At 40.8% G+C, this 144179-nt stretch overlaps 2 protein-coding genes and 1 pseudogene across 5 annotated transcripts in view; 1 reads left to right on the top strand and 2 right to left on the bottom strand.

Moving 5' to 3' along the window:
• USP14 (ubiquitin specific peptidase 14) overlaps positions 1 to 17698 on the bottom strand; it is a 21910-nt gene extending 4212 nt beyond the window's left edge. The window contains exons 1-11 of one of the 2 annotated variants that reach the window (XM_056854096.1): positions 17551 to 17635; positions 14801 to 14946; positions 13267 to 13299; positions 12635 to 12739; positions 11128 to 11231; positions 9442 to 9500; positions 3199 to 3329; positions 2762 to 2842; positions 1882 to 1970; positions 1174 to 1288; positions 490 to 555 (exon numbers count right to left, since the gene is read on the bottom strand). In XM_056854096.1, the coding sequence (XP_056710074.1) occupies positions 490 to 555; positions 1174 to 1288; positions 1882 to 1970; positions 2762 to 2842; positions 3199 to 3329; positions 9442 to 9500; positions 11128 to 11231; positions 12635 to 12739; positions 13267 to 13299; positions 14801 to 14946; positions 17551 to 17566 (945 nt within the window). In that variant the 5' untranslated portion in view covers positions 17567 to 17635. Of the gene's footprint in view, positions 1 to 489; positions 556 to 1173; positions 1289 to 1881; positions 1971 to 2761; positions 2843 to 3198; positions 3330 to 9441; positions 9501 to 11127; positions 11232 to 12634; positions 12740 to 13266; positions 13300 to 14800; positions 14947 to 17550 lie in introns of both variants that reach the window. The other variant, XM_056854098.1, reaches the window with a different exon arrangement.
• A 6320-nt stretch (positions 17699 to 24018) lies between these two features.
• ROCK1 (Rho associated coiled-coil containing protein kinase 1) lies at positions 24019 to 110188 on the bottom strand. 3 transcript variants are annotated; one of them, XM_056854878.1, is made up of 34 exons: positions 110062 to 110188; positions 89994 to 90075; positions 84514 to 84614; positions 82320 to 82457; positions 81110 to 81285; positions 80507 to 80591; positions 79492 to 79636; positions 77966 to 78104; positions 75802 to 75893; positions 72661 to 72820; positions 71293 to 71359; positions 70264 to 70352; positions 69132 to 69180; positions 68191 to 68326; positions 67525 to 67616; positions 67074 to 67320; positions 65356 to 65462; positions 62725 to 62875; positions 61187 to 61347; positions 60302 to 60486; positions 59066 to 59135; positions 56181 to 56275; positions 54893 to 55058; positions 52196 to 52289; positions 49708 to 49796; positions 48013 to 48201; positions 46506 to 46671; positions 43915 to 43985; positions 42566 to 42654; positions 35850 to 35928; positions 35472 to 35733; positions 34638 to 34842; positions 27881 to 27937; positions 24019 to 24411 (listed from the first exon to the last, which is right to left on the bottom strand). In XM_056854878.1, exons 1-34 carry the CDS (start codon positions 110152 to 110154, stop codon positions 24408 to 24410), a joined length of 4131 nt encoding a protein of 1376 aa, XP_056710856.1. In that variant the 5' UTR covers positions 110155 to 110188; the 3' UTR covers positions 24019 to 24407. The 3 variants fall into 3 exon arrangements, 2 of the variants coding, with proteins under 2 accessions (XP_056710856.1, XP_056710857.1); XM_056854879.1 differs by lacking the exon at positions 27881 to 27937; XR_008933493.1 differs by lacking the exons at positions 24019 to 24411; positions 27881 to 27937; positions 34638 to 34842; positions 35472 to 35733 and adding an exon at positions 44442 to 44490 and having other exon boundaries at positions 35849 to 35928.
• On the top strand, positions 97837 to 98108 carry LOC130482064 (U6 snRNA-associated Sm-like protein LSm3; annotated as a pseudogene).
• Positions 110189 to 144179: the final 33991 nt, after the last annotated feature.

Here is a 144179-nt window from a genome sequence, read left to right as displayed (position 1 = left end):
TGAGTAACGCTTAATGCTACACAATGAGATTATGTACAACTCCACATGCGACACAAGGCTGCATGCATGTAATGAACTGTTTTAAGCATTTCTACCCTATCCCTAACCAAGTAGGTTCTTAAGGTGGCTACGTGCACAGGATTCCCCAGAACGGTGCAACAAGTTTCTGAACCTGGCTCATTCTATCTACCCTGCCTTCCCGATGTATGAGGTACAATTTAGTCACACATAGCAGCCAGTTTTTATGCACAGATACGATGCACTAGCCCACTGAGAACATGTTTAGATTGTAAACTTCTTCAAAATGATACTCTTTCTACACATATGTGTACGATAAATGGTTTGGTTAAAAAAATCCAACCTATTGCCATTTTTAGAAGTTTAACCTTCAACTGTATCACTCTACACTCTGATTTTCAGCATATGCAGAATGCTTTACTAATACGAAAAGAGGTCTAACTGATTGTTTGGCATCCAAATACTACTCACAGATTTTATGTAAAGGGCATTCCTTTGCAATGTAGGAGAGAGTTTGGTAATTTCTTCTTGAAGACGCTGGGAAAAAAACACAATATTGTACTAAACCATAAAAGACAAAAGCTCAGGTCACTGCTTTAGTTTGTTGCTTTAGACCTCACCCAGCTTAGGTATCAGGTTAAATTTTAACTGAAATGCAAAAAGCACTCTTTAGCAGGATGAGAAACTTCACTGGAATATCAAACACTTCTCCTCTCTGGTGCAGTTCTCTTTTGTGCTATCTAGGTCATGGTAAACACAAATGGAGATCTTTGGCACATACTCCCATACGGTGGCTGTACCAAAAGAAAATGCAACAGTTCACAAGAACCTGTTTTTCAGAAGGCAGGAATGAGTGGACAACTAACAATCTATGCTTTATTAACACACAAAGAAAAAATACAATACTAAAGATTTGGTTTTATACAATGCATGGGGTTGGGGGGGGAGAGAAAAGGACAAGGGAAAATGCAAAATACACTTTATAATACACTTTGTATGCCTCAAAACGGAGATCAGAACGAAAGCTGACATGCACATACAAGACAACTCTACAGTTAAACCAACCTGCACATCTGTTTAAGAGCACCAGGGCTAAGTAATGTGACAGAAAAAAGTGTGATAAAAAGGTAAAGTATAGGCACTACAATTGCTCACCAGCTTAAGACCCGTGAAAAGATATTTAACTTCTTGATTGATAAAGCAACTAAGCTGGAGTTGGTTCTCTTTTCCTTTTGTTACATCTTCCTCTTCTGTTTCTGTGCATTTCATGCTTTACATAACATTAAGGAAAGCTAAAAAGCAGCAGGAGTGCTCCACTTAAAAACTGTTGCACTTCATAAAATGAATGCCAGTCAGAGACAAGGTTTACTTTTTTAGCGGATTTAAATTCCTGTTAAACAACTGTGTTCATATTAAGACGGTTGTTCGGATGGCAAATGGCCAGCTCTTTCACAAAGTTATTGTCACAGGTCACTTTTGTACACTGTGATCTTTTGCTCCCTGGCCTCTCCTGATTCAACAGCAGCTGTTACAATTCTTATGGCTCCCACTTGAGGCAGTTTTAAAAATTTATGCTTTCCTCTCCAGCTCTGGCTGAATTGTTATTCTAATCTGCACAGCCAATCAGATTTCCAAATGCCAACCAGAAGTCCTTCAGGGCAAGAGCATCTCCCAGCCCCACCCACTTCCTAGCACACTTGGAGGGTACCAAGAGCTATGCTGCCCATGGGCATCATATTGGCGACCCCTAATGTAAACCATCTTCAATGATACTTGAATAAATTTACCAAGCATTCCTTCTTTTGCAAGAAGAATTTTTATCTACTGCACCACATATATCTTGTCAGAAAGTGTTTAGGATACACAGTTTCAAATTCAATGCTGAAAAACTGATCAATGAAGCTCTTCTTTTTCGGTGGTGATGCTGCCGCTCCTGAAGCTCCAGAATCAGTCTGTGGGGGGAAAAAACCTTTTAACTATGAACCTTTGGAAGTCACAGTATCTGGCCAACTCCTTTATTTCATAAATACTTTCACTGTTTTATGCTTGACCTTAAGGATCTTTCCAGTTATTAGGAGTGGACTCAAATGCCCAGGTGGCAAAAAGTGGCAAAAAGTTCTACCATTGGGCTGCACTGAATAAGGAGTTATACAAGCCAACCCCCTCCTGTATGAAAAAGATGGTGGGAGTGAAGAGAGAAAACGGAACACTCTAGAAACAGGGGGGGGGGGCAGAATGTAGAGGCACATTGATGTATTCAAGATTAAAACAAACTGATGGCCAAAAGCCCTTCCAGCAAGCCCAGAATCCTGCCGATAACATGAAGAAGAGTTGGTTTTTATATGCCGACTTTCTCTACCACTTAATGGAGACTCAAACCGGCTTACAATCACCTTCCCTTCCCCTCCCCACAACAGACACTCTGTGAGGTAGGTGAGACTAAGAGAGAGTGTGATTAGCCCAGCTGGCTTCGTGTGCAGGAGTGGGGAATCAATCCCGGTTCACCAGATTAGCCTCCGCCGCTCATGTGGAGCAGTGGGGAATCAAACCCGGTTCACCATATCAGACTCCGCCACGCCAAACCACTGCTCTTAACTACTACACCACACTGGCACATGGGTGTTTTTTTTCTTTAACCAATAATTGCTACCTTTGGGGAGATAGGAGTAAACAGAAAATTAACTGGCCGAGACCGCGGGGTTAGTTTCAGCATTGTTTGGATTGTACAGCTAAGAGGACGTACTTCCATAACCGTGTCGCTTTCTATCCCTTCTAGCTTCTGCTGCAGCACTCGCATCATCTGTACCCAGCATTCATTGGCATCCTGTGAAGGAAGCAGAACAAAAAAACCCCTAATATCTGAGGCACTGAGAGCTGCCTGTTAACGAATATATCTTAAACACCTGCACTATCTTAAACACCTGCATTACAAACACTATGAAGCCAAACAGTTACTTGCAGGTGTTTTTCATTCATTTGGCAGCCCCTAAAATGAAGGTAAATCTCTAAAGGAATGACACAAAAGCAGGTACACGCTAATGCTGCATTCGCACAAACAAGTTGAATGTAGGTTGCTATTAAATTATTGCCTCATAACTGCAATGAGCTGGAACTAGTTGAATAACAGATGCATTTTTACTAGAAATTTTCTTCCCGATAAAAAGTTTAAAAATAAATTACCTGTTGGAGATACTGGCCTTGATCCCCTTTCTCCGCAAACTGGGGAAAGGCCATATGTAAGAACTGGAGGAGAATGATGGGAGGGATACTAGAGGAGGTTTTGTCCATGGAATCAAATAAATCTCTAAGAGCTTAAAAATAAGAGAAAAGTGTTTTTCTTTAAAAAGGGGGGGAAATCACTGCTAATTCATATGATAAATACACCCCTACATTCCTAAAATCCACCCCTAGTCAACCTAGATCATAGGAGAGTTGTTCAGTAAAGTATCATTTGTACAACCAATCATCCCCCCCTCCCCCAGAAAACAGGCTTAGTGGATCAGTCAGCTGCTAATAGACTAAAGACTATACAGGAAAGGTCAGTATGCAATAACATTGTAAGGGTCAGATACCAATTGTTACTAAGAACTTGAAAAATAGCTCCATCAAAAACTACTTTAGAGCACCCTAGCTGCATGGCATTACGGTTTCTTTTTAATACAATTCTAACTTCCCACTTTGAAAACAAAGTATATGGCAGTGATGGCGAACCTTTTAGAGACTGAGTGTCCAAACTGCAACCCAAAACCCACTTATTTATCACAAAGTGCCAACACGGCAATTTAATCTGAATACTGAGGATTTAGTTTAGAAAAAAACAATACATTAATTAATTAATTACATTAATTTGTCCAATCCCCTCTTAAAGGCATCTAGGCTAGATGGCATCACAACATCCTGTGGCAAGGAGTTCCACAGGTTAATTACGTGCTGGGTAAGTGGGTGTTCTTTTAGTAGGGGATTTCACTGAAAAGTGGGAGCCTCCGCAAAGCCCACGCTGTAGCCCAAGCGCTCTGCTCCCCTCCAGCTTTGCCTCGCTGTGAGCTATGCTCCCCTCCAACCTAGCTCCTCTCCAACCCCACCACGGGAATCACCTTCGCCACAGACTCCACAGGCTGCCGTCCGAGCCGCACCCTCACGCCGCATGTGAGCCGCCCTGCCGCACGTGACAGGGAAGGGAGGAAGCGCTCCCATTGGGCTGCTGGGCAGAGGGGCGGGTGATGTGAGAAATGCCCTCAGGCGCGCATGGAGAGTGGGAGGGGAGCAGCCTGGCCCCGCATCCCTCTGGCTTTCTAGTAAAGAACTCAGGCAAACCCTGTGCTGGGGCGATGGCGTACGTGCCCACAGAGAGGGCTCTGAGTGCCCCCTCTGGCACGTGTGCCATAGGTTCACCACCACTGGTATATGGTACTCATTTAAGCACAAAAAAGTTAACTGATTATTAACACCACAAACAGTAGTCTCCAATCAAGCTGGCAATCAACCCCCCACCCTTAACTTTTTATGCAAGTGATTATTCTTGACAGCTCTCTTAGTTTGGATATGTAGGCTGGGAAATCGGCTCAGCATCAGGGTTCAAGGCTTCATTGTGTGTAAAAAGAACTATGCCAGAGATGTTGGTTAGGAGGGGGCACATGATGAAATTACTGCTCAAGGTGCCTTCTAGGTCCAAAGATAAGTACTTTCCTGATTTATATTTTGCAACATGACACAACAGATGCAGGAATGTACAAAGGAAATGTACGCATACTTTGTAATCTAATGGCACCTTAAGTATACTGATCTAATGGGCAGGCTTCTATGGAGGCAGCCGACTGTCCATTTAAGTCAGATAAGGGTGTACCTGCCCCTCCAACATGAATGAGAAAGCTTCTGAGCATGGGAAAGTCTTATCCACATTGGGCTTGATCTGAACTCTCAAATGAAGATGCAAACTTGTGATACAGTGGTTGATACTGTTGAGCAACATATGTCACCCAGCATGTTTTTGCTAACTTTACATTTAAGTACTGAACATATGTCTAGAAAGACAGTGCTTTCACACAGAGAGGTGTAGCTCTCATGGCTACAGGAACATCCATACAGCAGTTTACCCCACACTTTCCTTGCTGTAGCCCACTGAAGCCACTATTTCCCTCACACATATTGGAGGACTTTTTTTAAAAAAGGAAATACTATTGCAACAATATGATAGTTTCTAGCTTTCATTTCCAAAATAAGTCACTAACCCCCTTCCTTGCAAAATTATAAGAGGGAAATGTTCAGCCTGCATTTTTCCCCTTATAACTTCACAATGAAAAAGGTAGACTTTTTTAAAAATGAAAGCTAGCACATTGTTGCAAGGTATTGCTAAAGTGGTCTAGCAATTCCCACTTTTTAAAAAAGCCCTCCAGTGTGGGATATAGAATAGCAGTGGCAGGGGCAGAACAAAGGAAAATGGCACCAATGTGGACAGGACCTGGAAAAACACACACATTCCTGTCCACATAATGTTCAATGTTATTTTGACTGCAGTCTTTAAAAAAAAAAATCCCAAACAAGGTTGAGGAAAGTTCATGCTAAAGCAGAGGAGAGCACAGAAAGAAGACAAATAGAGGATAATGTCATATAGATGATCCCAGAAATGGTGCCGATGCTATAAGAAAACCAGGCAAAACATCCATGTGGAAATAGCCATACACATTATAAACCAAAAGTCTCTTTAAAAGAAAAGTTGGATATTATTACCATTTCTACTTTTAATAATTGTGCCAGCAATTTCAAAAGGAATGATAACAAGAGAGTTGAATTAAACATGCTACATCATTTCAGGACATCTTAATTAGACTGGTACAAAAAAAAAAACAAGTGGAAAATATACTTAAGTTTTTATAGAAAGAGCAGAATAAAGTAGTAACTATCACAAATGTGCCCTGGGTCAGTGTACTCTTACATGCAAGCTGAGTGTTTGCATGCATGTAAAAGTGTGCCCCCTCTTCTTGTGCCACCACCCCAAGTTACAAACACCCAGCCTGTTCCATAACCAGTGCCTTGGGGCAGCGGTTCCCAATGTTTTTGGTATGGTAACCCACAAGTCCAAATTTACTTTGTACAATGACCCATTCAGGGTTTTTTGGTGCCCTGGACAAACTATGACCTTGTCCCCCATCTATTCCAGCATCCCATTTGCTATAGTGCCCAACCAGATGTTTTTGAGAAACCCACAAACATCACACAAAGGGTGCAGCTGCCCCCAGCATGAACCCCAAGCAAGTGGGAGTCCATCTCCTCCTCTGCCAACTGGGCCAGAGCCGGAGTTTGTGCTTGGGAGGCGCTGGGCTGGGAGAGACACGAAGATGGCAGATAGCGATGAAGAGGTTGGTGGCAAGGGGCTCAGTGCAGTAAGTCTCCCACAGCAGGTAGAGAGCAGTGAGGCACATCAGGGGGCTGGGCAAGAGATCGGGCTGCTGAAGGAGCAGCACCAAGACAGAGCCCATGCACCCACCCGCCTTGTTCCGTCTTCCTCTCGTTTCTCCATGGCATAATACACAGATCCCACCTACCCTCTACCTCCCCTTCTTTCAGCCACTACCATGATGTGACTAGTTGCCAGGCAGCATTTTCCCCCCTCACTAATGTCACAAAGGAGGGGAAGATGAGAATGTGAGAAGCTGGCACAAGAGGAAAGAAAGAGGAGGGTGCAAAAGGCAAGAGCCGCCATTAAGGAGGGCTGGCCTGCGACCCACTTTTGGGTTCCAACCCATAGGCTGGGAAACACTGACTTGGGACACCCTGGTAAGGCTGCCTCTGGGCAAGTACAAAGGGCAGAACTTTCCAATTACTTCGCCCCTCTCAGTGCATGTATGTTCTTAGCGTGTGCGCAAGTGATCTAGGCATACGGCTAGCATCGGAATCCCAGTCTGCTTTCTTAAACAGGAAAGAAACCTTATTACTAAAGATTAAGCTACAGCACATACATAGAAAATAGCTGTTAGGTCTAATGGTTACAGTTCTAATGAAAAGAATTTTTAAAAAAACCTATAAGTCTATCTAAGTTACAGTACAAGTCAATCACCTCTGACGAACCGCCTGGTTGTCATGGAGCAAATAAAACTCCAGCCCCTCTCCTGTTCCCTTTGCAGAGGAGACCCAAGCGTGTCATCACAGCATTTGGGCAAAACATTTGAACAAAGAAATGAAGATTCCACCTGCCTATTTTGGTGGGTGCCTTCCCCAATCCAGATGCAGGGCTCCTGCCCTCATGGGAGATGCCCCAAAACTCACGCTCCATACCACAAATCATGTTTTACAACAGTCAACTTTCTATCTCACCCCACCCCCACCCGTCAGGTAAGCCAAATGGCTGCCTCCAAGCTGAAATGCATGTCCTGCCTTCTCTGACATTCTGGCACATTTTATTGCCCTTCTCTTGTGGAAATAAACAGTTGTCATAGTTTCTGGGAATCTCCGATGCACTTCACTGTATCTTAATATCTCTGACTTCACAAACAGTAACTTCAAAAATTACTTAGAGAAGACAAAATCAGTATTTTAGAAATGGGAAAGGCAGGCAGATCTACAAGCAGACAATGAACTTACCACCCCAAAGTTTGATAACAGAATGTATATCCAAAACTGAATCTTTCCTTATTTTGCTATTTCTTAAGCAGAGTGGTAGAAATCGCAGTATCCTCGCCCAGCATCTTAGTAGGGCAATACAATGGAGTAAAAAAGAAAATACAGTGGGCAAGTAGCACTCCTGTTCTATTGTGCACAAAAGTAAGAATGCTGATCTCCTTTTTCAAGTGGTTCCACATTTGACAGTATTGCACTATGGCTTGTGGTAGCCACACCTCCGCATCTGTTTAGAGAGCCAGTTGTACACAGGAACATTTCTAAACTGATGCTGCAGCCTCTCCTACCTGCAATTGCTCACTCACAAGATAACGAATATCACAGTCTCTTGGTCAGAACAAAACTTCACCCTCTTGGCCCTGGAGTCCTGCAAATCTCAGATGCCATATAATGAAAGCAAGGGATCTGAAAACTACAGCCATGGGTACAATATGTGGGCTTGAGAGTAGAACTGCAAAGGAGGTAGAGCAGGGGTCCCCAACCTTTCTGAACCTACCCGCATCGTTGGAATTGTGACACAAGGTGGTAGGCACAACCAAAAATGACGGTTGGAGGAGGCGGAGCCAACAACACAATGTTGGGGAGTGAGGGTATGCCTAATAGTAAATTTTCACATTTCAGCCAGAATCTGTGTTTAAAATTATGCCTTTAAAAAAAATAAAATGTTTAAAATCATGCCTTTTAAAATGAATATATTGTTTAAAATATTTTTTGCATACTGACAGCTTCTCTTCTATCACTGAATAAAGACCCTTGTGCTGTGGTGGGCGGCTACTGCCAACGCAACATTTTAAAATATTTGCAAAGCCCATCAGATCTTCAATAGCCAGTCAGAGGCCCTCCTGGCAAAAGCTTTATCTGGCCCTGCACACTTCCTAAAGACACTTTGCGGGTCCCAGTAAAGGGCTGGCTGGTGCATGGTGCCCATAGGCACTACACGTTGGTGACCCCTGAGATAGAGGGTCAAAAAAAGACAATAATGGAAGTAGAAGCAGCACTTCAAACACTAAGAGGGGCATTTGGGAACTGAACACTCACCCAGAGTAAAGCAAACACATGGAAAGTTACAGAAACGGTGTATGCAGTTTGCATACTTCATACCAAGAATGGTTTTGGTGGGGCAGCTGCAGCATATGCCCATTCATGCATCATGGCCAACTGGTGACCTCTTTACACCTCATACACCAAGAAGAGTACAGAGTGACTTGAGAGCAGGAGCCATTTTAGAAACATTTCTTAGAACAAGAATTAACATTTTACATTGTGGTTGAGGGCACTCGATGAATTATAACACCAAGTGCTGTCTTCGGAGTAACCGTGAATGTTCTAGCTTACTCTATACAGATTAGGATATGAACCATGCTTGAAATAAAAAGAATGTGAATGAACTTCCAGCCCCACCAGGAAAGAATTCAATAACTGATGGCTCTGAGTCTATCACACCATTACTGGGAGGTCTACAGAAAGAAGAAGTAAAGGAAGAAAGACAAAGAGAAAGGGAGAAAACAAATTACCAGCAAAGACCAAAAACTTTGGGTGGGTTTTTTTGGCTAAGCGGCCAAATGCTGGTTAAGAGGCCAGCAATAAACCCATGTTTAAAACAGTGTTTTGGCATCAACCCACAAACCCTTGTGGTTCGGATGTCATGGAAACCTGTTTATTGTGATGTCCAAATGCAACTTCTTGGCACACCATGCAGCATTAAAGGCAAGCTACAAACAGTGCCTTGTAAACAGAACAATAAAGGCTTTACCATCCAGTTTTTTAAAAAGAGCAGAAAACTCAGCACTGCTGTGAAAAAACACAAACCTGCAGTAATGTACTGAGCAGAGGCCATTTCCCCCGAGGCTCTTAAGGCACCAGCATACCTAAACAAATGTTTAAAACGTGATACTTAGTTTGGCCTTGCAATCAGAGCAACACACACGCAAATAATGTTAACATGGGCTTTAACTAGACTGCATATTATCTATGCACTTGGATCACAAGTATGGTGGGCTGGAGCATACAGGACAACAACAGAAGCACCCCCTAAAGAAGGTGCCGTTCTTCCTCATTTCGCCCTCCTCAATGCAGCTGCCTGTATTGCATGGATTTTCATCCACCTGGGTCCCAAAACTGAGGCTCACAGGTAGTTGCTGGGGAAGTGGGAGGTGGGATAAAACCGCTTCCACAAGTACTTTGTGATGGCAGTGCTTTCCATTACCATGAGGAGGTTATCATCATTATTTTTAAACAGAAGTCAACTTGGCGAGACAGTGAACTGTCATGTACGGTCTGTCAAAGCGTGTACGTGGGGAGGGAGGGGCCCATAACCAGTCGCAGAACCACTCTTCAGACCTGATTCACATATCATCATACCACCTCCAAAAGGTATCCGGTGAGACCAAGTGGGTTTGGAGCATATGCATGCATTCTCTTGGCTTTGCCTTCACTGTATATAGGGGTGAACAACTGAACTAAGGAGCCAGCATATTTATTTGAGTCTCCGTTCTTTAGGGCTAAGGAGATTCCAGATTTCAGTAATTCCAGGATTTGCCCAGTTCTATCGTTGCTTTCTTTATGCAGTGAAGAGAATGAGGCCCACCATGCCTGACCTCACCAAGTAACATCTGCATGCCATTTATGCCTCTAACGACACCACTATCTCCCATGGTGCCATCTCTGCTACCACCTCTGTCACTCAAAAGTTCACTAAAATTCCAAAATTATACTGAACTCCAAATCCTGCTGGCAGCTGTGCAAAATTCAGCTTCTCTGACTGTACTTTATATCATGGACAACTTTGAATACTGGGTGCAGAGTACACAAAGAGTCATGGCACAATCATGACTTATCTTTATCATTAATTTCTCAAGAGAACTTTTAAAGTATTCAAAAAAATAAGGCAATATTTAAAGCCAAAGCCTCCAAAAACAGTGAGATCATAAAAGATAGCTCAGCTAAACACTTCACCATTCCGGAATGGTTAAAAACATTAGGAATTCAGTAAAATTCATTTTTATATAGGATTGATTCCTACATCTGAAAGCTGCTGGCAAGACTAACCTTTGCCTATTCTGCTTCTTGATGAATTCACAAAGCGCAGGAGCAAAGTTGCAGTAAAGAACACACAGAAGTAACATTAAGTATGAACATGCTACCACACTGACAATTAGTTAAGAGCAAACAAAACACTGAAACGTTTCTGGAAAGAAATTCATAGAAATCTGCTTCCCAAATGATTACGTATTGCAGTATGCAAGTCTCGATACAAATCCATTTGCAGAAAGGCAGGTCATATTTTGCTCCTGAGCTGTCAAAATTTTATTACTAAATTTAATCTGATCTGTTTTAGCGCCAACAAAATCAGAAAATGTAATATTTATATACTCCCTCCCATCCACCAAACATGAGTCATAATCCCTACTATTTCATTATAATTTTGAGTGGTAATATTGAAAAAGCATTTAATGACACCACCACATGTTATTTTATTATAGTAATGAATCCTACCTCTTTAGGGACTCTTTCAGTTCTGGCACAGAGCGAATACACTGAACTGTTGCATTCATGTAGCAAGTATTCCCAAGGTTTGTTAAACCACATGGCAATTCCATCTGTCACAAAAAAAAAAAAAAGACCACTTAAAGATTGGTGTTATAGGCTAGCGTTTAGAAATGAACCAATTTTCTTTAACATAGCTCTACCATTCAACATAAACATGATGTTCCAAACCTCAGAATTTTTTCTTAACAGAATACCAGCAGTTAACAACTGTCTCTTTTTTTCCCAGCCATTATTTTATTAAGGTATCATTAAAGAGCAGCTCATTGAGTATGTTTTAGAAGATCCCATTACCTCATTACTAATAGTAAATTGAGTGGCTCATTGTAATCACACAGCAGCACAATTAGGCCACAAACAGATAAGGTCATGGATTTTACATACTCAGAGGAGTGCCCAGTTATGCAAAAAAGCTCTTTGTAAATAAACCAAGGGGGGGGGGGGAGAGCGAGAGAATGTGTGTATATAGATAAGAATAGGTACAAATTTCAAAACTGTTTATCCCTTTCACTCATTCCTTGTGGCCCCCAGCTTGTTCTCTCTAACAGCTAATTTCACAGTCATGTACCTGGGTTATGTCTAGGGACAAGGAAACTGAAAATAGTAAAACACAAATTTCCACAGCTTTCATGGTGTTTATTTCTTGAGAGTGCCTTTTAACAGGCAAAGTGTGCAATCCTGAAGAGGGTGGCCCGTAGCCCCACAGGAACGGCATGACCCCTACACCGTCGTCTATGCCACTTGCGCCATGCAAACTGGCATGGATGCCGGTGTAGGTCAACTTACGCTGGCCCCGGGGGAATGGCACAGCAGTGGGTGGCTCAGGCACCGTCACAGCCTTCAGGCAGAGTTCCAACAGCACAACTTCCTGTGCTGGTGCCTAGGGGGTGTTCCCAGGGCGAAGCAACCTCTACGCTGCTTCCTAAGCCCTTTGAGTTTTGCCACTGAAAATGGTAGTGTAGCCCCACTGAACGCTATGGAGCAGTTCTATGGGGCTTGCAGATAAGGGCTGGATTTTTCCTTCAGCAGGGGGCTGGAATCCACTCTGGAGGAGGCACAGCTGCCTAACCACCTAACTACCTCCCCCCTCAGGAATGGGCTGTAAATCTATTATTCTGTTTAAAGGAGAAACTGTGAGGGAAAGACAAGGGTGGTTTTGCACAGTTTAAGGTACTGTCCAGGAAAGAGTTACTATAGGCTCATGCTAGGCTCAGCATATATTGAAAGTCATATTACAAAATTATTTTGAAACTTCTTTCAGCTTCAATCAGCATTTGTTCTAAGGAGCTATTTGACAAAACTATCTAAAACCCACTCAGGTTCACAGGGGTTTCACAGTTCTTTGGATCTTGGAAACATCAGTTAGATAATGCACAACATGTGATTTTTAAATTAAGCATACAACTATGCCAGACAGTACATTCCAATTTTTAACAAAAAAAAAAAAAGGGCTTACTGCTGAGGCTAACTGTTCTTCTGTCATATCTTCCACAAAAACAGGCCGGGCTACCGGTTCTTCAGGTAGAGCTTCAGCAGAACCCATCATTAATAAGGTCATCCCCTGTTTAAAAAACATTATTTAAGGTAACAAAGGCTTAAAAATCTACTTACCATCAAGGAAAGATGCAGTTACTAAATTGTATCACACAATTTGAAAGTTTTTAATTTCGTAAATGAATGCTAATTTCAAAAACTAGACTCTCTATGCCACTGTAACATGCCATTTAATGCCTTAAAATTTTACATCTGCCAAAAGCTGTATTCAGACATCACAAGAGGCTGACACTAAGCAGAGGTTTCACCATGATATACAAAATTAGGATTAAACAGAGGTTTGATTACAGCTTTCTCATTGTTTAAATCTCAGCTGGTTGAGAGATTAACACAGCCGTAGCCTAAGACAACTGAATGCTCGAATCGCCTCTTTTTTCAGAAAAGTTTCAGCAAAATAATCACAGGGGTGTAATCAACAATGAATTAAGGCCTTTATGATTTGTAATACTTCTAAAAGATAGGCAGCAGCTCCATTCATAGCCCAACAGTTAAAAAAAAAGACAGCATACTTTAGAACTGGCCTTTAATACTTACAGGTTTTATTTTAAGATTGCCCCAGTCATCATCCTGTTTGTGGGGGGAAAAACATATACATGTTTTACAATGCACCCATACAATGCATAAGGCACAACCCATAGAAAAACATGTTTAAACCCAATTAATTCCAAGAGAATTCAAGCAAGCATGAACACTTTTGGGATCGCTCTAAATAGGCTGCTGTTCAACAGTATCAACAGCTTAGAGAGAAGCCTGCCTGCACAATTTTTACACTGCCTTCTATTAGAGATAAGCACTCAGCACACAAAACGGGCATTAGGTGCATATAGAGCCTACCTATCTCACCTCAAAAGAATAAAAACAATCTTGCAAATATGCAAGAAGTGGATGATTAACACATTTGCAGTGGTTCTGTCTTAAAAACCTAAGGTTGGATCCTATGGTTCCCTTCTGTTGGTGGAAGGTCTCTTTCACTAGAGGATGAGGGGGGTGGGGTAAGGAGTTGTAGAGAAGCACTGCAGTAACAACAATTCTAAGTGTTCAAACTGGTACATCAGCTAATACAAGCCATTTCCTCAGCAGCAGCTCCCAGCACCACCTGCCAAAACATACTATAAAGCAATGATACTCAGTTGCTCTGTAACCACCTGTGGCTCTCCTGAGCACTGTTTCCAAACGTGCCACCTGCTCTACATTCCAGAAATGTGGCCTAGGCTATTGCTCAATGGGACTTGTGGCTGGTAGGTGGCTCCCACTTTGAAACAAACACCATTAGAGGGACTGGAGGAAGGGTTAGCTAGCTGTGAGCCTCTGAGGTGCAGGCCTCAAATCAGGGGCATAAATAAAGGACCTCTCCCTCTCCAACAATTCCTACTCTTCTTTGCAGTCTTTGTGCCCTCAATCCAGCTGCCAGGAGGAAAGCAAGCAGGCTGCAGAGAAGACAGAGTAATACCACAGCCAGGGCAACCACTCAGGAAAAGAACAAGCTGACCACAGTGCATATATGCACGTGTGTGGGGGGGGGGGTTGACTTTCTACATGGCCAGCTTGCACTCCTCCTCTTGGCAATCTCATTCTCGTCTGAGCCTCATGCTGGAGAGAAAGAAGGCAGAGAGGGAAATAAAGGGCATACAGGCTTTCTATTGCAGGCACCTGCTCAGAACCAACCAGCTTGAAGCCTCCCTTCAGAACATTCATGGATCAACCCAAACTGACTCTTGCAATGGGATGCCTGAAAACCCTTTACTTCCCTGTCGTCTTGATGTCTCTCTCTCCCCAGGCACACAGCAGACCAGGCTTCTGCAGCCATTGGCCAGGTCTTAAGAAACATCATCAAGTGCTATGGCACTCATGGGTGTTACACTGGGGATCACTGGTTTACTGTCAACATGATTCAAGTTTCCCTTTTATACACAAGTATAAAAGGGCATTTTTTTAAAATCACCTACTTTGTTATTTTTAATTTTTGGTGACACAAACAGATATCAGCATGTCTTAAACGTTCAGACCTGCACTAGTATATTACAAAACTGTATAGCAAAACCACAAGCAAATTATTGCCATACTCTACCTTTAAAGTGCCACCTTTCACCATCACTTTCTGTCTGTCCGGCTGAACTCCAGTCAAAGCAAAAAGTTGAGCTTTGAATACCATGGGGGGTTCATCTGTATTCAGCTCCACACCATCAAATTTCTCCTTGCCCCATTTTACATTAACTGCAACAAAGCATCACAGAAAGATACACAGCTTCATGTTACTAACGTTAATGCAAACTTAATATATGCAAAGTATTAAAGTTTAGTGAATGTTCACAAATAACTATTCCATGATTAGCATTATGAGTCAGGTGTTTGTTTTTTGCCATCAAGTCACATCTGAGAGCCAGCATAGTGCGGTGGTTTGGAGCGGCGGACTCTGATCTGGAGAGCAGAGTTTGATTCCCCAGTCCTCCACGAGCACTGTTTCCTCACTCCTACACATGAAGCCAGCTGGGTGACCTTGGGTTAGTCACACTCTCTAAGCCCCACCTATCTCACACGGTGTCTGTTGTGGGGAGGGGAAGGTGATTGTAAGCTGGTTTGATTCTTCCTTAAGTGGTAGAGAAATTCGGCATAGAAAAACCACCTCTTCTTCTGGTGACCCCAGGTGGGGTTTTCAAGGCAAGAAATGTTCAGAAGTGGTTGGACATTGCCTGCCTCCGCATCACAACCCTGGTATTTCTTGAAGGTCTCCCATCCAAATACTTGCCAAGGTCAACCCTGCTTAGCTTCTGAGATTTGACAAGCTCAGGATAGCTTGGGCTATGCAGGCAGAGCATGAGTCAGTAAAACAAAATAATTTTACAACGCAGCAGTACAATCCTGGCCTCCAGTCTAAATCCACTGAAATTAGACCCATAACAAAAGCTTGCCCATTCTTTTCAGAAGACTGCTTCCCAAGTCCACACATTTTAGTTTCAAAGAACCCTGCAGAAATTGCAATAAAGCCTGATAGCAAATGCTTTTGACAAAGAACAACTCAGTGTGATGCAGCTGCGAGAGCAGGGAAAATCAAGTTTAATTTCATACACTGTCATGAAGCTTACGGAGCCTGGGCATTACCACCCAGCAAATACTTTTTTGCTGGGATGTTCTGAGTATAAAATGGGGTGGAATGACACCCTAAGCTTTGTGAAGGAACAATGGGGTAAAAATGTGGATACTATTAATAGTTGCAACCGAGGTCAACAAATTCACCATCACAGAAAAGAAAAAGGGTTGAATTCTGCTGTTTTCAGGCTCAGACCCTCAATAATAATTAAATCTGCCTTTTTCTAAATATTTCCAAATTGTTAATGCTGGTGATAATACAAGGATTATTCAACAACTATTCAAACAAGGATAAAAAGTTTACCTGAAAGAATCAAAGCAAGCAACAAACTGAAAGACCGTGCTACCCTTATGAATAGTAGGGCATATGCCAGCAGTGTAAGACTAAGATGTTTTGATATATGCTGCACAGATATAACTGCTTGGTGACTAGATGCATAAATTCTCACAGTTGGGAGTTAGGTTGAAGAGAATCAAGAAGCCTAACGTGACCTTCAAGAATGCATTCTTCTTATCGGCATCCCAGAATTTTTAAACTGTGAGGGGGAAGGCTCCTTAACAGCTTCCAGGGCAATGGGGTCTGGGAGAAAAACCCAGACTACTGTCTTTCAGCTCCAGCTTATCACTGTCTCCCCTGCATAGAAGAAAACAACACAGTCATCTTTCAAGTTAGGCTTTTCTCAACTGCAGTGGTAACAACTGTCTGTGGAGCTAAAACAGGAGGGAAAAGTTGATGAGACGAAAAGAAGGAAAGGTGTCTCTCTCTGCCTTGTCTTCTTTTCCTCCCTCTGCATAATTTCTCACAGGTCTCCACGAACACATGAAGCTGCCTCATACTGAATCCGACCCTTGGTCCATCAAAGTCAGTATTGTCTACTCAGAGTGGCAGTGGCTCTCTAGGGTCTCAGGTAGAGGTCTTTCACATCACCTGCTTGCCTAGTCCCTTTAACTGGGCATTCCGGGGATTGAGCGTGGGACCTTCTGCATGCCAAGCAGATGCTCTACCACTGAGCCACAGCCCCTCCAGTTTTAATAGTGTCAGCCACATGGAAGTTCAATAGAAGAAATGGCATATAGGATATTCTCCCCACCGAACTTAGTCCTCCACACTACATGCTTACATTACAAACATAACAATACTTTCCCCTAGACCTAACCATGGTTCCTGCTATCCCAGTTATTCATTGTCAGGCTTGGAAAACTTCGCCCAAAGCTGCCTTGTTCCTCTCGTGGGCCCTCAGAGTACAGAAAATTTCATTTTCTGTTTCAACACCCTACTGGCGCTAAAAACGTAGATCGGTACCTATTCTCAACAAGTAAGATTCCTATCGTATATCCACGCCGAGCCAGTCATCCCAACGGGCTCCCTTAAAGTATTCACGAACGGTAGGCTTTCGCCGGTCGCGGGAAGCAACTGGACGGTGATATCTTTTGGAATGGACTTAAGACCCCCCGGAACGGGGTGGGGAAGTTGGTCAGCAGCCCACAACATGCCAACTCCCTGCATTATTGCGAGGCAACTGGAGAAGCGCGACCCCCACCCCCACCCCCATTGAGCACCAAGTCAGCCTCACGAGCTTCTCATTATTTAAATCATGTCCGCTTTTAGAGGGCCGGCGACAGCGAAGGCTTCGAGTCCTCCCCTCAGGAGGCCTAAAAGACGCGAGGCGAACGAGAAGCCGGAGTGAGGCCCTACGCGGTGGCCAAACCTCAAGGCGGACGGAGCCTCACCTGAGTAAAGCGGCATGGCGGCCGAGCAGCGAGAGCGACGGGCCGGGAAAGGGGACGGCAGCGACGGCGCCTCAAGACACGAGAAACAAGAGGCGGCTCGAGCGACGCTTCCCTCCCTCGGGGTCTCATTCAAACCGGCCCCTCAGGATGACGCTGCAAGCGGAAAGGAGTGCGCGCGCAACTCCGGAAAAGGCGCCTCCCTGCGAGATCCTCCGTTCGCTGCGGTCGCGCTAGAGCGTCGTCACAGGAAGTGGAAGGGAGCTTGTTTCCGTTAGCGCCTTCTGCCCTTTGCGGGCTGGGTTTCCTTTGGGTGAGCTCAGGAGTGCAGCGGCAACCTGGAACTAAGTGCCGGAGCCTTTGGCCATTGTTTATTTTTTTGTTCCAGCACACGCCCCGCTTAGAGATGACCCGTGGGGGGGGGGAGGCGATTTTGCAGTTGCTACAGTCTTAATATTTTCTTCTGAAATGGGCTGATATTACAAAAGGGGCGTTAAAAGAGCAACCAAAGAGAAATCCCTCTTTTAAAAGAGAAGCACAGGGTAAAATGATACAAGATGCTCTTTGTTAATCTTCTAGAAATGATTGCTTATTTAGAAAGACATGCCTTTAACAAAAAAATATCTTGAGATTGTTTGAACCTTTCCTCTTATTTCAAGCTCATCTGACCAAAGATCTTGAGCGCTCTGAAATGGGCTGAAGTTACATTCACAGTGTGCATATCAGTATCAAACGGACAGTGTACCTATTATATCTCATTCTTAAATTGGATATTTCACCCAACCTTTTGGGTACCCAACTTTGTTTCGAACCTGGGTCATTTATCCCCCTGTTCTGTCCAGTGTGTTATCTTTCCACCCAACTCAAGGTAGCAAAGATTAATGTTTAAAATGCAAATATATATGTATATATATTTAAAATAATTAAATACAAACACAAAGACACAAACAGGAGGGTGAATAAGAATGAGGGAATGCCAAACAAAACAAAAGACGTTTTCACTAGCTAATAGAAGACAATGATACAGGAAGACAAATGAATCTCTCTGGGGAAGGAGTTCCATAGTTTCAGTGCTATTACTGAGAAGTCCCTTTCTCAGGTTGTCACCCATCTAGTTTCAAATGGCGGTGGCATTCAAAATGGCCTATGAAGATCACTGGAGTAGATGGGTAGGTTCACATGGAGAAGGCAGCCCTTAAAATGTAGCCATCCCTGCCAAGGCCATTGGGTTGAATGAGTAGTTTCATTTTAGTAAATATGCTGACCCTAAGCAGTATAGGGTGTTAAAGGGCAATACCAGCACCTTCAATTGGGCCGAAAAGCAATTTTTAGATGGAACAAGACTATAAAGATATGGTCCCTACAACCCATTCAACATTATGGTGATCAGTTGTAGAACTGAGTGAAGTGCTCCCACATGCCACTAACTCTGAAAGTGAGATTTTTTTGGTCTAAGGTTGGAGAGGGGGGCTTTCTGCTAGCCCTGTGATGCTCAAGAGCTCATGCCCAAATACATGTCTTTTATCTCTACTTCCTCTAATATCTAATGGGCAATAGTAGTGTATCAGCTAACTGCCATTATTTGTGAGGAAGAATTTGGATATATGCTAAATCTTACCCACCCTGATTCCACAGGCCTGAGGGGGAAAACTAAATTTGTCATATGAAAAGGAGCAGTTGGTAGTGGGTATACACAGTTGAGCTTCCACCATTAACAGAATTGTGTTGCTTGCAGGCAAAAAAAATATTCCTGGTATATTATTATTAAATTGATTCAGTAACATTACAGATTTGAGGGAAAGGGGGGAAATAAACAAATCAGAGAAAACAAAAAGGGAAACTTCATTAAGACAGTGGGATAAAGATGTACTATCTCTATGATACTCAGTGGTTTGACAGCCACATGTGGCTCTTTGACATGCTAACCTAAGGCTCTTCTGAGCACTGTTCCTCTATGTGGTACCTATAACCATGTTCCAGGAAGGTGGGCAAGGCTGATGTGGCTTGTGGCAGGTAGGTGGTGCCCACCATCAAATATTGAACAACAGAGAAGTTGCAAGCATCCCTGAACTGTGGACCTCATGCTAGGATGAAAGGGCCTGTCCTCTTCAACAACCCCCTAACCCTTCTCTGCAGCTTCCACGTGCTCAGCAGATCCTAGCACCTAAGCAGCTGTCAGGAGGAGAGCAAGCTGGCCGCAGAGAAGATAGTTAAACCATCACTGCGGTGGCCACCGAGGAAAAGAGCAAGCTAGTCACATTGGGGTGATGGTGGTTTTACTCCTCTCTCTCCTCAGCCAATTGCTGTCCTCCAGGTACCTTGGCAACCTCACCTGAGCTAATGTGGCTCATGGTGAGGAGTGACAAGGCAGAGATGAAAGACAACCCTACATGTTCAGAGGTACTCTTGTTAATTTGAAAGGTTATAGTTTTATATTGAATATTAATTGCTATGTTTTTATTACTGTATGGCTTGTACATCACCCCAAAGCCACTCAGTTACCTGACTCTTTTGGTTGATAGTAACTATGAATGTGGCTCTCCGCAAGCCACAGAGTATCACTGTACTAGACAGATCAAGCACTTGAGCGTAGGAGTGGTTGAGAAGGGATGAGAAGAAAGGATAAGCCATTAGAAGGTCACATTCCTAAGTAAATTCCTGGCAAAGATTGCAGTGTCATAAAAGAAAGCAATTTAATTGTTTACATTGAAGCTATCATATCTACAAACAACAAGAAAAGAAAACGAAGGCCAGAAAAGGAAAAATAGGAGTTAAATCTGTTGTGATGCTGTCTAGTGTACTCACAGGTTGTCCAAGCCAAGAGCAAGCAAACATAGTCTAAGCCACTGGGTCCACCCTGCACTGCCTGGCTAGCAACATGAGGCCGCTGCCCCCTTCAGAAAATTTCAGCAGAAGCTTGAGCCCTGCTGACTTGCCCCCATACACCTAACGGAGCCACAAGTTGAGAGGTGGGAATAAGGGATGAATAGTCTGGCCAGCTCCTGGAATTATGGGGGTTCTAGGTTGGTGCTGCTTGGCCCTTTAAATGGAAGCAGTCATTGAAATTTCAGCAGAATGTGCATCCAACTTGGTGAACACAAGCATCATGTTTCAGTTTCAGTCCCAAGCATACCAACAGAAGACAAGTGCCTCCATAGCTCTTAAGGGAAAACAGATTATCAACAGACATAAACAAGAGTAGGCTAGAGACCCCACCTCCATTTTCATACGTTGCAAACAGATCACTTGAGAGAAGTGTTGCAAATTATGGAAATGAAATCCAATATACATAGACCCAAACCTTTCCCCCCCACATTCAAGCCTGTTTCCAGTCTCACCCCACATGCATAACCCACAAACTTACTTGCTTCCTACTATCACCAAAGGTTTGGGTCAAGTCATCACATACTGACTCGGCACCTGCTGAATAGTAATTCAGGTCCACTGAATTTTACCAACTATAGCTTTACCAACTATAACCTTAGCCAGTTGTTGTATGACTGGAGTTAGGAGGGCTTTCATCTCTGCGTTTTCACTCCTCACCATGAGCTAAGACATAAGACCTTAAATATGTTTCAACCTGGTAAATGTTGCAGATCTTTATTGTAACTGCTGAAAGCACACTTCAGATACGCAGCAATGGTACACTGAAGCAGCAAGAAAAACTGCTGTGGCACTTTAGAGACTCATTGGTTTATTGCAGCATAAGGTTTTACAGGCAACAGCTACTCCAAATGATGCAGGTAATGGAATGATAAAGTGGTAGGTATATATACACATGAATTGAGAAACACCACAGAACAAACCAACAAGGTGAAAACAGTACTGGAAATACAAAACACATCCTGATACAATGCATAACTTAAATCGCAGTATTAAACAATAATATACTGACATTGCATGGAGAAGAGGCCTGACACACAATACAGAATTAGTAGGAATTGGATATCTAGAGGTAAACACCCATCACAGGCATGTACTCCTGAATATCACAGAATGGGCTCTGGAGATTAAACGAAGTGGGCTTCCTAAATTTAGGGCTTAGGCATAATTCTCCAGAATGTAGCTGGTAAAACTCGTGTTAAGCCATATGTCTTTCAGTAAGGATCAATATTGCTCCACATCAATACCTCTCCCCACCAAATCCCATACCCATATAAAGTTATAAATTGACTTCTATCATTTTTAGGGCTTCCTCATTCTTTTTTACCAAAATGTTAGATCTCTGGCAGAAGGTTGCAAATTGCACATTTACAGGTTATGTTTACACCCATTTGTAAACAAATATTTATTTTTTAATTACCTGCATAAGGATCATGTACAACTCTAATCAAGAAAAAAATATTTTAAAAGTCATTGTTTGAATTGGGAAGTGAACACCAAAATCATTGTCACCTGCTTGCTGGCCTTCACTGTTAATTGCATCTCCACGCCACATTTAGAGTTCCTTTCCTAAAACCACTGAAGGTATCCATCTCATTGGTTCTTGTAGGTTATCCGGGCTGTGTAACCGTGGTCTTGGAATTTTCTTTCCTGACGTTTCGCCAGCAACTGTGGCAGGCATCTTCAGAGTAGTAACACTGAAGGACAGTGTCTCAGAGACACTGTCCTTCAGTGTTACTACTCTGAAGATGCCTGCCACAGTTGCTGGCGAAACGTCAGGAAAGAAAATTCCAAGACCACGGTTACACAGCCCGGATAACCTACAAGAACCAATGAACTCTGACCGTGAAAGCCTTCGACAGTATCCATCTCACTTCCCCGTCTCTCCTCACTTGTTTCCCCTTATACCTCACTATCTGGTGGTCACAAGCTCATCTACCTTCTCCCTTTGTTTCCTCCCATCTGTGCTTGCTCCCATTCTACTCCCTTGAATCGTTTCTTTCCTCCCTCTTTCTACAAGTCACACCGCTTCTCCCTTCTCCAAGACCTACTTTTAACACAACTCTCACAAACAAGCCTGGCCTTTTTTTGGGCTCCTGTGCTTCCAATCTAACTTTCCTGAACATTTCTCAGTCATCATCATCAGTCCTCCCACTGTCTAGTCTTCTGGCGAAAGGCCACCCTCTCTATCATTGACTTCCATAACAGTGCAGAATAAGCTTAACAAATCATTACTATTGATCATGCTTTAATTATAAATTAAATACATGTAACGATTCTCTTTTAAGAGCTGTGTACCTGGTATAATTTCCTTTGATGAAAATCATTATAGTAAATAGGACCAAACAAGTCACATACCAAAATAAATTCTTCAAAATCCTATGAGAATTTTAATACACTTCATCCTGTACTAAAATGTATGACATTATAAAATTGTAATTTTCTTTAAAAATATCAAGTTTGTATCAGATTTGTATTTTTGACAGTTGAATGTTTTAAAGCATTGTAATTTTCAAAACTTCCTAGGAAGTGTATTTTATTCTGGAGAAAAATACCACAGTCATTTTCAAAATAGTTCATCCATAAATTATTTTTATTTTGTATTAAATGAGCACGAGTCATTACTGTATTAACAGATATGTTCGTTACATATCCATTAGTGTGGCTTTCAACACCACTTGAAACGTGTAAATCGTCCTGATGACGAATCAGTTTTCCAGTGCTTCATGTTTAATACATCACTGCAAAGCCATTATAAATTACTGAAGAGGTATTTGGTTAAAAAATAAAATAAACCATACTGTTCATACCACAACAATATTCTTGCTACAAAGCAAGAGCTTCAATTCCTGTAATATCTAGAATTTTAAAGTGTCATAGGTGTTCTGTTTGTTTTCATGGTAGAAGCATTTACTACCTTTCATATTAGGATTAAAAATCTCTGGGTAACAGGCATTTTGATTCAAAATTGTACTCTCTTGAAAACATGGAACTATATTCTACAATATTTTAATCAATAAAACCACTGACACACATAATAGGTGTTTGAGATCTCTACACTTACTGACATGGCAGTAAAAATTCTCAGATTAAGGCACTAAAAGAGCAACATCCATTAAAAGTCTAACAATAATTTACATTTCAAACAGTGCATATAGTGTGCGTGTGACTCTAAGTTGCACTTCAAATGGTTAATGCAATATGTTATACAAATTATAGAAACGTCATGTACCAAAATATGCTTCAAAACATGGTTGTTTTAACGGTTAGTTTCTAATGCTTATAGAAGTAAAATTCTGTATGGCTTGGCAAAAATGCATAGATATGTAATTACTCATTTTCTCCCCCTTTACAAATATGCAGAATCAGTAATCTGAAAAGCAAAATGCAAAATATTTAACGCTTTGAGCTGTTTCATAATCAAGGATTAGCATTAATAATGATGCAGAAAAGGCACTGAAGTTCAAGTGATTATATAGGGCTTCATTTTCAAGCAAATGTCATTTTCTTCAGCACAACTTTAAGTCTTCTACGAAATATTCAGTCTGAGAAATTTTCTCCATCTACTCAATTCTGTGTACTCATCTTGATAAAAAATACCCCTCCCACAGGGTAAACAAGTCTTCATTCTCATCAACATGAGAAAAGCTCACTGTGTTCCATCATGATTGACAGGCATTTTTTTTAGAATCCAAAAAGGCAGCACTTTAACCTTATACCTAGCTAAGCTTTATTTGCTTTTACTTGCATTACATAGTAATAATTAATCTAATCTACCTTAAGGCAAACCCGCAATAAGACACCCTCAGCATGCTTTTTGTGCCAAAGCAAGGAGGAGAGAGAGTAATAGCAGTCTTAGCCCTGAAGCCTGTGATTTGTTGGAAGGAACAACCAGTCTGCATTGCTCTGAATGATGAACAAAGTCCAGCTTTCTCAGACTGCATCCTGCCAGATTCCACGAAGCACTGCACACACTGTTAACTGGAATGAAAGAGAGAAACGCTTAGAATTGCTGTGTAATTTAACATAAATTATATCACTTAATAGGCCAACAATATTTTAGAATGTCTTGTGATTATGTTCCAATCAGACATTTAAAGATATAGAGGCTATTGGAGCTGTTTTACATATGTGAGTGGAAATGGTCTTATGTAAAAATAGCACATGTATTTTATTGTGCGTATTAATGTTGGGAAACAGCATCTGGTAGCAGTTCATATATTATCTGATATTTTAACAAATTGTTACATTATTATGGATTTGAGAGTATAATAGATCTGGTTACTTAAGATATGCTGTGTTTTTAGTTATTGGATTTCTGACAAATATAACATTTATCAGCCAGATAAGATAAAACCTGACAAACCTCATGATTTCTTTAGCTAAGCAAACAAATAGTACATATGACTTCCTAATCGTCTATGCATAATCTAAACACCAAAGCTTCAAAGAATGTTTATAAATAACTATTCATAAAATTTAGTATATTTTACAATAATCAAACAGTTTTGCACATTATGGGTGTTTTTAGCTTGAAGGTATGTCAGACTTATCAACTGAATAAGATCATATATATGACAATAATTCATTTTAGGAGTCCTTGTCAGCAAAAATAATTTCTTTTTATTTCTGAAATTTCATAACTACTGTCTTACCAAGTTTTTCAGGGAACCAAGAAAACTCGTGCTGTATATGAAACAATCTAACATTAAACACATGACTGTCGGTTTAACAGAAAGAACTGGTTTTTAGTTTGCATTATTGTTTAGTTATTTAGTAGATGAAACCTAGTTCACTACTAGCCAATATTTCAAAGTATTGTCAGAAAGCTCAAGTTAGTGGGTCAATCTGGTATTTGGCAACTTATCCATAGCATTATTTTTAACTCCATCCTGATTTTGATCTTAGTTCATTTCCACTGGCCATTTCAGCCAAAGGATAGAGCATACATGAAAAGGATCAGACTCAAAGGTACTTCTTGGGATTGAAGGTAACAGAACACTGACTGGAGAAGTCAAAATAATTACGTTCTAAAGCAATTATTACTAAGTACCAGGTTTCCCAAAACCTGTTTCAAAGAATAAAGTATGGCATTAGTAGGAGTTGATATTTTCAATTAACTAATGTACCACCTGTGGATACTTAAATCTGGAGTCTGGAGAAAAGCCCCAGGTTTGCAGAAAAACCTGGAATTTAAAAAAAGAAAACACATGGTTTTTTTTTAAACCTGGAATAACAGAAACAGTGCCTCTACCTTTAAGAAACAAATACTGTCAATGACTATTGTTAGGCTTCAAGCCTCGGTTTCTGTCAGTCAAAGGCCAGGGAGGTGGACAGGCCCTTTCCAGGGCTGTTCTGGCCTTTAAGAATTCATCAGGACCAGAATCAGCAGCAACCACTGGGCAACTTGCATGATTCACCCAGGCCCAGTTGCTCGCTACTGTTCAACAGCAGCTACCCCATTAAAGTCAGTGTGGTGTGGTGTTTAGAGTTTCAGACTAGGATCTGAGTGACCCAGGTTCAAATGACCACTGCCATGGAAGCTCACTGGGTGAATGTGGGCCAGTTGCACATCCTCAGCATAAACTACTTCACAGGATTGCTGTGAGGATAAAATAGAGGAGAGGAGAAGTTGTAAGCTGCTATGGTTCCCCATTGGGGAGAAAGGCAGGGTATTAATTAAATAATAAATGTAACTGAATGTGGGGGGCAGATGAAAGGTATGTTAGTTTGTGAGTAGGAAGAAGAGGCAGAGAAAGGTAAGTTTATGGCGGTTGCCAGGAGGATGGAAAGAGGAATAGTGTGGGGAAGGAAGGAAATAAAGAGGAAAATGAGGTGCCTCCTGCAGGTTCCCACTGTGCAGCTGGCACCACACAGTTGAGTTGTAGTATTCCCAGGTAGTGGATGCTGGGGAAGGATAAGAAGGAAACCTGAAAATGGGGGGAAATGAAGGTAAGCTGTCTGATGGATGAGCAGGAGAGAAAGGAGGAGGAAAATGGGAGAGGCTATGCAGGCTTTCAGGGAAGAGAAAAAGGGAATAGTGGGGGAGAGGGAAATGCGATGCTTCCCCAAGTCCTGGCAAGTCGCCTCCTTATCCCTTCTAATTCCCATACTAGTTCCAGGACACCCGGACCACAGTGATATAAGTTCATTATCATCTATTCTGTTCCATCATTGTGCTAATATCCTGAGTGACCATACAATTGCAGTGTAGTTCCTCTTGGGAGTGTATTTTTAGGTATTACCACAGCAGAAGCCTGTTCTCAGCACCTCAATGTACGTATGGGAGGAAATGTAGTGTCTACTCAGTATTTTCAGCAGAAGCCTCTTCCATAAAGCTCCCAGCCAAACAAAGAAGAGGGAAAGATGGATAAGAGGAATACCAAATTAAGGTCAGTCTTCTGATGGTATGCAAATAGGATTGCTTGCAAAAAAAAAAAATTTTAAGCTCACTGGTCAGCTCTAAAAATAAGGACTTTATAAGCACGGTTTGCATTTTCTTACAATAATATTACACAAGACTTACAGTGTCATGGAATGGGTACTTCTAAGAGATAACCTCATTAACCATCATAATGTTTAACATTTACAGAATGCTTTAGAATGTTCAAAGCTTTTCAGAACAGCCTGCCTAAGCCATGTAGTATGTTCATGAAAGAAGTAAAATTTAAACTTTGGATGTCCTGATGTGTACCTTAGTCTCAGTTACCATGCTGCCAACTTCTTTAGTTTCAAAGAAAGAAGTATGGCAGGGTGGTATGCAAAAGATATAATGTGGTGGGCACAGAAAATTATCTAAGGACACACGTCTTGTGCCTTGATAGAAGTACGCCTATAAGTCCCAAGGAAGCTTCTCTGACCATCCCACAGGAAAAGGAGAGTTTTTTAAAAAAATGCAAAGATATTGCCAAAGATGACTAGCACATGAATCAACTTTATCTGTGCTTTCTCCAGGGAACAGTGTAGCAACACAATTAAAACCAATAAAATACTGTGGAACTGCCATTAAGTGAGAACATCCACCACTCCCCTCTGTAAGCCTGACTTCCCCCCACAAATGTGCTCAATATTTAGCAATGTCCTCAGTATCTAGTGTTACTGAATGTCATGAATAATGAGCATACCTTCACCATATGAGAAGAAAAGAGCTAGAAAGAATGGACATCACCATGGGTTATTCTACACAGATTAAGACTTGCAAGGATATGAATACTGTTCTGTTAAAACAAACAGTATCAAGAGGTGAAAGTGCAAGGCTAAGAAAGATTCTGAGCAAGTGATCCACTCTGGATCAAAGAAAGAGAAAGAAACAGTTCTTCAAATGATGAGAAATAATAGTGGGTTTCTCATTCTAAGCAGCTGCTGCTGATTTGTTACTAGAAGCATCTCTGCTTTTTACTAGTGTCACATGACACAAGTGCCAGTGGGTTTAAAAGCAAAAGCTACTCACCAATAACTGGAGTTTTCTGAATGGGAAATGTCCCCCATAGATCCATACTCCTTTGACCTATTGGAATTTACAAATTAGCATTTCACTACAATTTGAGTGTATGTTGAGTGTCGACTGTACACTCTGTATGATAAAAGAGTGGTCTAAGAGGAGTGATCTGAACAATAGTTTGTTTTTTAGAGCAAGACCTAGTTTAAAAGTTAAAGGACAGTAGGGAAAAGAACCAATGATCTGTTTTGATAAGAGAAAGAAAATAGACTTTTTCCTTAAATGGAAATTATAGGGCTATTGTAATTATACAATCCTAACGCCACAAGTAATGATACTTACAGTGTAATCCTCACACACACATCCCGAAAGCAATCAGGGAGCCAACTGATATTTACAATGGCGTGTCTCTAAGATACATCAGTGTAAGGGCCAGTTATACTGGCGCAGGCCCCAAGCACGCTCCACTGTTCTCAGGCACTGGTGCAGCCCTGCAGCAGCTGCCCGTCAGCACAACCCAGGCATAGGCCCCTGTACAGGCATGGCTGTGGGCTGCTCTGGGGGCAGGGCCATAGTTAGCTCCCTGAGCCCTATCAGCCTGGGAATGCTCCATCAGAGGCGGAAAGTTACGGCACAAAAAACACAGCATAGACATAGGTGCCAACAGGACTGAAAAATCAAGTGCTCTCCCCCCTCCCACTGCTGCAGCCATGCCCATTAGGCATAGAGGAGCTCAGGAAGCTGAATATTGGCGCAACCTGCCTCCATAGGGGTGGCTAAGCCCCCCCCCCACCTACAAATACCTTGGTCAGGATGCCTTACAACTCAAAAGATAGGGTGCACGGCATGCGTGTCTCAGAACTCCCTGCTGTGCAGACTTAGAGTGAGAAGTGAGGCACTTTTGGTGGTGGTGGGGGGAAGCACAGAGAGGGCACTTAGCACTACGGGATGAGCACCACAGGATGAGCACTTAGCACTAACATCCAAAGGGGAGAGCAAAGTCCGTACTCTGTGGCTGACCTCTCCCATTTCAGAATTCTAACAAGTACCCCACCTTTGAAGGCTCGACCGAAAGGGATGACCGCACACTGACAGGTAAGCAAGGGCAAGGAGCCCAAACCTGCTCCCTTGTTTCCTCGCTTGAGGCCGGGTGTTGCACTATCAATGGAGCCTCCCGCACTCAAGCCCAGCATTGCGTTCATGTGAGGGTGGCACAAGCCACAACCTCTCAGCACCATGGCTCCTGTCATGCAATGGGAAAAGATCCCAGGAAAGTTTCCCAGGAGAACTGCTGGGAGAGGGACATTTTCAACCCTGCACTGGGATGTAAGCTCAGTCCACTGTTTCTCCCTCTCAGCAGGACAGGACTCATTGGTGATTTGGGGGAGGGGGTTCTGGCAGCTGCCACATTCTACATGGTGGACCAGCTTGCCAGTCAATCCTTTTGACTCATTCCCTTGCAGGATCAGAGCGTTGAGCACTAGCTGCAGGTGCTGCAGTTGATGGATCACAAGCAGTCACTGAATGTTTCAACACAGGACAGGTGAGTGTAATTCAGATGGCACCATCATCTGCCTCAGTTCATAGCGAAGGCCCCCCATGGGGCTGCATTTGTAGACTCTGCCAAAGCCACACATCCTTGGCGGAGCCCAGCATGGCACTCATGCCCAGTTGACATGGCTGCACGTGTCTCTCTTTTGCTTTCCTGCATTCAACAGGAAGACCATTGGGAGTGGATAGTCCCTGCCCCACTCTTAGTCTGCTGCCCAGCCTGCCTCCTGGAGTAGAACATTGCACCCAGCCAGCCCTTCCAAGTTCAACCTGTGCCTCCATCCCACTTAGACACAAGCTGAACCAAGGAAGCCTCAGCCCCTCTCCCCTTGGCCCCAGGGAGGAGGCAACTGGAGTCTTCAGACCTCACCATGATTTGCAGTTCAATAAAGTCTGTCGCAATGGTGTCTCTTTGGTTCTGACTGCATGTCAGGAGTTCCACAGCTCTCCCTGCCCCACTCCTTTCCACCCCTTCTGTGACTCCCTGAGGGCTGCTTGATGACATGTCCAAGAGGGAGGGCTATTGGGTGCTGTGGATGGTTGTGCAGGTGCCACTGGTCCCGTCATGGTCATCTGCCAAACCTAGCAGGGACCCAGCAGCACCTTCAAGGCCGACCTAACACTAGGTCCCCCACCCACCTTGCAGGCCACCGTGTGAAGGGGGGAATGGGCCATGGGGTGGTCTGGGTGAATAAGCCAGCTTGGTGTGGTGCTTAGAGTGTGAGACTGGGATCTGGGAGACTCAGATTCAAATCCTCACTCATGCCATGGAAGCTAGATGGGTGGCCTTGGGCCATTTGCACACTCTCAGCCTAACCTACCTCACAGGGTTGTTGCAAGCATAAAACAGAGGAGACAATGATGCAAGCCACTCTGAGTCCCCATGGGGAAGAAAGGTGGGCAATGAATAGAAGAAATGAATGAAGCAGCATGGGAGGCACACCTACTAGTGAGAGGAGTACACATGTCACTGGACAGACTCTCCTTGTCGTCCCATGCCCCTTTCAAGATGATATCAGCCTTTGCATAGCTTTGACCGAGGGCCTGCTTGGGGTCTTCAAAGGAGGGGGATTGCTGGAGCCCTTGCCAACTCTGACAGCTGCCCAGGGACTGATGGCAGAGTCCAGTCCCTTTAAAGGGGGGTTATGTTGCAGACATGAAACCCAATCCCTGGTCCCGCCCTTCCCACCCCTCGGCTGTGACATGCGGAGGGCTAGGCATCCTGCTCCTGCCAGCCTGACTGATTCTGCCTCCCCTGTCTGTCACAGCCCAGCTGTTGCAACACAACACCCGGAGGGGACACTATGGCACATTTACTGGGGATAATGACACGGTTGCACCCCCAAAAACATCAGCAACATGCTCTTTTTCCTGCTGACCGCTCACTAATGGAGCAGACTAGCGCCCCCATAGTTACACTGGCTGCAGAGCAGCTGGCAGCCCTCAAGATTGTGCTGACTGAGATGGAAGACTGAATAGCTTCCCTCCCAAAAGCAAAGTCTAAAAGGAAATGCTAATTCTAATACTGTAGATAATCAGGGCAATAAATTCTATTTTTTGCAGAATCTTTTATCATTTTCTTTAACCCAAGCTGTGTACTGCACAGAGTATATTAGTATATGTGCATTTATGAAAAATAAAGTTTATAGATACTTTGTGTGTGTGAAGTGCCATCAAGTCACAGTCGACTTATGGTGACCCCTTTTTGGGGTTTTCATGGCAAGAGACTAACAGAGGTAGTTTGCCAGTGCCTTCCTCTGCATAGCAACCCTGGTATTCCTTGGCGGTCTCCCATCCAAATACTAACCAGGGCTGACCCTGCTTAGCTTCTGAGATCTGACGATCAGGCTAGCCTGGTGTTAGGAAGTAATCAAAAATATTTGGAATAAGGGAAAGAGTGAAAGATTAACAGCCCCAGGAAGAATGAAATTAAATATTATTCAAAACTCAAATTTATTAACTGGTTAGAATAAATATATATTATTTCTACTTCATCTGACCCACGCTCATCTACAACTTCAGCAAACCATAACAAAATAGAAAAACAAATCAACTACACCCATAACTACATCATTCTGAGAAGTTCAACAGCCATTATAACAAGTATGGCCATTGCCCTGAAGAATACAGTTTGTGAGTTTCCCATACCAACATATTTAAGTATCAATCCATCTAATCGGGTTTTAAGATATTTAAATGCTAGAAGCTTAAGATCAAAGCATCGTAACTTAGCTTATTAGTTATTTTGCATGTTTCAAAGTTGAGAAACCATACAAGAAATTCCATCATACTTTTATCCCTTTACAAGAACTTTCCCTATACAGCTGAATTCTGAGAAAACAAGATCAGCATACTATTATGTTGCAGTCATGATTGACAACTCTCATTGTAGTTAGCAAACAGGGCAATACCAACGAGTGATTGCCTTATAGTCACAAGGCAGATAAATATTAATGTTGATTAATATTGCAAAATTCCCTACATAAATGCATTTACAGATATGCTTCCCAAGACAATAATGCCAAACCAACCAAGAGAAACACACATTGAGAATGTGAAGCTATGTGGCTTGTGAGCTGGTCAGAAAATACATATGCATATATACACACAAATGCATACAGAAACTTTAAGATTCAGGAAGCATAAACTGAAATGAAGAAATGGAACACTAGAATAAAATGTGCAATAACTACAAGAAATTACAGCACGAGGAACAACTTTTGATGTTTATGTTATTTGCTTCAGTAGTTTACAGAGCTGTACCTTTACTAATTTAACTTTTGGATTACATTTGGTCTTGCCTTTTTATTGGCTAAACTTTCTTGGCAATCAAAACATGGTTTCTATCTTTTATATTTAAGAAAGAAAAGTCTTCGTTCAGCATCTAGAGTAACCAATGTCTAAATCATCGCTGCATCCAGAGCACAGCAGCAAGAAGATTAAGTTTAGCTGAAAAATGCAAAACCTCAAATACTATGCCAGAAAATTCTGGTAAAGAAGATTTAAATATAAGTATATGGAAAATGGTTCTGAAACGAGGAATAAGACTAAATGAAGCAAATGACTTCCTTCCCAGCAAAATGGTGATTTTAAGCTTAAAGGAACTCTTTAAAATGAAATTCATGATTATGCATGCTAATATTAATGGCTTCTGAGAGATTAAAATGGTAGAATGAGTAAGGAGGAGATATGCAAAAAGATTTAATAACCTGCATGGCTAGGGAAACAAAATGACCAACAAGATGGAAAGAAAAACTAAAAAAGAATAACATTCTGAATTAGACAATAATAGAACAAGGTATGATGTCCAGCTTCTGCAATTTCTTTACTATTGAATTAACAAACTGAGCGTATACTTAGGAAAACTAAAATTACTATTGGAGCAATCCATATTAATTTATCTTAGACAATTTACATAGTCTATGGGAAAGCAGCTTAGGAAGGTATTTATGTCTTTTTATATATGTCCCTTACACAGCCTAATCGGCTTTTACATCGTTATTTTTTCTGGAAAAGCATGTTATGTGAGTATGCCACAAAAAGTTGAAGTTAAACACCAGTTACAGCAGAGAGGCTTAGATTAATTTCTTTGAAGGTAAGGCTAATATTTCTGTTTCTGTATTCTTGGCTTTTTGATCAGTATGTATCCTTCACACAGTTTTTATGTATACATCTACCATTTTTTAAGACAAAGTTTTTCAATACTGGAAAACACGTTGCACACTAACTGGTTAATATTTTTATTTACTTATAAATATATTAAATCATTTACAACGAACAAAAAGCAGAAGAAAAAACCAATACAAGCTTAATTAACCAAAGTACCTAGATTTATATAATGGAAGGGAACCCAGTTACCCTCAAGTGTAAAGGAACCTGGCCATTTGGTTCCCCTCCCCTTGCTACTACAGCCCAATGGTCCCCGCAGGTCCTGTAACCTGGAAATCTACTTTCCGGGATGTGGAAGGGACTGCCAGGGGAAACGAACAAGGTAAACAACTGTGCTTTCTGATGATTGTATTTAGGATCGAACCCATTGTTTATAGAGTATCTGTCTGTAAAAATGGTACAGTCTTAATCAGAATACCTTGCTGAAAGTTCGGCCAAATTCAAAGGAGTTGGGAGAAGAAGAGACAAAAGCAATCAAATAATTGAGCAGATTACACTTCATCTGGTAATAATTAGGCTAGGGTCAGCAATGAGAGCAATGGTAATTGTAACACATTCCTATGGTTATACTGATTACTGGTACAAGTCTATTTCCCTGTATGTTTTGACCACATTCCTATTACTTTGAAAAACAGATACATAATAAACTTATTAGGACATATGATAAAAACTATAATTGATCTTATTGAAAAGCTGGGACTATTTGGTCTGTTAAATTCTTAGAATGTTAGAATGGGCAGTGGAACAGTAGATTTAAGTGTTTTGGTATTTACTTGAGGGTTTAAAATTGCATGGACAGTTTGAAAATCAACAGAATTTACAAATAGAAAACAAGAATTATAGAAGCATATATTTTTGCACTTGTCAATATACAACTGAAGAATTTATTTAAAACACTTCAGTTGAAGGACAATTTACTCAATGTGTATTAGGAATTTAAATTGTTTCAATAGCAGCTACAGGAGTTAGTTGCTACTACTTAGTAGTAAATAAAAGGTTTGCTGTATTCCAAAAAGAACAGAACCTTTATAAAATGCCCTCAACTTGGAAATACATACAGGCCATATTCAGATGTCATGACAAATTAACTGTGGTTTCTTCTTGTACTGAAGTACTTTCTTGCCTTCTTCCATCTGGACAAAGAGCAACTGAAGGCTTCCTGGTTTGTTAATCCCGGAATCAAGTATTCAGTTTTCTGTGATGTTTGAATGCAGATGCCTGAGCAAATTAACACTTGTTCCTTCCCCACAAACTGGGATGTAAACCTCAATTTTAATGCCAATTTAAAATCCCAGTTCACAGGGAGGAAAAAAAAATTCAGTTTGCCCAGGTGCTTGCATTCAGATGTCATAATGAACTGGAGCTTGAATCGAGGCTTCAAAACCAAGGAAATTTTCTATGGTCAATGAGTGGGGGAGCAAGCACTACAACCACCTGTGTTCGTGCCACCTTGGTTAAATAGAGGTTTGTCATGATATTTGAATAATCACGTAACTTTGGCATACTTTTGCCTATTAAAAAGGATTACAGTAATCCATTCAAATCTCACCTAGCTTTTCCAGAAGCGTTCTTAATTTTTCTGAATGACTGATTGGCTGCGGACCTTGTAGAAAGAGTTCTTGGGGAAGCACGAATAAAACTGGATGGTGGTGTCTTGGGGATCTTCTTTACTAAATGAGAAACCCATTTCTTTTGTTCTTCTTGACAGGGTGCCAACAATAACATATCTCTTGCTGAAGTTATATCATAACTCACTATTAATGAGAGGAAAGTATATTACAATTAAATGAAGACATAATAAAACACCATCACCATCAATTGGATGCTGGAATTTTTAAAAACAGGCACCATATATTCTATGGACAGGCATCACATAAGCTTTCTAAATATTTATCTAAATGATGTGTTACAATCAGTAGTATTGGTTTAGTATTTCTGTTATTACCTTGGGTAGTTAAACTGGTGGAAAGGAGTTTGGGTATGTTAAAAACAAAGGCATAACTCAACTGAACATCACAGGTACACTGAGTTATTTTCCGCATGGGATTCCTGTGTGTGAAGAGGGGAAAGGAGGTACACGCATGAGCCCACCAATAAGCCATTTTGTGTACCAAGTTTAAGTTTGCCACCTGATGCAGCCAAACAAGTTCATAAAAATGGGATTTTAATAACACTTTCCACCAGAAAGTCATACTACAATTGTCTGTCTGTCTAATTTTTACCCCACCCTCCCCAACCCGAAGGTCGGACTCAGAGCGGCTTACATGATCCAAATTATAATAAAACAAATCTGAATAGCTATTATTGTTTGCATCAAGGACTTCAAAAAGCACCACTAGAAACACATTAGACAAAGTACAGATGTAATCAAATTGCACCTTACCTTTACATGGTGCAATTAATTCTTCCTTTTTATCCAAGTGGTCTTTATGGCACTTAACATGGCATCGTCGACATTCCACTGCAGGGGGTGGCTTAAATACATGCCAGAGGGGTTTGGCACAAGCCTCACAGTTGGCTGGGAAGTGGTACAGTGTAGGGATAAATTCATGACCTTTATGATTAAGAAAATTTGTCTTCTCTGCTGGCTGCACTGGTTCTACTTCTAGTTCTTTTCTGCACTCTCCCTCATTGGCATACAGAATCTGAGAAAAACAAAAAAGAATATAGCAGGATTTTATTTTTTTAAAAACAAAGTGGATACATTATTTAACAAAAGACCATTTTAAAGTCGATATATGAACGTTAGTGATGATGTTACCTGGAATATTTTGGGAATTTCCTCAGTTTCTGCTCTGTATACATCTCCTTGTGTGACTGGTCGAACATGAAATAATTTACTGAAATAAAATAAACATTGCATTATTTTAGCAACCACTACTAAAACTGAGCAGATGTGATATAGCTGTAAATTAATTTTCACATTAATTTATTTACATTAATATCCCTTGATTGTTAGCAGAAGATAATTACAGCAGAGGCATATTGTACAAAGCATTTTTGTTTGACTTGAATATACTGGAGTTATACTAGCAATTTCTGTAGTAAACAAAGTGTGGATGATGAATGCACATTCTTAAACATTGGTGTACATACATCATACGTCAGAAAGACTAAGCTGAATCAGAGCTACAAGACACGTGTATACTTGTGTTTAATTATATGCATCTTTCCTGCAGGAAAAACTAGTGTAACAACACAAGTATAGGAATGCTGTTTGAAGTATGGAGACACTGTGCTGATTAAAGGGATTTACCATGCTTAAGAGAAATTCTGGTGAAAACAACTGAGCCCATCTATCCAGATTAAAAAAAAATTATATACAAAGGCCACCACATAATGTTACTTCCTGGAAGAGATTTCTTAATGGAGACCGTCTTTGGAACTCACTTTTCTGCAAAACAGCAGTATGGTATTAATGTTTAAAATTATTTTATTAATATTAATTAGATGGCATGAACTGAAATGCATACTATATTGATGCAATCATCTCTTGATGAAAGAACACCCTTCAGAAAACTATTTATTCCCCTCTAATCTACATGTTGATGCCTGTGAACCCTGACATATCCTTCCCCATCACCTAGAAGTAGCTCCCTTTGACTGGTGAAAATATGATAATGGGGACTGGCCAAGACTTGTCAGCAACAAGTAGCTGCAGTGAAAGAGGAGTGGACGCAACCACCCCTCTTTGTCTCTGTCCCCCACCAGGCACTGGTAAAAGAAAATAGTTCACTGCAATTTTATTCAAGGCCTGTGTACCGTTTTCTGCATAAGGTTTGCCAAAGCAACAGCTTTTGGGAGGTCAATCTGGACCACTGGGAGAGAGACAAGGAGGAAAAGATCCACACTTTGGTTAATATGATCCAACTAAATGTAATTATGTCTGAATAAAATGAACATATTAAAATCATGGAGTACGGCAGGCTGGGAAAGTAAAATGAGGCTTTGGGAAGTTAGAGACTATCTGGCAAAGCAGGATATAATTTTATTACAAGAAACATGGGCTCCTAATATGGAATTTCTTTCTGGGTTTTCTACATATTCTTTAGAGGCCTTTAAGAAGGCCAAGACAAGAAATCTTTCTATGAGTACTACTTGCTTAGTGTCCACGAGCTGGGCAATTAAGATCACAGAGCTTCCTAGTACATTGGTGATGGCTCTCTAGTTAGAATTACGTAAATTATCTTTGATTATAATTAATGCCTGCATTTCCCCAATAGTGTACAGATCAGACCTGGTAAAATATTGGGGTAAATTGGATAAGTTTACCCAGAAGATTACCTACTTCTACCCTCCAGCAGCTCTTATACTGGCAGGAGATCTACTGGCAGAACTATTGAGGATTTACACTTTAAAAGTTATCAAATAATTCCATAGGATGTTTCTTTGAGTCGTATAAATTTAAGGATAGTAAAATAAATAACACTGGGGAAAAGGTTTGCATCTCTTGTTATTTACAATGGTGTGATTGTAGTAAATGTCTGCCTTCGGTTTGACAGAGAAAGGGACTACACATGTATCAATAACTGTGGTGCCAGTGTAATGGATTATTTTATTGTGTTACTGATTGTAATGCAGTGACCATTTACCCTTACAACTTGTGTTAAACTTGCAAGGAAATAAATTTTCCTGAAAAATGAAATGCAGATATTGAGAAAAACGTGGCGTGGTTAATGGCAGGCTATGAGGCCAGATGACTTAAAATATCAACCTTATTCGACCCCTGAGAATAATCTTTTGACTTTGGGTAGGCTATTGAGGCTGTTTCAACCACTGTATACATCCCATTTGCAGACCAGAGTTACTTACGGCTGGATGAAGCGAGAGGAATAGTTTTGTCAATTATTGCAAATTATGTAGCCACTACAGGGTATTTTGTTGCTTGAATATCGTATAGATTTAATGTTCAGATGTGATATAATGTATTATTACATTGTACATGTTCCAACACTTATTCATTATATGGGTTAATGTGTTTCTTATTTTGGATTTCCATAATACAACTATCTTTTACATTTGAGACCTCTAGTCCTCTTGTTGGTTTGCAGGGGCATCTCATTTCCCCTCCCCCACAATTTTATCTTTTCCTTTCCAGAAAACTCTCACAGCCTCTCCTTTTCCCCTCCCACACAATTTTATCTTTTCCTTTCCAGAAAACTCTCACAGCCTCTCCTTTTCCTGCCACTTTTTCTCCTTCCCACCCACTAGCCAACCTACCTTTATCAACCCCCTCCCAATATTCAGAGCTTCCTCCTTCTCTATCCTGGAAACCTCTCCCTGGGAAGTCTGGCTGAGTTGTGTAGCGGTGCCAACTGCCAAGCCAGGCCCAGTTAAGCAGAAGGTAACCCGCAAGGACTTGTTTTTCCCTCCCCCATTATTTCCTCTTTCCCTCCCCTCCTGGCAACCCCCATATACTCACATTTTCCTACTTCCTTATCTCCTTCTCACACACACACCTTTTATTTTCCCTCCCATCTTCAGTTCTATTTATCATTCATTTACATCACTGATACCCCACCTTTCTCCACAATGGGGACCCAAAGCAGCTTACATCATTCTTCTCTCCTTCATTTTATCCTCAAACAACCTGAGAGGTAGGTTAGGCTGAGAATGTGGACTGCACAATAGTCACCCCAGGTGCCATTCCATGGCAGAATGGGGATTCAAACCTGGGCCTCCCAGATCTTAGTCCAAAACTCTTAACCAATACATCACACTGGCTTTTGTGGAGTAGCTTCTGTTGAACAGTAGCAAGAGGCTGCGCCTGGGTGAGACAAGCAATTCTCATGGTAGCAAATTGTCCTGTGGTGGCTGCCAGGCCTAGTCCCAATGAATCCTCCTCAACGGCCATAATAGCTCTGGAAAGGCCCCTCCCCCTGCCTTTTACAGACAGAAACCAAGGCTTTAACAGGCAATACTGTTATGGTTGCCCAACAATGGCCATAGAGGGCATTTGTTTGTTAAAGCGACAGGTGGTGCTTCTGTTTTTCAGAGGTTAACCCCCAGTGGGGTTTTGTTTTGAAGATTTCAGGTATTTCTACAAACCTGGGATTTTTCTTAGATTTTCAGAAAAATCAGTTTTTTCTGTTCATGGCTCCAATCTCCAAAATTAAGTAGCCACAGATTAGGCAAAGTTGGTAAAGGTACTATGGGGTGACATCACATCACAACGTTTACTAGATTGATGAGGTGGTTTGCCATTGCCTTCCCCAGTCATCTGCACTTTACCCCCAGCAAGCTGGGTACTAATTTTACCGACCTCGGAAGGATGGAAAGCTGAGTCAATATTTTGATACTGATAATTGTCCTAAATGGTAAAGAATTCTCACGAAGTGTAGTAAAATTTACTACCCACTGATTCACTAGAAACAACCACCACCATGGCACACAGTAGGATAGGGATAATAATGCCTCCTATGTGGCACATATAAGCAAAAAACATATGCATTCAACACTCTTACTTCTATCATTGTTCTGCCCTACATAGATTTTAAAATGAAACTTCCATTTGTGACAGCAGGGGCAGCACCTTGACGCACATGTACTTCTACTACCCACCATTCCTGAAACTGCTGCCCTACTCCTAAAGGACCAGATGCCAGAGACATACTTTTTATATAGGAGAGAGATATTTGAATTCACCTACGAAAACAAGGTTGGCCCTGTGAGGAAACAAACATCTTACCAAAAGTATCAGGCACAGTTAGACATTTCCCTACCAAGGTGGCTGTTACATGCCCTTAATCCAGGGTTCCCCAACACAGTGTACCATGGGCAGCCATAGACACTTCCCCAGGTGCCTGCCATGTGCTTCAGGAAAGTAGGCAAAGGCATTGGGGAGACAGAACCAGTGAGTGGCTGTCTTCATATAAATAAAGGGGCTTTTCACTTCGATCCTGCCCACCACTGAGAGGAAGGATACTAGGGCTGTTGATTCGGTTCGGCCCGAACTGAAAATCAGCCGAATTTCCCCTGATTCGGTGGTTTTTAGTTCGGGAGGAACCGAACTCAAAACTGGCAGGCAACCGGGGGGGGGGGCGAATTCAGCGAGTTCGGGAGTTCGCGAATAAATCTGGCAAATTCGGGGCCGTCAGTAAGTAGCATAACCGTCAGTAAGCAGCATTCTCCTCCCCCGGCCAATCGGTGGCCAAGCTGGGTCTTCTTCTGGCCAATCAGTCAGGATTGAGTACTGGAGGAATCAGCTGATGTGCGGCCCGGCCAGGGAGAGAGAGAGAGAGAGCGAAATCCTCGTGTGTGTGTGGGGAGGTGCTTGTGCACATTTGCTCCTTTCTGTGGCTGCAGGGGGCGTATTTTTTGGGGTACAGACACAAAACTTTCAGTGGAGCTTCAGATGAAGCTTCTTAAGATACCCCCCACGTTTTGTAAACATTGGGTCAGGGGGTCCCGAGATATGGGCTCCCCTTTTCTTTCCATGGCTGCAGGGGGCGCATTTTTGGGGGTACAGACCCCAAACTTTCAGTGGAGCTTCAGATGAAGCTTCTTAAGATACCCCCCAAGTTTTGTAAACATTGGGTAAGGGGTCTCGAGATATGGGCTCTCCCCCTTTTCCCTCCCCCCTTTTTCCATTTATGTGGCTGCAGGGGGCGCTTTTTTGGGGATATAGCCCCCAAACTTTCAGCATAGCTTCAGACAATTATTCTTAAGATACCACCCAAGTTTTGTAAAGATGGGTTCAGTGGGGGCAGAAATATCGCCTCCCCCCCTTTTCTCTTTCCGTGGCTGCAGGGGGCGCATTTTTGGGGGTGCAGATCCCAAACTTTGAGCGGAGTTTCAGACCAGTGTTCTTAAGAGACCACCCAAGTTTTGTGAACATTGGGTCAGGGGGTCCCGAGATATGGGCTTTCCCCTTTCCCCTATTGGGATGAATGGATCAGCCGATCCTGTGTGCATCTTCTCCAGAGCAAAACGTCCCGTGCCTAATTGGAATCATCTTGGATTACAAGTCCTCCCCAGCCCCTCCTGATGGAACAGAAGACAGCCACAGTAAGACCCCTTTGGGGGCTTTAATCTATAATTTTTCTCCTGTGTGTGTGTGGGGGGGGGGGAAGCAGAGTCTGTGTGTGTGTGGGGAGGGAGCAGTTTCAGTGGGTGGGGGGGAAGCCAAAGGGGGCTTTCGTCGGTTCTGCCTGGGGTGTATGTTCCCCCTCGAGTCTCTCGCTCCCTGGTTTGAGGGGGGAGGTTTCAGTTGTGTGTCTTCTGGTTTTCCCTGTTGCAAAGGTGTTGTTTTACAAGGTTGTGTTGCTTTGCAAACTGTTGTCAGGGCTGGGAGCTTTGTGCGTGGGCGGCAAGCTCTGCTGAGAGATGCACATTAAGGATGGGGGGACCCCTTTCAGGGCCCATATCTCAGCCCCCCCTGACCCAATCTTTACAAAACTTGGGCAGTCTTTCAATAAACGTCCTTTGAAGCTCAGCTGAAAGTTTGGGACCTCTAACCCCAAAAATGCCCCCCCAGAGCCGCGGAAAGGTGCGATTGTGTTTTTAATGGCTTTATTCGGCCGAATTTTTTCCCCGAACTTTGAATTCCCGCCGAATTGAACGGATCCAAAGTGGGGGAGTTCGGACTTCGGCATATCCCGAATCTAAACAGGCTGAATTCGGCCGAATCCGAACTATACCGAATTTTTTTTAATTCAACAGCCCTAGAGGGTACAGGGTCCTGCAACCCATGGATCAGATGTGACAGCTGGGGCGCACCAGAGTAGTGGAGGACCCCTTTCCTCCCATGATAATCTTCTCTGTGTTTTATCCTCCTTTTCCCCCGTTGGTTGTCTTCTTCTATGCGCATGTGTTTATATTCCCCATGCCTCTTCCTCTTCTGTATGTGTGTTTGGCTAGGCCTCCTGTGGCAGCCATTTTGTAGTGGAGCCTGCCACCCTGCTTCAAAATTGCAAAAGTACCTGTAGGCTCAAAAAGGTTGAGGACCCCTCCTTAATCCATCTTTTGATGCAACTTTCCACCAATTAAACAATAATTTTAAGTCTTCAGATTGAACCACAGATCTTAGTTACATGGCCCAGGATTCAGATTTTGACTATGCGAAAACATTTTGTATTTGAAACAAAGTAGGATGGCCAACTGAGCCATAAAGTTTTGGATTCATTTCCAACTATGAGAGAGAAGAGAATGTTCTCTCTGACTCTCTTTTTATTGGATCATGGGTCATGCTTTGGTGACGAAGCTGAATTTTTGTTCCAGTGTGTCAAAAGTAATTGCCATCATTATGTATTTTGTTAAATTCTGGCCCAATGGTAACTGCTATTTTAAAATTTAACTGCAAAAGTCTACAGACAAAATGCTTCAGTGAGTCAGAAATAGATTTAACTGTTCATTCTGAAACGTAGCAGAAAATTCAATCTTTCATGGCTTGATTCATATTTTCAAATCCATTCTTTTCATACTTTTTAAAACTAACATACTGCTGATTAATCTCAAACCAAAATTAGAAGAACGTACTCTATATCTAATACCATGGATGGATTAGATTGTTCTTTGTCCTGTTCATCATTATAGAACAAAATCTTTCGGCTGCTTACCACAACATACTGAAAAAAAGAAAGGAAAAACTGTTAAGACATGTATTCTTAAAGTATGCATTCTTAAGACATACATTCTTAAGTCATTTCTACCAAACTCCCATTCCTTTGTTCACAGAGAAACCTTGTAAGTTAATTAAGGCAAAACCAATTAAACAAATGTTCTCCAATCAGTTAAACTTTCCAATTATCACTGGCAATACAGTCCATTAGTGAAATCTATAAATCTTGAGGGGCAATGTGGGGACAAATTAGGAACATTCAGCAATGACTTCTGACTGGTAGTGGAGGAGAGATGTTTTTTAGTGCCCACACCACTCTGAAAATAAAATCCCAGATCTAGTTTTATCCCTCTGGCCCTTAAACCGTGGCACAAAGCAAGTGGGGATCAGACCTAAGGAGTTGGCAAACAGCCATCAGGCACAAGCGGTTTCATTGAATGTATATCTGAGATCTGTATATTATATGTTTGTATAATAAATATACTATATATTCTAATAGTGAAGTGTGGTTCTATCTGCAGCTACTTAAGTCTACCATTTGGGGCACATTTTCAGCAAACCTGGGGGAATCCCCAGGTTTGCAGAACAATCTGAAAACTTTTTAAAAAATGGAGGAGGGATTTAAATCCCCCAAAAGACATGAGCAGTGTCTTGGAGGGAGCAGCAGCAGTGAAGCTGGGATCACGCAGGCTGTGGAGAGCCACCACTATCGTTGCCATCATTGAGGAGGCGAAGCTGGAGTTGGGGAGCTGGGGGGGGGGGAAATCCTTTCCACGATTCTTGTGGGTCTCTTATGCTATATACAGTTGCCTTGCCAGATGTGCTGTTTAAGCCACAGGTAAAAAAATAATAATAATTAGGATTTACGTCTACTGATGACAATATTGCCTACTTGGTACCAGCAGTGGGTTAAATCACTGTAGTAGATTCAGTGACAATAACATTTTGCACCTACATTTGACAGCAATGTGGAAATATTTTGAAAGCTGTCGTAAATAGCTAAATTTGTTAAGTTTTGCATTAGTCACAAATCTGTAGACAGAAACACTGGTTGAACCACAACTATCCTTTGCCCACAGAAAACGTCTTCTGCTCAGATAAAGGCTGTTACACATGTCATGCTAGAGAACTGCACCAGAAAAGTAAAACTGAAAGCATCAATGTGTTCAGCCTGTTTGATGTCTTGTGCAAGAAGAAATATGCAAATTGATATAAAACTCATCAGAGTACTGGCTCGTCCTTAAAAGGAAACAGAATTATCAAATACCTGTTTCTTCCATCCATGACGTTTTATATTGCCTTTGTTTGGTATGGAAAGCCAACCCTCCATTCTTGATTCTGTTTTTAAAAAATGAAGTACAATTTTAATCACAGAAAAGTATTTTAGAAAAATAAAATATGTTCATGCAGCCATTAGCAGTTACCAGACTGGTAAAGCAGGAATACAAGGCACAGCTAAACAAAAACAAGATGGAAGCATTTATTCATGCTTGATCAAAAATTCACTTACTATAGCAATGCAACTATTGCAGGATGGGTATCAATGCATTTTTTTTTACTGCTAATCTTCAGTAGTTTCAAGAGAAACATTTTGAAACACACAGACGTTACTTGGGTCTAAACACTATGTTTCAAGATATACGGTACTACTAAATATATTATAAATATATTTTGATACTGGGGTAGGAAGCCAATAAAATAGACAGCATGAAGGCAGCAACTGAAAGTCACAGTTTACATGAAAGGAAGAAAGCAGGACAGCAGACAAAAGTACCCACATATCCCATTACTCACAGAAGATAAGAATAGAAGATAAATAAATAAGGAATGCAGGAAGAATCAGCTAGATATAAAAAGTAAGAGAGAAGCAGTTTATTCAGTTTTCAAATGTCAATTTTAAAAAAAATTGTGATAAGATTCCTACATAATTACTAAAAAGGCAGAAGTTATTTGAACACTGATGAAAAGAAATAATGCTTATGGCAGCAAATTTTATTACACTTAAAGCAAATTTTATTACACTTAAAGCCAATTGATCAGACTGCTGAATCTGAACTAATTAAAAAAAAACTTGCCCCCTACATCCAAAGTACATACTCTGATCTCAAAACTAATCATGAGTTTATAAAACTACAATTTGTATGCATCTCAGACATATTCTGGTTTCTGTATTATGGCCTCTTTAAGTAATATGAAGAAGCAGGCAGGTTTAAGAGCTGCTGTGTTAAATCTGCAATGCAGCATAAAGCCAACTGTGAAGATAAACAACCTGTGGTAGGGAAGGAAAAGACAGAGCTTATACACACATACCCTATGTTTTACCAGTCAGTCAAACCCTTAAAGCTGTTAACATATATTTTCTCCTGTAGACTAGAATTTACATGGCTGTTGATTACAGTGGGTTCTGTAACAAGGTCATCTCCGGCAATTTAAACCGTAGGATCCTAGACACTGTAAACACTGTAGTCTTCCAGTATTCTGTCTCTGAAGTTAGACAGCACAAAGAAACTACAGGGACCCCTTGCCAGAGGGGAGGGATGATGGGTAAAAAATGTGTTGTTGTTTTTTAAAATTGGACTACATTTTTCGATCACATTACATCTTTCATTATGAAGTTATAATCGACATATTGGGTTGGATGCCACTGATCATTTCTGCTGATGGAAGGCAGTGGGAGAGGATTTTTGCTTTTTCCCCTCCCCTGAGGCAGACCTCCAACACCTGGAGAGCTACAACATGAGGGGGAGAAGTCATGGTCCGCCAGTGAGAATTCTTTTGTCAGTGAAGAGCTTTGGTGTGATCCAAGCCATTGTTTTTCCTCACTCTCTATGTTCCAAATTTAAGTAAAAGCTTTAACCTTCCCTAAGTAGTACGTTTTAACTAAGGCTGTCAACCAGCTAAGAGATTAATTATTAGATGATTCATTCTTTTGTCATCTCTTCACTGTTGAACATAAGGAGTACAATGATGTGCATATTATCAGACCATCAATAATAATGCTTTTTGAAATAAACAAAGGATTACCTGCAGATAATTTAGAACTGAATAAACAAAAGATACCATATTATTAGAAGGCAATGCCATTTGTAACACATTCTTTTTCACCCCCAACTACAGTCAATAGTCAACATTACAACTAGTGTAGCCTCAAAAATAAAATGTTGTTATTTAAAATCAAACAAACACATTTAAATGTAATAAATTGATCAATTAAAAGGCAGGGAATTGCCAGTCCAAGGTTAAAAGTGTCCAGCAATATAAAGAACATGATCCCAGATGTGCAGTATTATGTATGTTACTAATAGTGCATTCCTAAGGAGAGTTACTCCAGTCTAAGCCCATTCAAATGAAGCCCATTCAAATGAATGGGCTTAGACTGGAGTAACTCTCCTTAGGAACGCACTGTAAGAATGCAAGGGTGATTCAGCTTGAATTTTCAGTTCTTTTAAGGTAACCTGTAAACAGACAACTAAGAAAAAGATTTTAGCCTTGTCAGAGGCCTTATACAGCAAAGGCTAAAGATCACACATTCATGTTATTACACAGTCATATGGTTTTTCTATGTACTGTATATAAGGGGAACGCAAGCTTTATATTAGAAGAATGATCTAAGTGGGAGTTCAAACTTTGAACTTTTCTCTGTAAAAAGAGCCACTATGGTATTACACATCCTGCCTTAGGGATGAAAATCTTACACTGCATTATCCTCTAACCCTAGTCACCATAAAAGAAATAAAATATAATGAAAGTCAAATATAATAATTCTTTTAAATAATTTGTGATTTTTAAAAGGGCACCACCTTTTAGGACTATAAAGTAAAGCATATAAAGGGAAGGATAAAAATCAATGCTGCTTACCTAGAACATTACCATCAGTGTCATCTGGTTGCAGGCTAGCCACACTAGTAGAGTCCATGCCTTGTTGTAGGTCGGAAATTTTGCTACGCAGTTGTTCTATGTCACTCTCCTTACTATCTAACTGCATCTGAAGTTCATTCCTATATGTTGACTCTTCTACAAGTTGCTGTATTCAATAGAAAATATGAGAATACAGTAATAGCAACAACAGTCTCTTACATTAAGTAATTTGGCAATAATAATGTGACTTTAAAATAAAATTGTGAAACAAAACACTAATTATTTGCAGACTAATTATTAGGAATTTAAAGAAATTTAAAAACATCATCAATAATAACAGTTTAAGTATAATTCTTTTTGATCACACAAAGCTTGGAAGACTCTATAATATTTGGTGAACTCTTCTATCGGCAGAGTGACATGGCATATAGCCTAACGGAAGATAAAAAAACAAGGGGAAATAGTATCACAGAACTGCAGGACAAAGAGTTTCAAGGCCGAAATATCTTGAACTTGCCCTCTGACCATGCCCACAAATTCTCTTGGCTTCAAGATTTTAGGTAACCTAAGGGTTGAGCTGGAAACTAGAAATTCTTATAAAGTAATATATTTTTAGGTGCACACAATAAAATGGATTAATACACTAAGCCTGGAATACAGGCTACATATAGAACCACCAGGAGCACTTCAAGATTCTAACCAGCTATAGTCTGGATACCAAGAGGCCATCGAACTGCATTCCATGCCATGGCCAGAGAAAACAAAATGGCTGTTGGAAGGAAAAATGTGGAAAGCTTTCCATGCTCTTTCTTACTATTCTCCCGGATAGCCCTATATAAGAGAAGGAGCAATCCTAGAAGAAAAGGTTACCATAGTGCTGAGGAGTACAGGGGCTCGCTACTCAACATTCTTCTCCCAGAGTGGAGGACAAAAGTGTCCCTAGAGTGGTCTACAGATGTGGCTGTCTCTCAGTAGAACCCTTCCAAACTGTTATAACATTATGACAACTGTTTTAATAAACATTTCACTTTAGGTGAACATATGCATATTTAAACCACTTTCCCCATACCTCAGGCTGCATCTCAAGTGGAGGATCTACACCACACCAAACAGTTCCCTGACCCTCCCTTAGATAAAAACCAACGAAGTAAGAATAGCTATGACTTAAAAACTAAAAACAATAAAGGATGAGGTTGGTAACTGGGTACTGGAGAAAATGCTGCTTTGTAGGCAGGGACAGACTGGGAGCAAGAGGCTCTCGCCTTCAGTAAGGTTGTCTAACTTCCTGCCCGCAGTGCTTAACATCAGAAATATCCCTCTCTCAGTATTTATTTGCAAAGGTAGAGATACCTAAAAGAAAAATGTATTCAATGATTTTTAAAAATAAAAATCACCACAGTTGGTTTCTAAGAACCATGTAATTTGGGCCACTATATTCTAGCCATTATTATAACAGGCCTACAAATATGATTTTAAAATGCAACGTAATTTTATCACGAAGTCTTACCGCTTGCATTTCATTAAGCTCCTTCTGGTATTTTATCACCATTTGATTAAATTTCTCCTTTTCTTGGTTAAGTTCCAACTGTAACTTTCGATTTTCTTTCTCTTTTTTCTTGAAATCCTGCATGTTCACTTTCTTTCTATCCAGTTTAAAATCTTTCCGATTCATTATCTCAGCTAGTTTGTTGACAGCCTGTTATATTATCAAAGAAAGATAAGCAAATTCATACAGTTGTTAAAATACAAATAAATTTATATAGTAGAGAATCATTTTTCACAATTCAGATAAGCAGATAATCTATTACCTTAGTGAATATTGCCTTTTTGTTCTATTGGTAGCAAAGTAGAAAATGAGTACCGGTATTTTAGTTTTTTCTGTGTTTTACACAGTACCTTAATTGAAAATTACTTTAACTGTTAAAAATATTTTGGACTAATTTTTTTTAATTCTGTCCTCCTTCCATGCAATGCATGAGTCCTTCCTCCCTTCCCCCAATTTTACCCTATGAGGAAAGCTCAGCTGAGAAACAGTAACTGGTCCAGGGTCACCCAAATAACTTCTTGGCCAAGTGCATATTTGAACTCAGATCCTACCAGACCTAGCCCAACACAGTAACTACCATAGTACATAGCCAGCCAAAATTCCATAAAATAGGAGCATTTAAAGAATTACACAGACCACAACAGCAGCTGTTGCTACTGAAATAGTCCTAGTAAGAATAGGATTCTAAACAGAACATGATAAGAACATAAAAAGAGCCCTGCAGGATCAAACCAGTGCTCCATCTAATCCAGCATCCTGTCTCACACACCAGCCAACCAGTTCCTCTGGATGCCCAACAACAGGGGGCACAGAGGCTGAGACCTTTCCCTGATGTTGCCCCCTGGTACTGGTGTTCAGAGATTGACTATCTCTGAACGTGGAGGTTCCCTTTAGTCATCGTGACTAGTAACCACTGATAGATTCATGGAGGAAAGGTCTGTCTATCTAATCTCCCTTTTAAAGCTGACTATGCCTGTAACCATCACAGCATCCTCTGAAAGCAAATTCCACATTTTAAATACTTCCTGTGTAAAGAATATTTCCTTTTGTCCATCCTGAATCTACTGTTCATCAGCTTTGAGTTTTGGTATTTTGGGAGAGTGAGGAAAAGTTCTCTTTGTCAACTCTCTCCACCCCCTGCATAATTTTATATACCTCTATCATGTCCCCCCTTAGTCGTCTCTTTTCTAAACTGAAAAGTCCCACACTCTTCTGCCTTTTCTCATAGGGAAGGTGCTCAACCCCCGAATCATCTGTATTGCCCTTTTCTGTACTTTTTCCAGCTCTGTAATGTCCTTTTTGAGATATGGTGACCAGAACTGCACACAGTAGTCTAAATGAGGCTGCACCATAGATCTACACAGGCATTATAATATCAGCCATTTTATTTTTTATTCCTTTCCTAATAATCCCTAACATAGAGTTTGCCTTTTTCACCGCAGCAGCACACTGGGTTGACACCTTCATTATCTACTACAACTCAAAGATCTTTTCCCTTCTCAGTCTCAGCAAGTTCAGACCCCATTAGCCTATACCTAAAGATGGGATTTTTTGTTCCAATGTGCATCACCTTAAACTTATTAACATTGCTACAAACAAAGAAGCAATGGTGCATAATTGTGAACATCAGTGTAGTATGAAAATGAAAAGAAATACCTGTGTTTTAAGGGTCCTTTCAGTGTTCAGGTTCTTTTCATACTGCATTTTAATGCTGTTGACTTCCTCCTCTTTCTTTAGTTTATAGTCTGTTAAAATATTAGGCATTTTATGACATCAGATCAATTGCACCTTGTGTAATTTCTCCTTTCCTCTCCTCTCAAATATTTCACTGTAACATGTGAACAGGACTAAACTAATGTACTGATTATACTATTACACTAGGGATGCCAGCCTCCAAGTGGGACCTGGGGATCGGCTCTAAACCGGTGTTAGGACAAACCATGGGCTGGTATGACTTATGAACCGAACAACAAAATACGATTATTCTTTCTAGGCGTTTGAATAATTTTTCACAGGTGTTGATTAAAAAAAATTTCTATGTCCCCTTTCCACCCAATTCAGGGTCCCCAAGGCAGTTAACATTAAACTATTTCAAACATTTAAAAGCATTTAAAATACATTTTAAAGTATTTAAAAGCATTTAAAATATAAAATATTTAAAACAATTAAACATATAAATGCATACAAACAAACAAATAAGCAGAAGGATTAATAGGAGTTAGTGAGGGAGCACCAAAGAAAATGACAGAGGGAGTCAGAGGAATTTCACGGGGGAGAGAGTTCCAAAGTTTCCAGAATGCCTTTTGTCAGGTTACCACCCACCTAGCCTCAAGAGGCCCAAAGCAGGGCCTTCTAGAGATATCCAGTCAGGTAGGTTCATATGGGAGTAAGGGGTCCTTGAGGTATGCTGGCCCCAAGCTGTACAGGGCTTTAAAAATCAGCACCTTAAATTGGGACAGGAAGCAAACTTGGAGGCCAGTGTCGATGGAACAAGACTGTCCCTATGACCCACTCCAGTCGGCATTCTACCAGATGTAGCTTCTGGACAGTCTGCAAGGGCAGCCTCACAGACAGAGCTCTGCAGTAATCTAATCTAGATGTTAGCATTGTATGCAACACAGTGGCAAGCTCTTTCCTGCCCAGTAAGGCTCACCCTAGAAGCTGACCCTAGAAGCTAAAATGACTAAACTGAGGCTGTCGTATTTTGGTCACGTCATGAGACGACAAGAGTCACTGGAAAAGACCGTCATGATAGGAAAAGTTGAGGGCAGCAGGAAAAGAGGAAGACCCAACAAGAGATGGATTGACTCAATAAAGGAAGCCACAGCCTTCAATTTGCAAGATCTGAGCAAGGCTGTCAAAGATAGGACATTTTGGAGGACTTTCATTCACAGGGTCGCCATGAGTCGGAAGCGACTTGACGGCACTTAACACACACACACAAGGCTCACCAGCTGAAGTTGGTTAAAGATGCCGCTAGGCACCACTGCTACCTGTTTATCCAACAAGAGGCCCACATCCAGCAGCACCCCCAAGCTACAAACCTGCTTCATTAGGGAAAGTGCACACCTATCCAGAACAGAAGACATCCCAGTTCCTGATTTATACCTTCCTCCCACCAGCAGCACCTCCATTTCATCAGGATTAAGTTTCAGCTTGTTAGCCCTCATCCATCTTATTTTTCGGTTTTATTGTGGAAACTCAGAAACCCCATTTTACTGTGAAAACTCAGAAATCCCGTAATGCAACATGTTTTTAAAATGAAAAAACATTAAAGGGATATTGTTTAACTATTTCTCTTATTCAACAAAAAGAATGGGCACAATCAGATGTCATGAAAACCTTTAATTAAACTTGACATTTGCTGCTGCAACTATTACAAATGCACTTTGTTGTGGTTGCAAAAGCTACCTATCACTTCCTCTCACCTTTCACAAACAAAGTGCAATCAAGGTTCCCAAGTTCAATAAATATTGGGGGGGGGGAGAGGAATTCTAATTCCTCATGACGTCTGAATGCAGACACCTGGTGAATTGAAGCTTTTTTAGCCCACCCCCCACCCCTGCGACTTTAAACTTGCAGTTAATTCCAGTTCAGAATTCTGGAGCGTGGAAGGCAAGCAAAGTCCAATTCACACAGAATTCAGACATTATGGAGAACTGGAGTTTTTTTCAAGGCTTCTCATACCTAGGAGCCTGAATCATGCTCTGTGCACAAGGGGTAGGTGGAAGAGCAAGGTGAATGAACAACCAACCATGTTCATGTCCACCAGTTTGTTGTAATAGTGGCATTCAGTTGGCCCAACACACTGCATCTATGACTCAAACTCTAATTACTTTGTCTGCCTGCTTTTCACTCACAATGGTTCTAATAGAACCATCGAAACATTTAAAATGTGTCAATAATTTTTTCAGCCTTGGAACATCAAGCACTGTTAACAAAGCAGCTCCTAAAAATATTATGTGTATCTGGAATAGGATTGCTGCTTTGGGAGTCCTATCTAGGTGGAAAGGCAGCATAGAAATGTTTTAAATAAATAAATAAATCCACTGAAGAATGTGTAAAGGTAAACTATTTTAAAGGCTTCATTATATTTGCTGAACTCATATTTAATAAATCCATCAAAACTAAAAACATGGCATACCTTCTTCCACTTTCTTTATTTTTTCTTTGAGTTCAGCATTTTCTTTGGTTAGAAATGCAACATCTTTAGTTAGTGTATTGTTTGTTTCTTCAAGCTAAGCAAAGAAAGGACAAAGTATTTGTGTTAGATATTGAAATATGAATCTGAAACTTGAGTGCAAGATTTGCACAATGTTTCCTTTGAAGTACAGAACAAGGGAAAAAATGGTGTTTACCTGTAACTGTTGTTCTTCAAGTAGTCATCTGTGCATTCACGTTGATGGGCACAGCTATAATTTGCACACTTTCCCCAAAAGAGGACTACTCTACCTTCACGGAACTACATGCAGGTTGGACCATAAAGCACAAAGTCTACTAGCCCTCCTTACTGAAGAGATAGAAGCCAAAAATGCCACTTAAAGGTAAGGAAAAACAAGTCACAGGTGGTTAGTGACTTAAAAGGCTTGTTAATGAGTTGAATGATGACCCAAGAACATGCGTTATAACAGTACGGTTCTCAAAAGCAATCTAATATCATCCACTGGGAGAGAGGCTAGAGGTCATAAACTAAATTGATGGTGGCAAGTCTGAAGCATTTTCAGGGTCATCAGAATCAGAGGAAGAAGAGTTCTTCCCTGCTGCTTCGAAGGGATAGAGGCCAGGGGATCCTGACCAGAACATGAAGAAGCATGTTGAATGGCAGACAGCATTGGTGGCAGACCAATTCACTAGGTAGGCATTGGAAGGAGTAGGAAGCAATGGAAAATGGGCAGGGGACTGCGTTAATGGGGAATGGAGGCGGGAGTTCCACAACCAGACTCTAAACTATCAGAAGTGGCAATGAAAGTGACAAGGTTTCCAAAGGAAGTGAGCTTGTCTGAAGAGGATTTGGTACCGTTGCTGAAGACTGCAGCACTAGAACACGGGTACCTGAATATGGATGGGGTATCAAAAATCCACAAAAGGAGACACAGTGGCTCAAATAATATGGTGGGTTCTAACCATATGAACTGTAGCATGGCCAATCAGTTCCCAGTAATAATTCTGGTGAAACCCAAAATCTGGCCAAGACATATTGCAACTCCTGTGGGTGTGCAGCTAGACCCAGACCAACAACCCCAGCATATGGAATGGTATCTTGAGAGATGACTTGCATAGGAGTCCCTGACCAGGGATTTGCATCACCAAGACTAGGACCAAAAGTCAGGAGGAGAGGATCTGAATTACTTCTTACTCATGGCAAGATGAAGGCGACAACCAATACCAGAGAGAGTAAGCCACTGGAACCAAAGTGTGAGATGGCCTCAATAGGTCCATCTAACACTATGGCGATGGGTATTGGTGAGGATTGGTGCACTGGTGAAAAACCTGGAAAAATTCTTGCAGACAGAGCCTCTACGTCTGGGTTGGAGATTGGTGGAGTAGTAGAAGCAGTGGAGTGGTGGAAAGTACTGGAATCAAGGCTCTTGGCACAGAAGGAGGAGATGACAACTGGGCTGTCCACCTATGATGTTTTAACTTCCTCACCTTGGTTGGTCATTGGGATTGATCCTTTCTGAGGCACCTTACGAGGTACAATCTGGCCCACATCAAGGAAGGCATTGAGACAGAGTCTCTATCACAAGACTGTCAAGAGTCAAATGAAATGGGTACAGTCTTCAACATAGCAGCTATATTTCCCATTTCTTCAGAAGCCATGAGGGCAATTTCCCACACGGTAGCCTACAAATGAGAGGCAATGCTCCTGTGTGACTATTTAACAAATTTCTGGCAATGGGTACAGGAGTTCTCACTTTATGTTGTTCCCCAAGACAGAGGAGACAATGACCGTGGCTGTCCAACAAAGGCAGCTTTTCCCTCCACACCACTGGCAGCATTATGAAGAAGTCTTCTGTACCATAGATGCCTAATTGCCATGGCTGAGGACAAGCTATAAAAATGTGAAAACAAATGACCTACAACTACAGAAGTGAACTACAGCTAGGTACATGGAGAATATTCTCAGAGAGAAGGTTTAAACTGATGCCACCACATCATCATGGTGCAATTTCTCCTCCACAGGCATGCACAGTCCAAAGTGAGTCTCTGAGGGGATGAGGTTCTCTGTGCCTAAAAGCTAGTTCTAGAAGTTTCCAAGCTGTAGCTCAGTGCAGGCATAAAGCCCATTAGTATGATGCACAGAGACCAAAAAGCAGTAAATGGAAGTATGTGGCCAATACCTCTTCACTTGTCCCACACTTTTTATCTTTTAACTTTCGACTAGATGCTCCAGATGTTCCTGTATTAGGCATACTCTGGGCTGACTATGTGAAGAATGCAAATTATAGGGGAAAGCCCTCCACACACAACCTAATGCTTTGTTCAATCAGCAAGCGATGTTTAAAAAGAATGACACCAATCCAGCATTCTGTCCTAGAAAAAAGAGTTTTGACATATGTATGGTACTCCTCTAACTGGAATTATTTCTCCTATCATTTCATCGAATGGGGCAATTTTTATGTGCATTTCTATGTGAGCACAGAACAAGTCCTTCAACTAAAATAATTACGGATTCTTACGCTTAAAAGGAATCTATACAGACAATCAGAGCAACACATTAATATATGGAATAATATTATGAAATACTACTAAATTGTGTAAAATACAAGGTCGGCAAGTCTCATACTCACATCAGGATAAACATATTTAGAAGACACTTCATTATCACGGGGTAACTTACCCGGCTTACAATATTGTCTCTATCACTAATTTCTTGTCTATTTCGTGATGCTGCTTTCTTGCTCTCCTGAGTAAGTTCAAAATATTGTTCTTCGAGGAGGGCTCGGGCCAACTGCTCAGACTCAGCTTTTGTTTCAGCCAGATCCAGCTGGGCAGCAAGTGTTTCTCTACAACAAACAGCCAATACTTTTTCTCATACAACATGACTTTGTCTTTTAAAAATTAAATAGAATTCTATTGTGTCGTTTTAATTAATCAGTTTTACAAAGAAAAACTTCCCTGATCCAGAAACATACTATTAAATTTTAAAGAGCCTGAACTTACAAATGCGAATGAGAAAGTTGATTCTGAAGTTGTGACATCTTTTCCAATGTAAATTTTTAAATCTTTATATACTTATACCAATGATTTACTTTCAGAATGTAAACATGTACCCATATAAGGAAAATATGGTAGAATATGTTGCTCTGTTCTACTTGAGACGAATTATCACATCATTGAATAAATCTTGTTGCAGTATGGGAATCATTTGCAACTGGACTGCCTGCTCCACCCACCCACCCACACACACACACACACACACACACACACAAATAAATCCAGTTGCAAATGATTGGCATAGTGTTAACAACAGCACACATATACTCAGTGATGTGTGGATGCAGCTTTGGAATGCAGGAATAAAGAATTTGTTTTCAAAGAATCAGAACCAGGACAACTATCTACCACATATGACATTTTACTATTCTCTCTCTCCCTCTTTCCCTCCCTCTCTCCCCCCCTCCCCCTCCCCCTCCCTCTCTCGCCTATCTTTTTCAGCTTTGTGGAATAGAAGCTATTCCTGTTGGGAATACTGTTGGGTCCATTTTCTTTACTGCCTATCTCGGTCGTCTATATATTGAGCATCTCATTAAAAACTTGATTTCTCATGTCTGATATTGTTCTGTCTTACAGACTCATTTTAGACTATCAGTCTGATTTTTCAGGATAGGAATTCATGATATTACAAAGTATTACACAATGTCTTGTTCTTGCTGACTGTTTGAGAATTCCCCATCTCTAATGGGAGGTGAAACTTTTTTTTTTTTTTGTAATTTAAGGACCTTAAGTTGTTATTCTTCTAAAAATATAAGATAGAAACTCAATATTATACAATTTAAGGCCCACTACTTTCAAAGAGAGAGACAGAGAAAGAATGAGACCAAACCAAGTGCCCAACCTCCAGTTTAATCAACCAGGCCTTAACATTTCTTAACTTTGGCAGGATCATGCTCATAAAATTGTCTTACTTTTCATTTTGTAATTCATGTGTTTTTTTCTGTGTTTCTTTATTCCTTTCCTCAATTTCTTCTTTAAGTTCTTTAACCTGAGTTTTGTAAAGTGTCTGCAAATGAAATGGAGGGGAAAAGTTATCATACCAAGCTTAAATGTAGGTTTTGTTGGATCCATCCAGATGTTAGTCCCCTTTAACTATCAAAAAGGCTATGCTAGGGGTTGTGGGATTTGCACTGTATTTTTTAAACCAAAAGACTACTCTTTGCCTTACTTGTGCATGGTGCAGGGGAGAAGAAAAAGATAAGTAGTTATAATAGCAATTACATGGATAAACATACCATTCAATTTCCCACTGGATATGGCCAGTATGCAGCATTGTCCATCTGGCTGTCCAGGTACCGTATTTTTCGCTCCATAAGACGCACTTTTTTCCTCCTCAAAAATGAGGGGAAATGTGGGTGCGTCTTATAGAGTGAATGTGCGTTTTATGGACCCTAGCCCAGTCCATAAGATGCACATTCTAGCTTGGAAGGAAGGTGGGCGGGGCGCACAGAGCCGGCTGGGCGCACCAGAACAACGCGAGCTGGCGTTCCCCGCCCCGACAGCCAGCTGGGAGGCGGGGGGGGCGCACAGAGCGGGCCCGCCCGCCTCCCAGCTGGCCTTCGGGGCAGAGAACACCGGCTTGTGTCGTTCTGGTGCGCCCAGCTCTGTGCGCCCCGCCCGCCAGAACGACGCAAGCCGGTGTTCCCCGCCCCGATGGCCAGCTGGGAGGCGGGGGGCGCACAGAGCAGCTGGGCGCGCCAGAACGACGCGAGCCGACGTTCCCCGCCCCGAAGGCCAGCTGGGAGGCGGTGGGGCGCACAGAGCGGCTGGGCGCGCCAGAACGACGCGAGCCGGCATTCCCCGCCCCGAAGGCCAGCTGGGAGGCGGTGGGGCGCACAGAGCGGCTGGGCGCGCCAGAACAACGCGAGCCAGCGTTCCCCGCCCCGATGGCCAGCTGGGGGAGGCCTCTTATGGTCCGGTGCGTCTAATGGAGCGAAAAATACGGTAATAACTGGCAGCAGAGGGTGGGGGAGAATTCAGACTGGAATGAAAACTGTGTTTACGTAGACCATTGCCCGAGGATAAAAAGGCCCTTATCCAGGATAAAACTAACTTAATATTTGCCTTCACCTGGCTCAGATCCCCAAAGATTATGGCAGAGGGAATAACAACAGCAGCAACAGCAACCAAGCAGAAAGAGAAGGCAAGGAGGCCATCTGCAACAATGACATTGAGGTAAGCGAGTAGCCTCTGTCTCCTAAAATAGCCAATATAACGCAGAGTTATTACCCATGACACCATACCAAAAGAAATAGGAGTCTTTTAGATACAGCTGAACTCTTTCAACTGCACCTGGACACCTTTGTGAAGAGGCACACACTGCCATACACAATAAAACAAAACATCAAGTGCATTTCGGCAGAAAGCCTTCATCAGTGGCTTATGACCATAATTACCATTATCATATCTAACTCACACTGTAAAAGACATGACAAATCACAAGAACCAGCAAGATAACCAACTTCATTTCTTGGAGTGAATTCAATACTCCTTATATAAAACCAGTCTCCAAATATTTCCACATCTGGGTTTCTCTGGAGCAAATAACAACATCAATATACATATGTGAGTGTCTCACTGTGCTAATACCAAATTTGCAGATGTGGAAATATTTGAACATTTTATTGTATTTGGCAATGTGTGTTGTTTTAATTTACATGCACAATTGTTTCCTGTTTTGGATTTTTCTTATATTAAATTACTGCAGTTATGCTTAATGCACATAATTGAATTTGTTCATTTATTCATTTTTGCTGTTTTTTGTGTTCTCAACCTTTTTTGGTTTACCATATCTTTTTTGGTTGGGCATTTTTCCTTTTTTTGTGGTGGCATGACCAAGCAAGCCAGGCAAACTGCTACAATCTACACCTAAGAGAGTCAGACAGCATAGCCCCTCCCACTCTGGGAGTTCCAAACAATGAGTGGGAGCAGCAAAACAGAAAGACAGAAATGCTCAAGAAAAGAAACCAGACCATGTAAGAAAAATGATGACTCAGCCAGTATATAAACAGCATGTCCCAGAAATCCAATTCAACCGTTCTTTCTTGTCTTAATGATTCTTCCATTTCTTACTTTTTCTCCCGTCCATGGACTCCCCCTTTTCATCCTCCCCAGGGGCCTGCCACCAGATACCTCAATACTGCACAGAAGGTTTCTTCTGGCAGGCTCTCTTTTATGACAAGTAGTTTCATCTACAAGCTATTGATAACCACCAGGCATGGCCGCGATCAGGATCTCACATTCCCAACAATGAAGAGTTACAAGGAGCAAGAAGGCAGACTTGGGAAGCATTATTATCCCTTTTGTCCAGCTTTGATGGGATAGGTTTAACAAGACAGGCTTCCAATGGAAACCAACGTTTGTTTGCTTGTGTGTGAGAGTGTGTATAAAGTGCCATCAAGTCACAGATGGTTTATGGCAACCCAGTAGAGTGTTCAAAGCAAGAAACTAACAGAAGTGGTTTGCCATGTCCTTCCTCTGCATAGGAACCCTGGTTTTCCTTGGTGGTCTTGCAACCAAATGCTAGCCAGGACCAACCATTCTTAGCTTCTGAGATCTAATGAGATCAGGCTAGCCATTCAGGTCAGGGCAGAAACCAACATAGAGATGCAAAAACTTATTTGAGAGGATAATGGTGTACTGAGTGCTGTCCTGTCATGACGGTTATCAGGGACATTATCTTTCTGGAATGAACATGCATTCATTTGGCTTTGAAGCCTGTTAGGTTTATCCATTATTTGCATGCTAGCACCATAATTTTAAAAATGGCTTGTGTCATATACAAGAAGCAGCTTACAGAAAAATACTGCTCAGCTTCTAGTTGATCTTGTAGTTCACGCATCTGACCTTCATTGCCTCTATACTGCCTTTGAGAGAGAGAGAAAATAAAACAAGTGAATTTATTTGAAACTAAACGTTATTCCATCACACAGATCCTCCTCTTCACAGTAAACCTCTGAATAGCAAAGATAGGAGGCTACAACAGGGAATGGCCTTGGCCTCAGTGCCCTGTTGGCCTTCTAGTGCAACTGGTTGGCCAGTATAGGAAACAGTAGATGGAGCCCTGAGCTGAACCAGCATGGAACTCTTATGGTCTTATGTTTGCCCCATTTCTCTCTTTCCACTTTTCTGTCCCTACACTCTTCCCCCTATCTCTGACCGCCATTTCAGACACAGTCTTCAAATCCCCTAAAATCAGTTTAAATAAGTTTTTAATAGAGTGAGTTGACACATTTAACTGTGAATCTTCATATGTCAGGCAATAAAGTTGAACAGGGATGTGAGTGCAAGGTGTAAAAAACTACACATACATGTACTTTGTTGACTGCGGTCTATTTAAAAAAAACCTCCTGGCAACAATAACCACAGGGGTTATTATTTAAAGGGCAGGTAACTGCAGGGGGAGAAATAGCTATTAAATAGCTATTATAGTTAAATAGCTGTTTAACTGCTTCTACTTATACCTTTTGTTTTGTTTTTTGTAAAACCACCACCTTCAAAGGGCTTTCACCCCATGCCAGGACAAATTTGGGTACTCAAATGTTCCTCAGGAGTTAAAAACAGCCTAGGGGTGCTGATTTTTGGCAAGCAAAGGGCACAAGAGAATGAATCAGATAGCTCCTCCTCCTCGAAGCAGTCTGCCTGTTTAAATTACAGGTCCCATGACTGCATACAACACAATGCGTAGCTCTGCTTTGAAGTTCTAACAAGCTTTCTATGAAAATTGAAGATTAGTGGAAGTCTCAAATTGGAAACTGTTTTATTCTGATTAGCCCAATTAAAAAAAAACTTGGCAGCAAGAAGTGGCTGTTAACTCTGGCAACGAATCTTCAAGGAAAAACTGCTTTTGTGCCAGATACTCTCGAACCAGCCCCTCCCCATCAGAGTGCATAAGAATGAGGCTTCAGAGTGCTCAAATACATATGACTGAACAAAAACATTCATACACTGAAATAAAGACAGAAAGAAACACCAACTAGTCTTCGTAGCTGGTGTGCTGATACAATTGCTTTTAAATTGTTTCATTACTTACTTAGCCAGCTGAGCCAACTCAAATTCGGCTAATCTCTTTGCTTCTAACAATGTGTTGATCTCCTGTTTTAGCTGCTTCTCAGAACCTTTCAAGTTGTCTGCTTCTATAGCATGCATCTTTAGTTCATTCTGTGTCATCACCCTCTTATTTATTTCATTTTCCAGCTGAAGTGCAAGATTTTTAACCTAACCGCATTTTAGGGAAAAATAGGTTTTTAGACTTCAAACAACAATAATAATTAATATACAATACCACTATTTTTATATTAGGCTGTGAAACAGCATACCTTCCAGAAAATAGTGGCCAGGACCCAAGGAGTTACTTATACTTATGGAGAGTGTTGATTTTAAGTAGTGGGGAATGTCTACGCCTATCTTTAACTTTTGAAAGTCTTTCCAATTTCAAAATCCATTCACCAACTACTACAAGTTTTCCTGTTTTGTTCTTGTTTTTTCTAATCTATACTTCCCAAGCCCTTCTTGGCATGTGGAGTTAGTTGTGTTATATTTTTATGTGGAACAGAATACATGTCAATGTGTAGACATTTCTTATCAAGCAAACAATTTTTCCCAGTTCTAACATTTGATTCCCCCCATGCAGTTCCTCACAATGCAGCAAAAAGGGCCCAAGAGGTTTGATGACAGGACTTTTTGGCGTTCAGTTTCGATAACTCTGAATTGTGCATATATATCAACCAAAAATCAAATTGCAGGAACCAAGGAAATCACTGGGAAGCTTTTTAGGTTGCCATATTAAATTTATTCTCCCCTCCCCACCCCCAGAGACCAAGATTTGGTTAAAGTCAAAAGGTGGAAGTTTTTTTTAGCTTCAAGAAATGTTAATTTCTCCTTAACATTCACTTTGGAATAGAAAGTAAACAGTTACCTCATCTTCTAGCCTCTCTTTTTGCTCACAAATGTGTTCCAACTTCTGGTGAGATTGCTTCAAATCAAAGTCAAGCATGGAACACTGTTTTTCAATTTGAACAATTCGATTTTCTGCTCTCTCTCTTGCTGCTCTTTCTTCTTTTACCTTTTTTTCTATTTCTAAATAAGAACCAAAGTTAGCACATCTTTTAAAATGGCAAAATCAGTGTGTGTTATTCTCTGCATATTATTTGGCACAGAGTATTCAATTTCTTAGAAGTACCTAACAGATGTTCTACGCTATCTAAAGGTTTTACCATGTAGTTAAACAATTAACTGAAATGAAATATTTAGTATTATACATCCATACATCCATAGAATGAACCAAAATTTACCAGAACACACACAAACTATATTTCCATGTAGTACTGACCCAAAACAATATCCATACTGAGGTAATAAGCATATAATTGCTAAAACATGGCCTGGCAGAATCTCCTCCTCCACAATGCCCCCAACTCATCAAGAAATGAACAATAAAATAGTTGTTATTGATCCTGTTATACTTCACTGTTTTGTAAACCGCCTTGGGGACTTTTAGTTGAAAGGCAGTATATAAACTAACATAGCAGTGAACAAGAAAAAGAAATATTTCAATAACTCAACCGCTATTATGCACAATTTGTGGGGAGTCGCCAAGCATTTGATCATCTGAGTGCACTACACTGAAAAAATGGGATGCTACTTAACGGAATCGCCAATATTTCATGAAGTTCACTGTACACTTTATTAACAGCATTATATCGCTATACTCAGGGGTTTTAATAAATTTTAAGAAGTGAAGCATTTGGGATTCTAAATGGACTCAGTTCAGTTGCAGGAAGGATTAGATCCATGAGGAATCCACCTCACAGTGCAGCCTGTTTCATCCCCACTAAAGTACTTGAGGGTTGGAGAACCTAAAGAACTATGTGGGATGAAGCATGGACATTCCAGCAAGAAGACGACATTTGCGCACCCACATAAAAAGAACAAATGCTCACATAGGTAGGTATATGAAGATTTCTACCAATTTCTTCTTCTTGTTCTAACGTTTCAGAACTGCAAACATTGTTCTTGAAGGGCCCACAACCCTCAGAGCATAGGTGATTGGAAGATAAATTATTTTTACTTTCCAAATGTCTTATCCAATAAAGCTACTATCTTATGGGTTTTTTTGTATTTTTTCCTCTAATTTTTTAAAAGTGGGATGTCAAAGATCCCTTGCACAAACTTACTGAGTTAGCAAGAAGTAGTTTTACAATTCAGTACCTTTACTGATAGCAGTTTTTAAAAGTAAAACAACTAGAGCCTAATGGAAAAATGGCTCATTGATCAAAGAGAGGACATTTTCCCATGCAAAAGGGACCAATTTCTGCCCTCTGTATACTCACATTTAGTAACATTTACCTAGCATTCCTTCTTTACGTAACTGAATTGCAATCTATTGTTATGGAAATGAAAAAATATATACACTAACAGTTTTTTTATGCTGTACCCAAAGTTGTAAGTACCTACCACACATTGCAACTGACTTGGCCTCTTCTATTGACTGATGTTTATCAGTCAACCGAGCTTTATCTATGTTATGCTCATTTATTTCTTGATCTAAATGGTGCTGTAACATCTTGAGTTTGTAGTTTAGATCTATTTCTAAATTATTCTTCTCCTGTAAGGCAATTTGACAAATCAAAGTTAAATTAAAATAAGTTACATATTAAATCTTACAAACGTTTGAGTTTCATGACCCTTCTCAAGGGCTTTTGTCCCATCAACCCCCTCCCCCATCTACATTTTTTCTTACTGCAAATTTATTGGTTTATGGTAAAAGCTATACCATGATAATCATTTATTATGCTTGGGTAAAATAATTTCATTAAAGTCAAACATGCGTACACTTAAACAATCACATCCATGATATATAATCCGTGAATGCTTATGGTTAAAAACTCTTTACAAAGAATGCAAGATGCATTATACTCTTCAGAGCCTTCCCCTACCCTAGTTTCCTGTTATCTACCTCTGGTATATGCACTCTAATTCTACTATCTTTCACCATCCAAAGTCTCTAGCTTTATTATCCTCCCACCTATTCTTCTTTCTACCCCCTATTCCTGGAAATCCCTCCCATAACACCCATAATGCTCTTCATTCATTAAATCTCTCCCCAAAATACAAGTTTTTTATTGAAGACTTTGTCTTGATCCACGGGTCCTCATACCTCAACCAAAACCTAAATCCCTCCCATAACACCCATAATGCTCTTCATTCATTAAATCTTTCCCCATAATACAAGTTTTCCATTGAAAACTTTGTCTTGATCCACAGGTCCTCATACCTCAATCAAAACCTAAATCTCATTATTTCTGCCTCATAAAAACCTTTCTTCTTTTGTTGGCTCCACCCACTGTCAATATTTAAATATAGAATCCCTAAGGTAGCAATCTATGGCTCAACAAATCACATCTATCAGGTTGCCATAGCTCCCAGAAATTTCATTGTTCTGACTAGTCGTTCCAGCAGTTCAAAGAGTTGAATCTAACCAGTTTTTCCACTGGTGAAAAGGGAGGGAGGGGTCCCCCCCCCTTTGACCACCCAAAATGCTATGTTTGGGATAATAGGGGGCTGTAATAAAAAGAGTAATTGGCCAAGAAAAATCTTTTTTACCCCAAAGCTTATTTCTCATTTCAAATCAGAATGTCTTGCTGTAGGACACAAAAATGCACAAAGTTCTTGTCATTGTTTGTTTATATATAAACTTAAATTACACTATTCAATTATGCTGGATCATAACTGGTTGCTTTCTTTACTGGTTCCAATATTCAATGAAATGGAGCTTTTAAAAATAATGATTGTATTATGTGAAACTTGAGCAAATTTAGGCTAGGATTCAAAGTTATCTTTTTGTTGTGATGATGAGAACCAGGCTTATCCCTATATTTATTTATATACATCAACATTTCTGTGATCGCTTTAATAAAATGATGAGAAACCGCAATGAGCTTAGAATCAGGTTTTGTGAGAGAAATAATTAGAAAATGCCAAATTAAAATACAAATTCTGAAAGTTGAGAAGCGAGTCTGGCTTTTAAATTTTTGGACTGGCCTCTAGAGGCAAAAAGAAAAAAATTTAAAGCTTGTAAACAAGAAGCTACCTCATACAGAATCTGACCATTGGTAGATCAAGGTCAGTACTGTACTCAGACTGGCAGTGGTTCTTCAGGATCTCGGGTAGAGGTATTTCACATCATCTCATACCTGATGTCAGGGATTGAAGTGGGGACCTTCTGCATGGAAAGCACTTTCACTGAACCACAGACCCTTCCCTTGTAATAACCTGCTTTTTTATAATGCTATGTAAAACAGCGACTGCAATGTTTAAACAAATAATAAATATTTTAATTACAGTATTTGTAACATTTCTAACAGCCTGATGCACAACCCTATAAAAAGCAGAGACAACTGATTTGTGTCAGTGCATTTAACTTATTTCTACTGGACTTTATCAGCATAAATTCAAATACTTCGGCATAACCAACTATGACAGGCAGCCCATTCCTAAGGGGTGTGTGTGTTGTGACGGAAACCAGGAGTTGCTCTGCCACCTTCTCAGAGGCTTTCCTGCTGCTGAAAAGTAATTTAACTCCTTTTAAAAATACAAATAGGAAAGTGCCCCCATAGACATCAACAGGGCTACAACACTAAAAAAGGTGTCATAGCTATGCTGCTGCAGGAAGGGGCATTCCCGGGGCAAAAGGGGTTAGGAAGCTGCCTAAAGGTAGCTCTGCCCCAAGAATGCCTCCCAAGACTCCACGGTGGGGACTTGTGGCATGAGGCAGCGCCTGCACCCGAGCCACAGCATGGCATCCTGGCGCTGGCATAGATGCCACCCATGACGACCTAAGTCCCCCTTATTAAATAGGCACTTAGGCTGGCACAGGGTCATGCCAGCTCCTAAGGAACTTTGCCCCCCACTTAAGGACTGCAGCCTTAGTATGTAAATCCTATAAAACCATCTTATTTTATCTATCACCTGCATTCTGACTTGCATCTATAGTACTTAAAATATGGAAACATTCTTAATGAAATACAAGTCCATAATATTCTAAGAACCAAGAATTAAACCTAACAAAGATATTAATCACCTTACCTTTTCAGAATGATTAAGCATGTCCTGTGCTTGTTTTCTTTCATCTTCTACTCTTTCAAGATTGTTTTTTACACCTTTGATTTCTTCTTGTAAAGATGTAATCCGAGCTAAATTTTTTAAAAAATTTATCTGTTACAGGTCTCATCCCAAAACCACATATGTTACCTGCCTACCCAAGCAGACACTTGAGGTCATTTGCTACTGAATGGCTTGAATCTTATCTAGCATTGTGTAAGAGAATTTTCCTGGCAATCCCTCCTACTGAAGCTTCCAGTTCCTCTCCACCCCAAATTGTGTGTCTTGGAATCAAGGGACCCTAGGCATGCCATCTTCCCACTTCAGGAGGGCATTTTTGCAGCAGTTGGAGACCCTCCTATCCTCCCTTGTGATGGGAGAACAGTGACAGGGCAGAACTAATACGCCACACAACACAACAATGTCAGCTGATGCTCTGGAACTCTATGGTAATCCACCACAGGATCCACACCAATGTTTAGAATATTTGTGCCATGCTTCCAATCAGCAAGTAAATTCAAAATTAAAGAAAACTAATATGTCACAAACATATCTGACTAATATAAAAATGAAAACTCCATGCATAGTATAATTGTTTCCAAGTATCATCTTACACTGAATTTCCTCCCAAGTGGGAGTTCTCAAACTATATCATAGTGAACTTTCATAAATTATGGATAAAATGCTTGAATCTTCCCAAGTGAAACAGTCCCCAAATCACTGTAGGGAGAGATCTGTAACTGTTTACACTGGAGGCTTTCTAGGCAATAACTTTTCCTCCCTAAAGATGAAAATCTAAAGCACTAGTCAGACATTTCTTTTGCTCCTAAAACAGGAGTATTGGGCTTAGTGCACCTCATTTTCATGGCTGGGGGTGGTACTGGTGGTCCAGTTTATGGCATCTTCCAGCCATTCAGCAATGTGGAACCTGAAGCAATTCTGCAGGGCCGGTAAAACTAACATGTTCTGCCAGGCATACGTTCGAGGACGGTGACGGTTTCCAACAGGCTGGCCTCCCCTCCTCCTCCTCCCCACTTCTGTATGTACTTTCTGTTATGATTTTATTAATGGCATTGTTACCGTTGTATTATTACTGCTGCTATATCTGAAGGCGCCAGTTTTATTTTATTTGATTACTGCTGACAATTTTACTGAAATCCTAAGATTGTTTTAATTATTCAAATGTTGTAAGCCGCTCTGAGCCCGACGTAGTTGGGAATAGCGGCCTAGCAATCCAATAAGTAAATAAATCCTCCAGAGTGCATATAATGGGAAGCTGCAACCTGAACAATATTTCATGTTAGAAGGTCTGCTAGGGATACATGCACATGTCCATAGCACAGTGTGAGGTGGAGGGCTCCATACATGATAACCCAATGAGGTCTAGTTGTTCATGTAAGAGGCTACACACCATGTTCTGTAGGTATACACATAGTACAGCCAATGAGATGGATAATACCACACCTTCCTCCTTTCTTTTTGGGGCTTGAACATGAGGCCAGAATGTGCCTCTGCAATACCTTTGCTGCAAACCATATCAAATGCCCTGTGAGAGGCTTAGGTTTTAAATGAAAAGGCAGCTTAAAATTGGCTGTTACAAAAGGAAGCAGAAAATTTTCAAGAGTTCTAACAATTTCAATATATTTGTCAGAATCATTTTGGCTGGTCAAATAATAGAAGTTATGCTAGTATATAACAATTACCTTGTAGCTCTCCAATAATTTCTGATCCATGAGTCCTATCCCTCCGTTCTACTTCTAGGGCTGCTTGCAGTTGGTAATAATCCTTTTCCACTTGTAACTTCGTGGTCTCTAGAACTCTGCATCTCTCCTGCAGTTCCCTGTTTAGGGCTTCAAACTGGCTCATTGACTTGCTCATTTCTGTATGACTCTTTCTCAGTCTTGCTGCAGTATCAGATTCTGTTCTTAATAAATCATTGGCTTCTTCTAGCTGTTAGGAGAGAAATAAATTAGGGGAGAAAGTAAGGAAGAGAACACATATTTAGCATACTCAGCTCTTTTACTTTTGTATTTATCCTGAACTTTTGTGTGTGTGTATGTGTGTATATATGGAGGGATGTATGGAGGAGATATATATGAGAGAGAGGGGGGGGAGGGAGGGAGGGAGGGGATGGCGTAATGCAAAATTACTTACTTGCTTCTGCAACTGTGTTATCTTTTCACTTGTAATATGGGAATGCTGACTTATTTTTCTTAAGTCTTCCAACTGATCTTTTAACGTTGATACTAGATAAAAAGAAAAACCATTAAATGTGACTATTTCTTTTTCTTGAAGATATATTTTATAATATTTTACGCAGCTAGAACAAAAATCAGCTCTATTGAGGTATATCAACACCATAAAGTTCCAGTAAAACCTCTGAAAAGATCATGTTGGTTCCTGTTATCTGTCAGCGGAAGGCACTGGCAGGATGGACTGTTGCTGTGTTCCTCCCCCAGCAGTCCCCAGGAAAGACATGGATTAAGGTCACATGGATGGTTCTGCAATGAGGAGAGGAGGTCAGCAGAGCTGCACCTGCAGAAAGAAGAGGCCATTTTGCCTCCTTCCTCCTCCTCATGGAAGCCCCATGACTTCTGGCTGTTAGTCCACCAGATCTCACAACCCTAGGAATCAACTTTCCTGGAATTGGAAGGGACTGTGGAAGGAAGGGGGAACAGCTGTGTTCCTGCTGCTGACAACTGCAGTGAATCCAACTCGTTCCTAACAATTTCACACTTTTCAAAAACCAAAAAGTGTCCTGGGATGCTACAATGCTAAAGTGATATTGAAATATATTAATCTACAAGGGAGAGAGTTTACCTTCATTTTCTACATTCCGTCGTTTCTCACTCTCTTGTTCAGACTTCCTCTGATATTCACTTATTCTGTGTTGCAGCAGCATATTTTCTTTTTCAACCTGAGTGACAGTAGATTCCAAGCTTTTTCTTTGACTTGCCTGTAAATTGTAAACATTGCCAATTTTCCATATATGAAAAGTAATTAGTTTTCAATAGGTGAGAACAAAACTATCACCAAAAATTAAATAAAAACATAGCAATACAAATACTACATTTAAAATATTTTAAAACTGATATGAATTATCTAAATAAAAGAATTACACAATGACTAGTTTCTCTTTCATATGCTTGGGTCTCTTTTCCTTTGTCACATTCTCTGCGGAAAAAGTGGTCTGGAAGAAATAGACTAGCTAGATGGAAAATCAGGTTATTAAACTACAGCAAATATGCTATTTTGCTTCTTGAAAAAGAGAACATTATAAAAAATAATATGCAAAGAATCTTAGCACAAAAGCACACACTGTATGTTTTTCATCCATCCCCATAGCTCAAACAACTGATATTAACTATGATAGCTCATATTCAAGTATCTACTTTCATTTTATTTTTATTTTAGTGGAACATTAAATGCTAGAAAGAAGAAACATTTGTTAAAAACAAAACCCTGGATTAGACAGACCTTTCCTATGATACAACTAAACTCCCATATTAACATTGTCTGTCAACAGAGAGAGTTGCTTTCTCATCTGCAAACCCAATATTCCTTAATGAGCACCTTCTGCAGACTACCACCACTTTCCCAAAATTCTTTCTTTCCTAAATTCTAATAAAATGAGCCATACATAAACTTATCTGTTCCCTGTTCATTCATATGCAATTCAGTATGAAATTCAGTGCATATACAAAATCTAAGATTTTAAAATAATCATTAAAATAAAATTGATTCTGGGGAAATTGACTTACCTCTTCATCTAATTCCTTCATTATCTTATCTAGTTTAATATTTGAAGTTCTACAAAAAAATAAAATAATGTTACAACTGGCTCTTATTTTATATTTCTGTTCCGTATTTCTCTCATATGAAACTAAATGTTAAACATTGACAAAGACCTGAGAGCATGGTCAATACTGTCAAGACCTACAATATCCCGAGAACTCTATGCTGCTACCATCTATCCAGTATCAGAGAAGCATGCCTATCATATTAGGTGCTATGGAACACAGGCAGGATGCTGCTGCAGTCGTCTTGTTTGTGGGCTTCCTGGAGGCCCCTGGTTGGCGACTGCGTGAACAGACTTCTGGACTTGGTGGGCCTTGGTCTGATCCAGCATGGATTTTCTTATGCTCTTATGTACAGTCCAATTTAACTCAGCTATACAACAAGAATACTACAACTCCAGTTCCACATGACCAAACCCCCATGGTAGTGGCGGCACAGAGTATATATGCCACTGAAGCACTGTACTGGTCATCCTAGTCATTCCTAAACCTTTTCAGTTTTGATGAGATTAAGAACTGTCTCCGGAATTTTGGTGAAAGAACAGATATAAAAAGATTTCCTTGAGATCTTTCCCCCCCCAAAGCAGTATTTTTTTGGAGTAGCAGCAAGCAAAATAGATATGCTAGCACGTACTGCAAGATACATGAGTAGTTGCATGCAAGATATCTATTACTAGATCAGACCATTTCAGGCTGCAGACCAGTTCCCCCACACAGAAGTCATACGTGTACAAAACAAACATTTTAGGGAGAAAGTTCTGGTCCAGCCTTCCCCCTGACACACTAGAGTTCTATACACAGGGAAATTTTATGCATAGAAGTTATTTGAATACGCATACACACAAACAATTCCCCACCTACAGTGTGAAAAGGCACAGGCCACCAACAGTTACATTAGCAAGACTGCAGACTGTGGGTGTCAGCTGGGAAGAAGGATGACACTTCAAGTGCAAACCATCCCCTCTCTCATATATATGATATGTATGCACCTCGTGACTTGGGGAAAAATCTAACCCACCTGCCTAGAAACTTGAAATATTTATTTACTTAAATGTAGGGAGGATGGGTTTGAAAAAAACATAATGTAGGGAGTCACCTGAATTTTTGTTCCATTTCGTCTTTCAATTGCATTTCATTATGTAACTGTTCTTCAAGCTGATAGATAGTTTTTTGGAGTGATTCCAGCTTTAAAGATAAGGGAGAAAATATAAAACAGGAGAGATAATTTTACAGGAATTTAGAAGACTGGCTAAGTCAGTAATTCTTAACAGGGCTGATTTACAAATCTGCAGAGGTATTCAAAACTTCTAAGCAAATGGGGAGTGTCTGGGATCTTAGAATTTTAGGCAGCTTTACCTGCAATGGCTTCTGACAGCTAGCACAGGGGAGTTGTTTTATATGGTTCACACTACCCTGAGAGTAAAATCCCAGATTTATCTCCCAGATTTCTTCAAAAAAAAATGAGTCATGCAACAAATAGAAACCAAACCTAACATTAAGGAGTTGACTAATGGCTATCAGGCACAAGTATTTCATTGAATGTATGCAAATACCTACATAAATATCAGATTGCTGAATCTATCTTATTTACTAGTAGCGAGAAGGGGGGGTTAGATGATAAGGATGCATACTGGGAGGGCAGGAGTGGCTTAAAAGTTAAAAATCACTGGTATCAGTGATATATAATCTATTTTACATCAGCCACCTGATGTCTTAAGGGCTTCTCATTACTTTTACAAAAGGCCAGAGCCTATGACAAACTAAGAGAAAATTTTCAAATGGTAGATCAGTCAACTAAAGATTTAGTGTACTATTCATAAAGATAAAATTTTAATCAGTAGAATCACTAGTTCACAGTTGTTTATTTTGGATCTAATGTGCTGCTGTAATAGGAAATAATGAAAATCAAGATGTTATGAAACCAGTATGAAATTTATTAATGTGTACATTGTCTTATACTTCCTTCATTATCTCAAAAAGGCACCTACAGTGATGTTTTGGTAATTTAATTGACCACTTGAAAACAGAAAATTAAAAAACAGCACAAAAACATTTGATCAATTGGCAGCACAACTGATCTATTTTAAAAGAAATCAGTTCAACACACTAACAAGATGAAACATACCAAACTTTTATCTACATTGGTGCTTGCTCTGTTGTCATTAGAGTTTGCCGTAGAACTGGACAAATACCTGCAAGTATAATTTTAGTACAACTTTTAAATAAAGCAGCAAATATAAAAATGTATTCTCAAAAGCTTGAAAAATAAAGCATGCATGAATTATTTCTACAGTGTTTCCAAGCAAAAAAAAAGTACAGCATTGCGACATGCAGAAAAACCGGCACTAGATAGTAAACCACATGGAAAATAATATATGCCTTCCAACGGACTCAAGGTAAAATGTCTTGAAATATGTTTGAAATATCTTTAAGCAAATTATCTTACATGTTACCCTTCAACCACAAGTCATCGCAGTTATATTTTTATCCAACTTACAATTTGATTTATGAAGAAGCAGGTTACAAAGAACAATAAGAGTCTAGGAGGTTGAAGGACCTATATTCACGCAATGTATGGAAAACTCAGGTAAACCTTCACTTTGACAGGCATCCATTCCTTGATTTGAATGTCTGACCCCAATGTATTTTGGTTTAACTTGAAAGTATTGTGGTCATGAATAATGAGCCTATTTACCCGAAACTACATGCCAAAATTAGGCACCAGGCAAAGGCACCACGAAAGGCTGCATGTATACAGATTCAAGGGTGTTAATTCATATTCTGCTTTGGATTGAATGGCATGGATCCAACAACTCCCACTAAATGATGAGTCTTTCTCTGGTAGAGCTTCTTCCAGAGCAGGGCTTTTTACTTAACAAAACTGAGATACTACGTCATTACCATTAACTAAATTTTTAATTGCATAAGAATGCATGTATTGCCTGAGGTAGACTCAAAAATATTTCAAACCCAATCCTTCAAAGCTCACAAAATGTACAGATCACATATTTTGGGTCTAACATGCAATTTATAGCTTATTAGATGTTTTGCCAAGCTCCTTATCAATTTAACCTTCCATATAGCAAGGATGGCGGTAGCAAGCTTCTGCAATTAATTATGGTTAGGCAAGAAAAAATTGCATGATTTGCTATTTAATAGTAAGGTTTTTTAGTGTAATAAACAGGAAGCATTTCTTATTTTACTTACTTCTGGACCTGTGGAATGTACTGTTTTTAAAAGTTTTGAGTACAATAATGAAACGTGAGAGGTTTTTTTTACTTCTAATGAGAATAGTCTCCCTTGAGAGATTTATCTGTCCCTCTCAACTATTATCTTCCACAAACAGGTAAAAAAAGACCTCTTTGTTTGGCTTACATATAATTAAGCTATATTTGTGACATCTTTCTCAAATCTCACTGATTTTATCTTCACCATACTTTAAAAAAATACAAATACTTTTTAATTCATAGGTTGTAGTTCTGACAATACTTACTGATGGTTGCTGTAGTAAGTAAATCCTACAAAAGGCAGTTGGTTGCCAACAAATGCTTTTGGTATAGGGAACGTTTCTTCTTCTCCTTTATCTTCCTCCAGATCATCAAAGTTACTAGTGTCAATGTCGCTACTTAAATCAGGCACAACTGGTGCTACAGCTACCAACAGTATAGACAAGAATGACTTTATTAGAAATTGTATATTTGAAAGTATAAATTTTTGGGATGAACAGTATATGAATGATATACATCACAAAGACACTTAATCCCTTATTGCATATGCTGCACAATAAAGGTAAAAGATTTCCATTATAAAAAATTAAAAATCAAACCTTAATTAAAGTAGTAACATTCTGCCAAATAATTTTCACCAAATAATTTTCACTGAGAGAAGTAGCCATTTACACAAACTGGCTACATAAGTGATTTCAACTTAAAGAGGTAAAAGAAAACTCATTCTAATGGACTCTCACAAAATTCAACCTTTGTCATCATTTGATTTTCAGAAGCGTTGTAACTGATCAGTTCTATGCTTGAGGATAGGCTTCTAAAGTTTCAATATAGATGTAACGCCATGGTACCACACAGGTTCAAAAGACTCCTAATACCCTATCCTAGTCACATTAGTGATTTTTAAAAAAATCATATAAGGCATGACTTATGGGTTGCAACCTGCATTCAGAGGAAATAAAAAAAGATAGTTTAGTTGCAATTAATTTGTACCATTAACTGCAAGAGGGTGTGAATTTCTTCAAATTGGGACCTTAATGAATTGTGGACATATATGCCATGGGCTCATTATGATTTTTCTCATTTCTGCCAGCTTTCCTAGACCATTACAGTCTTTCCTGCAGGATGTGATTCGCTGGCATTTGGGCTCCTAGACAAGGGCCGCAGAGAATTTCTTTCTCTTTGATAAGTTATTATTTCTCTTCTTGCTCTCAATCTCCCAGGGGAAATACAACACTGAAGACTAGCCATTATTCATTCTAGAGGGAAATTGCAGTCAGTCTCAAGCAATGAGGCAAGGGCTTTCGAAAAACCCTCCCTGGGAAATCAAGAGAGCATTTCCTAGAGTTGTTTAGCATGCTAGCTGCTGGTGATGGCAAGATGACTCTTACACAGCGAACATGAGTTTGAGCAGAATCAGACTGGAGTAAGTTGAACTTCCATGATGGAGTAGGGAGTACTGCTAGATCCTAGTTTACAGCTGGAGGTGCGGGTCTCCTCTGTGGCATGTAGAGATTTTTAACAGCTCTAATGAACATGCCAACAAACACGTGTTCCTCAAAAAGGTGTGACCTGACCACAGTGATCCATGACTTGATCACATCCAGGTCAGATTATTGTAATGTGTTTTTATGTGGGGCTGCCTTTGAAAAACACTCCAGAAGCTTCAGAACTTCAAAATGCAGGATTCAGGTGAATAAAATAAATAAACCAGGGAAGGATACAGGTCTTTTATTGCCCCTGCACTGAAATATCTGCACTGGCTATCCATCTGACTCATGGCATGATTCAAACGGGAATTTCACACAGCCCAAATAATGTACTTTCAATCCACTTTCACTGCACCTTAACGATCGTTTGCAAGTGGATTTTGCCAGTTCACACAGTAAAATCCACCTTCAAAGTGCATTGAAAGTGGATTGAAAGAGCATTATTTGGGCTGTGTGAAAGTGCCCAAAGTGTTGGTTCTTACCAGTAAGTATCTGCTTCCCAAGCCCTACTCTCAGTGCCCCCGCCTACAAATGTGAGGTAGGTGGCAACCAGACCAGGTATTTTCAGTGGGGGTGCCTCACCCTTCCAAGGGAAATAGGCAACTCCCCCTTTCAAGGGAAAAGAGATTTAACTTGCCCTCCAGCCCCCAGGGGGCAAGACCTAAGGCACTGCTGAATGAACTTCTATTCACAAGGAGAGAAGAGTAGGGATGTGCATTTGAAGAAAAAAATCAGAATTCTTCAGATTCAGATTTCAAGGACAGTATCCATACTAGTGTTCCAGATTATTCATTACCCAGTACCTTTTTGGAATTCGTATTCAAGGTCTTTCCCCCAGTATTCTGATTTTGTGTGGGTGTGTGTTATTCCCTAAGGAGGAATCTTTGTTGTGGGATGGACTGTCAGTTATTCAAGAAAGGACACCAAAACTGCAGGTAACCTAGCCCTGTCTATCCAATGACTCACCAAGTTTCAAGAGGATTGGGTCAAAGGGTCAAATTCTACACACCCCAAACAAGGTGCCCCCAGCTACCCTATTTTTTTCTATTGTTTCCTATGGGAAAGAATTCCCATGTTTTCCCCAGGGCAAAGAACCCAATAGCCAAACACACAAGAGCAACCTCTCGTCAAAAACCTTCAAATGAAAACAGAACCAATATCAAACCAGAGAATCAAAACCAAGTCAACCTGGCAAGGAAAACTATTTTTAAAAGATCGCGGGGTGGGGGGAATGTTCCCTCTCCCAGCCAAAACAAAAAATACAGAAAAACTTACAGTAATATTTTAAAATGATGTCCATGGAAGATGTCAAGGCACAGAACAAGAAGGCAGGCAGCAGACATTCAAGGCACAAACCAGAGCTGCAGCAGCACTCAACAAAATCTAGTCCCGAAATGGAGTAAAGCTGCAGGTCTGTTTTTTATCCTCTTTGCCCATGCTCAGAAAGCCATGAAGGGTTCTAGTGATCCCCCTAACGTTTGATCCCATCGCCTGGGACAGCTGCCTCCCACCCTATCCCTTCCATTGCTTGGGATCCTTGTAATATAGAATAAAAACAAATGGAAGATTTGGATCCTTAAAATGCCAGCCCCAAATATTTCCAGAAGCTTCCAGGATCTGATTACTAGTATTCTGTAAAACCAGAATATTGCTCTGGATACCTGACTATATCTAACAAATACCAATAGGGTATTTTTTGGATATATATTTGGACCAGAATTATCTGAATGCACACCCTTTAGAGTTCTTAAATTTTTAGCTGTGTGGGAAAATATCCTTTAAAACGTAAAGAGCCAACATTTTATAGGTTCCGTCAAATTGTTTACAGGCAAGGAAGTGTTTTCCATTAAGAATATTTGAATTGTATTGTTTGCCACACAAGAAAAGTTGCAAGTTGCTTCTGTACAGAAAGATACTTACTGTCTCTCAGATTTTCCCAAGCCCACTGGTCATTTTTGAAGAACAGATGCCGCTTGATTTCTTCTACACCATTTCGGCCTAATCTGACTTCCCTGTAAAATTGAATTACCTTTGAATATAAACACGGTCCTGCTGGCCAAGAATTAAACTTTTTTTATCATTATGGATAATATGAAATTTAATTTCACTGAATTTCTCACAAAACACAGAAATGCCAATCTGTCCATGATTGCTTGGGTGGAGTTTTTTTTTTTTTATTGCCAAAGTTAAAACAGTTATGAAATTAAGTTGCTAAACAGGTTATCGGTAGCAAATAGCAGCAAAAAATCTTCACCAGACACCTCATAACATGTTAACCTAAATTCTTATCACCATAAAATTACTGCAAAACAGGGATACACATAAATGCATACTCTGTGAAAAGGCATTCAATTCTCTTTGCCAGACATAAAGGGTATGTGAAAACAATAAAGGGCTCAGTCTTGTTCCACACCTGGACACAACACCTATGCACGGGGGACACCTAATAGACACAATATCACTTTGTTTACTTTATCCAGCTTATTAGCATTCAATACAATTCCCAAGTGCATTAGCATGTAGTACTCAATACAATTATGAGGCATGAAAGGTATGAGCATGCATCACATCCCCATCCAGCTGCCCCCAGCAAGTTATACAAGCTCTGGTATTACAAATACATGTTAATGCAAGTGTATGCAGTAGTACTTTTCAAACTGAAAAAGCTGTTTCTGGTGGGAAAAACTGGGAACAGAAAAGCGGCATTGAGGGGCAACTCTCCACCACAGATTTTTTCTATGATCCAAATCAGATCTCTCAGCAGCAATTCCCCTTGCCAGGGTTTCAAATATATGTTTTGCATTGTTTAAAATCTCACCGTGGGGACAGAAATGGGTCAGAATGGAAAGAGTTAACTGCCCTTGTCCTGTTTCTCCACTGTACTTTTCAAATGTAAAAGGGCCATAGGCATGGGGGCTACCCTTAAGTATGTTTGGTAGTATCAGATTTCAAAACATTAACTTTCTATAATTTTCACAAGCCAAGAAAAACTTTGCACTAGTCAGATACCCCCCTCCGCTCAAAATGCATGTTCCTGGGCCACTATGTATCATGACAATGTCTTTTACATGAACAGAACACTTTCACAGCCAAAACAGTTTCTAGTCTATACTACTCTTGACACTAGATTTATCATTCCATCATTATTTTTGCTTGTAAAATAAAATTTAATCCAACTCTGCATTTTGCATTTCATAAACTGGACTTCCTAAGATTAAGGAAGGCTCACTCGTATTAAAATTTGGACTGATAAATATTATACAAGTTAGAGTACACTTGGTGTACAGAAAAGAACCATTACAAAAAAAACTGGAAACAATATATCAAGAAACTCAAGTTTAAATTTCTAGAGCAACCCTGAAGTGAGGGGAGTTGCAAGGCACCCAGGGACAATGCAGTCGCGCTGCTTCCTGAGCAGCTTGTAGAGGCACAGCTGCATTGAAAATTCAGATTTTACCCAAGCCCCGTGAAACGCCCCATTGAGTTTCACGGGGCTATGCCATCCATTTCGCAGGCCAAGTTCGTGCCGGCAAAATGGGGCATTCCCAGGGTGAAAGGGCTCAGGAAGCTGATTAAAGTCAACCCCGCCCCAGGAACCTGTCCTTTGACGCCAGCAAGAGCCCCTGCACCAGAAAAACTGCTGGTGAGACTCCACTAGCACCCCTGCTGCATGGCTCCCCAGAACCAGTGTAAGCCCCCTTGCACCAGCATTAGTGTCCATTTTCACGCTGCAAGTGGCACTAATGCCAGCACAGGGGTCACGACAACTCCTAAGCCGATTTAGGCCCCCCCCCAGGATTGCACTATAAATGTGCTATACAGGTTTATGCATAATCCTTATTAAAACATGATTATTATTTAACAAAGTAACATATTAGGAGCCTAGTTTAAATTTCTTTTATTATCTAATGCACCTATTACAGCAACAACATTATACCTTATCATCAGAACAGATGGCTTAACAGCATTATAACAGTTGTGTGTTTTTTTAAACCCTTTGGTTATTGTCACCAAAAAATGAAGTGTATATAAAAAAATCTGTCCAAAACTCACACTTTGACTCAGAAAGTATATTGTATTTTACCTGTCAGTTAAGAAGGCACAAATAAGATTTTTTGCATCTTTTGAGATATCATTATCTTCGGGGAAGCTTAAAGAATTCTTATGGTTCATAATTTTACTGTACGTTCCAACCAATGAATCAGCATAGAAAGGTGTATCCCCTATTTTAAAAAACACATATACACAGTGAGAGAAATGAAAAATTAGGTCAACAAATAATAGCTACAGGAAGCAAAATATTAGGGAAGACAAGGGAGAAAACAGGTCAGAGTGCAGCCTATGCAAGAACTAGACTATGCAAGAGACTAGACTATGCAAGAGACTAGGATAAATGAGCAGAAGTATGCTTTTCCCATTTTAAGATTTTATATAGTCAGTATGCTCCAGTTGAGAGCCAGTTTGATGTAGTGGTTAACAGCAGTGGATTCCCCACTCCTCCACATGAAGCCTGCTGGGTGACCTTGGGCCAGTCACAGTTCTCTCAGAATTCTCTCAGTTCATACGGAGGCAGGCAATGTAACCACCTCCAAACTTCTCTTGCCTTGAATACCCTACGGGGCCGCCATAAGTCAGCTGTGACTTGATGGCACTTTCCACCACCATGCTCCCGTTAAAACTCAAATACCTAAAATTATAAAAGGAAAATGCTAATTACCCAGGTATGCTAAGAATCCAACAGCAATGCTATATGTCCATGGCCTTAACTGAACAGATTAAAAAAATTTCATGTTCTGTTTAAACAGCTTTTCATTTAAAAAAAAACCCCACATACCTCCTGAACAGAAAAATGATGCTGTTTTCTGCTACAACTAAGAGCCAAACTACTGTTCGTGTTTTTGAAAAGACCCATTTTTGCTGCTCCAGATGGATATACCTTTACAAAAATAATAGCTTATTCCCATTTTTTCCAGTAAAGCTCACAAAAATTGACTATCAAAGGCCTTTTCTGCATACACAAAGTAGAAGGCAGATGGTATGCATCGATAGCCACCTGCTATTCTATACCATCTGCCTTCCTTTCATGAATCCTGTTTGGTCATTATTTATATAGTTATCCGAAATTTTCCCCTAAACATTTGGCCATTATAGCTGCTATGATTTTGTAATCCAAATTTAATAACAATATGGGTCTACATAAGGAAACATTACAGGGATCTTTATTAGGTTTAGGGATTACAACTATATTTGACTTTGTCCAATTAGCAGCTCTTCGCATTTCATCTTTTAATTAATTAATGAGTTTCAGCTGGTAGGGAGAGAGTTCCTCACAGCATGCAACATAAAATTAATAAAGTTATATTAAATAGTAAATAATTAAAGGAATGTGGTTTCTACTAAAACTAATTGTAATAGTACTTCCACTCAAAAATAATGTCAGTTTTACTGAGCAAGAATTTCTCCTGCACAAAATTACATACAAAATAACAATTTGTAAATAACAAATAAATAATAACTACTGAATTAAAACAGCTATTTTAAACAACTTAAATACCGAACAAGAAATACAGTTAATGGCGTTAATAAAACACAGATCCTTCTGATACTCACCAACAAGCATTTCATACAAAAAGACGCCAACTGACCACCAGTCACATTCCCGCCCATAGTAACCATCACCACCTTGAGATTTCAATACTTCTGGAGATATATAGTCTGGAGTTCCAACAGCTGTATCACATCGTACCATACCTTCCTACAGAGAAGGAAAATAGTCACTCAGAGAAATTCACATGACCCTTTGAGGAAAATTCTGAATTTTGGCTCAGAAAAATATTTCATGATTAATGCTGAAGCCCATCAAGCATTTCAAACACTGGTATCAAAAGAACAGTTTTTTTTGGGGGGGGGGGTGTTATTCAAAAGCAAAAAATTTTTTGAACTGTTCCAAGTTTAATTCCACAACAATTACATCATGAAACAGGGGCATTATGAATAATTACTGATAAGCATCTGCCCTATAAATGTGGCTCAGTTTCAAGAGGAACTGACTGGGCTGAAAGTGAACTATGCCCACCAAGAGCACATGGTTTCCCTGGAATTTTGAGGACCAGTATATGAATACCCATACGACCCTGAAAGTTCTGGCTACGTGGCCACCTCTGGGCATCGTTTGAGTCTACCTTTCTCTATAAGAGGACAGTTTCTTCCATGAAACTGCTGAAATTGAAGCAGAGCCATTGTTAATGAGGTAAACGTGGAGTCAGCAACACGATATGACATGATTGCATACACCTCACAGATCTCAAGAATGGTTCAGTCTGTTAAACAACAGTATTCTCATTCACTTGACCAAAACTGATCAGTGACTAGCACTAGGCCTCTCTAACTATTTTTCTTTGTATGAATAAAGTTGACTAAACTGTTTTTTATAGCATACTAAAAAATTTATACTACTACTAAAAATTTACATTTTTGTATAGCTAGCAGGCTATACTTCACCATTATTATCAATAAGAATTCATGCAGCCAGCATAAATATGGATTTCTGATCATGTGTCCCACTTCAGAAAAAACCTGGGACGCTCTTGGCGTAGAGGTTAATTCAGCATTTAAACATACCAACCTTATTCATCTTCATACAGGTACCAAAATCTGCTAGTTTTAAATGACCAGATTTATCAAGCAGCATATTATCAGGCTTTACATCTCTGGAAAGAATAAAGCAAATGTTTTTATTGACCTAGGTTTTCTTTTTTTTTAAATCTGCACATGCAACATCACAAAAAATATATATTTGCAGCATTTGGCCTGAGCTCTGAGGAACAGAGAGATTATTAAGCATTGACTATACAACAAATGTGTAAAGCCAATATAAGAAAACATGGGTTTATTGGCAACATGTGGTCATGGGTGATCAAAAGAACGTATCCCTTACATGCAAAAGTTGGACTTATGGGGCTTAGAAGTGAATTTGAAAACATGGGACGGGTCTCAAGTGAGTTGCCATTTGAGTATCAACCTCCTTATGGATGAGGGTAGAAGCACAAAATAATTATATTCCTTATACTGCATCACCTCCAATTTGTTTGTTCTCAAGATGAAAATTTTACTAAGTTCAGGAATGATTATCACAGAAAGGTTAAATCAATGGCAATGTTTACATTTTATTTGAATGCAAAACAGTTGCTGAAACACTGGCCTCAGATATTAAGAACAGCATACAAACCTGTGAATAAAGCCCATGGAGTGAATTGCATCTAATGCAAGAACAACTTCTGCAGTATAAAATCGTGCCCATTTCTCAGGAACATCATAGTTGCTCATTAAATTCACCAAGTCCCCACCAGGCATGTACTCCATCACCATATAAAGGTAACGGTCATCTTGGAATGCATAAAACAGCTAAAGAAGAAAATAAGTAAAATCACTATCTCGTTCATCATAACGTAATACTTCTTTTCAAAGCATAATTCCCTCAAATATTTTTTAAAAATCATTCCAAGACTATCACAAGAATAATTTCATTCCTGCTATTGAATTGCACTTACTACAACAGTTAATTGGTTATCAACCAAAAATCCAGGATGAGACAGTTTACTTCCATATAAAATGCAGCCCCATTTACTTGAAAATGTGTATAATCCAATTAAGGTGCAAACCAGTTCTCACAATAAACCCAATAAAGACACTACAGGAAATGTTGTAAATTTATCATCTACATATTGCCTAACAAAAATACCAGTGTAAACATGGGCAGCTTTCTAGCACAATTTATAGTTTCTATCAAAGCTCCTTTGCAATGACTCAATAAAGATAGGTGAAAAGAGGGAACTATTCTGGAGACATGAAGACCTGGCGGCATCATGGAATTTGGAATTATCTGGTGTAATAAATTGGATTGCTTCCTAGTGTACTCTTCCTGATCAGAAAGGCTTCCTTTCCTGAGGTTTATCAACAAACTGCGGGAGATGGAATAGGTAGAAATATGGCTTAAGAGTCATTGTTGCGGAACTCATTCCAAAAAGGTGGCATATAAATGATTAAATAAATCAACCACAGGACGGAAAAACCATTTAGAAATTTCACCCTCAAATCCTATAAATTTTCAGGAGCCTGAGCTGGCTCACTCCCCTAATCATTTGGGGGTGGGGGGCTGAAACAACATTTAGCTGCTCTCAACATTCTGCCCCTTCTGGAACATATTGTCCTCTAACTTTGGGCAGTTTTTTGAGGCTATTAATTTACAAAGTCTCTTTTTCATAGTTGAAGAATACCATGAGTATGCAGTGACCCTACTTTGTCTGTAAGTGGCCCCTATAATGCTGCTTTCATCATCCACATAGACGCCCGTCAGTTTATTAGATACAGTAATAAATATAATAGCATAATAGTTACAAAACATTTCACTGTACATCCAGATAAATTATTCAGTATACCTGCACAACCCAAGGGCTATTTGCAAACGCCATGATATCTCTTTCCTCCCAAAAGAATGCTGAATCTGATCTTTTTATCATCTCGAACTTGCTCAGAAGTTTCATGGCATAGACCTTTCTTGATGACTTGTGCCTTACCTTTAAAAGCGAATTTTAAGATGAAGAAAATATTAGAATAAAAAAGACACAGTCCATTCTACTCTACGGATCTTTGTGTATCTATCCCACTGGGTCCTCAACCAAATGCAATCTGTGCCAAGTACACTGTAATAAAACATCAGTTTCTTGAATAGGAGGCTGAAGATGTTCATGGCTAAGGTTCTAAAGTTGTGTTTTAAAAATATCCTACCCGTATGCACAGCTTAACTATACACTACATATTTCAGTACCTTTCCTAGATTTAGGATTTTATGGCTTGTATCCTGTGCCTTCATTCTATATGCAATTCTCCTCATCCAGCGCTAAAGCAGTATTCCACTGCAAAGCTTGTTTCCTTTGGTGCTCGGCACTTCTACTTGAACAAGACCAGTGTTTTTAAAGGGCCATAAAATGCCCAGAGTGAAAAGAATGCATGCTATGCAGTGGAGGACCACATATGCAACAGACAAAATGAAGAACACACAGAATAGATGCATAGGATCCAAATCTATATTAAGTTTATTGAAATTGAACAATATTTCATTTATTAGCCTATTTTCTATAACACTTTTATATTTCCCTGATGTTGTTAATTGAAACCTTTCAGGGACCAGAGCCATGTGGGTTATGAGCAATTAAAGAAATTGAAAGATGTGAACAAAGACTGTTCCTTCCTTTAAAGACAAGAAGCACCAACAAGGAATTTAAAGGATTTGAAATATTCCATATAATTTTTCCTTTTAAATGGAGCCTTTCATTACAGGGGTGTTTTCCTTTTCCCCTTTTCTTAGTCAATTTTAAAAGAATACTCCCCCCCCCCCAAAAGTAACACTTTATTTTGAGTAAGAACAGGCTGCATACTACAAATGAGCATCATTTCTCATTTCTGAGGAAGAATGGAACTAATGTTTCAACCTAAGATCTAAACTCTTGGCTCAGTTGCTGAAATGACTTATGATCTGAAGTGACCGTATTGGAAGCCTCAGCTGTAAGCAACAATACTGACAGAACCAAGACCAATCAGACCAAGTCTTACTGATGTTGAGGCCCAAGCCATAGTGTGTGATAATAGGACATGATCCCACAAGGTTATCCTAAGATGACTGGAGCATTTGCTGCAAGCCTGTTTTGTGAATTTTGGGGAATGTGGGCACATTCTGCCCATGCCCGTTGCTCAAGTGGAGAAGGCAACTGTTATGGGCAGTTTACTAGACACACTTTTTAAAGGTGTGTGTGTGTGTGTGTGTGTTAAGTGCCGTCAAATCGCTTCCGACTCATGGCGACCCTATGAATGAAAGTCCTTTTAAAGGTAGGCCACCGCATAATAGATGTGTAGCCCATTAAGGGTATCAAAAAATGTCTAAGAGAAAAGGGTAGAAAACTGATGGAGAGATTAAAAAGAAAATCCTACAAAAAGGGGAATCTAGTGTATGATTTTGTAAAGATAAATATTCCAACTATGGAGCAAATATCTGAATGGAAAGGGGTAGCCTTCCTCCTCGAGGTATGTCCTTTATTATCCCTTTCTTCAAAGTGAAAGAATGTCAAAACACATTTTCAGCTTAGCTCTATAAGATTCTGAATGGCAGTCAGCATAGTGTAAGCCCTGGTATATCCACACACATAGACTACCAAAAAAACAAAACCCCTCAAAATTAATGCTAACTATTTATCACCTCACTTTATGCCTATCAATACTTTATCCCTCATAATTATAATGGGATACACTTCCTTCATTCTGTGTACTATGCTAGTTCAGTAATAACACACAAAGACCAGTTCTGGTTGATTTCCACACAATATTACATTCCAGTTCTCTTTACATCAATATGTAAGCCATAATCCTATGTATGCACTTACCATAACCTTTAAAGAAAATCACACCCATGTTACAGAATGTACCCCATTCTGTTTCGACAGAGGAAAAGCACTGGCATAGTGCCCATAGGAGTGTTCATTTTTTCGTAAATAATATTTTAAAAATAGCTTCCTCTTACAAAATTTCCAAGTTAAAATAAAAATTCTTGCCCTGTGAATATATGAAATGATAACCTACCAACTGAACTTCCCCAAATGCACCTCTGCCAATCACTTTCACTACTTCATAATCTTCAGCTTTCATACGGAGATCTCTGACTTTGCTTATTGTGTCCTTATCTGTAAAGAAAATACAAGGAAGAATTGTAGCACTAAACATGAGCATAAATTCAAGGCCTTAAACTTTCATATAAAGAAAAGCATAGTGAGTAACATCTCATTCTATTTATAATTAGTTTGTTGCTTTCTTGCAACATCTGGTGCTTGTTAAATACCCAAGTTGTTTAAGACAAGAACTTGTTTCTTTCCCCCCTCTCTTGTTGAAAGTGTCTTCTTTGAATCTCAGCACTTATTTTCAGTATCATGGCAACATAGAAATGTGAATCACACAATACAATAACTTCACTATAGAAATAAATCAGAAAAACATTTGAAATTTAACTTTACTGAAACTCATATCGGAAGCAAGAACCATCAAAGCAGAGACAATCTGCATGCATCACAACATACATATTATACTAACATGAATTATTAATTTATATAACTACACCAAATTCAGGGCTAACATACTACATACCTAAGTAAACATTAGATTCAGTGTTTAGCCCTATAGCTATTTGTAATTTAAAAAAAAAAAAACCTTTATAACACATAAATCGAGAAGCCTTGCCATTTTTAAGTAAAGCTATTATACTGGTAAATGACAATAATTTACGAATTCCCAATGGTCACATATCCAGTTCCAAATTTGGTAACGTGCTATTTTAATCCACATGGATCAACACTGGCCTGAGATTTTGCAAAAAAAACTTCCACATTTTAGCTCTGTGCTGAAATATGCCTTTTCTAATGAAACAGTCAAAAGGAACAATATTTACATCCTAGAATTATGAATTAAATGGAATGTTGAGAGAAGACATACAGCCAAAAGGTTGTTTTAAAAAAACCCAAAGGATAAATTACTGTATCTGTGTTCTTGTACTAGGGGGTAGGGGAGGGAAGACAGCAAGGTATAGCCCGATCTCGTCAGATCTCAGAAGCTAAGCAAGATCAGCCCTGGTTAGTATTTGGATGGAAGGCCACCAAGGAATACCAGGGTTGCTTTGCAGAGGGAGGCACTGGCAAACCACCTTGGTTAGTCTCTTGCCTTGAAAACCCTATAAGGGGTCACCATAAGTCAGCTGCAACTTGACGGCACTTTACACACACACACACACACACACTAAGGGGTGGAGAAAGTATTCACTGTAGCTAGGGAGTACAATAAGGACAACATTCTAGAAGCCAGATAATTTACCTAGACCCTTTGGACACAAACTCCCATTAAAATTCAGCTGTTAAGAATATGGAGATGATAAAATCATAATCATAAAAATATTTGGTGTTCACTATCCATTATACTTACAATCATTCAAGGTAGTCTCTGTGTTAGTATTCATACAATGCCGATGGAAAACTAAGATTGAGAAAATACTAGCTAGATGCCATTGGTCTCTAGTATCAGAGAATCTGTTTAATCGAATTAGAATAACAAACTATAAACACATGCTTTCAGCTCACCATTTAATTTCAAAGGGATTTTTTAATTATGCATTGTGTAAAGCAGTACTTTTGTCTGTCCTCAACTGCCTATCAATTGCATTCAGTGGTATCAAGTTCTTGCACTATAAGGAAAACTCCATCAACAATACATAATTTTATAAACCTGTCATACCCTCCCACTTTTCTAAAATAAAAATTCATTATTGGACATGTCCTATAACTGCTTGATCATTTGGTTTGTCCTTACTTTGCACTCTTTCCGTTCTCTGGTAACTTTTTTGAGACTGACCAACTAGAACTATACATGGTATTCCATATGTAGCTGCCCCATAAATTTCAATATACGCGGCATGATGTAAGCTGTTTTATATTCACTGCACCTACTGTAGCTTCCAGATACTTTTCAAGTACAGATTCAGATAAAATGCACTGCACTGATCAAATCTAGATGTCACCGGGGAATCGACCACACTGGCCAGATCTTTCTGAAGACAGGCCACAGGTGGATCATCAGCTGAAGCTGGTGAAGGGCATCCTTGGCCACAACTACCAGCTACTTACCCAACAGGAGCCCTGGGACCAAACTTCAAACTCACTCTTTTATAGAGAATGTAATCTCATTCAAAACAGGAAGAAGAGTTGGTTTTTATATGCCGATTTACTCGACCACTTAAGTGGTAGAGCATCTGCTTGGCATGCAGAAGGTCCCAGGTTCAATCCCCGGCATCTCCAGTTAAAGGGACTAGGCAAGTAGGTGATGTGAAAGACCTCTGCCTGAGACCCTGGAGAGACGCTGCCAGTCTGAGTAGACAATACTGGCGTTGATGGACCAAGGGTCTGATTCAGTAGAAGGAAGCTTCATGTGTTCATTAAAAAACAATCTGGCTTACAATCACCGTCCCTTCCCCACAAAAGGCACCCTGTGAGGTAGGTGGGGACGAGAGAGCTCTAAGAGAGCTTTGACTAGCCCAAGGTCACCCAGCTAGCTTCATGTGTAGGAGTGGGGAATCAAACCTGGTTCTCCAGATTAGAGTCCACCACTCTTAACTACTACACCACTCTGGCTCTCCTCAAATCCTGAGCCAGTCTTTTTGGCCACCAATAGTACCTCTATCTTGTTGGGAATAAGCTACAATTTACTGGCCTTCATCCATCCCAAAATTGCCTCCAGGCATATCATGACAGGAAAGTTTACTTAGGAACCTTTAGTGGGGGGCTGTGTTAAAAGTTTTTTAGAACTCCAAATACAAAATGCTTGGAAGGTCTCCCCTATACACATGATTTTTGACTTTCTCAAAAAACTAAAAAGTTAGTGAGGCAGGAGTTCCCATTTCAGAAGCCATACTGATTATTTCTCAGTAGTGCTTGACTACCCATAATTTTAATATATCTAATAATTTTTCACTATTTGCAAGGAACAGAGGCTAAGAGACTGCTGATTTCCTCGGTCATTCTTAAAATATTGTTAAAAATTCATATGTTGGCTATTTTCTAGTCCTATGGAGAGCAGACCAAATCTAATGATGCAGATAATCTGAGTACTTTACAAATTCCTCAGTGTAAGCCATCCAGACACAGTACCTTGTTTGTGTTTAATTTGCCAATTAACCCTAGCATGTCATCTCTTATCACATGTATTTAATTATTTTTAGTCATCGTATGTCCAAGATATTTTACTGTGAAGACGGATACACATATTTCATTTAGCTTATCTGCAATCTCCCTATTTTCCTTTATCATTATGTTATCATCTAATGATTCAATGGCTTCTCACACTGGTTTCAGATCAATACATTTCTTTAAAAAGATACTCTGCCACTCAACTAAAAGTTTTAGAATTCTTTTTAGCAAACTAGCAAATAAAAGCTATTAACAAAAATAACAAAAATATCTATTGCATACTTGCTCTAAGCCCGATCTCATCAGATTTTGAAAGCTAAGCAGGGTCAGCCCTGGTTAGTTTTGGGATGGAAGACCACCAAGTAATACCAGGGTTGCAACACAGAGGTAGGCACTGGCAAATCACCTCTGTTAGTCTCTTGCCTTGGAAATCTCATAAAGGGTTACCATAAGTTGGCTGTGACTTGACGGCACTTTACACCACCAACAGAAATAAAAGATTTTTGAAATTTTCAGAAATTTGTCAGCTCTAAACATCATGCATGCATGAAATTATCAACTGGATCATTGGGCAACTGGATCATTGGAATCCACATAACAAAACTAATCACCAGATCTAACTGGACATAGGAAATTAAAAGAACAGAAATGCCTGAACATTTATTTATTTATTTATTAGACTCCTTACCTGCCCTCCCCAGAAGAAATTACTTGTAAATGTTAGGCCATCAATTATTGCTACGCTTCTGTTAATTTTGAAATTCTTAAATAGCCCAACAGTGCATTCCTGAAGTGGGGGGCTGAATGCTCTTTGAAGCCAGCATAACCCCTATGCCAGCATCAGTGCCACTTTGCTGTGCAAACTGGCACGGGCGCCTGTTCAGTGCCACTTATGCCAGCAGCGCACAGCTCAGGTTCTGGCTAGGGCCTCTCGCCAGCATTCTCCCTGTGCAAGTCCCCATGCTGCTATCCCAGCAGGTGTTCCCAGGGCATTCTGGGGGGCAAAGCTGCCATTAGGCAGCTTCCAAACCCCTTTTAGCCCGGGAACACCTCACAGGATGGCGGTGGTCCTGCACCACCTTTTTAGGAGGCGCAGGACCACTTTCCCCTATGGGGGTAAAAGCCTTTTTTCCTGGTTTTATTTTGGAAAAAAGGCTTTTTTCTTCTCTGCAGATTCAGGGAAGCCTCTGAGGAAGCGTCTCAGCTGTGCAGTCCTGGCTGCCACGGTCCCCCCCCCTTCAGGAATGCACTGTCAATAACCATTTGTAGGTTAATCTCTGTGGCAACAAGAATGAAAACACATTTTATGGGAAAGGAGGTGTGGTCATACCCTAGTGAAAGAATTTGCTTTGAATTGTGGCAGTACATTTCAGCATGTATAACTACCGTGCAAAATTTTAACAAAATCTATTACTATCATGCACCTATTTGTTGATTAGGAGTGTTCCATAGAGTTAGTGTTTTCCTGTTAACTTTCTTAAACCACCACTCCACCTGTGTTGCCACTTCTGCTATCAAAAGCAAGGAGTATGTTTAATCTTAAGATTTAACATACATATATATTTTAGAAGTTCTCATTTAAGATCTACTGGGTTTTTTTTTTAACCCTTTTCTTCCTGGAGAAAATTATCTCAAGCTTAAAATTTTGGATTGAAGTAAATCAAATGCATGGGATGAGATGTGAATGGCAGAAAAATTCACAGTACAGTTAAATATATGCTTATCAGATACGTAAAGAATAAGTTACCTAAGACTGTAACGCTAATAAACTGATCAGTGGAATATTATCCACAGGCAAATATATTGTATTTTTATTTACTTGACTATGTGGATACAAACTATTTTAATATAGCAAATGTTAACTTGGCCTTTTATTTTATTTATTTGTTTTATTTTGGCAGGTTAAAAAAAGTTCACAATTTCATGAAAGTTGTTTGTTAATGATTACTTGATCCAGAGAGTTCCAAAATAGAGTACAAACCATTCATCTATCATTTCCCCGAGACCATCCACTCTTCTTGTGGAACAACAGGACCTGGAGAGAACTGAATAACAATCCTGCTGGTCCCTGTAAGGCTGGACACTGTAGAGACTGAAAAGTATTACATACAAGCCACTTCTCACCCCATGCGCAACATGAACCGACACCCAAATTTTCCCTTTCCACAACTATGTACATGTAGCAGGGTAATCTCATAAACACACCAACATTATCAATGATTCCTGCTATAATCCAGTTATCCACAAAGCACTGACAAAAAAGAAGAAGGTATAAAGTACCATTTTATCAACTAGGGCATTATTTTCAATAGAAATCTAGCATGTAAATATACTTACATTTGTTTAAGAAGGTGTCTATGTTTTTATTTTTTCTTAAGGCAGGGAAATCCAAGTCATACACCAGTGCATCTAATCCATCCTGAGGAACAAAAGTGACAGATATCACAATAAAATATGCATTAGATTTCATAATAAAATATGAATTATATTCTAATTTTAATATATATTACAATATGCTAATATTTCACATTAACTTTTAAGTTTAAAGGTGTGTGAAATGCAAAGGATTCTTTACATTAAAGCCAAAATATTTACACATAGAACACTTTAGTTCTCTACCATTTAAGGAAGAATCAAACAGTCTTACAGTCACCTTCCCTTCCCCTCCCCACAACAGACACCCTGTGAGGTAGGTGGGGCTGAGAGAGCTCTAAGAGAGGTGAGACTAGCCCAAGGTCACCCAGCAGGCTTCATGTGCAGGAGTAGGGAAGCCAACCCTGTTCACCAGATTAGCGTCCACTGTTCATGTGGAGCAGTGGGGAATCAAACCCGGTTCTCCAGATTAGACTCCACCGCTCCAAACCACCGCTCTTAACCAATATACCACGCTGGCTCTCAACTGTCCTCCTCTACTCAGAGCAGTGCAACTAACACTTTTGTGGTCTCAGTATGTGATTCTACAGTCTACCAGTTCAATACACATTTGCCACTTATTCACATTTATCACACTAAAAATTCTGTGCATCTGATACGAAGGATTTCTATTGAAGTACCACATAGTTAAGACTTCTTTCATTAAACAATACTCCCATGAAATCCCAGAAAAGTACCATAATTTGGGGAACAGAATTAAGATAGCCATTATGCCATGTTAATAAAAGGATGCTCAAAAATGACTGCCAACAATTCCTGGGATAAGTGCCCTCATTCCCACCCCCCACTTCTACCCACTTATGTCTGTTCTGCACATGAGATTTATCTATGACAGTTTCATCCTCCAGACCCACAGAAGGAAGAACTTAAGAAATTCCACCAATACTTCAGCAGCTTGTCCCCCACCATCAATTTGAGCCTGGACCAGTTCATATCACAGGACCCTTTTCTGGACACACAGCATTACTTTATACCCCAAACTCACTAACTGGTACACACATCTACATGTATGTTTCCAACCACCACCCTGAGCACACTACACAATCCACTGTCTACAGCTAAGCATTCTGTTACAAACACATTTGCTCCAGTTCTTGGCCAGGGACCAAAGGACTCATAATAGGCAGTCTTGTGATTGCCACACCTACCCAATCAAGTGAAAAAAACTGACAAACTAGGCAAGACTGCAACCCCAAAATGGCCTACTACAAGACATGCTCAAAAGAGATAGAGAACATCACTAGTTGTCACCTATAACTCCCAGATCTAAACCAATCTAATGTATCAATGTTATACAGCCCTAAAAACACAGCTGTGCTTATTACCTATAACTGATAATAATCAAGTGGTGGACTGTGCAAACACACATGGGAACTGTGCTTGAGCAGGCCAGCCACAAAGAGTAAAAAGCTAAACTGCCACAAGGCACTCTCCCACTTAGGCATGTTTTCCTTCCTTTTTCGGAGGCTATGGGAGGCATCTGACCCAGCCACCATAAAGATGAATACTGTTTCTCTCCACAGATCTTGGAAGGGCAGACTTCTCCCCGAGTTGGAACCAGCAATCCATCAGGAAAGGAGCTGATGGTCACATGTCTTTCCCGAGTTCCTCTGTCCAGTAGTCCTTCCCGACCCGGGTCCCACATGGACTAATAGACACATAAGCCAACTGAAGCCAAAACATTGCAATTGCCATAGCAACTGCAGCATCTAAGCCAGCTCCAGTAGGAGGCCTGGATGTCTCATATGGGAAGCCCTCTTGCCATGAGACATCTGGAACTCCCACTGGAGGCAGCTGAGATGCTGTGGCTATTACAGCAATTGCAATGCTTTAGCTGGGAGGCTAAGTTTTACCTTGGAATCACAGCACCGGGGGCTCTGTGCTACACCCATGAATGTTCCATGCTAGACACTAACACCAAGGCTACTAGTTGGTGCATAGAGAAGAGGCCCTTTGGAATGGCACCAACATCAGAATGTTGGACAACAAGGTGTCAGTTGTCCTTTGTGCAGTCTGGAGGTCTTCTGAGGCTGGTACCCCTTACTACCTACAGCCAGATGGCGACAGCTCTGGCAGGCAGAGGGAATGCACAAATAGTAAGGACTGTAAGGCATAGAGATACAAGGAAACAAGCACTAGATTGTGGGGCTTGCCATCTGGGGATTTAACCGTGCAACTTGGTCTCAGTTGTTGCATCCCTAGTAGAACATGGAGGTTCCTCTCTAGCCCTTATGGATGATAGCCTACAACAGGAATTTGCCTGAAAGAGACCCTTACTTGCTAAGCAACAATTATCTTAAAAGCAGACTTTATCCCCAGATGATTCTTTATTGGAGGTCTGGCTTGGAGAGGTATAGTTCAATGGGAGCACAGGAAGAATGTCAACCTCTCATTCTCTATAGTGGCAACAGTGCACATGCACTGCAGTAGAAGGGCTTTACTGATGCCAATGGCAGTGGCTCACATACACAGCTGCACTCACACAGGGTCAGACTGTGTCCACATCAGTTAATTAGAACAACAAATGTATGTATGCTGTTGCATACAGTTTTTGCTTGATACACAACGTTGTATTTAAACACAAAGGAAGTGCCATACTACATTGCTGCTGAGTGCCACCAATTTCCAATAAAGAATTATTCTTGATTATTTTTTAAAAGCTAAAATAAAACAAAGTTCCATTCCTTTGGCTGTATCCCAAGCAACAATGTCCTTGCATGGTTTCCTTTTTTGGGCAGCGGGCACTGTAAGTTTTATAGTGACAATTTTATGTTCTATATTTTATTCAAATGCAACTGTGGTAGTTCTACTAAGAACTCAAGCAGGAATAACCCTAACTTTCTGTTGTTACTCAATACTTAATCAATTGGTTACTGAAGATTAAATCCTCAATTTACTACTTGCTTGAACACAGTTGTATATCTGATGAAACACTCTTGGTTGGACCAATCATTAGATCAGGAGTAGGCAACTGTTTGCAAAATCCCTCCCCCCCCCAAAAAAAAAACTCCTGCAACCTCTCTACCTGTGAAGATCTTGGTGTGCTGGAAAACAAAATAGAGGGGAGAGGTGAGGGTTGCACTTGACCAGAAGCATCCTGAGCGAGCCAATTCTGTTACAATACCAGCATCTCACAGCTTGGACTTGGCTGGTAGCTGTGCGTGCCTGGGAGGCAATGGCAGGCATAAGCCATACCTGTTGCCTTCAGCCTTTCACCACTGATCCCGCAAGTGCTGCTAGTGCCTTGGTTGCTTGAGGGGAGAGCTGGTGCGGTATGTCGTTGTCAGACTGAATGCCAGAGGTTGCCTATCCCTGCATTAGATCTTAGTTACTGCAGGCAAGGACAGAATGCAGCCTTTCATTATTTTAACTGTTTACTTCATGTGTGCCCTGCCTTTCTCCCCAGTGGGGAACAAAAGTGGCTTACTTTGTTCTCCTTTCCTACATTTTATCCTCATAACAACATGTCAGGTAGGTTACACTGAGAGTGTATGACTGGCCAAACATCATCCAACAAGCTTCCATCGGAGAGTGGGGATGTAAACATGGGTCTCCCGTGTCCTAGCTTGACACTCTAACCATTAAGGTTTTTCTGACAGCAGCAGCTGTCAGTAACAACTACAGATCTTCATATTTTTGTAATGTCATTGTATATTTGAGATAACTTTGGCTTGACATTTACCGAATTCTATTTTAATATTTTAGCTTGTTTATTTTTTGCTATCTACCATTATTTCCCTGTATACAGACAAGGGTTTCATGCTGACTGAAAGATGGCAAAAATGTACATTAAGATGGCAAAAAAAATGTTCTTTACCGTGAAAAGATAATACCTGTCAAGGAAGATTTTTTTTTAAAGGCTTAGTACCCTGACTGGCCGAGACCCTGGGAGCACACATAGGGTGGCAGTCATAAAAGGGGAGCTGTTCCTCTGCTTGGGGGCTCCTTGTTTGGAAACTCTTTGGCACATGTGTTTTTTACCATGAAAGATGACAGAGGAGAATGATGCAAAAGAGAGTTGCAGATGCACCAGGAACAGGGTAATCTTGCAACTGCCAAAGATCAGATGTAACATGGATTGTGAGTACTTAGCAACTGTCTTTTTGTTTTGTTTTATTAGTGTACCTAGATTCTGTTCTTTGCAAAACCCTGAGTTTGTTCTTTGCAGAAATCAAGTTTAACTGAACAAGACCTTACCCACCTGCCTGGCTGCTTGATGTGCTACACAGCTGGCTTTGGAAAACATTCATTATGACCATTCTTTCAAAAGATGAACATGGTAGACATGAGGCATGTGTCCTACATTACCCTACACCACTACATTACCCTACACCACTACTAGGTGCAAATAAATACTATACTCAGCTGTTAGACAAGCTGGGGGCTCAAGAGTGATGACAGTTTTTACTGCTTTTCCTCTAACTACATTTCTATTCTCACATATCACACACTGCCTTAATTCCAAAGGTAAATTCTGCATTTCACAGGGCATAAGGTATCTACTTACTAGTATTCTGCTTGAAGCCAAATCATTCTAAAGGGAATGATTGGCACAGACTGTACAGAGCCCAGCAATAGGAGACTACCAGCATTCATACGTCTTTCCTACTTTGGGGTTTTTCACCCAACTGCAAAAGGGAAGGGAGTCTTGAAGGCAATGCTGAGCCAATGCCTCAAGGAATACATCCACCCAGCCTACAAATCCAGGATTTGGCCTACTCGGAGGCATCATCTCATACTACATAAGAAATGTGATTATGACAGAAGTATCACAAGCCCTTTTTTTGTCGGTGGTCGCAGCCTTCACCGAGGTATCTTTTTGCATTCTCGGAGGTCAAAGCGAAGACTACCTAGGCTGTTACTATGGCGATGCAAGCGGCGAAACGCGCGAATATTCGTCTGCCTCCTGAAGTTAACCAAATTTTATACATCATTAATTTGCCATATAAAATCACAGCTGAAAAAATATATTTTTGGAAAATATGGACCCATTTGACAAATCAGAGTAGGAAATACTCCTGAGACTAGAGGAACAGCTTATGTTGTCTATGAAGATATCTTTGATGCCAAAAATGCTTGTTATCATCTGTCAGGATTCAACGTGTTCAACAGATACCTTGTGGTCTAATGCAAATAGGGCATTCCAATAAATGGATACGAAGAAAAAGGAAGAACAGCTGAAACTCCTGAAGGAGAAATATGGAATAAACACAGATCCACCAAAATAAGACCCTTGGCCTGTGTGAGGAACCTGGGTAAAATGGACAATTATTTGTTTTTAGTCCCTTTGTTATTTTCTGGACTGAAATCTCCCCAAAAATATGTGCGTCTGCTTTAATTTTTTTACATAGTGCTTAATTTTCTTTACATAGAACACATGATAATCCCAGATGCAGAGGAACTCATCACTGCAGTGTTAACGCCAATGTCTTTTTCTGGTTGGTGTTTCCAAATAAAGACTAACCAGTGGCATTTGTTATGCTGCTGACGAAATTCCCTGCAAATCAGAGGTTTATACAAGGTGTTGTGCATCATGAATATAATAATTAACCATTACAAGGCAAGGGAACATAAAAAAATTGAGTTACATATTGTAAATCTGTTAAAAGTATACACATATTTTTTCAAGTTTGTGTTTGGTTTGTGTCTTAACGGTATCTGTATACTTTCCTTGACCAGAATGCTTTGTGTTACCTTGAGTGGTGCAAACAGGATTATTTTAAATGGGTAAGCAATGAGATATGGATGTGGGAAGGGACCCTTGTTCTCCATACATCTACTCTTGCTGCTAAAGTGGAGCTTAATATTACTGTCCCCTGCAGTTGAGGTTGCTGTCTTCCAACTGGTTCAATGCTATGGTATTTTTAAGGTAGCCCCATAAGCCAAGAGAAGCCAGGCGCCTGCACTTCCTCGCTCGTCTGTTATAGCATAATGAAAAGTCTGGCACATCAGACCATGCAAGCAAGCTACAACTGCCTGGCTCCTCCACTGCAGGCTTTATAGATAGAGGAGCTCCAGGATGCAGCCAGCATCATAGCCAATCTTGTGTAAGACAAGTTTGGTTACTCTGCTTGCTTTTCTCATATGGGAGCTCAGACCATTTGGTGCTCAGGATTTATGTTATAAAATTTTAAAAAAAGAAAAGAAATGTGACTATGACAGTAGCATTTAAAACAAACGCATGAATGGTAGACACCTGCAAGGCAGCAAAGTAAGCCTTGGTATTCATTTTTGTCAGGCATTATTAGCTAGGTTTCATTGCTTCCACTAGCAAGTTTCAAGTGCAGCCTTATGCAGCAAATTCTGTGAATGCTCATGGTTGGCCTTCCCCCCCCCCCCCAGTCAGCACAAGATTTTAAGATACCATTCACCAAAATCATGCCCTCCAGTTCCAGGGGAAAATGGAACACTGGAACCATTCTTTGCCCTTTCTGTCTGTAGCTACAATTCAAGTTGTTACACATAGTTTACTGTTAACATTTTTATACTATGAAGTTGCTTATATTCAGGTGTCTATTGTATGAACAGTAGGCATTGCACAAGAATTGTCAGAGAACAGCTATGGAACTCTGACCTGAAGGAGAAGGGCATCACCTAATGGCAGAGACTAAAATCACACTCAATGCATCCAGAGGATTATGGAAAATTGTTCCCAGTTAGTCATCAAAATCATGCCTTCCTGTTCCAGAAATAAAGATACATGCTTTTTCAATCACCTTTTATTCTGATTTTTTTTTACAGTTTTAGACTCAAAAATATGGTTACCTACCTTACAATTACTATACACAGTCAGTGGACTTAGCAGGGTCTAACTCTGCTTAGGATAGCACTGTTGTATCAATTTTATTCTGGTCTCCAATAAAGCACTTAATTTCTTAATAGAATACACACAAATCAATTTAGTATTATTCAGGACCAGACAATTTGGCCTTAGCACCCAGCTGTAATGGGAAAGTACTTATGAAGTGGCCAGCAGGGGTAGCAGCAACATTAATACAGCCACCAGATTATTCACATTTTAAGGGGGGCAGTTGAGCCTAGCCCCTGGTAGAGTCAGCGAGGGAAGCTTTCAAAATGTACAGGGGACCACGAGAAGTTCAACAAGGACAGGCCTGTATATTTTGCTTTGCCCTTGATTGCCAGGCCTAGCTCCACATTTAATTCTCCCCCAAGCTCCCCACTCTCTTCTTCTTTCTCCACAGCATATCAGGCCAGTCAATGCAGGTCAAAGCACACCAGTGATATTGTGGGTGATTCCCATTAAGGAAGAATAAAAAGCCAATATTATCTGGCACCATTTAAACTGGGACTTATCTATAACCCAGTATTAGACATCTTCTGCTGGTGTCAGAATTCAGGAGCTGACTTAGTGCATAACTTCTGGAAGCAGCCTTTAGAAAATGAAAGAAATTCTTGAAGGAATAACAGATTTTACATAATACAATTTACCATCTGAGCTTAATTTCTGTGGGGTCATCTTAAAAACATCTTATATGATGCCTTGGAACTTGTCCTGGGTTTGATAATTAATGCCCTTATCTGTACTGCTGCACACTGGACAAAAACAAATCTGCTTCCACTAACATACAGGATGTGATTTTGCATTAATATCAAAATTAACATATTACAGTAGATTAAGATTGAGTTCTGGTAATAATAAATTTATTGAGAAATGGGCATTACTTATAATGCACTGGAATGAGGAGTACCAAGACAGAGTACCACCTTGGGGGGGGGGTATTGTAAAATGGCAGATGAGGTGGACCAGCAACAAACTACCAATACTGTAGAAGAACCTTTGGATCTCATCAGACTCAGTCTTGGTGAATTTCGAGGCAGGTTACATGCTTATGACCAGCACTTAAATATGATTCTGGAAGATGTCGAGGAGACTAAGACAACAACAGAGGTTTATAAAATCTCTTCATAGGTTTCTTCATCAATCTACCAAGCAGAATCTCCCAATGCTGTTTGTCAGATAGAGTTGTACTTGTGGATCCTCCTATGAGGGTTGGCTGAAACTATAAAAATGTACCACCTTAGGGTTCTTTGTCATTGTTATAACCAAAAATTTGATTGGAAATTAACTCTTTGAGGACAGTGAAGAATTAAATATCTAGTAAATGAACTGTTGCCAGATAAAATATTAATACAACATTGAATGGGGATATCCAAACAATTTCTAAAATATTATCATATATCTTAAAGGTAGTAAATATTTTACTTCGCATTTGATTTTTCATGATTCATATATGTGTGTGTATATGTTTATATGGAGGTATGTACTGTAGGAAATATAAACATACCAGGTAATTTGATATTGCTGCAACTGGCTTCTCCCTAAAATTAAACTATTGTAGGGCCCACAAGAAGTGGGAGCCAGAAAGAGATGCCTCAGGGAATTAGGCGGCAGAGATATATATTTAGGATTATGATGTAATGCTCAGTATCTAGACAGAACATCTAGATGTGTTTCTTTCCCTCTTATTTACTTTTTCTAGTTGGCAATCAGCTGTTGTTTAAGAACAGTTCACCATATAGTTCTGCATGACATTTGTTTACTTACTTCTTGAATACTTATTAGTGTAATGGTTACATTTATGTATCTGCTTTGAGTTATGGGGGAGGGGAGGAAAAGGCTACATTACCAGTTGTAGGCAAGATGCACGACTCAGGCAGAGGAGGATAAATCTTTCCTGTGGTGCCTGGAGCAAGAGGCATTTTCGATGCCTTCTTCTTATGAGGCCTTTTTCCCGCCTTTTTGCTGCAGCAATATGCTGGCACTTAGAGGCGATTGGCTCTTTCCCCTCTTTCAACTCCAGGAGACCACAACAGTGGCTGTTGGAGGACTGGCCCAAGGAGGGCTGATCCGAAGTGCTCGGCAATGCCAAGAGCAATCCCACGATGAGGTCTTCTGGTAAGAACAAGGTGAGGTTCCGGAAAGAAAACGAAAGTGGCAGAGCTCTGCTGAAAAGCTGCTTCCCCATGCAAGGCAGGAAACAAAACTGAGGAGGAGGAGGGGCTTATTCCCTCAAGAGGAGACAGGAAGTTGAAGGTTTTTGTTCCTGCCTCCCCGAGCAACCAATGGGAATAAACCAATGTTTCAAGATGCCCTCCTTGCTCAGAGTGAGAATATCCCCTGTACAGACTTCCTTTGTATTTCCGCTTCCTCCTACTGTCCCTTTTCCAGAGGAAATTTCCCCATTTCCTGCCCTTCGAGTCACTTACCTCTTATCTCTTTCCCCTCCAACTTCCTGCCAAATTCTCCTCAGCCTTTCCCCCCACTCCTCCCAAGTCTCTTTCCCCCCAGTTCTTGTACACATTCCTTGATCCTTTTCCCTTGTTCGCTTTCTTACTCTTTTCTTCCAACCACCCCAATACCCAACATATATCTCTTGGTTCTTGGATCTTCCCTCCCTTCTTCATTCCATATACAAAAATAATACGTTCCTTCCTATTCATAAAAAGCTATCACCACTGATTTAAAATAAAACCCACAAAATAAACATGCACAGGAGAGGGGCTTGTAAAAGGGAACACTATGCATGTTTACTTTGGAGTAAAGCCCACTGAACATGGTGGAACTTGCAAGCATGCACACAATTTTCTGGAAGCAAGAGATGGCAGAAAGTGAACAAAACAATGTTCCTCATGAGATGGTAGAGTCGCATATTTGAGAACTGAATATACTGCAGAGCATTTAATACTGCAGATTTGTTCTGGCCAGATATTATTAGTAACCAAGAAACACTACCACATTCTATTATGGTTAAAGATGATGGAATGAAAAACAATACTGCTAAATATAGTTTAGCAATATGATAAAAATCACAAGAAGAATTCCAGCCACATCTGATTCAGATATCAATGAGCCTTTCAACCACAATATAACAATATTATATAAACACATACTTCAAGCAACATTCTAGGATTGATGGAAATAATAGTTTTTTCTATAGTAACATATAACTTTTAAACAAAAATTGGTACAAACTCACAATTTTCCAAGGAGTTGGATTAGTCTGTATGAAAAACCCATACAGGGAGTCACTACTAATTTATTTTGTCTATATTCTGGATTTTTATTACTATTAGTCCAAGTACTCAGGGCAGTGATCTATCAGACAAAACACAATCACATATACTCCCTAATATACTTTAAACCTCTCATATATTTACTGATTTAACAATAAGAAGTTAATATAGGAATGGTTAACAGGACAGTTCTCAAAGTTACAAACTACCGTATTTTTCGCTCCGTAAGATGCACTTTTTTCTTCCTCAAAAGTGAGGGGAAATGTGGGTGCGTCTTATGGAGTGAATGTGCGTCTTATGGATCCTAGCCCAGTCCATAAGACGCACATTCTAGCTTGGAAGGAAGGCGGGCGGGGCGTAGAGCCGGCTGGGCGAGCCAGAACGACGCGAGCCGGCGTTCCCCGCCCCGACGGCCAGCTGGGAGGCGGGTAGGCCCGCTCTGTGCACCCCCCCCCGCCTCCCAGCTGGCCGTCGGGGCAGGGAACGCCGGCTCGCATCGTTCTGGCGCGCCCAGCTCTGTGTGCCCCGCCCGCCAGAACGACGCGAGCCGGCGTTCCCCGTCCTGATGGCCAGCTGGGAGGCGGGGGGTGCACAGAGCAGCTGGGCGCGCCAGAACAATGCGAGCCAGCATTCCCCACCCCAACGGCCAGCTGGGGGGGCGTCTTATGGTCCGGTGAGTCTAATGGAGCGAAAAATACGGTATCTTAAACAGTCATCCAAAATATTGGCCCCTCAACCCACTTGCCAGATGCCCACAAGCCTCTTACCCAGAGACAAAGTTTGCTTAGGAAAGACAGGGTGAGTAGAGGAACAGTAAAATTCCTAAAAGCTGTGGCTATTTTACCTGAAATTAAAAGGGTTGCTTTTAACTTTTTCTTCCATGGGCTCGAAGGGAGCATAATAATCCACGGGTATTATACCTGCTGGCCTCCCTACACCCCCCCCCCTTATGTTTTACGCTATTTCAAGAAGGGGTGGCTCACCATCTTGGGATTTTGCTTGACACTAATTGGGATTTTATTGTTTTAATTATAGGGTTATTGATTAATGTTACTGTTTTATTATCAATGATGTATATTTTAAATTATGTTACCTGCCCTGAGCCTGGCTTTGGCTGGGGAGGGCAGGCTATAAATTGCAAAAATAAATAAATAAATGATAGCATTGTATCAGTCATCCACTACCCCTACCTTCACTACATATCCGAGAAGTAACCCGGTATACCAGATGTGCTAATGATACACAAATTAAAATAGGCCTTCTGTCCTAATTTTCACTTATCATAGCTCAGCATGTGAAATTTTTATTTGTTAGAGCCTAATGGGTATAATGTCCTTTGTTCCATATTTTGGCTTTGTTAAATCAAACCATGATTAATCTGTACAAGCATACAACTCAACTACTGGGAATCAGATAAGAGACATTAACCAGCCAAACTGAATCAGATCAAAAGGTCCATCTAGTCCAGCACTGTCTTTCCAGAAGCCGATGGATGCCACTGGAAAGGTAACAAACAGGACTCCCCCACCCTTTCTGACTCAGCACTGTTTCCATTATCATGGCAGTTTTTCCCACCTGGGAAAAAGTACCCATTTAAGGCATTAACTCTTCTGTTTAACAATGATATATTAACATAAAACCCAGTAAGGATTATGTAAGTATTCAAACTGTTGGTATTAAACTGGTTTTAAAAATAGGAATATGTGTGAAAGAAATGTTCATATAGCCTCTCTCTCCTTTTGCTTTGGTCTTACTCTGATTCTTTTGTAATAAGTCCATGATGCTAGTTCCTGGATTCTAAAATAGCAGGACCAGGGTTTTCCCCCTTTGGCTTGTCTGAGTTAGGCTTTGATAGAACTTAATATGCTGATTAAAATACAGTTTGAACTATTATACTGGGGTCATCTTCTATGAAATTCCAAACAAATTTGATCTCCCTTGTACCTGGGTTTTACTCCTCAAATCCGCAATAAGTATCTACAGCTCCCTTTTATTGCCGTCTCTTCTCCCTGGCTCATTACCTATTGCTGTTCTTTTTGGAAGATTTTCTAACACGCCATGTGGTCAAAGGATTTGTTTTCACCATCTCAAGGTACCTAAAACCCTGACACTTTTCTTCACATGCAAATTCTATGGCAGTTTAAGAGCTTCTCCAAAACTCCCCTTGTAACTTTTCCCAACCGTGGAGGACTATCACTTATTTAATCTTCTGCCCTGAAATGGAAATCACATCTCTCCGGCAGTTTCCAAATATATCTTGGCTGCACTAAAAATGTGAGCTACAGTTAATATGCAGTGGTTCTGTAGCTACTTTAATTATAATTCAACATTTTAAATTATGTATTCAATATTTACTTTTTCCTAAAGTGCTGAATGTTCCTTTTCTCATGTACTTCAATTATTGTTATATTATTTGGTCTAAAGGCCTATGTAGACTTCTTTGAATAAATTAATGAATGTTCATATGTATAATTTACTGATTAGTGAACATCTGCTTGCCTTTCTAAGTTTGATGGGGGGATGATAACATTACTTACATCAATTTCCAAGCTTCTCTTCTTTCCAATGTACTTTGCATTAACTTTCCATATATACTCTGCTTTCCCACTCACCTTTTCCTCTCTCACCTTTTCCTCATCTTCTCCTTATTATGTTTGGAAATGGTGTGCTGAACCTCAAGTACAAATAGATGCAGGTTCATTGCTGATAAAACTGGTATATACATATAAAAATGTTCTCTTCGAAAGACATGAAAGTAGGGTCTCACCCTTACATGTTGTTCCATGTACCAATGTAATAATTATTCAGCTCCTGGGACATATTTGAAGTACACATCTATTATGTATTTGGGTACTGGAAGCTAAGGACAAAATAGTTTAAAAGCCAGCCTCTATTTATAACCCACTTTTAAACAACACACTAGCATACCTAAGCCAGTGGCAGCTGCGACCAGAAGTGCCTTTTACCATCTTCCACTATTTAGCTATCTGCAACCTTTCCTGGGCTCCCCATTTGCTTCCAGGCCCAGCTCAAGCTGCTGGTCCTTTAAAGCCTTACACAATTCGGGGCCTGCTTACTTTAAGGACTTACTCCCATATGAATCTACCTCACCGCTACACTCATCTTCTGAGGTCTAACAGGCTGCACCCGAGAAGACATTCTCAGTCATGGATCCAAAACTGTGACACTCCCTCCCCATAGATATTAATCTGTCCAGTTCCATCACTGTCTTCTGCCAGAGGATGAAGACTTTTCTGTTTTGGCTGATGTTTCCTCAATGACCCTTTCTTCCTGCCCTATGTTTTTATTGCTGGTTTTTGTGTTTTATATACGTACTTTAGCACTGGTTTTACAATGGGTTCTTAAAATGCTTTTGATTTTAATAGCCGCTTTGATGGCCTTAATTGGGCAAAAAGGCAAATTATAAATTTTGTAAGCAAATAAATACTTATACCAAAGTCTCAAAATGTTCATTAAAGGATCTAGAGGATTTCAATTTTTGCCAACGCTGTTAACACATTTCAGCATACCACCATCGGTTACAACTGCATCCACCCAGCTACTCCAAAAAACAGGGAAATAATTGGAATGCAGAGTTTGTCCAGATTGAACAGATATAAAAACCTCTTATAAATCTGTCATATTTACCTAACAAAAGGTCCACTAACTCACACAATAATTTTCATTTTTAAGATTATTCAAATAACTGGCATCAGGTTCAGCAACTAGTTTTGCTGATGGAACACTCCGGTAAGGGAATATTGAGGGAAGGTGCCAAAAGCCCTATTCTCCCCACTGAAAATGGGTTTCTCTGAAATTCTATTGCCACAGGTAATGGCTTGGTTCCCTGGCAGCACTTTTCTTCACTGCAAGGATCCTTCCTTGAAATGAAGAAAATGGCAATATTCTTCCCCATCCCTCCCCTCCTTTCCCTCTGGGTTTCATAACTGAAAGGATCATACAGCCCCACCCAAGGCCACCAGCTCCTTACACTTGCCCATGATCTATTGAGTCAACACACCCCACTCAAAAAAAAATGCTGAGAAAACATAGTTTCCCCTTTTTTTCCTAAGAACTCTCCTTTTGGGGTTAACTACAAAAGTCCTACAAATATTTTCTCTTTGGAAATGAATGAAATGCTTTTCAAGACAATATTTTATTCACTCTATATGTAGTAGTATTATGATTTTTATGTAAAACAATTGCCAACATTAGAGCACGCTAATTCCTGTATAAACTGTAGACACCTACAGCATATTTTCAAGGATAAATTTGGTTAAATGACACAAAGTATGTATAATAATACAGTGTGGAAGACGTCACTGTTTACAATGTTATAAAGTTTAATATCTGTATACTGTGACTGTATGAGATCTTTCATCCAAATATTTCACTTTCTTTTGTTGACTACAAAAGTTGTGTTCTGGTTTACCAATCTACTGCCAGACCATCTATCTAGCTTGCCGATTATAGCCTGACAGAGCTGGTCTCCAAGGTGGTGTTGCAGGCCCCATACTTTATAGTGCTGGGGAAAATCAATACCCACACTTAAACCTCCTTGAATGTTACAGTTCAGGATTTGTGGCCAACATGGCAATCATGGACCTGTCCCAGATTATGTTGGGCCCAACTCATAAGGGAAACATATTGATTTCTGCACAGCAGGGTGACCAGGGGATTGGCTTGATATTACACTCTGGGCCATGGTCAGACCATCATCTGCTGAAGGCAAAGGTTACAATGCCTACCTACTTCCACAAGGGCAGAGGACTGGTTAGAATGGTCATACCCTAGAGCAGGTCTGCTTAAACTTTTTCCACTCATGACCCCTTTCACCTGAGAAATTTGTACGCGCCCCCGAGTATATAGATCAGTAAATGTTTGATTTGTATACCTATTTTATATTGCCAATTTTTTCACGACGCCCACATTCAATTACGCGACCCCATATGGGTTTGCAACCCACAGTTTAAGATTAGATTAGCGGCTCCTAAAGGGGGGTGGTCCTGTCCCCTGGGAGGAGTGGGATTATCTGGGGGGGGCACTAAGAGGCAAGGCAGAAGGAGGGGGTAGGCCCCTTCAACAGTGTTGTTCCCTTACCTGTGGTGGACCAGGCAAGGGCACCTTGCTGGCAAACGGCACTCCAAGTTTCTTATGCTGAAATCTGGCGGAAACTACCAGGATTTTTAGTAAATAAACCACCAGAGCTCTATCCAGACCAGTATATCATGTTTCGAGAAACTGTCATCACCATAGGTGCTTTTGTCTCTGTCATTTTTCAAGTTTTTGCTGGTAAATTCTTAACACAATAGTATTGAGTGTGGTATTTATTTTCCTATGTTCTTGGCTACTAAACCTGTAGATTATGAAATATGCTTTTTAGCTATATAAGTATTATTTTTGTCGCAGTCTGTCCAATATTAATATGACTAATATGAGATATGATCTTGGGAAATCAGAGGCTTTCTCTGAAATAAAAAAATGTTGATTCGTGCTTGTCACGTTTGTTTATCTCAGTTCTTCCTCCCCCATGTTGCTTGCCTGCTTATACCTACTTCTTGATAACTCCGTGTTTAAGAGCTTTTTTTCTTTCTAGACTAAACGCTAACCCTTCTATGGTTATGTAGGGTAGATACATGAACTTACCATATTTGGAAAGGACCTGCCCTTATTCTTATGGTTCTATTGATTCCAGAGTGGATAAAAATAAATTTAAAAAAATTAAAAACATGGATTTTTAAAAAATGTTTTTGAGGGGGAAAGTCTATCTAAATAGTTTTCTATTTAAGATACATTATATCCCAAAGGTTATTCATCATGAAATAAGGATTAATTTTTAATTATGTAGCTGTATATTCATACATTTAATTTTTTTGGTAAATTAATTCCATTAATCCATTCACAATGTCATGTTCTTCCAGAGGTTTCTGTAAGATTATTTTGGGCAATTTTTCTATCTAGACGCTTGGTTTTGCAGTTCTCAAAACTGTGAATTTGTGTCTGCAGAGATAACATACCTCTTCTTCAAACCAAAACATTATAAAATAAACATACAGAGTTGATAGAAAGACCTTAATCCCATTGTTGCTTTGCAAATCTATGTATACAGAATCAACCCCTTACCCCTTAAGTGCTAAGTTTCAAGAGGTTCAATGAATAAATGTATAGAAGATTGTTTGGAGTGGAATAGATCTGCACAAGAAGCTATATGTGAGGAGGTTGGGTCAAGCAGTAAAAATGAAAGCAAAATCCTTTGAGCAGAATACTCCACAAGTCTTGGGATTTTTTTGAGTAAAACCTGAGATTTATCATATTATTTTTCCCCTGGAGGAGAAAACCTATAATGGCAGCAGGCCTTAAAAGTATGTAGAAAACCATGATTTAAATCTAGTCCTAATGACTAGTGATTTAAATCAAATCCACCCTGATTGATTCTCTAGCACATGTGCCCCTGGAATGTTGCTTATATGAAGATCTAAGAACAAGAACATTATTTCTCTTCTAACAGACTGGACTGGTATCTCTGTGTCTGAGTTAATACCCTATTTATTAAGTGAAAGTGATCCTAAGGTTACATTGTCAGTGGCAAAATTTATCTCAGTCCTTATATGTCTTAATAGGTTTAGAATTATGCAGCTCAATATGTATGAATCAAAGAACTTCTAAGGGAGAAAGGAAATGTTACTAACTGCTATGCAGTTATTTTATTAAATCATTATATTTCCAGTTATTTACAGAATATAACTTCTCCCAATGTCAGGACAGCAATTACAGAACTGAGATTCCAATATATGCCTACAGCATATTTGGAGTGCAGGTATCATCAGATTGTGATAGATTGTGTATGTGTCAAAGTAGTTGTATTGTAGATTTACCCCATTATTTATTGTATTGTCTATTGTATGATACACCAAGATGGAAACATCTGTATTTTTATCTTTCTCAGAGTACTGTTTGGTCATTATAGGTTATAATTTTCGACCTGCTGTCTGACAAAAATGAAAGTTTATCATACTAAACTGCATTATTTGCAATTGCATATATTTCAATATTACCCCAAAATTCAGGTTTAAAAAAAAACTGGAAAAAAAGTGTGTGTGTGTCCCCCATGGCTTCAAAATTTCCAGAAATTTTACTTCTCTTGCAAAAATGGTAGGAAGTTAATGACCACTCTAACTTTGATGGCTTTAAATATTTTAAAGAAGGAGATATTAAATGGAACACCAGTGCTTGAGACCAGCAGCAGAGAAGGGGCTTGGCATCCATGTCCTGCTGACAGGGCTTCTGGAGACATATGACAGGCCACTGTGTGTGAAACAGGATGCTAGACTCAATAAGACAATAGACCTGATGCCAACATCTACTCTTGTTTGAGAGGTAGTGTGCCATAGTGGTTAGTTTACTGGGGTAGGACCTTGGGGACGGGACCTAGGTCTGAATCTCCACTCCGCCATGGAAGCTCACTGGAAAACCTTGGGTTGGTTACTCTCTCTCAGTCTAACAAACCTCACTAGGTGGGTTGTGTTGATAAAAAAGAAAGCAGGTAGAATAACTTCCATTATTTTGGGTCCCCAGTGGGGAGAAAACTGGGGTATAAACAGCTGAATAAATAAGAGCTAGATTCTAGTCCAGTAGCACCTTAGAGGTCAGCATTATTTTCAGGGCATAAGCCTTCAGGGAGCTTTGACTCCACAAAAATTATACCCTGAAAATCTTGGTATCTAAAGAGCTACTGGACTTGAGTCTAGCTCTTCTACTACAGACCAACATGGCCACCTTCTGAAACTAAATAAATGTTCTTAAGCATTTACATGTTTTTTGGGGGGGGCTGGTGTACTAACTCTCATATTTAGACAGATGCATGTGGTAGAGCTACTCAATTGTTATGGCCTTCCACATGGACAGGCTACATGACAATCACAGGTTCTGAGGGCATGTAAGTTTGCCCTGCCCTAAAGAAGAAACATTTGAAGACACATAGGACTGTAGCTTAGCAACAGCCCTCAGCTATATGGGTTCTTCAAGGCTGCTAATATTAGGCATCAACTCTACAAATCTACCTTTCAACAATCCAACAGGAACCTCGTTTTGTTTAAAAGGGGAAAGGTAGCAAAGCTGCGATGGATAAATGTAAATCGAATATCTGGCCTCTCCAAACATCTTTAATTATAAAAATGTATGCTTACAGATCTTACCCCTTCCTCCTCAATTCTGCAATGTTGCAACCATACAGACCTAAAAATTAATTCACCATCAATCACCATTGCAAACTTCAATGGATTACAAAATTGATTACAAAGTTTTGTTAGGGTACAAGCTGGCCTTGTAATGTGTGCTGTCAGTAGCCTTCAGTTTTATATTATTATATAATAATCTTTGAAAAAAGCTCTAATACATTTTGATGTTATTCATCTTGCCACAATAGCCTCCAGATCCCTACACTTGCATATTCTGCAGCTGTAACTTATTTTATGATGAGAGCAAAACAAGAATGAACAACATCTAAAGACCTAATCACGTGGCCCAATTTCATCAAGTGCCAAAACTGGATCTGAGTTCAGCTCATCACATTTGCTTCTGCACTATTACTTCAGCCTGTGGCAGCACATCTAAGTGTGAGCCTAAACCAAGATGAAAGCATAGGTATCATAGGCTGAAAAGTTCACATGTGCAGGTCCAATAGGGAAAACTGTTCAAACTCAAAAGCTACATTATTTTGTAATATAGTGTAATTTCTTACAACATTGCTGTGCATAATAATTCTTCCATTCAAAGGGTAATGTTTGTAAGTCAGGTATACAACAGCCTGTCATCAAAATCTTTCCATCTGACCTTTATAATAAGGCATGGGTTACCAAACATCTTACTCAGAAGGACTCACCTAGAGAATGATGCCTTTATTCATGTTAAAGGCCAACCCCCTTTATTCAGTTGTACCTCAAAAGACTCACCACTAGCATCCAAACAACCCACTTACTTGAGACTGCTGGGCACACTGGGAAGGACCACAATAAAGATGAAACATGTATTTTGCCTTATCAAGTAAACAAGTCTTTTACAACTACAGAAGTCAATCACAGAGTTCTGAGGAACAAAAATTACTATGAAAGTTGCATGAATGATGGAGAACGAGAACTAGCTAGGACTTTATAGCCATAGCTAGAGTTCTAACATAACAAGGTTTTGCCAAAGTTCCTCAGAAGCGGTCTTCATCTTCCAAGAACTGCCTACTACAAAGAAGAGACGTTGTTCAATCTGCATCAGCTCATAACTCAAACCACTTAAGAGGTACACTAAAGACATCAACTGAGAGCTGCACAGAATTAAGTGATGTCTACCATCCTGGTAACCAGCAGTTACACTATGGTTTGAGCCATGGTATTAAAGCCAGAAGCTTTTTACTTTCAGTATTATAACCTTTAAGACAGCTTGTCTTTTGCACTGTACACAATATGTTAAATATAGTGAGCTACTCATGTTTTACAAGAACAGTTGCTTTAATCTTTTTTATTTAACAACAAACAAAATATTACAAAATAGTGAATATGAGCTTTTGAGTTCCTCAGAACTATCTTCTGATATGTTGGTTGTTCCTAATAAACAAGTAGTTTGGGATCAGCTATCTACAATTTTTGTGTGAGGAAATACCATTCTTCAAAAAAAACCCAAAAAAACCCCATACACATGCACTTGAGAGAAGTATGTTACAGCCACAGCATGTTAACAGATTATACCGCCAGCCTATCAAATACTGAAAGCAAAGTAACATTGCAAGGCCATACAGGCAACTTGCAAACAGTAGGGTAGGGAAAACATATCTGAAATTATAGTTACTGTCCTGCATCACCGGGAGACGTTATTAAAGATTCACTGCAGAAATTTTCTTCTCCCAGGAAAGCCTTAAGTACGTTATTAAATAGGATCACATGCAACTCACCAACAAGCAGTCAGCGTTCACTTCAGATTTGGGGTCCCTTAATATCATTCCGATTTTCTCAAAGCGAGACTCAAAACTTTCTCCTGTAGACATGGTGCCGAAGGGGGTGGTCGCCTTAATCCACAGAAACGCAAAAAAAAGGGGGGAGGGAACAGGGGCTTCCCGGAGCTGGCTTCTCTAGCCCACCTTATCAGAGCGGGGATGGGGATGCAGAGCAGTTATCCCTCATGCTCTCCCCCACACACATCATCCCACGAAACGGAGAACCGAAGCCGACACGGGGAGCAGAGGCGCTATCCCCCCCCCCGGAGGGGAACAGTCTCTCCCAGCTGCCCCTTTGACTTTTAGGCTGCCGTCACAGCCCGGCCAGCCTTCTCTTTTCTCCAGCCTGGGCCCCGCCGCCTCTGCAGCCACATATTCCCGTCCAGGCAGCCGCCCTGGCAGCCAGCGTAGCGGTTCCTCCTGCCGCCGCTCCTCCTCTTCGGTGCCAACTCCCCAGCAGCAGCAGCAGCAACTTCTTCGAGACGAGGGAAGGGGAAGCCAGGGGAGTGGGGGCCTACCATGAAAACAGGAAACCCTCGGAGCGTCACCGGGCTGCTCCCTCCATCGGGACCCCAAGGCCTGAGGAAGGGCACCAGGCGTCGCTCCCTGCCTCAAGCAGCAGCGGGGCTGGACCGCGGGATGCCAGCCGCAGCCCAGGCCCCGCTTCTCGCGGGGGAAGGGACCTCCGCCTTGCCCTCCGGACACGCGCGGCGTCACCAACGGCCGCGCAACGGCTGAAGCATCTTCCCTCCTTCCCGCGGCCCCCTTTCCCCTCTCGTCGCCGCCGCCTCTCGCGGGTGCTCGTCGCCGCCGCCGCCGCCCTGCTGCTTCCTTCCTTCCGTCCCCGCTGTCTTTTTTTCTTTCCCCCCCGCTGACTGACTCGTTCGCTTCACCAGGCTTCAAGTCCGGGGAAGCGAAGCCACGGCTGCCTGGGCTGGGCTCCGCTCGACGGACCGTGCCCCGTTCCGCCGACGGAAGAGGAAAGGCCGCTCCTCCCCGGCGTGAGGAAACCGAAGGGAAGAGACAGAACGAGGCCCCAGGGCGGCCACCGCTGCCTCAGCAACTAATCGAGGAGGGCAGAGTCACACAAATATGTCCGCCTTCCTGTTCAAACAGACCGAGGGGACCGGACCGAAGAGCGCATGCGCCTTCGGGATTGCGGGGGGGGGGAAAGAAAGGAAGCGAGGGAGAAAAGAAAAAGCGAGCTCTGAGGACGCTGGCGACGGCGCGTGCGCAGAATTGTGGGCCTCCGGTCGCTTTCTGCGCTCTGTCTAGACTCCCCCCCCCCCATCCCCGTGCCGCCCTTTATTAGAGTCGCAGTGAGCGGGAGCGTCATGGTTGGTCTCCCGCGCACGTGGAGTGTTGAGGTAATGCTAGAAATTGCTACCAGTAGCAGCAGCGGGTGGAGTCGAATCGTGCAACCCGTAAGCACTTGAAGCCGGAGCTGCAAGCTACATGAGGCTGCCCTATACTGAGTCAGACTTTTGGGCTGTTAAAGTCAGCGCTGCATTCTCACGGGTAGAGGCTGTCTGGGGTCTCCGGACTTTCACAGCTTATGCTCCCCGGTTATTTTTGTAAACTCGAGATGGTGAGGGTTGTACCTGGGACACTTTGCACCCAACGCAAATGGGCTACCAATGAGCCATAGTTCCGCCAGGTGTTGCAGATTTATTTATTTCTATGCCGCTTGCAGGGTCTATGAGTGAAATAAAGAAAATGAGTCTCTCCTGGGATGGTTCTGTGTGCGCGCCATCACATCACAGCTGATTTATGCCGACTTCATATGGTTTTCTAGACAAGAGATGTTCAGAGGTGGTTTTCCACTGTCTGCCTCCCCATCGGCTAAGAGTTCTGAGAAAACTGTGACTGGCCCAAGGTCAGCCAGCTGGCTTCATGTGGAGGAGCGGGGAATCAAACCTGGTTTTCCAGATTTGAGTCCATTGCTCTTAACCACTACACCATACTGGCTCCCGTGGGATGGCTCTACTTCCCATAATATTCCAGGGAAGTGTTTCCTGTCAGAAGCATGTGAATGCACTCCTCTGGGCTACCTGGAGGAGCAAGACAACCCAGGAAGATGCAAAGGCCTGACAAGTTAGCATTAGGGACATAGGGCAGAAATTCAAACCATTATCTAGAAACAAGGGAAATCAATGTCTCAAGAGAGTGTATTGGCACAGATTATAGTATTAGTTCTCGCCTCATTGTCATCTAATGCATAGTTTTACTCCAGATATTCTGTCTTTCATCACTGCTCTCCCTGCTTTAGGAATATGTTTTAATTAAAAATTCTTATAGAGGCACAAATCATTCAGATGCAAACTAGACACACTCATAAAACATTTATCTAATTCCTTAACTTCTAGACATTTTAGGAAAAGTACACAGCAAGTTCCCCCGACCCACCAAGCATCACCTCCCACTCCAGAAGAAATAATGTTTGAGAATAACCACCAGGGAAAAGGGCTTTCTCAATCCCGTCCCATTCTTAATGTAGTCAGAATTTTTTCAATAGGTACAAACGGTGTAACTGAGAACAATTTTTTGACTCTGTCAACATTCTGCATGGTTCTTCCTTGGCAAACAGGAAATGATGATAGGAATGATGCTGTTGCTTTGCAAGTGGGCTTTCATACGTATTGTCTCTGTAACTCATGTTCTGTACTGCGCAAAAAAAAATTCTTAAGAAATCAGTAGTGTGTCGTCAAGTTCAGTATTACAACCCACAGCTACTGACAGCACTAGTATTTCTTCTGGCTTTCCTTGCATTTTTTTTCTAGCCTGATGATGTGCATAATTTGTGAATCATGTATAGTGTAGCCTTAAAACACCAGGTTTGCACAAAAATCTGGAAGGTTGTAAAAAGGAAAGGCCAGGGAGGGGGAAAACCCCTCTCCCAAAAGGCTCTTCAATTCATCATCCAAGCCTCCAAATGTTTCTGTCTTGGCTGTGAACTGATGCTTTGAGGCCATGGTCAGATGGCTAAGGCAGAACAAGCTGAAGCTGAATCCAGACAAGACAGAGACAGTGCTTGTTGGGAAGGCAGATTTTTCTAAAGGGTTGGATTCATGCTGACTTATGCTTTGGTTACCTCTTAGTTGGGCTGCCCATGAACACAACCTGGAAACTGCAACTGGTCCAGAATGTGGCAGCCCAGTTGTTGTCCAGGGCGAGCCAATGGGAACGTATGTTGCCAGTTTTTAAAGTGTGTGTGTGTTAAGTGCCGTCAAGTCTCTTCCGACTCATGTCAACCCTATGAATCAAAGTCCTCCAAAATGTCCTATCTTTGACAGCCTTGCTCAGATCTTGCAAATTGAGGGCTGTGGTTTCCTTTATTGAGTCCATCCATCTCTTACACTATTACACTCTCTTGAGACATCGATTTCCCTAGTTTCTAGATAATGGTTTGAATTTCTGCCCTATGTCCCTAATGCTAACTTGTCAGGCCTTTGCATCTACCTCTTTTCCTGCTGCCCTCAACTTTTCCACGTGTGACTGTCTTTTCCAGTGACTCTTGTCTTCTCATAATGTGACCAAAATACGATAGCCTCAGTTTAGTCATTTTAGCTTCTAGGGTCAGTTCAGGCTTGATTTGATCTATAACCCACTGATTTGGTTTTTTTTTGGGGGGGGCAGCCCACGGTATCCGTAACACTCTCCTCCAACACCACATTTCAAAGGAATCTACTTTCTTCCTATCAGCTTTCTTCAATGCCCAGCTTTCACACCCATACATAGTAATAGGGAATATGATGGCATGAATTTACTTGATTTTGAAAGAGCTACATTTTATTTCTGAGTTCAGTTCAAGGTGCTGATTATGACTTTTAAAGACCTTCATGGCCTGTGGCCCACATACCTCAACGATCATCTCCTTCCATATGTTTCTGTGTGTCAGGTTTGGTCTTCAGGAGGCCACCTGTTGATTGTTCCCCTACTCATGGTGGCCCACCTGGCATTGACCAGAACCTAGGCCTTTTTCATAGTGATTCCTACTCTGTGGAATGGACTCTCTGAAGAAGTGAGAGGCCTCTTTGTTGGATGTCTCTAGAAAATATTGCAAGACTTGCTCATTTGCCCTGGTTTTTGATGGGATATGAGCAGCAGGCATCTTTTAAGGGGCAGGGAGGTATCTTGAGTTTTTAATTTTGTTGTTTTCACTTGAGAGCCAGCATGGTGTAGTGGTTAATAGCAGTGGTTTGGAGCAGTGCACTCTAATCTGGAGAGCCGAGTTTGATTCCCCACTCCTCCATGTGAGTGGCGGAAGCTAATCTGGGGAAATGGATTTGTTTCCCCACTCCTACACATGAACCCAGCTGGGTGACCTTGGGCTAGTCACAACTCTTACAGCTCTCTCAGCCTCATCTACCTCACAGGATGTCAGTTGGGGGGAGGGGGAGGTGATTGTAAGCCGGTTTGATTCTTCCTTAAGTGGTTGAGAAAGTCAGCATATAAAAACCAACTCTTCTTCTTCTTGTAATGTTTTTATTACTGCTTGTAAGCCACCTTGAGCCAAGACATTTAACATTTATTAAGTGTTTAGAATAAATTTAATATTCAATCCACTCGTGTAGGGAGCTGGAACTCTGTGTGCACATTCATTCTGCTCCATGTTCCTGGGTTTGATCTTTAAGAAAAAAGGGTTCACGGGTGTTTGGCTAGCAGCATTTACCCATGAAGGTGTCTGTGCCCACCACTGCTTCCACCTGTATGAATGAATGGTGGCTAATTTGCAAATTTGGGAGTTCATCCCTTCCTGCATAGTTCATACTTATTCTGAGTTACAATTATTAGTTCTTGCTGGGTGAAGCAAGTCTGCTTTACCAGTACAGTGTTTCCCCATATTGCAACTAGAAGAAAAGGAGGCCAGAGATATGTAAAAAGGTAAAGGTAGTCCCTAGGGCAAGCACCAGGTTATTACTGACCCATGGGGTGATGTCACATCATGACATTTACTAGGCAGACTTTGTTTACAGGGTGGTTTGTCATTGCCTTCCCCAGTCATCTACACTTTACTCCCAGCAAGCTGGGTACTCATTTTACAACCTTGGAAGGATGGAAGGCTGAGTCAACCATGACCCAGCCTTCCTGAAACCAACTTCCATCGGGATCGAACTCAGGTTGTACGTAAAGCTTTGACTGCAGATTACCGCTCTGTGCCACGGGGCTCCTTTCCCAGAGATATGAGCTGGGCTGAAATCTGCAGAAGAGATGGGTGTCTCCTACCCCTTCTCCGCCATTGCTGTGGCTCCTTTCTCCCTAGCTCACCTGTATCCTGACTTTCCTTACTTAGCTGCAACAGTGGATCTGATGTTACTGTTGGATTAGCAATATGTCTTTATTGATTGTTTTTTTTAAAACTCCTGATTATTTATACACAGTGCTTTGTTTTTATGCAAAGTGTCCTAGAGTTTCCCTCACCAACATTTCCTCTTGAATTTTCCCCACTATGTTGCTAATGTATGGCATGAGGCTTGAAAATATCTTATCAGAAATATGGAGTGCCTTGATGAGATGTCATTTGTTAGAACTGACTGCACAGTTAGTTGTAGTCTTACTATCCATTGTGGCTGTAAGGCTAGAGAAGGAAGCAGTCATTTTGAGCTCTCCATTGACTTCAAGGGGAACATGTTTTAACTTACAACACTTTTGTTGATATAATATTACATTACTGGCAGAGGCCAGACCAACCTTAAAACAAGCATATGACTCCAGCAAAATTCTGCTTCTCCTTTGCTGCACTTCCAACTACGGACTTTAAGCCCTTACTACAGTGGCATTTTGCAGCATTGCAGTTATCCAAGAATCATATTATGTTCTGTCTTCATCATGCTTCATCAGATCAAGCATACTTGGAGCAATGCTATCCCTATCCAGCTGGCTTGTCAGGGACAGAATAATGCCACTGAAACCTATAGAAACCTATACTTCAACCTAAGTATGAAGGATGTAAACCAAAACACATGGACCAGTCTTCCAGTGAATATTTGCACCTTTGCTAAACTACTTGGATTTCAAAGTATATGTTTGTTTTTTTCCCTTTAGGATTGCTGGGTCCTCTAACCATTCCTAAATCAATATATCTAATTCTCAACATGGCCATATCTGAGGATGTTTAAATCCAAAGACTGGAGCCATGAAGAGATGACAGATATTTCTACAAACATGAGAAAAGCTCCAGGTTTGCAGAAAAATGTGAAATCTAAATACATACACACACGCTTAGGAGTTAAAAAAACCCCAAAATAATAGAAGCAGCACCTGTAGCTTAAAAAAACCATATGCCCTAAATGGCTGTTGCTACGAAGCCACACAGGATCTCCAATCTTTCAGCCTTGGTTTCTGTCAGTAAAGGGCAGGGGGAGGGACAGACCTGTTTTGGTCTTTGAGGGAGAGCTCATTGAGGCCAGGCTTGGCAGCAGCCACCAAGCAACCTGCTACCACCTAACTTGCATGATTCGGCCAGGCCCAGCTGCTTGCTACTCTTCAACAGCAGCCACGTCGTGACAGCCAGTGTGGTGTAGTGGTTAGAGTTTCAGACTAGGATCTGGGAGACCTAGGTTCAGATCCCCACTGTGCTATGAAAGGTCACTGGGTGACCTCGGACCAGTTATACATTCACAGCCTAACTTACCTCACAGGGGTTTCTTTAGATAAACTGGAGGACAGGAGAACAATGTAACCTGTTGTGGGTCTCCACTGGTGAGAAAGGCAGGGTATAAATGTAGCAAATAAATATAACTGAATAATAAATAGTAACTGAAGATGGGGGGATAAAATGTTGATGGGTGGGTGGGAAGGAGAAAGGGAAGCAGGGAAATGTGAGGTTATGGGTATAGCCAGGGAAAGAGGAAATAGTGTTGGGAAAGGGATACATGTGAAACAGAGGTCGACTTCACAAGTCCTTGTGGGTTTCCTGTCACACAACTGGGCCTAGCAGCCAGCACTACACAACAGGTCCATGTTTCCCAGGAGAGACTGCCGGGGGTGGGGGGGAAAGGGGGCAAGGGAATTAAAACTGAATACAGGCAGGCAAAAAAAATGATATGTTGGCTGTTGGGTGAGAAGGAGAAGGAGAGGAGCTGAAATTAAATCAAAAGATTTTCCATCTAGACATTAGGAAGAATTTTCTAACAGAGCGGTTCCTCAGTGGAACAGGCTTCCTCGGGAGGTGGTAAGCTCTCCTTCCCTGGAGATTTTTAAGGCTAGATGGCCATCTGTCAGCAATGCTGATTCTATTACCTTAGGCAGATCATGAGAGGGAGGGCACCTTGGCCATCTTCTGGGCATGGAGTATGGGTCACTGGGGGTATGGGGGGGTTGTTGTGAATTTCCTGCAATGTGCAGGGGGTTGGACTAGATGATCCTGGTGGTCCCTTCCAACGTTATGATTCTATGATTCTAGGCTATGGAGGCTTTCAGGGAAGGGAAAGAGGAAATACTGGCTGGTGGGGAAATTAGATGCCCCTGCTAGTCCTTGTCTCCCCCACCCCCGGTTACTCCTAATAAGGACACATATATAAAATTGAAGAGAGGAAATTTAGTGACATCCTTTTTCTGCCTTTGTTGCCTCAACTTGGGAGTTTAACTGCATGTTGGTGAGTGAAAACAGTTACTCAACACCTACATAAGGATCAAAGCAGTATTGATGAAACAAACGATATTAAGTAATAAGTTTCTTTGTAGCTGAACACAGGCTTTTACCCTGAATACCTTTGACCATGCCAGACAAACATTCATTTTGATTCATTGACTTCAGAAGGCCCACAGAGAATAATTATTTTAATGTAGGATTTTGGATTCGGTTCATCTGCTATAATAATAGCTTGTGGTTTTAAGGCTGCAGTTCTATATGTATTTACATGGGAGCTAAACCTCACTGAACTAGACTTTTTGAGTAAAATATCCACATGAATAGGCTATGTCCAATTCACCAGATCTGAGACAAGGACATTCTTACCTACAGGAAACTAAGTTTAAAAGCTCCCCGAGCTAATGATCCTTATTAAAATGTACTGCTTAAAAGTGAAGCAAAGCTGCTAGATATTTCAATTTTATCACAAAGTTACATTATAAAGTACCAAAGTTGTAACAGCAACCTTGAGGGTCAGACAAGAAACACCCTACTTGGTTCTACAGTTATTTTCTAGAAACAGAACCTATTTTACAGGCAAACAAATATACCCATCTTTCATTCTCATCTTGCTGGAGAACTGCATATCCTTCTCCCTATGCTGTTTCCCTCACAGTCCTTACCTCACCAAACAGTCCAATCCTTGGTAAAATTACACCCATCCATTGAAGTCAAATGGCTTAGAAGGGCATAACTCTGCTTTGGACTGTGCTGTAAGTCCAATATATTTTGCTCTCCTCTAAAAGAACTGTCTGTCTTTGCAGAATCCTACTCAAATCTATTCAATGAGGCTTACTTCCAAGAGGGTGTCCTTACAAGTGCATTGTTAGTCATCAACTCTTTTTTGGTCCGGCAACTTTTCTTCTTCCCTTCCTCCTGAAAAATGGAATGCCATTAACCTTACCTGTATTGTACTGTTTCAGAATTCTAGTTTAGCACAACTTACCTGCATCAAACCCTTATAATGTCATTTTAATTAAGATGCTGATGTGTATTTCAACATGTTAACATACATTGAATAAAATTAACATACCGTATATACTCGGGTATAAGCCGACCCGAGTATAAGCCGACCCCCCAAATTTGAGGCCAGAAAAGGGAATTTCTTATTGACCCGCGTATAAGCCGAGGGTCAATAAGAAATTCCCTTTACCGACAATGCTGCGCTCTAAAATGGCGGCCGCCATTTTAGAGCGCAGGGCCCTGCCCCAGGTCGCCCTCCCGCCGGCCTCCGGGCCCTCCCAACCCACCCCAACCCACCCCGACCCCAGTCCCATTCAAGGGGGAGGGGGAAGAGCCCCTTACCTGGAAAGGCGGCGAATCGGTGGCGGTGGCGGCGCGGCCTTCCTGGGCTGGCAGGAGGCCCCCACCGGCTGGAGGAAGGCGCCCAGGCGCGCGGCCGGCGGCAGCGCGGCCGGCGGGGGCCTCCTGCCTGGGCGGGAAGGCCCCCCCCCCGGCCAGAGGAACGCGCCCAGGCGCGCAGGCGGCGGCGGCGCGGCCGGCAGGGGCCTCCTGCCTGGGCGGGAAGGTCCCTGCCGGCCGGAGGAAGGCGCCTGGGCCCGGCGGCGGCGGTGATGGAGGTAAGTTCCCCCCTCCCTCCTCCCTCCTCCCCCTTCCCCCCTCCCCCCTCTACCGTATTGACCCGCGTATAAGCCGAGGCCGGCTTTTTCAGCCTTTTTTTTGGGCTGAAAAACTCGGCTTATACGCGTGTATATACGGTATTCCAGGAATTTATCAACAAATGACACAGGTACCACTACGTCTCCATTACTGTAAAAAATTTCCAAGCCAATCCTATGCCTTTTTACTAGGCATTAAGTCCTTCTGAGTTCAGTGGTGATTTCTCCCAAGATAGCATGGAAGGATTTCAGCATCATCAGTATATCTAATTCTTAACATGGCCAAATCTGTGAATATTTAAATCCAGACACTGGGACCATGAACAGGTAAGACAGATCTTTCTACAAAACTGGAGAAAGCCCCAAGTTTGCAGAAAATGTTTTGAAATCTAATACACAAACACACCCTGGGGCTTATCCCCCCTGCCCCAAAATAATATTAGCGTCACCTGTAGCGTTGACAAACTACTGTCTTCTGTGGCCACTGCTTGGCATCCACAAGAGTATTGCCAGTTGGAGCCTTGGTTTCTGTCAGGAAAAGGCATTGTCGGGCAGAGCTCTTCCCAGAGCTGTTTAGGCCTTCGACAGAAAATTTAGGAAGAACTTTCTGACAGTGAGGGCAGTTCGATGGTGGAATGCTTTGCCTCGGAGGGGGGGGAGAGTCCCCATCTTTGGAGGTCTTTAAGCAGAGGTTGGATGGCCATCTGTCAGGAGAGCTTTGATTGTGGGATCCTGCATGGCAGGGGGTTGGACTTAATGGCCCTTGTGGTCTCTTACAACCTTGTGTGATTTTGTGATTTACCAGGGCCAGACCCACCAGCAACCACTGGCTACTTGCTACGACCCACATAACTCACCCAAGCCTGGCTCCTTGCTCCTGTTCAGCCACCCCATGAAAGCCAGTGTGGTGTAGTGGTTAGAGTGTCAGATTCGCATCTGGGACACCTAGGTTCAAATCCTCACTCTGCTGTGGAAGCTCATTGGGTGATCTTGGGCTAGTCTCACACACTCAGCACAACCTACCTAAGTGGATTGTTGTGAGGATAAAATACAGGACAAGAGAATGATGCAAGCTGCTTTGGGTACCCATTGTGGAGAAGGGTATAGTATAAATGTAGTAAACAAATAATTAATATAGCTGAAGGGGAAGCAGATAAAAGGTAGGTTGGTTGGTGGGAGGCAAGGAGAGAAGAAAGCAGGAAAAGGGGAGAAGGGTATGGGGGATGCCAGCAAAGGGAAAGAAGAAACAGTGAGAAAGGTTAAATGAGATGCCCTCCACAAGTTCTTGCAGGTCACCCACTTGTGGTGCTATAAAGCTAAACACGCTGTAAAGCTAAACACGCTGTAAATATTACAGGTAACATTCTTTCAGCCTTCAACAGCTGAAGCAGACAAATGTTGCCATGAGGCTTGAATGGCTCTATACAAACTGCATAATCATGGGTTTTGCTGCTGACACATTTGTTTGTGCGAAAGAGAACTGCTGCAGAGTGACAGGCAGTTACTCGATTGATGTCATGATTTATATAAGAAATATATATATCAATAACAAACTACAAAAAAATGTAATGTTTGGAGCAGAATTTGGCTCAAAAATGTACGTACTCAGGAGCATAGTGCCAAATATATTCTTGTGTTCTTGTTTGTTCTGTTCCTTTATTTTCATGACTCCAATTCCAGGATGGCAGTGCACATTTTAAGTGGCTATAGGGTTTCTTTCATGGATATTTTAGGGGAGCTAGTTTATTTTAAAAATCTATCTCCAGAGACCTGGGTGTTTTCCACACGGCATGTGTAGTTTCCCGAATGCTGTTATGGCTGCCAGTACAGGGTCTACGGGGCTTCCACATGGCAGTTTCCCCATTGCTTCTCTGCCCCAGTACACTGGAAGCAGCGACACACTCCCCTCTGTGCTACCAGGGCATTGTCATTTTTTTAAATCAACAACTGAATATTGTTATATCTACATAATATTATAACAGTATGTGTAACAGGTTCTCTGAATTCTCAGCGCTCATTTAAAAATGAAAGTCTCTACTCTCTCTTGTTGCAGAAATATGTCTTCCCCCTTATATCTCCACAATGAAAGGGGCTAGGGGCTTACCTTTTCAAAAAAACTGGAAATTCATTGAAACTGTTACACATATTGTTATAACATTATATTGCTACAATAATATTTTCTGGCTAAAAAAGGAGCCCCCTGGTGGTGGTGGGGAAATAGCTGCTGTGTAGATGGGACTGGGAAAATCCAAACTTTCACACTTACATGGCAGCCATCCAGGTTTTGCAGCATCTTTCCCAAAGTCTCAAAGCAAAGTAGGTTTGGGAAAGATCAGGAAACATTCAGAGGTGCATGAATGCACCATGATGCTATACAGAAGCAGCCTGACTCTTGAACCTTCACTAAGGACTTGATGTTTTTTATCCAATTCCTCAATTTGATATTTGGTGGAGGACACAGCTTTAAAGGGGGTGAGGTTAGAAACAATTTGTGGTGAAAGCAATGCAGAGAATCTGACTTACCGCAGCAGAAAGGTGAGCCCCTAGCTGTCTAGATCCAGAGGTGAATATGAACAAGAATTTTAAATTTTAGTTTAAAAAAATATTGCAACTTTCATATGCAGTAAGCTTTTTAGCATAATGGATTGGATCCTACCAACTTTTCTGCTTCATCTCATCCACTTCCACATTTCACTATAGCTCCTGTCCTGGGTGGACTTTGTCTCACAATTTCTGATATAGCCCTTCTGGTGTTTAAATGGCCCCATCCTTTTCCTTTCACCAGTGGAAAATCTTGTAGGGTCCAGCACAGTGACAAGAGAGAAACCAGGGCAGGCCTCACAGGATAATATACAGGGAATGGACTGATCAAGCATCTCAATTAGACTCTTCCACAGATCTCTTGGGAAAGAAAAATACTTCACTTCTTAGGCAAGGGTTCAAGTCCCACTGAGGGAACAACTCTTCTGAGTGGGGAAGGGAAATCGATAATGGAAGACAAAACTGCATATTTACAGAAAATAATCCTGTCATGTCCCCACAGGATGGAAAATGAAATGTGGGAGGTTGAGTACTGCCGTAGGCCGATGTGAAATTAAAGCGAAGCTCACCTTTTGGATGTACTTCTCCATCAAAAATAAGCACATCAGCAGCACTCTAACCACACAGCCACAGGAGTGCACAGAATGAGGACACATCATGTGGAACTTGGAACCTCTCATTGGCCCTAGTGAAGAAATTACTTCCAGAAAAGTTATTTGATACTGGGTAAAAAAAAAAAATGGTAAGAAAGCCCTAGCTGTTATTTTCAATAGAGTAACCAGTTTGAGGGTCTGGTGCAGCTGTTTTTAAAGATAACAGCATCAACTTTGCACAGAACAAAGTCCTTCCTCTGAAGATATCCTAAGTTTTAAGCAGAACTGACAAAGGGATTTTGTTTAACAGACACCCCTCAAAAGTAGGTGCCTCTCAGTGCAGGCGTGCTGCACTAGCTACCAGCAGTTTTTTTTTTTTAAATCCTGTCTGCATCCAGTTTCTTTATGATTTCTTACAATGACTGACAATTTTAAAAAATTACCTTTCCACTGAAAGCTCTGCATTTGCTGTTCTTCCTTATTGTGGTCTGGACTACTTTAATAAAGCAAGGAAGTCTTCCTTTAAAAGAAACCACCCTTCCGTGCTCCATCATTGCAGTCTTAGGGTATGTATGTGCATGACTGCATGTAATGAATCATGCAATTGCTATGAAATGCATGTCTTCAGGCAGGGTATCCGTAGTAGGGATACCTTAATTACTATTACTATTTAAGAAGTTCCTCCTAGAGGAAGTGGCAGCCAAGTCTGAGCCCAATACAGATTTCTCCACGGACACACAGTTGCTTTACCAAGGTCAGGAAGAAGCCTTCTGAGTTGAGAGGAGGTTCTTGGACTTAAATTCCTTCTTTGGGGCTTTTCTCTGTTGGTAATTGGCTGGGAATGCTCTCCTCAAGGACCTGACTGAAAGCGAGAAATGCCATCGCCCGGGAAATCTGGAGAATCAAAGAAAAACAAGACAGCTGCTGATGCTGATGGTAAACATTTTTTAGGGTGTGTTTTGTCATGTGGCATGCCTAAGAATCTCAGATCTGTATTTGCTGTTTGGAAAATCATGGTAATGACTCCAAACAGCAATTTTTGTGTATATTTTCAGCTTGGGGTTTTGAGATGCACATTACTAGGGACTGCATTCCTATCCTCCGAGATATGGCTACTAGACAAGAGTTATATTTCATATACTGTTCCTTGTATATTGTGGCAGGATGTATGAGGGGGTGTTTATGTCTCTCAGCTGAGTTCAATGAGAGTGCTTTAACGTATACTACTTCATGTAACAGTGTGTTCTTTTGCCAATGTTCAGTGTAGGATTGAGGTCTTGTTTCTCCCCAGAAGTGCTCGTGATTTCACTATATTCTGGCCCTTCTGCTGGCAAAGTAGGACTGGCATCACCATAGTGCTAGTCAGCTGTTGTGCCATTATGTTGGCACCAGTATAATTTCACAATATTCTAGTATAGGGGACTTATCATCACATGGCTCTCTAGTGGGACAATGGGATTGCAAAATATATTTACTCAAAAGTAAATCCTACTAATTTCAATGGGATATGTGTTTAGGATTGCAGCCTTTCATAATCCTCAATCCCTGGCTCAAACGTTTTTTGGCAGAATGTACACATATACTCCCAAGCCAAATTATATAAATTGAATAAACCCTATTAATTGTCAACATGTGCAAAAAAATTAATTTGCATTGTTACTTAAACTGCCGAATGCAGATTTCCTGGTTATAAATATTTAAAAACTGATTCAAAAGCAAGAAAAGGGGCTTTATTTTTGTTAAGAGAACTAAAAGTAACCATACTGTACAAAAGTTTAGACAGCATTTAAGGAGATGAAAAGAGCCTTTTAACTGCAAAATGGTTGACGCATACATGGCTCACAGCCAAATAAACGCTTGCAAAATTATTTCCTGACTCTGCCCATGAAGTGACCACAAAGAAGACGGGTAGCAGAAACATAATGTTGAAGGAAGTTCTTGCTAAATAACTAGCTACATCTTTTAAAAATATATTACAGTAAGCACAGGGCATGATGATTGAAAATAATATGTCTAAAATAGTAACCATATCTGAATATAATCTTCATGAATACTTTTCCTTTCATTAACTGCCTTTTATACATCTCCTTGTTCCTTTCAATTAGTGATATAAAAATCCCAAAATGGAAAGCTCATGAAAAAAAATCTAGATGTTGAATAAGTGTACTTTCAATGAAGGCACATTTGCATACCCTGGAGTCAAATTTGAAACACATCTCACAACATTCTGATAAGAGACCTTGTTAGAACTAGAAAGTTACATAATGCAGCAGAATTTGATTCAAAAATCCATTGTAGGTGGATGGTTTCAGACCTGCAATTTATAGAACAATATAATAACTATAAGCTAAATGGTGTTAACGCAATAGTCCATCTGACCAAGCTGAAAATACCATGACTTTCTGATCAATGACCAATCAGTGCCAATGTCCTCACTGTTAAAATCCTGTATGGGGCCACAGAATTAAAGCTGCAGTAATTGCTCACAATTTCACTATTCTAACAACTATACCATAAATGCATAGTCTTGGATGTTTTTCCAGTGTTCACCATACCCTGTCTTGAAGGTGTGCCTTTATTTGTGTTTTTAATTTGCCTTCAGACATTTTTAGTTGGTCTGACCTTTTCCAGATGTACCTGCTCTTCCTCAAGCAGCTCTCTGGATAGGCAGCACATAACTTTTCTACATACATACATACATACCACTCCCTTCTTTTGCTCTTAGTACCTCCTCCTGCTACACTGTCCATTCCACTACACTATGTATTACAATTTCTCTTCTTCCTTAACCTAAAGTAATTTTTCCCCTTTCTTTTTAAAACCCTGCTTACTCAGCGGGCTTCTCGTTGTTTTGCACTTCCCAACTTACTTTTCTTGTGTGTGTATGTTGTGCCATCAAGTCATTTCTGACTTATGGCAACCCTATTAATAAATGTCCTCCAAAACATCCTATTGTTAACAGCCTTGTTCAGGTCTTGCAAACAGAGGGCCATGGCCTACTTGATTGAGTCCATCCATCTCATGTTGGGTCTTCCTCTCATCCTGCTTCCTTCAACTTTTCCTAGCATTATTATATTTTCCAGTGACTGTCTTCTCATAATGTGACCAAAGTATGATAGCCTCAGTTTAGTCATTTTAGCTTCTACAGAGAGTTCAGGCTTTATTTGATCTAGAACCCACTGATTTGTTGTTGTTGTTTTTGGGGGGGTCATGGTATTCAACTCTCCTTCAACACATTTCAAATGAATCAACTATCTTCCTGTCAGCTTTCCTCGTTGTCCAACTTTCACACCCATACATATTATTGGAGAATGCTATAGCATGAATTGATCTTTGTTGTAGAAAAGAGAAAGAATCCAGTAGCACCTTAAAGACTACAAAATTTCTGGCAGGGTATGAGCTTTCTAAAGAAGGTATCTGAATAAGTGAGCTGTGGCTCACAAAAGCTCATACCCTGCCAGAAATTTTGTTTATCTTTAAGGTGCTACTGGACTCTTGCTCTTTTCTACTGCTATTGACAGACTAACACAGCTACCCATCTTGATCTTGGTTGCCAGCAAAATATCCTTATACTTAAGGATCTTTTCTAGCTCCTTCATGGCTGCCCTTCTCAGTCTCCTGATTTCTTGCTTGCAGTTTCCCTTTTGATTGATGATGGAGCCAAGGAACAGAAAATCTTCACAATTTCAATTTCTTCATTGTCAACCTTAAAGTTCCGTATTTCCCCAGTACTTTTGTCTTATTGAGGTTCAGCTGTAATCCTGCTTTGGCACTTTTTGCCACAGTAGTGGTTTCAAGTCCCCATTATTTTTTGCCACCTGCATATCTTAAACTGTTAATGTTTCTTCCACCAATTTTCACTCCACCTTCCTCTAAATCTAACCCAGGTTTCCTTATGATATGTTCTACATATAGATTGAACAGACAGAGAAATAAAATACATCCTTGTCTGATCCCTTTGCCAACTGGGAACCATTCTGTGTCTCCATATTCTGTCCTAACAGTAGGCTCTTGCACATCAAAACAATCAGATGCCGTGGAAAACCCATTTCTTTTAAAACCAACCATAGCTTTTAATGATACACACAATCAAAAGATTTGCTGTATTCTATGAAACACAAGCTGATTTCCTTCTGAAATTCTTTCGTATGTTCCAGTAACCATCATAAATTTACAGTACCATCTCCAGTGCCTCTTTCTTTTCTGAAAGCAGCTTGAACATCTGGCATTTCTCAGTCCATTTATGCTAAGTCTTTGTTGTAAGATTTTGAGCATCACTTTACTTGTGTGAGGAAATTAATGTGATGCTGCAATAGTTGCTGCAGTCTTTGATGTCTCTTTTCCCCCAGAATTGGAATGTAAACTGTTTCCAGGCTGTGGGCCATTGTTTTGTTTTCCATATTTGCTGGCATATTCTTGTTAAGTTTTTTATGGACTCCATTTCTGTGGCTTGGAATAGCTCTACTGATATTCCATCTACTCCTGGTGATTTGTTTTTCCCAATTGCTCTCAGTGCAGCTTTCACTTCACTTTCTAAAACTTCACTTTCTAAAACTTCTTCAAAAGATTCTTCTTTGAAGGAAACTGTCATCCTTTCATCTCTTTTGTATAGTTCTTCAGTGTATTGTTCCCATCTTTTCTTTATTTTGTCCTGTTCATTTAATGTAAGATGTTGATCTTTCAGCATGACTAATCGTGATTTAAATTTCTCCTTGATTTCTTGGACCTTGTGGAACAGATGTCTGATTCTTCCTTTGCTGTTGTTCTCTTCCATTTCCTTGTGTGTGTGTAAAGTGCCGTCAAGTCGGAGCTGACTTATGGCGACCCCTTTTGGGGTTTTCATGGCAAGAGACTAACAGAGGTGGTTTGCCAGTGCCTTCCTCTGCACAGGAACCTTGGTATTCCTTGGTGGTCTCCCATCCAAATACTAACCAGGGCTGACCCTGCTTAGGTTACACTGGTTATTATAATAGTTCTCTTTGTGTCTACGTGCCAGTAGCTGGAATACTGTATTTAGACTTTTGATTTTGTCTCTGTCACCTTTTGCTTCTTGTCTCTTTAGCAATTTTAAGAGTTTCATCAGTCATCCATTGAGGCTTTTCTTTTGGCTACAGGAATAGTCTTTGCACATTCTTCCTTGATAATATATCTGATTTTAATCCATAGTTCTTCTTGTTCACATTCACTTGAACTTAGTAATGCAAATCTGTTCTTTACATGGCTTTTAAACTCTTCAGGAATGCCACTTAGATTGTATTTTGGCACTATGAATGTTTTGGTGGGTTTTTTCAGCCTTATTCTAATTTTTGATATTAGCAGTTCATGGTCTGTACCACAATAGGCTCCTGGTCTTGTTTTAGCAGAAAGAATAGAGCTTCTGCTTCCGATTATGTCATTATTTAATTTCTATATTGGCTGTCTGGTGATGTCCATATATACAATTGTTTTCTTGGTTTCCTGAAATGTGTTTGCAATGAAGACATTTTTTGTTACAAATACAAATACTTTTTTGCCTACTTCCCCACAAACCTCAGTGCATCTAACCCCCCACCCAAACCTGGGATTCTTGATCCATTACAAATATATATGAGACATGTTGAGGGAGCAAAAATAACTTGTGCCTGTACTTCTGATTTGTCTGCAACTATGTAGGCATCATGCTATCATGAGCAAAAATACATGTATAGGTGCAGATTTTTTTGGAATACTTCTTTTTTAAAAATAAATTTTTATTTTATTTTTCCAAATAATCATTATACATTCCATTGCGCATTTTAAAAAGTATAGTTCTTTGACTTCCCCTCCCCACTCCTCTGATCTTTTAGTTAACATTTTTCCCCTCTTTGTATTGTTTTTCTAATTCAATTATAACAAAGCCATCCATGCCCAATACATCCTTTCTGAATTAGATCAAAATACATTTGTTAATATCACATTTAAGTTCATCTCTACAATAATTAATCCATGCCTCCCAATCTTTTGCAAATTTGTTATCATCCTTTTGATTTACCGACGCCGTAAGTTTTGCCATTTCTACTAATTCCATCATTTTTTCAATCCACTCCGATTTGTTTGGTATATCTGTCATTTTCCATCTCCTAGCATATACCATTCTGGCGGCAATAGTAGCATACATCAAAAAAGGTCTCTGGTTCACTATAGTATCAGGTATTATACTCAATAGCATCATTTCTGTTGTTTTAGGGATATTTTGTTGTAATATCAACCTTAATTCATTATAAATCATGTCCCAGTAATTCTTAGCCTTCTCACATAGCCACCAAACATGATGAAAAGAACCCACTTCTTTTTGACATTTCCAACAGTTCGGTGACATATTACCATACATTTTGGCTAATTTATTTGGTGTTAAATACCACCTATACATCATTTTATAAATGTTCTCTCTCAAAGATTGTGAATATATATATTTCATATCCTTTAACCAAAGTCTTTCCCACTTATGCATATGTATATCATGACCCAAAGTTTGTGCCCACGTTATTGTTGGTTTAACCAAGTCTTGTTCAGTATATAGAGTCAATAACATCTTGTATATCTTGGATATTAAATGTTCATTGTTATCTAACAACATTCGTTGAAAAAGTGATTTATCTTTTGTAAAACCCAACCTCATATCTTGAATAAACACAGATTGTAATTGATGGTATTGGAGCCAGGTAATCTGTTCATTGATTTCACTATATTCCATTAAGGCACATTTATTATCCTTCCATACCAATAAGTCTTGATAAGTAAGAAATTGTGCTGGTCTCAGTGGTTTCAATGTCAGTAGATTTTTTTGGAATACTTCTATGCCACAATTATTGTACTTCTTTAGGACAGACCAGTTCACTATGTGAGAACTGGAGTTTGAGTATATAATCTCAATATATATTTTATGTTGATAATTCAGTGATGAATTGCATTTATCCTTTGAGTTATCATGCCACAATTTGAGCTGCAGCCTCTTTCCCAAAGAGATAACTTTTGGCAAGCCAGACTATAAGCAGTTCCAAACAGCTGTCTTTGGGATTTTTTTAAAAAATGTGTTTCTACAAATATGCATCCTAATTTCCTAGAAATACACTTTTCCCCCTTCCTTACTGTGGTGAGATAGAACTCTTGGATTTTGTTTGTTTGTTTGTTTACAATTTCACAAAACATATATCCCACCTTTCTGATCTCACAAGGCCCCCCAAGGTAGCTAGCAATTTAAAACATACATGATAAAATCACATTTTCAAAACATTAAAATCAACTCCCCCAATACACATAATTAAAACAAATCAAAAAGACCAAGTTAAAATATGTACAAAAATGAAAAACAGCAATTAAAACATTGGTCAGGAAGGAGGCATCATCAAGGGACTGACAAATGAACTTCAGAACTTCAGTCAGCATTATAAGAGCTAGAACTGAGCAACTTACAACCTATCTACATAATATGTGTAATACAATTTACAACACATACTTCCCCTTACAACTAGAAAGATCTTGGTTTCAAAAAGTTTCCTGTTTCTCCCTCCTCCTCTAGTGTCAATGTGAGAACTTTCATTCAGCATCATAGCCTGAGATGAGTCATAAGAATACCAGAGCTAGAAAGTACAGAGAGATCTCCTGCCTTAAACATAGTTACATGGAAAGCCATAAGGGTAAAATACAGAATTATCACTCAGTGGGAGTAGATTTCCCAACCTCCAATTGCATAGAATCACTTTACAGTTAGGGTGCAATCCTAAGCAGGTGTACTTAGAAGTAAGGGACTTGGTGCGATTTAGGTTTCTTAGAATTTCGTTAGTAATGTAACATAGTGGGCAGTCAGTGTGATCAGTCCACTTCAGAGGCATGGAGACATAGCACTATAGTAACATTATTATAACTATGGTAAGACTGTTGTCATTTCCAAGTGTCCTGGCTCATGCTATACATATATTGCATTCCCTATCTTCTACTTTGAGCACATTAATGGGTCCCTGGATATCTGGTGATGCTTCTCAGTTTGGAACGCACTATAATTCAGTGGTAGAGTTAAATTTTGTAATCTATGCCTGGGGTCTGTAGAGATCTAGCTTACTTATCCTGAGAGCTCACTTTTCCAGAGGCAGAAGCATGTGTCACTGTATATCTTTGTGTACGTGTTTCATCTTTGTAATTTTCCTGTCATTCTTTCTTTATAATGTGTGTGTGCTATTTGGCCTATGGGGCTGTTCACTGGCTATGGTATTGCATTTTGATTGATTACTTGTATTTTCAATATGCAGTATTTTCAATGTGCAGCATGCTCAATCTTGGTGCCATGATGTTCCCTGCCTTGCCAGATACTACAGCTGAACAACAGTGGTTGTAATCCTCTGTAAAAGGATACACTTCTGTCTTAAATCTTGATTTTCCTATCCCTGTCCTGCAAATGCCAATTCCCCCCACCGAGAACTATCACCCATCTTTACTCTAAATCCTTCAGGAGATAACGATATAGATTCCTGTATTTTTATTGGTTGCCTGCTCCCCAAGGGTTTCCTTCTAATTTTCTGCTGTCCTGCAGAGGGCACCAAATTTCTTTCGCCATCTGTAAAGGGATCAGGCTTGCACTGTGACCTTCCATATATTCATTTTCTAGTAGGTAGATCTTTAATTTGCTTCATACACACTCAATATATCGAGAAGAAAGGGTGTTTGGCTTGACTTGCATAGCAAGCTTGATAAGAATGTTGATTATTGTCAACATATAATTTTATGAGAAGGAATGTTTCAAAATTAAAAACTCTACCATTCTACCATTGGCAGAAGTGTCTTCCACCAGAGAGAAATATAGTTAGAATCCATCCCAATATTTATTTATCTTTCTAGCATAATGTCAATGGATAATGTATATTGCATTAAAATAGTGCTATATAGAAACATATATTTAGAAACAAAATCAAAACCACTACCAATCTACCAGTTTTATAAAATAAAACTTCTTATAACTCATTCAAGAAGAAATCAAAGTGAGTGAGTAGTATTCTCATCATTACCTCTTTAGCTCCTGGCTGATCCTGAGTTCTTTAAAGACTTTCCAACTGCCACAGGAGAATTAACCAATTTCTGATCTGCCACTAGAATGGCTTTCCTAAACTGGATTATAATGCTGAAAGGGTGCCCTTGAGTACAGTGTTTGGCAGCTAGCCACAGACTGCATATTATCCATCCCTAATGAAACTTAGCAGTTTTATCATAATCTGACATTTGTTAGCCTAATCTACTTTGCTAAAGCAATAATTAGCTGCACTGAAGCAACCACAGTAGGATGGTAGAAGAAACTGATTCCTGGAACACTTCTGCACCCTCAAAACTGTCCAGTCCTCTCATACAATCCAGCCCTGGCCACATATACTACTTTTCCATTAACATGAAGACATGCTTGTTCGCAAGAGAGTATTGAACAAGAGAAGTGACCATCCAATGCCAGTGGCTGAGAAGCTGTAGCAATGTTGATTCCAGAGAAATAAAGGCACTGGTTAAATTATACGTTCTACAGTACCAGACCCTATTATTTTAAAGATACTGCAGCAGGTTTTCAAATTGTATCTACACTAAACAGGTAATATAAGACTCTGCCTTCACCAAACTATCATACAGCTTTGTAACATTCAAAAAGCATTTATTTCAACACTGTAGTATTTGTTTTCTGATAAATAGCACCTTGGTTGCTGTTAAAATTATTTTTGATGATTCTTTTGCCAATGAGAAATATGGCTCATTGCTACTTCCTTGCTCCTCTTTATCCTGCCACTAATGGTATTGCACTGATTTGATTTGAAGACTCCTGAGTTTAAATCTCTTGTTGGCCATCAGCTTAGGTGGCTAGGTGACTGGTAGTGAAATGAGGTTATAAGGATACAAGTGGGGCCCCGTGAAATTCGGGGGAGGAATCCCATCTCTCCTCCCCCTTCGTGGCTCCAGGCCTCCTCCCCACCCAGCGCTACTCCAGGTGGATGAGGGGCAGAGGCTGAAGAGCATCTGCACATGCGCAGACAACACTTTTTTTAATCAGGAGAATTTAAACACCCTGGGTTTGAGTTCTTTTTGTTTTCAGATTTTTCTGCAAACTTGGGGAATACCCCAAGTTTGAAGAAATATCTGTTGGGGTAAGTGTGTCCTCTATCTGCGGATTTAGTTATCCACAGGCAGGGGGCGCATGTGGGAATGAACATGGCACTGTTAGGAACACTGTCTTTGAGTACTCATTCTGGCATCTGTAAAACATGCACAAAATGTTATGCACACTGTGAGGGTCAAATAATTTTCCTCATTAAATTTGTTGTAGACCACTTCAAAAAATTACTAAAATACAGAGATCCTACAGCTCAGTGGTAGAACACATGCTCTGCATATATAAGATCCTAGATCAACTACTAGCTGGGATCTTCGTTAAAGAATCTGTGGTAGCAGGATTAGGAAAAGGAGCTTTGTATGTTCATACCGTGTAGTCATTAAAGCAAGGTTAAAACTGTAATATAGTTCTGAACAAAAAAGTATATTTATATATAAGAATGCAGAGAGTTCTAATTCTAGAATGTATAGGATGAAGAAGGGATTTAAAAAACTGATCCTGGATTTGGCTGACCTCTCTGAAATGTGACCTAAGGAATTTCTTATTGCTTTGGAAACTGCATCAACATACTTGAACTGATGTCACACTCACTGAGAAAGTTGTACTTCTATTTTTAAAATAAGTACTTTAGCTTTTTTTAAAAAATGACCTTGAAGAACAAACTTTCTATGGTTGTAATTTTTTTCCAAGCTGAGCAGAGTGCAGCCATTTCAAGAACAACAGAAAGAACAAGAGATCAGGCTGGGTCAGCCAAAAGAAATTAATTGTGAAGGGCTTTTCTTGGTAAAAAATGAATATGAAATCTTTAAAAGACTCTTGTAACTTAAGAGAGAAGTTGCAGTTCTGCTTAACTTTTACTTTTCAAAAGAAAGTTATTTCTCATTAAGTAATGGGAAATTAAAAGGTGTGGTGCAGTATAAAAAAGAATAAAAGGCATGATGTAGCTTCAAATAAGTCTGCCAAAGCAGAGGTATACCATTCTCAGTCCACTGAATCAGTGGGTTTAGAAGGGTATAAATCTGTTTAGGATTGCACCGCTAATTGAATAACACGGGACTTATTTCTCAGCAGACAGTCTTAGGAATGCTTCTGCAAGACTCTTTTTATTATTTTAGTGGGACAGATTGCTTTATCTTGGTCAGGGGTCCTCAATGTGGTGCCCTTGGATGTCATGGGGATCCCGACACCTTTTCTGGCACCCGCCAAGTGTTCTTAGGAGGTGGGTGGGGCCAGGTAGGGCTTTTGCCCAGCAAGGCTTCCAATTGACTATTGGAGCTTTAATTGGCTGTGCAGAATTTTAAAAATGTTGCTTTGGCAGCAGCTGCCACCACAATACAAGGATCTACATTGTGTTATTGAAGTTAAGCTGTGGCAATCATTTTGTGGTGGGTGCCGCCTCCTGCGGCAGCCATTTTATGGCAGCCATTTTGTTGTTGCGCCATGTCAGAATTCCAAATGTGTCTGCAGATTCCAAAAGTTTGGGGACCCCTGATCTTAACTCCTCCCTTGAAATCAATAGGATTTAAAAGTGCTGTTCTGAATAGATTGTGTTCTGAATAAAAATAATTTTTCAAGCATTCCCAATTATAATTATGCTGCTCCTCTTTTGAAAATCCAAAAAGAGTTTATTTAGATTTCTCCTCCAATCCTGGAACTCTCTTTGCTAATTACCCCAGGCTACAGCGCCATACATAAAACCAGGTTACATATCACAATATTTATAATCATCTTATAAAACAGATATTAATAATATATAGTTTCATATTGCTATGCTTTAATATTGAGTCATACAGCAAAGTAACACTTAAGAAATACTACCGTATATACTCGCGTATAAGCAGAGTTTTTCAGCCCAAAAAAAGGGCTGAGAAAACCCAACTCGGCTTATACGCGGGTCAGTAGGTGGAGGGAGGGGGGGAACTTACCACCGCCGCCGCCGCCTGCCCGCGCACCTTCTCTGCAGGTGGGAGGCGCAGATCTGTTTCCCCCCCCCCGGCTTCATGGAAGCCCCGTGAAGCCGGGCGGGGGGTCTTTAAACAGATCTGCGCCTCCCACCTCGGAGGTACAAATCTGTTCCCCCCCCGCCCGGCTTCACGGGGCTTCCTGCCCCCCTCCCCATGCCCCTCTTTAGAGATCGGTGGCTCTTTACGCTGAACTTTGGACGCCCCCCCTTGTTTGCTCCCCTGCAGACTTTTGCGATCTAGAAAGAGGCTGGGGTGGGGGGGAGAGCGGAGAGGGATATTTGCAAGAAGACGCCCCTTCGGAATTACTTTGCAGCTTGGCTGTTAAGCCTCTGAAAGCCGTAATGGCTCATCGGAGGACAGTCGACCCGCTTGCCTCCCTCCCCCCCCCTGGGCTTTGCAAGCAGAGCGAGCTTTTGCAAATGAAATAAAATAAAATCTTCTGGGGAGAAATGCAAGTTGATGCTCGGCGTGGTGGCCGGAGCGAGGCTCGAGACCCTCTGCCTCAGAGTCTTCCTCCCCCCCGCGCCTTCTCCTGTTTGCAACTCCATCCAGATGCTTGCTGCATTAACTGACGGTGCAGTTCCGAGCATCCGAGAGTGCCGCCGTGCATGGGGCTATGACGGGCGGGGGTGGACAGATGGGCAGGGGTGGACAGATCTGCGCCTCCCACCTGGGAGGTGCAGATCTGTTTAAAGACCCCCCGCCCGGCTTCACGGGGCTTCCCTGAAGCCGGGCGGGGGGGAACAGATCTGCGCCTCCCACCTGCAGAGAAGGCGCGCGGGCAGGCGGCGGCGGCCCGGTAAAGTAAGCCTGCGGGGGGGGGGGGGGAAGGGCCTCCTTTCCCACCCTCGGCTTATACGCGGGTGCCTAATTTTTCCCCATTTTTGGGGTGAAATTAGGCACCTCGGCTTATACTCGGGTCGGCTTATACCCGAGTATATATGGTATACAAAAAATTGGAAGTTTGGATATAGCAATTTCCCACTTATCTCATATGAAGCCACCTTAACTCTGTATTGTCTGTTCTGACTACTAGTAGCTCTCCAGGTTCTCAGGCAGAGAAAGGTCTTCTCCAGCACCGGTTACCTGAATCTTTTAAATTGGAATGGACTGAACATGGGAATTTCTGCAAGCCAAGCATGTCCTCTGCCATTGAGCCACAGGAAGAAGACAGAACTAGAACCCATACCTCATGAACTGCAGAGCAGCTCTCCAACCATACAACCAAAGGCTTGGCCAGCTGCCCAAGGAACGAATTATGTGTTGATTAAGTAACTTTGCAAAACTGGCACAGTTAGGCTGCTGATATGATATGTCTTGGAAAGCACCCTTCAAAACTATCGAATTTGCTACGACGGAAGATGAGTGAAGAACATAATCAAAGATGGCAACCTTTTAATGATAGATATGCATGATGAAATATTAGGTTAAAATAGGCCTGAAATATTAAGAGAATAAACAATAGTTTCTGTTTGACAGAAAGAAATAATTTGAAAAAGAGACGAATATAAGTTTTGCAACTATTACTAGAATAATAAGGGTTCGAGTACTATAGATGGGGGTGTGGGTTGCCTGGGGCAGGGGTCATAACATGGAGATAATATGAAGACACTATCATTTTTCTTTTCTTTACCCCCCTCCTTTTTCCTTTTTGTATCCTATAAAAATCAATAAAATATTTTTCTTTAAAAAAGGAAAGCATTCTTCAATAGCATACTGTAGGGGGAAGGAGGCTTCTCCAGTGCTGCCTTGGTGGATGTGTTTCTGCTTATCAGAAATAGTAGTGAGCCAGGGAAAGAGTGAGGTCTGATGTTGTATGGAAGCAAGGAAGGATAAAGCATCAGGTGCAGGATCCCTTACAAACCAGAGATTGAGGACAAAGCTAGACATTTGAGGGATTTACATGTACTTATTTATGTGTCTGCCTGATCACGTGTTCAGTAGGGAGCAAGAATCCATTTTTACCTATAATGGAGAGTATGTTCGAGGGAAGTTAACGTCCCATCCCCAGCCTACCCCAGAGTGCTCCGATGCTTTATTCTCCCAACCTGGCTCTGGCACTAGAAATGAGCCAGGCTGAAAAATAAATCTTTCTACCCAACCTTGGGTACCCAGATCATGTAGATGTCAAACAGCACTGGAGACAAGAAGAATCCCTGTGGGAATTCATGGCCTAGATACCACAGAGCTGAACAGTAGTCTCCCCCAGCCCCAGCTTCTGGAGTTGGCCAGTCAAGCAAGCAGGAGACCACTGAAGCACTGTACCCCCTACTACCAACCCAACCAGCCTCACAAGAATAATACTATGGTCAATGGTACTGTATGCTGCAAGAAGTCCAGGAGAATCAACAATGGTGAAATTAAAATCTCATGAAAAACAAGGTGTCTCCCTTTCTCCCTCTCTCCCCTTCCCTTCCAAATAGGCAACCAGCACAATTGGAAGGCCACATAACCTAGATATCTACCCACACTGCACTCCAAACATGTTAAAAGTTGACAGGGGTCAAAAATAACTACAGTGTCCCCTAGAAACCTTTCTTACTTTATTTATGTCGCAAAAATCTTGAGCAAATAAAAAATATAATGATTTCCTGAAGCCGTTCTATGAATATCATGTTGGCCAGGCCCTTCAGTCTTGTTACTTTAGTTTGACTTTGGCAATATAAGATTCTATGATAGCATTATCCAAAGCATTTCGAAAGAAGTCCTCAGTTCCCTGATTTATAATTTTGTAGTCCTAGTGCTGAGTACAACTACAGATCTGACATGGAGCACAACACTATATGCTGACATTTCATAGGTATATTCAATAGCTAAATTGGCTTTAAAATTATGAAATTTCAGTACAATTCAGTCTTTGAGGGCCCCAGAAGTCAACCTTTGATCACTGTAATTGATGGCAATTATTGATTTTGCATGTCCTGTGTATAGCTGCATGTTTTGTCCACCGGTAGAGTGACCTTTCTGTACTATCCTGAGCAATTTGCCACTAGCGCTGAGTACAACTAGATCTGACATGGAGCACAACACTATATGCTGACATTTCAGAGGTATATTCAATAGCTAAATTGACTTTAAAATTATGAAATTTCAGTACAAATCAGTCCTTGAATATGCTGGTGAGATTTCATTATGTGCGATGAATGCACGTGACTTTCACCATTTGCATATAACTTAGTAACAAGCCACCATTCAGAGCTTCCTGATACTTGTACATGTGACAAAATATTTACACTAGCTTTTATCACAAAGTGTATGCTTGGGGTTATGTGTATTTGCCTACACTGAGGTTATACTTATATAGGCAATATGTGAAGCATCATTAGAAAAGTCACTCTGCAAGATGACTGATTAAAGAATTTAAATATCAGTGTTCCATGCCTGCTTTCTTCTTGTGTATCTTATTGGTTTAAATATATTCTAGAGTTTTAAAATTTTAATAACCAGCTTTGCTTTCTATGAAACAATGTTTTGGCAAATCCTGTATGAATTCTTTGTGCAATATGGTTGACAAGCACTAGATGTCACTATAAATGCATTTTGAAGAGGATAGTTTTTAATCCAAAAATTATGCATGCAGGCACCAATGTGAATAATTCATGTCTTACAACAGATTTAATGTAGTTTTGTAAAGTGAAACAAAGAGAAATCAATGTCTACTTTTTATAACTTCTTGGATAAGCAAAATCTGACCATAGTCGTCCATGCTCTGAACAGTGTGTGGCTGCCCAAGAAGACTTAATTAGGGCAAACCCGAGAGATTATGTTGCTAACAGATCACCTGGAGAAAATGGCCGCTTTGGCAATTGGACTCTATGGCACTGAAATCCCTCCCCTCCCCAAACCCCACCTTCTTCAGGCTCCACTCCAAAAACCTCCCGCCGGTGGGGGAAGAGTGACCTAGCAAACCTATACATTGCTGACTAATACATCTCCAAGAGAATACATTTTTCCACTCTTGAAAGAGTGCTACATTGTTTCTGAGCATCATGCTTACATTTAAAGGATTAAACAGTTTGAAATCAGGATATCTTACCCCTTTCACATACAAACTGTCAGGTACAGAAGCACCCTTTAGTAGGCCTAGATAATTATCCCAAACAGATTCACCCTTCTTAAAAATCTTAAGGCTGCATCCTATGTACACTTACTTGAGAATAAGCCTCACTGGACATACTGCTGCGTCTAGTTTTCAGTATCGATGTAAGAGATTGGACTACATGAAATTCTACAACTGCTTGGTGCTGCCGAATTTCTCCTTAGGTGAAATACAAAGGGGGTGGTAGTAACCATTTTACTTCTGTGTTTACTTCTTTTGGACCCCACCTCCCTCCCCAATGAGGACCCAAAAGCAGCTTACATAATTCTCTCCTCCAATCTATCCTCACAACAACCCTGTGAAGTACATTACGCTGAGAGCGTGTGGCTCTCAGGCCACCCAGCAAGCTTTAAGATTCTATCATACTTAAAATTAATGTTCCAAGTGCCTTGGATTCCAGTTGAGAGAGTCAGTAGATTAGCATGTTGATTTAGCAGCTGGCAGTGTGCAAAAGGTAAACTTTGTCCTCTCAGGACAGGCTTGGGGGAAATGGTACAATAGCTTGTAAATAAAAGCTGTACTAAAAGTGCAGGTCACAAGTACCATTATCATTCTAACAGATTAATCCTCTGCCCTATCTGTTCTAGACCTAGCTGTCATTGATGACCAGCCTGTATCTGGACTATACATTTTCAGACTAGAGATGGGGCACACACATCCTCCTCTTAAAAAAACAAACACGGGACGGGTGGGTGCCTCAGGGGAAAGGTTAGAAAAGAATCCTACTATCAGACATGTCAGTTTTCTATCTGCGTGTGGAGGAGCATTCAGTCGTGTAAGACTCAACCTGCATGGTACGGTCCAAGCACAAGTTGAGACAGCTCCATGGCATGTGATGTGTGGCTTGTGTTACTTATCTCAAAGATTAAGGTCTGGTTTTCCCAAACAGCAAATGAGGTGGTGAACCTCTAGATTGGAAATGGGACTTATATGACTGGAGTATGACTTGGTTTCAGCTGGAGACATTTTAACTATGATTGTAAGCCGCCTTGAACCGAGGAAAGGTGGTACATGTTTTCATAAACAAATAAATATTAAATAAATGACCCTTCATACAAAGTTCCTAAATGGCTCTATGAAGGATGTTTTGCAGCCAAAGAAAAATACAGCCAACTTTCCAAAAAAAGGCTGACAAATGATCCACGAAGTACAACTAATGCAACCTAAGCTACTACTCCCAGGAGGTGGCTAAAATAGGACTTAAAGGTCTTCACCATAAGAACACTTTCCTGGAAGTAAGCTCCACTGAATAAAATGGGACTTACTTCTGAGAAGACCTGCATAGCATTTTGGCCTTTCTAGTGTCTATACAAGCCAACCGGAGAAATAACGATTGTTTCTGGATCTAGTTGCTGGGTTGGATCCAAACTAGACTGGCAGTTTTCACCAGTTCTCCCTTGCTGCTGCAGACCCCTCCCATGCCGTTCCTCAGGGGCTCCTATCCCCCCAGGAGCAGTACTTTGTAAAGATCAGTGGAGGAGGAGGCAGGAGGAAAGTTTCATTTTGCGGCTGGGAAATTTAGTCTGGATTTAACCCAATATATTTGATCACTTACAGACACAGTGTGCACAAACTCCATTTCCCCAAACACCTTTGAAGGTAAGTGGAACCAGTTGGCATAGGTGGGGTACAAATATTAAGTAAATAAAAAATCATGGGATACTGAATATAAAAACTGTAGGTTCTAAAATTATTACAGGTATTGTGATACCTGTATTTTCACAGCCATTACTGCCCAGCAAGTTGTCAGGACTGATTGACTACCTTGGAAACAATGCAGGGATAACAGAGATGCCTTGACTGTAAAATATATTACAGATTAAAGGAGTTTTTAAATAGGCATTTAGATGTTTTTTTAAAAAAAGAATGATAGGAATTTAAAATGTGGTACAAGTCATGCTACTTTCATATGGGCAAGACTCCAAATAAATGCAGAGGTGGGTACTGTAAAATCTATAAGGGGTATGTATATCTTTGATAGTGGACAGACCACTTATACTACAAAAATATCACTAAAAGCCAAAAGTATTAGTAAAATATGTTAGTGACTTTACATCTCGTGCAACAAAATGGGGAGCACGTTCTAAACTACAAAAGCATTTGCCAAAGTATTGCAGGAAATACAATGGAAATTTCAAAACCCTGTTGGGCTGTGGCAGGAAAAGCTTGCAGACCACATTTGCTTCATTTATATACCCAAGCACGCATGCACTCTCTCTCTCTCTCTCCCCCTTAAGGAATAACCAGCTGACTTAAAAGCTTCCACCCCTGAACCTTATCAATTACTATCAGTCCCCTCCCCCAGCATTGGCCTGCATGATGTATAAGTTGAAGAAAAATCAGCAGCTGGCTATAGAAGATGATAATTCCCAATAGGCTCTGTAACTTCAGCCCAGCTAGGAGACAGGCCTAATTGTGTAAAGAGAGAGAATCCCTTTAGAACTTCTTATCAAATCATTCCTTGTCAGATAAAAGCTATTAATTTATTTACTTAAAGCATTTATATGGTATCTTTCCATCTGAAAGGTATTGCTAGAGTAGCTGACAATAAGATGTTAAAAAAAAAGATGCCAATACAAAAAAAATAAAAATAAACAACCAGCAGGTCCTCAGGGGCAGGAAACTGGGGCTGAAGTCTGGTAATTCTATGTCCCAAGTGGGAGGCCTCCCATTTACCCACCTAGGATGGGAAATGACCAGCTCCAATTTCCCACCACTGAGGAACTGAGGAGTGGGAGAAAAAAATGATTTCCACATAGTGAAGCTATGGAATTTCTAACGACTAGAGACAAGGGGAGGCAGCCTAAAGCATCACCTGGAAGTGACATCACAAACCTCGCCCTCCCCAAGCACCCCCCCTCAAATCTCCTGGCATTTGCTGAGGCAATGTAGGAAATCCAGTACAGATAAAATTCCTCACATCTGCCACAACTTAGATGACAGCTGAATTAATTCAGTCTCAGGATGTTCTTGGAGCACAATCTGATCCCAGTTGTATGGATAACTTTCAGTTGCTAAGGCTTAGAAATGTGCAGCCCACCACATCTAGGCTTGTCCCTTGCCACTCATGGCTAAAAGTATCATGCTGAGTTTACTGTGTGGATCCAGGAGGTTAACAAATTCCTCTCTGTGAGATGGTATAGTCCCAACTGCTTTGAAATAAACAGTCAAGAGATCCTTCTTGAACAAGACATATGTCGACCTGAAGTATCTAAATAACTACTGCCCAGTGGCTAACATTCGTGAACACATGAAGCTGCCTTATACGGAATCAGACCCTTGGTCCCTCAAAGTCAGTATTGTCTACTCAGACTGGTAGTGGCTTCCCAGGGTCTTAGGCAGAGGTCTTTCACATCACCTACTTGACTAGTCCCTTTAACTGGAGATACTGGGGATTGAACCTGGGACCTTCTGCATGCCAACCAGATGCTCTACCACTGAGCTACATCCCTTCCCCTTCGTGGGCAATGTGCATGAGCAGGTGGTGGCTATGCAGCTTCAGGCAATCTTGGGAGGAGATGAACTATTTCGATCTGTGTTCATGCATGGGTTTGGGAAAGAAACTGCCTCGGTCACCCTGACTGGTAACCTTTGCCAGCAGAATGACAGGGGGAGTGTGTTCCTGTTAATAATCCAGGACCTCTCAGTGGCTTCTGATAACATCAACCTTAGTATCCTTCTGAATAGGCTGGCTGGGTTGGGAGTGGAGGCACTATGCATCGGTGATTCCATTCTTACTTCACTAACAGATTCCACAAGGTGGTGCTGGAGGAATACTGTTCAGTTGCCTGGCATTTATGCTACGGGGTGGATTCCACAGGGTTCCATCTTGTTCCCCATGGTGTTTAACCTCTAATTAAAACTGCTGGGAGAGCCCTTCCAGGGAACTGGAGTGAGGTGTCACCAATATGTGAGATGACAACTAGTTCTGTTTTTCTTATCAGTTGAGTCAGGTGGATTTTTAGAAGTCCCAAAAAGGTGCCTGTAGAAGGTAATGGAATGGATGAGGGCCAATGAACTGAACCTCAGTTTAGACAAAACTGAAGGGCTGTTGGTCAACAGAGAAACTGCTTGAGGTCTACGGAGTCAGCCTATCCTGGAAGGGATTGCACTCCCTCCGTAGCAGGTTTGTAACCTGGGATACGTCTGCATCCTGGCCTATAGTTGGAGGCTAGGGAGGCCATGCCTCCTGTCCTATTGCCCACCAGAGCACTGGATGCTGGCAAGAGGAATTGGGAGGGGGGGAAGTGCACCAGTGTGGCACCAGCACTCTTATATCACTTCTGGTACACCACAGAGTTTTTTGCAAAAAAAAACTTTACCAGAAGGGACATAAGCATGCTGGTGTGACCCCGGTATACCCTCTCCCACTCCCAATTTCCTCCCAGGGCTGCTGACTGTAGCATGTCAATCCTATTGAAGGCCCAGGTCTCCTCCGTGGCACGTAATTCCTTTTATCAGCTTTATCAGAAGTGTGACCTTGCCATGGTGATCCATGAGCTGATGACATCCAGTTTAGATTACTGTAATGCACTCTACGTGGGATTGACTTGAAAAGGGTTCAGAAATTTCAGTTGGTTTAAAATGCAGCTACCATACAGCTGTCAGGGATTGGTTACATGGATTGTATCACCCCTGTGCTGAAAGATCTGCACTGGCTACCCATCTGCCTCCCAGGTATCATTCTAAGTACTGGCTCTCACCTTAAAGGCCCTAAAGGGCCAGCGTACCTGAAGGACCACCTCCTCTGTTACTATCCACCCTGTCCGTTAAAATCTGCCTCTCAAGCCATGCTCTCTGAGACTGCACCTTCAGAAGAGGGAGGCCAGAGGCAGGGCACTTAATATGATGGCACCTCTTCAAATTTAAATACCTTTATTGGCATACAACAATTCGCAAAATATAAAGGGATAAAAAATTAAAATAGAATTTGTATATACCGGTAATTCATTCCTTGATGTTATGGTCCTTCTTCAGACTAAATTCCCATTGGTTGACTACTGTCATCAGAAATCTTGCCACGTTTTCTGCGATCTTAGGATCCCGGTCAGCTAATAGTTTGTAAAGCGTTTTCCTGTTGTTTGGGGGAAAGTTCGAAACTAGAGGTTTTATGAGGTTTTCTCTTAGGAAGTCATATAGGTGGCAATCCAGAAGTATGTGAGACAGAGAGTCAGGGCATCCTGTACCACATCTGCAGACTCTTTCTGCGCAGGGTATTTTCAGGAATCTGGATGGCACCTCTCCTGTGAAACTCTCTCCCCCTTGAGGTTTGCCTGATGTCTTGTAGATGTTTTGCCAAAACATATATTTTTACCCAGGCTTTTAATTAGAGGGTTTATCCACTTTTTAATAGACTGCTTATCGTCTGAAGTCTGTTGTATGAATAATTTTATGCTGTTTATGTCGTTGTTTTGTTTAGATAGCTTCTTGCTTTATACTGATAACTTATTATTTTAATTGCACACCACCTTGAGTAGGACTCTGCTGAGGTGGCATGGAAATTTCTTATAAATAAAATAAATAAATACATG

The sequence above is a fragment of the Euleptes europaea genome, chromosome 8, assembly GCF_029931775.1.
Source record: "Euleptes europaea isolate rEulEur1 chromosome 8, rEulEur1.hap1, whole genome shotgun sequence".
NCBI classification, from domain to species: domain Eukaryota; kingdom Metazoa; phylum Chordata; class Lepidosauria; order Squamata; family Sphaerodactylidae; genus Euleptes; species Euleptes europaea.
This window is presented reverse-complemented; position numbering and strand designations above follow the sequence as displayed.

What these genes read in the sequence shown, in the direction of transcription:
- ROCK1 (XM_056854878.1), bottom strand. Translation starts at nt 110,154, where the DNA reads ATGTCTACAGGAGAAAGTTTTGAGTCTCGCTTTGAGAAAATCGGAATG. An exon ending in TGCTTAATCATTCTGAAAAG is followed by an intron (nt 62,876 to 65,355) that starts GTAAGGTGATTA and finishes ATTGCCTTACAG; the next exon opens with GAGAAGAATAATTTAGAAAT. An exon ending in GAGACAATATTGTAAGCCGG is followed by an intron (nt 52,290 to 54,892) that starts GTAAGTTACCCC and finishes TTCTTTGCTTAG; the next exon opens with CTTGAAGAAACAAACAATAC.